General features: G+C 39.9%; 2 protein-coding genes across 5 annotated transcripts; one reads left to right on the top strand and one right to left on the bottom strand.

Annotated features, from left to right (window-relative positions):
• The first annotated feature begins 6571 nt into the window (after positions 1–6571).
• Positions 6572–11104, top strand: LOC139468652 (uncharacterized). The gene is made up of 4 exons (XM_071250774.1): positions 6572–6637; positions 7799–8041; positions 8604–8698; positions 11041–11104. Exons 1-4 carry the CDS (start codon positions 6572–6574, stop codon positions 11102–11104), a joined length of 468 nt encoding a protein of 155 aa, XP_071106875.1.
• Positions 11105–23495: 12391 nt separating this feature from the next.
• LOC139468083 (synaptotagmin-15-like) lies at positions 23496–138860 on the bottom strand. 4 transcript variants are annotated; one of them, XM_071249797.1, is made up of 9 exons: positions 138515–138860; positions 79092–79278; positions 60622–60770; positions 51252–51462; positions 36908–37001; positions 36111–36281; positions 27065–27185; positions 24670–24852; positions 23496–24047 (listed from the first exon to the last, which is right to left on the bottom strand). In XM_071249797.1, exons 1-9 carry the CDS (start codon positions 138576–138578, stop codon positions 23923–23925), a joined length of 1305 nt encoding a protein of 434 aa, XP_071105898.1. In that variant the 5' UTR covers positions 138579–138860; the 3' UTR covers positions 23496–23922. The 4 variants fall into 4 exon arrangements, with proteins under 4 accessions (XP_071105898.1, XP_071105899.1, XP_071105900.1 ...); XM_071249798.1 differs by lacking the exon at positions 138515–138860 and adding an exon at positions 103135–103194; XM_071249799.1 differs by lacking the exon at positions 138515–138860 and adding an exon at positions 89925–89993.
• Between the last annotated feature and the right edge of the window lie 5319 nt (positions 138861–144179).

Genomic DNA, 144179 nt, shown 5'->3' with positions numbered 1-144179 from the left:
TTATATGTATAATTGTGGGTACCATTATCCTGCAGAGGTAAGGATACTTGTCATGATGTTTGGTATTTTTTACGTGTGGAAGACATAACTCAGAAGCCCTGACATTTCAACACATGCATAATTTAGTGGCAAGTGTATGGTAACACTAAAGCACGTTTTTCATGCCTGCAAATTAAATACTATCCCCTAAAATCGGAACGTTATCTCTTTCAGATGCTGGGGGTATAAAATATGGCCTTCATCCCAAAGGTCAACAGAAACTGGAGCTGTTTCACATGGAAAGGAATGTCAGACGCAGTACAACGTCGATGTCTTTGTGCCGGGGAGTAATGGAGAATGTGCCGTGATTTCGTTGCCCCCAAGAGCATGTTCATTGGGCAGGATAGTTGAGGGGAAACACGGATTGTGAATAAAACATGAACGAGTTTGGAGATGTGTTGGATGGAAGAGATACTTGCCATAGTTTCGTTTAGAAAGTGACGTAACTGCCCGGGTTCTTCCTATCAGTAGCGTCACGCATAATTTCTCTCGCTCATGAGTGTTGTTTGATTTGACGGCTATTTTTAGCGGCATGTATTTCCCAACAATGCTATGATGGTGAATATATCTAAGGATACACTGGATAATCGAGTATGATCAAACGGTGTAACTGATTTTTTAGCTGTTTTTGACTGTAAAAAGTAAAAATATATACTGAACCGCAAAAGAAACGTCACCATGGATAGAAAGATGAAACTTGGCAAAACTGATCATCAACGTTGAAACTAAAGTGTCAAATGTTCTTAAAGTGAATCACAACACCAGTCTCTGAGAAAATGGCATCACAAGTCAGTACCTCGTGCGTCCGCCAAGTGCATTGATGACTCCCGTGCAACGTCGATACATGGAATGGATGAGGCGGTTGATGAAGGCCATAGACACTTGAGCCCACACTCACGCAGTTCAGCTGCAGTTGTCGGCCTTGGTCGGACGTCATTGAGTCGTCTTTGAATCTCGTCCTACAGGTGCTCAATGGGATTTACATCGGGACTGAGGGCAGGGCACTGCATGGTTCTGATGCCATTCTGCTGGAGGAAGTCTCTTGCTGCACTCGCAGTGTGATGTATGGCGTGTGGTCTCAAGACTTGATCCATGTACCGAGCTGCTGTGACACTATTGCCTCTCCCTGGACCGATGTCCTGGAGTACCACAGGGCCGACCCTCTGTGCAAGACCAATTTAACCCCACACCACGAGTCTCCCTCAACAACACAAACATCCGAATAACGTTCCCCACGCCGTCCCCAGACTCTCTCTCTCTCTCTTGGTATGTGGTAGCAATTCAATAACGAATGAATGTTATCCGATCTGGGTGGATTTTTATAGGGCTAGAAATGGGGGAACGCATGTGCATTTCAATTTGCATGGAACTCACGTGCATCGGGTTACCATGGCCGTTGCCGTAATGCGTTTGGACGATCGGTTTTATTGTCATCTGCTTTCTTTTTGTATCATCAAATTTCATTTTTTCGCACAAGGTAATGTTAAATTTTAGAAACTTTGACAAACATTACCTAGATATCTAAATGACACCTTGTCATGCAATGTTACTTGGGGTGACGTTCTTTTGCGGCTCAGTATATAACGCGATTTATCGTGTAGCTATCTTTTCACTATAATATATTGATCTTTCTTTTAAAAATGATAACATCGTTTCAAGGAGAGTAAAGGTGAAAGGGTAAACATATTTAATGTTATCCAACGGAAAAATAACATAATACGTTTCTGAAATATAAGCAGATCAGTAGACACAAGGGCACATTTTACGGTTGTAAAAAGTAAAATAAATCTCTGAGAGGTAACACTGTTTATAAAAGACATATTGCGCTGTAATAATGGCAACATCGTTTCAGGGAATGTTTGAGGTGTGAATAAAAACATATGTTAGAATCTATATTGAAATATGAACATGCAGTTGTGTTACAGTGAGAAAAATAATACATCAATAAAGACGGGGTTTTATGTACCCTCGATTCTTTTATTGATGATTTTTACTTGTACCTTTTAAATACCATTAACTGATATATGTGTAATTACATCTTCATGATAAGTGCTTCATTATACTGAATAAATGCACTGTACATAAATTATGTTTCTTTAATAAATTAAGTTAAACGTTACCAATCGACTCGTTCTACAAATACCAATCCTGTCACATATAGAATCATCCTGGACTATCCAGTGTATCATACATCCATTCTGTTAGAATACATACCCTGGATCTGTCACAGGATATCTCTTGCCCATGAGTGAAAACTGGTTGGACGGGATTTTGGTTGACATTTTTTTCGAATATGCTTGAAAACGAATGGTAGCCTATGTGTCCATGTTATGTATCTTCACACTGGGTTATCGAGGGTGGCACAGAAGCTGACAAGTGTCAGTTTATTATTTGTTACTTCGTACGTGGTATATTTCATATTTATTATTTAAGTATTCCAATATTTCGACGGAACATTTATATCTCGTCTTAACGTTGAATGCTTCCCAGACATCAAAATAAAAACCGATGGCAAAATATTTTGGTAGCATTTCCAGGTACGGTGTTGTAAAACATGCACTGTGACAATCTCATACCCTTTTTCCGAATGGCCAAGTTGTCTAAAAGGTACAGTATTCGCTATGCAGAATTACATCACTTAGCCGCTAATCGTGGGTTCGAATCTCAGATTCGTCCCGATTATGATCCTTGGTATATCAGCACCATGTTGGTATTCACCCGGTGGAATTAATAAACTAAGTTCCAAGAAGTCTCTGCTTAGAATCCAGTGTAGGATTCCGACTACATCATAAGCATGTAGTAATGAATCCCTATCCATTATGGATGATACCAGGCGTTGACAAAAAGGTGAACGTGTCCTGCCCAACCGATGGCACACGTCACAAACACACGCACAGGCAAGTCAAATGACTTATTAAGACCTTGAATGTTGTATTCTGATCATGATAAAACAACTTTTGAGCATGATTCGTATGGCCCTTTTTGAAAGTTTCGTGGAAAGAAACTGCTCGATTGTCCCTCAAAGATTGTAAAAAGTAGGCACCTAAGGCTGAAGCTCCTGGAATCATGTCGAACTGATGTGTGTATACTTTACTGTCACTCTGAATCTGTATGCAGAGATCTAAATATAAAAGTATACCAAGCGACATCAGTCTGCATATGTTACATAACAGTCACGGTGTATGCATTCATACCTCGTTGCCACTCATTTATCAAACGGGCAGCAGTCAATATTTAATTATTCGTTCAGCTGGTGTTTTTCCAATCTTGATGAACTCACTGGGAGCTGAAAAGTCCGCATAAGGGGGATTTTACTATGTACGAAATAATGTACATCTTTAGACCTTTTGTGAAGTGGGAACGTGTCTGTTTATTTCACAAGCCCAGTGCGGATTATCGGATTAACTTATGCTCAAAGGACGAGACGACCAAATGGATCGAGTGGTCAGGCTCGATGACTTTGTGTCATCACTGATTTTCAGTGATCCATACATATAATTTTTTAAAATATCCTCTTAGGCCAAAGGGAATATGTTTCAGTGGATTATCGAGACTCGTGGGTCGTTGCTCAGAATATCACCAACGGTATTTCTTATCCACAGTCGATTATTTCAGGCAGCCGTCATAAGATGGATTGTTGCAGCAAACAGACAAACAGATTTAATGCTTCAATTTGAAAGAAAATGGTCGCCAGGTGACACATAAATCCTCCCAATACTCAGTTTAGTCGGCTTCTACGTCAAGCCTTAGGCACTTGGAAGTTCTTCAGCGTCAAGCCTTGGGCACTTGGAAGTTCTTCAACGCCAAGCCTTAGGCACTGGGAAGCTCTTCAACAAGCCTTGGGCACTTAGACGTTCGTCAACGTCAAGCCTTAGGCACCGGGAAGCTCTCCAACAAGCCTTGGGCACTTGGACGTCCGTCAACGTCAAGCCTTAGGCACTGGGAAGCTCTCCAACGTCAAGCCTTAGGCACATGGAAGTTCTTCAACGAGCCTTGGGCACTTGGAAGTTCTTCAACGTCAGGCCTTAGGCACTGGGAAGCTCTTCAACAAGCCTTGGGCACTTGGACGTTCGTCAACGTCAAGCCTTAGGCACTGGGAAGCTCTTCAACAAGCCTAAGGCAACTTGGAAGTTCTTCAACGTCAAACCTTTAAGCACTGACAAGGTCTTCTACGACAAGATTTAATATAAGCACCGGAAAGCTCTTCAACGACAAGACGTGGGCACTTAAAAGTTCTTCAACAATGAACTTTTGGCCCTGGGTAGCTCTTAAACGTCAGGCCATAGGTATTTGGAAGCTTATCAGGTATGACGGGGTGCAATGTTTTGCGAAAATATTACAAACTTTGAAACTGAACCACTCTTATTAAAATGAGTACTACAATTGAAATCAATTACAGTATCAAACAGTTTGCTCAGCCTTGAACTTGTTAGAACCAATGCGATGACAGCCGTTATTTGTTAAATGTCAAGTGAAACTAATATGTCGTTTGGTAATGCTTTACGGGACTTCAAATGGTATAATAATGGCGTTCATTACTTTTGCATAAGTAGGGCGCAGGGGAAGGCAAGTGTTACATCTGTAGAAGGAAGAAATATGGCTACAATAGAAGCAAAGGAAAGGTTACGGAATGAGTGAACCCAAATAATGTAGACAGAGAGAAAGGGGAGAGGAGAAAGAACGTTGTGCCAAATTTTTAATTTGAATTTAAGACATTGAGAGTCGATGCAGGTCTTAGGTGTGTAACAATTAGCAAAAGGTATCCAGGTCGAATCTCATATTCGAACCCACAATCATGAGTTTCTGGCTCGCCTAAGAGGTGGGACTCGAGAGAAGATGCTGCAATTAATGCGAGGTAAAGAACACAAGGACTGATCGATAAGTTAAGAGAAAGAATGTGAAAATTAAGATTGTTCGACAAATATATTGCGCTGACGCATCGCTTCATACATGAAATATTAATGTCCAATAATAGCTAGTTTTTACGGTTTCAATGTTTTGCTCGTTATGGCCGTTCTGTTTTGTGAAAAACAATCTGAAAGCGAGTCTCAAACTAACCTGTTTCTCATTGTGGAGCGAAATTTAACCTTTAGTCCTAACACTGTTTATTTCCTAAGCAGTTAACAAATATTAAAATTATTGCGAAATGTTAAGATATGCTACCATTCAGATGTTAGTTTAGCGTTAAACGTATTCAGTTAAACTTGTGACCTTGAAGTTATCAAACAATATACCGAGGTATACATTGCTCGAGTCAAGCGGCGTGCGATATTCGTCTATAGTGCGTACATGGACCTTGTCGACACTGTCCATCTACACCATCGTGAATGCTATATGTGAATTATGGGGTTAATATATAAAAGTTCTAAAGCTTTAAATTATCAACAAATGTCGCCCTATATGAGATGTTGCGGTCGTGGTGCCATGAGGCGTTTAAACCACAAAGCAACGAAGACGCTGGCGTTGAACGAAAACTATTGATTTATGTGTGGATGGTGAAACTTCTTCATGTATGTTTCATAACGTATTAGTTCGTGTCCATGGGAACGAGAACACGAACTGCGATTTTCAGACATTTTTGTGACTGTGTTCACGGGCAGAAGTTCTATCAGTGGCACCAAGGGTATGTAATTAATTTGCTTTTAATTGTTGCAAAATAGTAAATATACTTGGGTGTTATATTGATTGCAAGGCGTGAGTGGAGCTGGGGAGGGGATTGTAAGTTTGTTTGAATGTTGTTTAACACCGCAATCAGCAAAATTCCAGCTATATGATGGCTGTCTGTAAATAATCGAGTTTGGACCAAACAATCCAATGATTTTTCATATTATTAGCATCGATCTACGCAATTGGGATACGATGACATGCATCAACCAAGTCAGCGAGCCTGACAACCATGTCCAGTTATTCGCCTCTTACGACAAACATGAGTTGCTGAACACGGATCTTTAGGGGTTTGTGTGTGCGTATGTGAACAACACTATGGGGATAGATTGTGGTACAGTTCTTGTAATACCTTTGTCATTGTGTGCATAATATATATTGTATTCAGTAATTACCATTTAATGCTACTTATGATAATGATTTCTTTATATGCCCTTAGTGCATTTAGTGTTTAAATAATGATAGAAAACCCTTTTACTAAATTATATTTTTCATGTGATTATTTTCATGCAATAAATACAGAACCTTATATACATTATAATGTATTCATAAACTTGCCATGAATCATGAACTGCCGAGGAAAAGAAAGTATACATAGTGACAACAAAATATTACTCACGTTATCAAACGTTAGTAGGCTGGAACAGTCCCTAAAACACTGCGAACCTAAAGTCCAAAACAAAACTATTATATCTGTATCAGATACATCCATATCGGCATCGAAACAACATTTCTTGTTTGTTTTATTTTAGCCTCCAAACATGGGTATGTACTTTCTTTTCCCCGGCGGTTTATGTTGTATGTAACATGGAAATAATGTTGGTACCAAGGAGTTGTTGTCAACACGTGTTGCAGATGCTGCGCTGCCATGGCTCTCACTAGGCCTGTCCTGTACATCGTCTTCGTCACATTCCTTGTATGTAGTCACGGTATTGTATCGTGTACTTTTACAGCGAAACCCCGTTAATACGAACTGTGGTTGAAATTGTCTTGATTAACAAGTTGCCAAATTAACGAATAAAGGGTTCTACTGACCTGTATGCAGTATTTTATTGTACGATTGTACTGTGTGCAGTATTTTATTGTACAACGATCACGAGTTGTTTAGTTCGTATATGAGGTATTAACATTATGTACAGCCTCTTCAATGATATTAATAAATGTGCAAGCTTTGAAAATATGAACCCGTATTTAAATAATGATGAATACAATTCGATCTCGGTTATGTCGCACAAGTCCATTTTATGAACAGGGGAGTGAAGTTTGGTATTTCCCGGATATTCTCACAATTGTCAGGGCGACTATCTGTATATTTTCTCCCTATACAGATTGCCATATCGCTTCCACGTTTGGATGTGGTCGTTCGGCCATTGCGTTTATATCAGTTGTCCAGCTACATCTATGGGGAACAACTACGCACTAGCCACTTCCTTCTAAAAAATAACTTCGTCCAATCTTCGACGTCATCAGGTTGCGAGCGCATCTTCGAATCCCCAGAAATGACGTCATGATAGAACTGCGATTTTTCGCGTAGCTAATAACGTTAATTAAAACATACTGTGTTTTCAATGTACATGTAGAGCTTGGTTAACGAGCTTTATTGAATTCGCAACCGGACACGCAGAGTGAAGCTCGGTTAAGTCTACAGGTAACATATCTCTATATATACATCTTAAAGCTACCATGGCAACAGTAAACGTAAGCACTTTCGTGGGAACAAAGATATTAAGAGAAGCGGCATGGGTTGTGCCTATTGTTTTGAGAAGGTTATCGATCTGAATTAAGGAAACACCGATGATAGTCTTTAAACGAAAAACAAGTGGGACGTTATTTATGCTCAAACATTTTTTAACAGCATAATATGTCACTTGCATATATGAGAAGCAATGAAAGTGTTTAGCGTGATCATATTTCGTTAGCCAACATGAAGTGGGTACCCCCCCAAAACAATTTAACGAGCTTAACAGAGTTTAGTTCTACACAACGTACAGAAATTCCAGAGTGACGTGTGTAGGTCACGTGTTTCTTTAGGTCTTCCAGCCTTTGGGTGTCCTTCGATGGCTTCCTTTAAACTGACACGCGCTCATCCGATCAGTTTCAGATGGCGGCGTGTCTACTGAATGGCACACCACGCATTTTACCAGTTGCAAACTCAGCTGACACCGTTCCCGTTACCAGGGTTACAGTAGCAGATACCACAAGTCTTCATAAACAACAGCTACAAGATCTGGCAACCAAGGCCAATTCTACTGGCGTAAAACCTCCCCTTAAGTTTCCCTCCAAAACGAGATCAAAATGGCTGGCATCGTTAGCCTCTTCGCGGAAAACAGAACATGAGGTGAGTGCTTATACATAAGTGACATCCGGCATCTGCTTGTCTGGATCCATACCACTGCGCTAAAGACCAACTTCCATCGTTCAGTCCCAATGAACAGTGGATGTTTACATGACTAAGGTATTGACAGATCTATATGGTGAGTGACTGTGGTTTCTACGTCCTTTCCAGCAGTGTTCAACCAACATCACAACGACAGCCACAAGGACTGTGCTCATATATTGTAATCAATGGGATTCGAACTCGGATCGTCGGCTTGAGGAGCGAACGCGTACGTAGGCTTTCACTACCCGGCCACAGCACCACCAGCAAGTCCTGGGGTGGGCTTATCAAAAATGATATAAAATTCATAATCGTACGTGTAGCTAGGTATTCGATAAATTCGTGAACAATTTGTAGTGTTATGCAGATATGCTAAAATCTGGTGTCATTTATTAGAGGAATATCATATTTTAATAATATCTATTGATATCAAACGATTTCGTGTGACATTGAAATAAACCTACTACGACAATATAAGTTGGTTATATAGTAAAATTACATACATCTTTCTCTCCCTCGACAGTACGGAAATGTCCCCAACCAGTCTCTTGTCGTTGGTCTTGTATTCGGCGTGTTGTCTATAGTGGGGATTATCATCGGAATACTTGTCATAAAATTGTGAGTCATTATTTGTATTGGTACCATTATATTATATATTGTTAATATAAACTGACGGCCAAAAAAATGAATTGCAAACATTTAAAAACAGAAAGTTTTTTTTTTAAAAATGCGAAAAACTTAAAAACACATGCCCTTTGGGCAGCTGGAACTGCACGTGCAATAAAAATATATAAATGATACGAACGGCATGTCAGACACTCACACTGATAAACAAAAGCACCACAGTAATGCCACGACTGACACTTGAACACCTGAGCGGGTCCTGGGTATGATACAAGTGGGAGTCACATTGCTAGAGCAGGCAGACGTCAGACAGGCCCAAACAGGCAGACCAAGGGTAACTACGCCCAATGAAGACAGTTACTTGTGTACTTTGCATCTCTGGAACCAGTTTCTTGGCAGTGACATCATCAGCGACGAATGCCTCAGGGCATATGGTTAGTCGACAGACATTGGTCAGGCAACTCAGGGCTCAAGGAATAAGGACTTACAGACCTTACGGAGACGCGACAAGGGAACGAATGTCGTCGTCAGAGATTGAGATGGGCACGGATTGTATGTCGTTGGTAGCGACGTGACTGGCTTAGGGTCGTATTCACTGATGACAGCAGGTTCTGAATGTTTAGAGCTGACGGAAGACAGCATGTAAACACCAAAGGAGGAGCGAACCGTGGCACGAGGGTATGTTATGGCGTGTGTGGGGAGGGGGGGGGGGGGGGGGGGGGGGTATTTGTGGGCAGGAGAAACATCACTGGTCATCGTTAACGAAAATGTGATAGCTCAGCGTTACATGGATCACATTCTTCGTCCGAATGTCCTACCATTTCTACAACAGCTGCCACGTGGTGTCCTTTATCAGCATGACAACGCCAGACCATATACAGCCTGAATGATACAGAACTTGCAGCCAACAACGTCAAAGTGTTGCCGTGGCCTGCGCGCTCCCCAGACATGTCCCCCATAGAACACCTCCGGGACATCATGGATAGTCGTGTTCGACAGCGACCACATCCTCCAGCTCAACTGATAAGAACTGAACCAGGCCTCCAAGAAGAATAGCGACGTATCTCACGTGACGTCAACAGACGTCTGACGTTTTTGTGTGCCAGAGAGTTTTTGCGTACACGCTATTAATGTGACGTGTAATTAAACTTTTAGATGTGTGTGTCCTGTGTCCATTAAGTTGAAAGCTTATTTTTGCTACCCTATCTCAATTCGGGCAACTGTCTGATGCCGGATCCAATATCGGATGTTGTATGACTGTCATTTTAACTGACTGATTTCGTTGAGATTCTGATTTTTCCTTACATTTTACTTCATGCATTTATCTTTTGTGGTTTTTAAACTTGAATGATTTCAAACTATGGTAAAGTTTCTTTTGGCCGTCAGTTTCTTCTTCATTGTTTCTGAGACCCGTGAAGATTCGGGGTAGAATAGGTCTTCAACAACCCATGCTTGCCATAAATGGTGACTATGCTTGTCGTAAGAGCCGGCTAACGGGATCGGGTGGTCAGGCTCGCTGACTTGGTTGATGCATGTCATCGATCCCAATTGCGTGGATCGATGCTCATGATATCGATCACTGTATTGTCTGGTCCAGACATGAATGTTTACAGACCGCCGTCATATAGCTGGAATATAGCTGATTGTGAATTTCTATACTGTGTGATCAATATCACGCAGACCAAAGACATGTTACCTCACTGGCAAAACCCAAAATCGCTTATGTATTGTACTTTGTCCAAGAAAACATACATTGTGGTTTCTTGAGTTTCAAAACATACAAATAGCTCATCTGTATCAATATTTGGGGTATGGGTGGCCAAGTCGCCAAATGTAAACACATTTCTGTGCAGATTTCCTTTCCTTAGTCGTGCCAGGATTCTATAATTCGAGTCCTAGATTCGCTAGGATTACAAATCCTTGTTTGTCAGCATGAAAGTGGTAAACGTCTTGGACCTGCATCATACCGACATATTGTTCAAAGCGGCGTTGAACAAAACTGAACATTAATATTCCCTTAACTCTAATTTGCCACACTAGAAAGCCTGTCTGTGGTGCATGTATCAGGAGACTTATTTATTACATATGCCTCATATTTTATTTCCCACAGCAGAGGGAAGATTACAACTATGCGCAGTTGCTATGCATAATTTATATGGAACGAGGGAAGAGTAGTGTGCTTGGTTGGGGAGCAGTTCAAAAGTTCCATGTCGGGTAAAATTCGGGTGATATGTCTTACATTAAGTTGGGGGGCGATTGTAAACAAATACTAACACCGTTTAAGGGGATGGATTGTCACATTTTGTTTTTATATGTTCCTATGTCTCATGTTTCAGTCGCATTCATAAGGTATCACCTGTGGCTGCAGCGAGACCTGGTTCTAGTAAAAGGGAGGAATAATTACAAGGTGCCATGGTCGATCCTTTGTGGACGGTCTCCGTGTGTTTTGTATAAAATCTCAAATCACTGGGAAAGGGGAGTTTAATCGCAACATTTACCCTCCACTCAATGGTGTCACCTACATTTCTTCCAGAGGCTCCCGTCTTAGTTACACTATGACAGCCATCTTCAGTACCAAAACCGAATTCATTGCCATTATCGAGAAATTTCTGCGGATACTGAAGTGACATGTGGTACAGACTGTGCTCTGAGCTGTAGGCGTTATATGGACAATGAACCTAACATTTTAAAATTGATTTGATCTTTGCTCTTTCGAAATGATAGATAATAATGTCTTAGCTCTGTTGTTGCATTGACCTTTCTGTGAAGATCCCTTTAGATGTTCAGTTACTGGACCAAACTTGCTCATTGTGAATGATGTGTTACAATTTGTTAACGAGAGATTATTTATATCCACTTTTGTATATCAATATGACGTGGTTGCGTTTGTTTGTTGACACTTTTGCATTGTTCTTTTGTGGGCAGTAATTCCACTTGCTGCTACATACGTCTTCTGGATGATTGGTAGGAGGTTTGGGTGGGGTTGTTTCGCGGGTTATGGTGGGTCCAGAGACGCCGCCAGTCGCGTCCGAGAATTCTATAACCGTCGTTCGAATCCCGTAATCATCCTCTTTAAAATTGTGGGTTTTTCATCAAAGAGGCAGAAGGCAAAGAAGTGAACTTCAACCGACAAAAAGCTGGCAGGGCGTGATATAACTGATATAACTGATATATTTGTGTCTGTGGGGCTAGTGTTTGTTTTTTTTGTTTAACGCCTCACTTAGCAATATTCCAGGTATATGACGGCGTTCTGTAATTGATCGAGACTGGACCATACAATCCAGTTATTTACTTCATGAGCATTGATCCACGCAACTGGATACGATGAGCCTGACCATCCGATCCCGTTAGTCGCCTCTTGCGACACACATAGTCGATATTTACGTCAAGCATGGGTTGCTGAAGTTCTATTCTAACCCGAATCTTCACGGATTGAAATAACATTGAGACGAAAATGACAGATTTAGATTTTTATTTCTATCTATATATCTAGATCTGCTATTCATATGCTAAACTAATGTCAAAAAGAAACGATACCTCACACTTTTCAAAATATTTTATTACGAAGAGTTATTTTTCGTCTGAAAAGGTACTTTTGCGTATCTTACGTTCCAAACCAAAAGTATTCGGTCGATAAAACCGGGAACTTGAGAAAAAAGCGTGCAATTTGCCCAAATGACGTTCCGTCCCGTATGCACGTGCATATCTTCTGTATATAACTGCTGACCCGACACGTTGGGATCACAGCAACAAAAAGCACACAAAAGAAATGCCACGTTTGACAGCGATTGAGACAGAGAGAGAGAGAGAGCCGTAGGAATGCTCCAACAGGGAGCTACGCACCGCAACGTCGCCAGAAGGTTAGGATGCGCACGCATAACCGTCACCAAGTTAATGCAGCGGTTGTGTCAAACAGGTCGGACAACAGACAGGCCGAGAACACAGGGAGAGACCACGTGTAACCACGCCTATTGAAGACCGCCACATCCGGGTACTTCACCTTCGGAACCGCTTCGTAACGGCGACGTTAACGGCACGGAGGGCACTGGGACACGTGATAAGTCATAAACCGTGTACAGGAGACTGCGGGCACATGGTATCCGAGCACGTCGCCCCTACCGCGGAGCGTTTCTGACACCTCAACACCGACTCAACAGATGGATATGGGCCAGGCGACTTCGACGGTGGCAACGGTGGAACTGGGCACGTGTCATGTTTTCTGACGAAAGCAGATTTTGCATCCTCAGGAACGACGGCAGGCAGCGTGTGTACCGAAGAGTAGGTCAACGTTTGGCACCGAACTGCATCCATCAAGTCAGGTTATATGGAGGCGGAGGTTTAATGGTTTGGGGTGGAATCTGCGGTGACGTCAAAACGAGACTCGTCGTTATTCGAGGAAACCTGAATGCGCAGCGTTATCGTGATGACATCTTACAACCAGTTGTGGTGCCATTCATCCAACAACAGCCTAATGGTATCATTTTCCAGCACGATAATGCGAGGCCTCACACGGCAAGGCTGACCCAGAACTTCCTAGCAAACGCCAACATTCACGTTTTACCATGACCGGCATGTTCACCGGACATGAACCCAATCGAACACATGTGGGACATTCTCGGTCCCAAAGTCAGGAATCGCCCTGTGCCTCCAGTTAACCTCAAGGAATTCGAACAATGCCTCCTCCATGAATGGCAACGCATGCCCCGCACCCCCCCCCACCCCCCCCCCCCCCCCGCTCCCAACGTCATCAGACGTCTGACGTCATCAGCCCGTAGACGTGTACTAGCGTGTATTGACGCTAACGGTGGACATACCCGGTACTAACGTGACTTTGAGACATGTGTTGTGACATTTTCCACACTTGACTCATCAACTGTGTTCAAATGAAATTTTCAATTTTGACCCCCCGCGTCTTTACATGTCTGTCCTCATGATTGTAAAGGATTGATTACAATGAACTTTTGTACACATGCTGTGAAAACATTACTCACAAGTCATATACCAATTTGAAATGTCTGTATCGTTTAGTTTTTTTGTAATGTCCTTTCAAACAAGTGGTATCGTTTCTTTTGGACATTAGTTTAGTATCATGGCATGCATGAACCAAGTCAGCGCGTCTGATCATCCGATCCCGTTAGTCGCCTCCTACGACAAGCATAGTCATCTCTTAGGGACCGTCCACTTGATAGTCGAGCCTCACCCCACCCTCCGAAATATCAAATGGTAGGTCCATTACGACAACGTTAACAATCATGGGTTACCGAAATTAACTCTAACCCGGGTGTGGGGCTACTGGGCTGACGCTTGCGTCATAAGCTTTCCATGTTAGAATCTTCACCGAATCTTCTCTATAACTGTAATAAAGGAGTTGAGCATCGTGTCATTGGTTAGCTACTTTGTACATGTACGTATTATTCTCAGTATAAAAAGTTTTACTTTGAGCAATGCTTTATTATCATAGTGTATACTCCCTGGGGAGCTGACATTTGAGAACACTCTGATTCAATGGTAATAATGTAGCCCTGTGAGGGTTCGTTCAGGCGTGTAACTTGGCGCTTTAGAAGTGTACTCATTATTGCTTTGTTGATTCGTTTGTTCTTTTACGCCGCACCCAGCAATATTCCAGGTATGTGGCAGCGGTCTATAAATGAGTCTGGGCCAGACACTCCAATGATTGGCACTGATCCCCGCAGTCAACATGATCACCCAATCCATTGAGTTGTCAGGCACAGAATCCTGAGGAACTAAACGTCAAATATCAATAGGAGTTATGGGATGGGCTAGTGGTGAAACCGTTCGCTAGTCAAGTTGTGGGATTGATTCTCCACATGGGTACAATGTGTGAGGGCCATTTCCTGGTCAGGCCCGTGTTCGATTCTCCACATGGGTACAATGTGTGAAGCCCATTTCCGAGTCAGGCCCGTGTTCGATTCTTCACATGGGTACAATGTGTGAAGCCCATTTCCGGGTCAGGCCCGTGTTCGATTCTTCACATGGGTACAATGTGTGAAGCCCATTCCCGGGTCAGGCCCGTGTTCGATTCTTCACATGGGTACAATGTGTGAAGCCCATTTCTGGTGGTGTCTAGATGTGATGTTGGAATATTGCCGAAAACGGCATAACCATATACTCATTCTAACATTAATACCACACTTCTTCATATTGTCAAGTCAGGCTGAATTCCCGGTCGTGTCATGTCAATAAACAGTTGGAGTGGCCGCGTGCCATACGCTCACAATAATTGACATGTTTACAACATGGAGAAGCGGTTTCTCAATGGCGCAGCAGGGTTGGGCTCTACCAAATCTCTCATAAAGTGGGACAGATCCTTCACGTCCATGCCATATTCCGATGTGGTCGTTTTGTAGCCACCACAATTTGTTAAGATTTACCCCGTTCATCTGACATGATTTCAATTCCCAGGATTCTGAAATAAAGTGAAGTGGTGGTGGTGGTGGTGGTGTGTGTGTGTGTGTCTTTGGTGGGTGGGTGGGTGGGTGGGGGGGGGGGGGGGGGCAGGGATTATGTAAATGTTCATTAGAGCAGTATCACTCACTCACTCACCCAACCATTCAACCACTCAACCACTCACTCAACCACTCACTCAACCACTCACTCAACCACTCACTCAACAACTCATCCACTCACTCAACCGTTCTCTCAACCACTCTCTCATTCACTCAAACAGTCACTCAAACAATCAACCACTCACTCAAACACCCACCCTCCCACTCATTCAACACTGAATGAAAACAGATGCTGTACCCTACATATTTATAGGACGCTTCATGTGGTATTCCCATAATGATCACCTCAGATGCCTAAATTGCCAAGAAAGCATGACGTACATGCATGCATTGGATGGAAATTACAACTTCCCACATGCCTCGCCGTCTGTCAATATTGATTATAACAATACGCTCACATCGGCCTTCACTCACCGCACGAAATGAGTACCGTATAATCTTTCGACGGATAATTGTTACAGTAATTTTCATTTGCATGCATTTTAGTCATAAATAATTTTAATTATAACAGCCGAACCTATTTTCCATTGTTATATATCACGCGAATAATTTCCATGATAACAATAATTAAAATAGTAAAGTGTTCGTAATATGCACGTAATTATTTATAAATGTGTGTGTCAAATTGCATATGTCAATCATATAACTATATAATGAGAATCTGCATTTGTTTACTGGATAATATATTATTACATTGAACTACATCTCGTACATTTGATATATGAACATATTACGAAGACATTATAAAATATGAAATAAATAGAAGCCCGTTTAATCAAATTATTTAAACGTCAGATAGTTAATTTGCATCTTACTCTTTAACTTATAAAGCATTATGGCAAGGATTAAATAACCCTTTGAGACCCAGTGTGATGGCAAAGTGGTTAATGCGATGTCAGGTGAGAGAGTGTCCAGTTGAGATATAGAGCTTGTCCGCTCGGACCAACTCTTTCTCCTCGAAAGGGTAACAGATCGGCGCCGGACGGCTTGTACACTGTATAAAGATGTGTTGAGATCCTGAACACAAACCTAAGCCCGTTCCTTGTCCCATAACCTTGAAGCGTTTGAACATGTTTTAAATAATAAGTTTAGATTATGGTGATGTTGTGTTTAGGTACTGTTTAGTATAGGCAGTGCGACGATCGCAATCTTCCCAAGGCAATGGAGTTAACTGGACTTTTATAGTCAGTTAACGCCCTTGCCTCGGGAAGATGGGCGATAGCTCATTTCATGGGTTCATGTGACAGGATATTTATTCCCCCTGGAGATTCTTTCCAAGAAAAGTAATATCCTAGGTAAAGGTTTCCAGGGGAAATTTTATACATTATTTCTACAGTAGAATCTTACAAACACTGGAATATATTCCCATATGAATATATTTTCCTCCGGAAAGTTTTTTGCCCCGGAAACATTAATCGTTTAAACATAAAGACCCGAAACGTATTTAGATAGTATACACTTAATGTGTATTCCGTTTGTTTTAAAAGCCCTCCAAACTAACTCTAGAGCATAGAAAGCCTTACTTTCCTCACTTGGTCCATTCCAAACCTAACAGTGTTACATGTGTCTGTCTTGTCGGTGTAATTTCAACGTCAGTCAGTCAGATAATTAATCAATAGTCTCGAGTACACGTATCCGCCAAACCAGATTCCATAGAGCTTTAAAGGCGAAATTGTGGTGACAATTATACAAACAGATGACACCAAATATTCACTCAAAGGGTAAGGATATCCTGCTTTGTCGGTAACACCGACCACACACACAATTTTTATATTAAAAAGTGTCAGTGAATTTTGATTAACAGCTTTTGGTAATTACTTTGTTTTCGCATTATGGGTATCCTAGGCGTCATATCTTCGAAAATCAACAAATTTCCTTTTTTTCGGCCCAAATTTACAACATTTTAAACATGACAAGGGTCATAGGGTCATGGGGTCATGGGGTTGAAAGTTCATTTCTTTGCCCAGTCTTCATTGAACAAATATATGTTTTCACAAAGTACCCAGCTGCAGTAAGCAATTACCGTTGCAGGAATGGGTGATGATTAAATAGACACAATCAAATTTAACAACGGTCTGTTTCAGTTTTCAATTACATAAAAACAAACTCGGCTTATTTTCTTTTGCCTCTCGGTTATCAGTGATCAGATATTTTGTTTGATCGTGTTAATATGTAGAGTACCATAAGATTCCATACATAAAAAAACGACAAAACCATACCATTCCCTCCATTCAGAATCCATTCAGTCACTGAATCAAGTGTTAATGAAATAATATAAATTATTGATGATACCAGGTATTCGCGAAAAGGTGAGCATATCCTGTCCTAGCACACGCAAAGGGAGGTTTGGTTGTTACCTGGCCAAGCCAGTAACATGTGGTTCAAGCTAAAATAGGAAAATTACATCCGACATCATTATGGTCACTGATGCATCAAATCAGAGACCAAGTAATAGATTATGGTCTCTGGTCAAATTAAGAAAGCATGAGATGTATTTTCTTACCCGAACCTGCTTTCACTCTGTGACAACATGAGTGATATACCGCCAGTGTCAGGAAGCAATTTGTGATAATTACGAATGAAGACATTGCCCCCATCTGACTGTAATTCATCATACAGTTTCACCTTGTTAAAGCTAAGCTACCAGGCAAAGGAAAGAGAAAGATATATTTGATGATGGCTAAAAATGAAACAACAAGAAATTCTTACTAGTCATGTATTTAACACGGGTATTGTAGTTGTGTTTTGACCCTTAAAGTTTGCATTGTTTCGGCGACTGTTTTCAGCCAAGTAATGTTTTGATAACGTTTGTAAGATTTTAGTCAAATCCAATTTTAAGTGTATACTTTCTTTTGCCCGGAAGTTCATTGACAGTTTCATCTTCCCAAACTTAAGGCAATACCGAATCAATCATTCGTTTTTCATCCCGCCTATACATTGGATGGCACAATTATATTTTCTCCTAGTATTTGCACATAACGAAATTCGCCACATGTGTTCTCTTCGAAATCCCTCCAACATGCAACTGTGAATCATATCCATCGATGGTTAATGTTCACGGATGACTTAAATGGATTTGTTTAATGTATGTCGATATACAATGACTACTTGTTCCAGTTTATCAGATTTTATGAAAATACGATTATTCACTTATTGTGGCCTAGTTGGCCTAATCATGTAAAAAGCAGATGAGGTCATCTGTAAAAAGTTGATGTACGACCAAGATGAATACACGAATCAACACACGCATCGGTGATGTTGATTACAGCAATTAGCATCGTTTATATCAGCTGTGTTTTATGCTTGTTAAGACTATATGTGTCCCAGACTCTTGTATCTCATTGGATGGCACCAGCGTGTGAACTGTTCAAGCAAACAATACTGGTAATATCGTTACCAATAATCGAATTATAATTTGATAAATTGAATATAAAACTATGCAGTGAAAACCGCTCATTTGTCAAACCCTCGTTGAGAATCGTTAAGAAAAAGAGAAATCTAACATGTGACTGAGTGAATGAGTGGGTGAGTGGGTGAGTGAGTGAGTGAGTGAGAGTGGCTTGACGCCATTGAACAATGTGTCATTCACACGGAGTGGCAGCTTCTTGTGGTAGGAAAGATCGAATCCTTGCACGCCTAGGGAAAGCAACTCTATGCCAGTAGTTTTGGCGTCTGACGAATGGGCCGGATCGAATCAAATAGTCGAAGCTACAAGGATCCTGATACTGCAGAATATTGATCGTGATATAGCTACATCGTGTTGTGTCACTATAGACCACCAGACCACCCGTATAAGGGTATTTTAAGAAAAATGGTAAAACAATAATGCTGTTCATACATGTATGGTTAAACGTGCTTATTTTGCAAAATCGAAATGGACTGGCAATGAAGCCATTGATTTGTTTAAATACCGCTCAAATACAAAATATATATATGTACTAGTTTATGCACAATGGTACGGTGTTATGGCAAACATGTTCAAGCTTATTTTTAGATACTATAGTTCATTAACAAGAGCTAACAATGCATCCTAAATGTGCAAGATTAACAATTAATACACCGTAGTTGGTAAATTAAATCAAACGTCAGCCCTAATGATGCACAGGGGGGCACGGGTTGCCCAGTCGTCTAAAGCGCCGCGATTCGCTGTGCAGTTGCGTCCCTTGGGCATGCCAGAAACCTATGATTGTGGGTTCGAATCCCAGTTCGCCCCGATGATGTTTCTAGGTTTGTCAGCACCATACCCGTGCTCGTTGGTTTCACCGAAGTGGTAAACGTCTGAGACCTGCATCACTTCGAGCTTTCCTCCCACATTAAGCTGAACACGCCGCGATGTAACTGGAATATTGTTAAAAGCGGCGTTAAACCCAACTCACTAACTCACTAATGATACACAGATTGAATAATTTTAAAGTTTTCGTTAAGCGATTTTTCAATTTTTCCATATAAATAACATCGTATCCATTTACATAAAAAACTTGTTATTTGTATGAATGTAATAAATTGAACATACATGCATGTAAGTAATTGTATTTTGTGTTTTGATCATAGCGTTTGCTGATACAGAGTGAGTAAGTTCATTTTCCACCGCTTTGAACTGTTACAGTATTTCGGTCATATGACGGTGTGTCAGTTTGAAGAGGGTGGAATGTATCTTAAAGGGGACGTTTTGTAACGTAACGATTCCCCACATGGAAGTATTGTGTCAAGAATCATATTCTTGATTTCCATTACCCCGACATGACTGGACTATTGGCTAAGAACTGCGAAAATAACCTTTTAAAATATCACAATTTGCATGTGACGTTTAATTCAACGAAGCTTACAGACGCAGGGTATAATGCATTTAGTGCAGCTCACGGCTGACATAACCGTTTTTGTAGGTTCACAATCAGAGATAATATGATTAGCAAAGCAGGCCCGAATGTAACCAGAGCTCCGCGCTTCACTCTGGCTGTAAGATGCGTCTCATCCCAGTAAATGTCAGGAGTTGCCGTGCCCTGCTGCTGGTGTCGTGTGATACAACCAGGGCCTGGCTGCTATGGCAATGTTTCAACAGATAGCTGCAGATTTCATTTTAAATACAACGCAAACAACTCATGCCGAAGTATTGAGACTCGTGCAAACATGCACAGGCTATTGTGACATTGATAATTATTGAATAGTTTGAACCTGTGTTATAAGAGGCAGAACAGACGTTGGTCATTTTGCACTGGCATTCACATTTTAACGAAATCAGCATACATACCTCCAAGGGATCTGAGAATGCAAGTGGATTAATTGCTCTTGACTCTTTGGCTGTGGTAATAATGTCAGGCGTTTTGAATAAGCGCCAGGAGCAATCACTGATCTTCGGCATAAGTATAAATAATTATTATCATTATCATTGTGAAAGTCCGGAGTGTATGTACGACGTGCAGCGGTATTCGTCATCCTTCACAACACACCAATATTAAAGTTGTAAGAAACAAACCGTGCCATCTTTCAAAACCAACAACAATTTTGCCCATGCGGATACTTTCCCTAGCTGTATATGAGGCAATATTCCACATGATTCCTGTCATCAGGGTCCCGTTTCACAAAGAGATCGTAGCGCTAAGACGTACTGTCGTAAGTCTATGTTAAAGTATAGGAGTTACGGCAGTCGTAGCCCTACGATCGCTTTGTGAAACGGGCCCATGTTATGGGGAAGCCATGACGCTGCCATTTAATCCAACTCGTTACCGCTTTCTACATGTAACTTTCACACACCCAAAACTGAATGTTAGACAATAAACTATTTATACCTATTATTTCGATCCTTGCCAGAATAGTCCGACTTCGAAATATCACGTGACATGTATTTGAATTCTATGTAAAGGATCGAAAATCTTCGATGTTCTCATTGTATGGTTCATCTAAGATATCGTGTCACCTTCGAATATCTTTATTTAAAATCTATTTCAGCTACTTTGTGTCACAACTTGTGCCTTTGAGTATTCATTTTGCTGAATTTAATATAAAAAAACCCACCGAAATGAAAGAATGTATATTTTGTGGTGTAGTGTTGCCAGACAGTTGCTCAATATTTGCTTGAAATGGGAAACATGAACTTACCATAATTTCAATCCGGCATTTACTTTTTTTAAACGGGGACAAGACATCACGGTATAAAGACATCCATTTTGTCCTTGTGCTATTATATAGGATATGGGTTAGTTCCCATCCATTCACTCGTATTTTCTATTCCTTGCATCACCTCTTAACCCAGATGTGAAGTGTTGAAATAGAGAGGGCTTGTCAATATTGGATTTGGCAAATAATCATGCGCAAATTGCTATGATCGATCCGACATTATTGGTAAAATTAAGTCTGACGTTTTGATGAAGACGTTTTTTATAAGGAATTCACGACTGTAAGTTGTTCATCACATTGACGTTGTCAGCCTTATATTCCAAAGTCGCCACAGATTACCCAGATCTGTCTTTAAGAAATGAAGAAAAAATACAATATGCTCTGATGGATCGATTGGCGATTATTTGTAACTCTGCTCGAGTCGAAAACGCTGATCCAGTTTGCATGGACTTGCTAGGATTTCAGGTTGATAACCAACAATACATTGTAACTGGATGGTAGAATTGTTACTTTGCGGTTACCCAAGAAGTAGCTGTTATGTGTTATGAACAATTGTTGTGGACAGAATATTGGCTCTCCAACTCCCCTGACTACACTGCAGACAGACGTCTTCCCATTACACAATACAACGATATGCACATAAATTACAGAATGGAGAATCTGGTTCTAGTTTTATTATGTTTACTGTGATGTTTATCAAATTAAGTCTTATGCATAGAAGCTGATTCGTTGTCTGCATATTACATCGCAAAAGAGACGCTGCTCGGACAAGCCCTGGGGAACATGTGTAGTATTACCGTTCGTGTATTACTGCGTTGGTTTTGTCCGTGTTTCAGGGATTTAATGTGAAACTGTTGCAGAAGCAGTTGAAATTCAATATGTAGCCCAGTCCTCCGCTGCTATCTGACCATGTAATCTGTAGCACAATGGTAGGTATACACAATTGGCAAAAACAGAGCATGACGTCACCATTGTCCTTTGGTCAGGTAATAAAATGAGAAAAAGAAAATAATACATTTCGAAATTAAATACCAGTTGAACAACCAATTCCCAAAATAGCGTCGTCAAGCTAAAGCTGTAGGGAATGAGGGGTAGAATAACCCCCAGTACCAAGAAGTCACTATACAATTATCGGGTGGTTACAATGAGTGAACTTGTTTTCTTGTGTCATCGTACGACGTTGGTCGTTGCGCATGTTATCAACCTCTGATTTACCTGACCAAAATTAAATCATATCCAGTCGCCATGATATGTATGGATATTTCCGATTGCGCCATAAAAGAGCATTCATTCATAAAAACAATTTGTTCAACTTCACAGATGTACCAGGCGGTGTTAATAAACGGTCTGTATCTTGTTGTGTTGATCAAGGAACATTACATGTCCGCTACAAATGCAGGTTGGATACACGATCCTGTGTTAAAGCTTGGTCAATGTGTCTCATGTATTCTACTGTATGAGATAACTACGCGATAAATTGCTAAGGACAATGAAAAAGGAAACTGTGTTCCACTATGACGTCATTTCTGGAGATTCGAAGATGTCCTCGAATCTTGTAACTCGTAAATTGGACGTTATTTTTTAGAGATGGTGTCCAGTGAGTTGTTTCCCATAGATGTATTCGGGCAACGTAGATAAACGTAAATGGCCGAACGAATGCATCCAAAATGGGAGAGATATGAAATAGGAAAAAGGGGCAATTAAAATTATTCATTTCTTATTCAAGTTAACTTTCACAAGGAAAATGTTTTCTATAAAAAATCCTGCAGGCTACGGCACTGCCGTTAAGAGATGAAACTTGTTGTTACCCTGTCTGGCGCTCGGCATTAAGGGGCTAAACCAAGACTGGTCGGCTCGGAGTCAGTATACTGTGTCTGAGTGGGGTATTCGTGTTAAACTGCGACATGGTATCTCAGAGGGCTAGCACTATAAAATCTGCCATTCGTTCGGACTAGTACAATCAGCCACACATACAGACACGTGTATGCACGTCGCTATTTAAGTGCAATAATCTAGAGCGCGACGTTAAGCCCCATTTCACCTCACCTCTCACCACACTCATTCATTGTTGAGCCAAGTGTGGTTGAAGTTCACGTGCTCAAAAACAGGAATATCAGAGACAACGATTGATATTTATTACATTTGTACATATCACATGTCGACTACATTAATATGATGGCACAATGTCGACACAAACAAGCCGGCAAAGCACAACACCACTGACATTATGTTATGTTCGTGTGTGCTTAAAGCAGTTGCGATGCAATCAACCAATATTAGCACAGTGAGTCTGATATATAGTCAATGACATTTTGATCCAGCACGGCGATTCTAATGCATGAATTTTCATTATCAATTTTCGATCAGATCGAATAACTATTTGCCATTTGACCAGCCACAAAACAACAGAAAGCTACACTGTCACAAGGTGAATGTCATAGTTTCTGTAGGCACGTCATGTCTCAATTATCCCGGCAAACAAACGCAACAACACCCGGGTTCTGATCGCTGCATAACACTCCCGTTGGTATCAAGGACGTCTCAAATGGCCTTGACCCAGCTTCATCATCCTAGTTGTCATGACAACACGTGCCAGTGTGACACTTGTTCCTTCTGATTTGCAACCATTTCATTCCAGTGATCCAGTTCCTTTCCACGTGCAAACATGAAGGATCCAAGCACGACCCGACCAATTGCTTTATCTGGAAACAAATTAATGGTGGTCAGAGTTTGGTATGGTCGCTCTGATAACGTACAGGATGTAATCAAGCCGTCATTTAACTAACTGCGTCAGTGTAGGCTTTGCATAACAAAACCACAGGACTCTATACAATGTTTACACCAATAATTGTTTGTTTTCCGAGATGCAATTAATCAAAATGCTGTTGACGAGTGCAGAAAGATAAATCCATTGTGACGTCTTGAGGCCACGTCTTACTTTAAGTCTTCCAGTCTTTTGGTATGACTCGATGACTATCTTTATAAATATACACGTGCGTCAATAGCATTTCTTTTAATTATAAGATATCATAAATCTATTATCCAAAATTCATAAAACCAAAAATGTCCGAATTTGTAACTGCGATAAATGACCATGCGTACAATACAGCCTAAATTATATGTTATACAGGTAAACGCAATAACGTATAACGTGGTATATTAGAGAGTATTTCAGCTCTATAAGTGCAAGTTAAGGAACAGCTCGAGGTAGATTCGAATTCTAGAATCATCCCGGTTATAACATTATATTTGCTCAAAGGATGTCCCATCTCTGTTACGCTATTTCCAGTAACGACGGTTATATGAACGTTGTTTTGCCATTACCTTTGTGCCCGCTGTAATATTGCATAGCTGTGAGAGTGATACTGGCAGTATCAAGGCTGGTCACCGGGAGCTTGAAGGTGAAGGACTCATTGTACGTTGGGCTTGTCGACTTCTTAACCACCTCAGTCTTCTTGCTCTTGACCATCTTGTTTTGAATCATCAGGCTGACTTTCGCGTAGGAATCTGAAATTTCACTTCGCCATTGTTATATCATCAAAACGATGGTAACAACATAACAACATATATAGCCAACCGCTTTAATGTAACCTTGACCCTCGCTCACAAGTTGTAGGGCAGGCATGTTTGTCCTGGTGTCCACTGCTACTTCACAATGAGTCGTCAGTGAAGGCTTCTTGGACCTTATAGCTTTAAAAACATATTGAACTCTTTACCTGCGACAAGGGTACGAGGGTAATTATCCCTTATGCTCCAACGTTTGGGTCTCTCTCTCTCTCTCTCTCTCTCTCTCTCTCTCTCTCTCTCTCTCTCTCTCTCTCTCTCTCTCTCCACACACACTGAAACATTAACCTAAATTGATATGGCATTTACATGTCTACGCTCGTCTTATGAATTTTCCTGTCAGAGGCAGAGTAACAACACCCTTACTATATTACAGCTGACGTTTTATTGAAAAAGAGTTAAGTACATACCTTTTGGTCCAAAAATATTTATTTTAACCTATATCCTTACCATTGCTGTTATTTAAATCTGTTATAAGTTGTATTACCGGCAGATGAGCTGTGACTATGACAAAGAACCCTTCGAGCAGACGGGCTATGTGATTATGACAGAGACATCTGCGTCAAGCCATAATAACAACAAGTCCAGGTTCTATCCCTCGAACCTCACTTGAAGTGCGCTCTTTCAAGTCCTTAATATAGAGTCTTTAGCATAAGGATAGTCTAGACGTATTACTAGTGATACCGAGAATGCTGGTGTAAACCGTCGTCCAATTATAGCGACAGACAATTGGGAAGACTCGGTGTAAAAACTCTTAATTACGAAAGGTCACTGATCGTATTGCTATCGATACTGTAACATATCGAGATGTTGGCAAACATTCACACACACTGATCAAATAACAGCTTAAGGGGTGTTTATCTAAGAAATATGTCTGGGGCGTTCCTAATTAGGATGTGCCACTGTGGGTGGTTATCTACTTGTACATATATGCTGTATGACCATGCTGATATGCCGTTATTTCTAAAATTACACGAGGGGCGGTCGGGTAGCCTAGTGGTTAAGCGTTCGCTCGTCACGCCGAAGACCCGGGTTCGATTCCCGACATGGGTACTATGTGTGAAGCCCATTTCTGGTGTCCCCCGTCATGATATTGCTGGAATATTGCTAAAAGTGGCGTAAAACCATACTCACTCACTCACTAAAATTACATGCAATCTTGGCAGGATCAGATTGAGAAAAATGTTGGACAGAAATGGTTTATGTGTGTAATTATTGTGTAAGGTGCTGCGAATCAATGGGATATACATGCCAGAGAGTGTTGATTGGTGTGAGATATCGGTTAAGTGAGATTGTAAATAGAGTGGACTCTTGTAAGTCTTGACCCTGTTAAGCCGGTAACCCTACATTTCGGCTAATTTCTGCTTGCAACGCCTCCACGCCAACAGAGTATCCGTAACACTGATTCGTTAACCTGAAACTATGTTAATCCTGTCGATTTCAGTGGATCCGGAACTCCAGGGTGATGGTTTTATGATGTATCATATATATTTCAGTAAATATAATCAATGTTAGTTCTTGAATTATTTTCAAAAAATATAAAAGTATATTCGAGTGGCATCAGTGGTTCTGTCATATGCAATACATAGGGATACAGGATAACAGGATAACAGAACCATTCAACCCAGTGCGCACAGATAACATACCTTCTACTCTGCATCTTCACTTACCAAAAGTGTTGTTGGCATCAACCCGATTACACATTTACAAGCACTGCATCCAAACTTTGTGCTAGGTTCATATACCCGAATACATATTTACCTACGCTCCCATGCAGAGCTGTGAAATCCTCCCATTTGAATGGCTTTCTCCACTACACCCACACATAGCTGTTCTGTAGACATCCAGCCAGATTGAAATGTTCAATAACCATCAGCGCTTACAAACAGTTCTCAGGATATCCATCCATCTGGTTATCATATATTCCATCAAGACTTAACTACCCTGATGAAGAAATACAACCTCTTTAGGTTACCCCACCTTAATACACTCATGCTCAGCGACTGCAATGACGCCGTCCATCCGCATTAAGTTTTCCCCACATCAATACACCCGCTTTAAGCTCCTCTACTTCATTACACCCATACTCAGTGACAGTACTAGTGGTGACATCGTCCACTCGCTTTCAGTTCCACCTCAATACGCTAATGCTCACCGACAGTGGTGACGCCGTCCACCCGCTTGAAGGTTTTCCCCTCGAAAACGCTGACAGTGAGTCGCTCCAGGTGGTTGTTGTAGGACAAGGACACAAGAATCTCCCCTCGGTCTGACGTCGTCTGAAGAAAGAGTGAGTGAGTTATATTTTAACATTATTTTTTAACAGTCTTCATGCTACAACACGTGTCAGCTTAGTGTGGGAGGACAGCCGAAACTGACGCAGGTCTTAGACACGGTATGGTGCTCACAAACCAAAAATAATAATCAAGGTTAATCTGGAATTCGATCCCACGATCACTGGACTCCGGCGCGCAGAAGTTAAGCAACTTTGCACAGGAGCACTGTGGCACCTTAGACAACTGGGTCATCTGTGTCCCTTCTATGCAAGGGAGCACGCTCTATGGCAACAATATCTTCAGGAGATTTACCCTGCACGTCGCAAACAAAATTAAAGAGTACGGCTTATTTGTGCAGTCAGTTCTCACCACAATTATGCTTGGCTACCTCTTATATTGATTCAGTTTCAGTTTCTAAGCGGAAACTTGACGTCAGAAAATGGTCACACCAAATAATTACGTTGTTACTTGTCAATGGTTCTGTCATTTTGATAAGACTCAATAAAGTTAGATTAGTAAGGCTGTTGCAACTGTCTCCTGAACTGGCAATCTGATACATAAGGTGTAACGTTAGTGCTCAAAGATGGAGTGGACGGCATACAACTGATAGTTAAATACATCTGTAAAATATGGTCTGCATCAATGCTATTTCATAGGCCCCATTCCTTTGACAGTAAAAACATAATGCCTGTCTTCATAGAAGCACGACCCTCTAATGTACTCAGTGAAACACAACTTATTTGGTTATCTCATGTCAGTGGGTGTTTGGAACTGTGAACAATAATGAGTAGTGTTATATATCACAGTTCTTCAAACTTCTGTTTGTCTGTGAGCGTGAGTTAAATTGTATGTTTCATTTTCTTAGATGAGCGTTTGTTTGTGCGTGTGCCTGCGTGTGAGCGTCTTCCAAAACCCTTACATGCACAAAACACTACACCCCAATACCCCTCCACTTAGAAGAGTCCAGTGAAGGTTAGAGTTAATTAACCCACCAGGTAAGGATAAGTTGAAGATAAGGACTAAGCCGAGGCTGACGATCACATTATCTGTTGGATGTGATGAAAGATATATGCGGTGACAATAACCATTCATTGTGCCAAGGAAATGATAAACTGAGCAGAAGTGGAAACCATCAGGAGTTGTTAAACATTAGTTAACCAATTCTAATTGACATGTAACATTACATTGGAAAGAAACAAAGATGTTGAGAACATTGGGTCTAAACTGAAATTTTGTTGACTATAAGCTGTAGGGGTAATGGGATGTAGGGGTTTTGGGAGGATACCCTGTTCGTGCGTATGTGTGCGCGTGTGTATTTGTGTGTGTTTGTGTGCTGTGTGTTTGTGTTCCGTTGTGAAGTAAAACCCAAAGAGCTCAGAGACTTAAAACTGAATGAAACAATCCTCGCCAACCCACTCGCTCGTTAAGTATTGTCAATGAGTATGTCTTTATTTTTTTAAAACATTTCAACACGAAAAGGTGTGTTAAGTACATTTTCATGAACTTATGAATATTGATTCTAATATTTCTCAAGATAAATGGTATCGATACGTCCCTCGGAACTCACGTAACCTGAAGTGAAAATTCAATACATATGGACTTCGTCACTCTGTTTAAAATAAAATGACTGATGAATGCGGGGATAATCTTCCCCTGGAAATGGATAAAGCTCTTGTAAATTACACATGGATGTTCTGGAGACACAGGTTGATTATTCACGAATCGACAAACGCTAGCCAGAACCGGACATAAATGTTGAAATGTATCAGAATTAAATGAGATGATTTGAGAGGAGAACATAATGATTCATCACTCAAGAGAGAAAATACAGATTTGTATTGATTTTAACGCCGTCTCAATTATTGGGATTTATCAAAGAGAAGCGGTAAGGATGAGTTTATGAGATAACGCCGTCTGCAACGGTCTGTATATTAGGAAAGAGAAAAATCGAATATTAGTGAATATGTTTGTTTAACACCGCACTCAGTAATATTCCAGCTACATGGCAGCGGTCTGTAAATAATTGCGTGTGGACATGACAATCTAGTGATTGACATCATGAGCATATATCGACGTAATTGGGATACGGTGACCTGCATCAACCATTCAACGAGACTGATCACCTGATACCTTAGTCACCTCTTACGACAATCGTGGGTTGCTGAAGACAATTCTTACCCGAATCTTCACGGGTCTTCGTGAATGTGGTTTACACTACATTTAGCAAATTCCATCAAGGCGCAAAGACGCCAAGAACAGACTTCCAACAGTGTACCGATGTGGAAAAACAAATGCGGGACTTCAGCGTGACAAGCGGGCACTTTAACGAGTGGGCTACACAAAGGCCGAAGTGAAGCAAGTCAGCGAAACACAAAATTAGTATTCTGGTATCGGGACAGTTGCTTGTTATCTGAGACAATGTGTTAAAAGACAAATATGGCAATGATAATATCTGTGAGGGGTCTCGGTACTTTCGTTCGAGAAAAGTTATGTTGTTTGCAAAAACCTACTATTATTTTAGTGACCAGAAATATTGTTCATATCGCATAAGAAATCTCAGATAACATTTAATTACTTTGTAAAAGTTGGGGCAAAAAATGTGTATTAGCATTTTTCTAGAAATATTAAACATCTTTCAATTATAGAAGCGATCATGTTGAAATGATATTTGTTCCTCAACTTGTACAATGTCAACACACCAGTAACCCCAACAAAATTCACCTTAGTACATAATCGTCCAATTTGTTAAATGCTACGAGCGACGGTCTGTGAATGATATTTTGCGTTGTGTAATGAGCAATTAATGCGTTTGAAAAAACACATGCAATCAAAGTCTCATTGGACTCCCTGGGGAAGAGCTAGCGACAAGCCCTTGAATCGCCGACCACTTACAAACTATGTGTATGAGGTAATTTCGCCTAACAACACTGGCATCCTAATAGATGAAGATGGAAGTCGGCTTTGCGTTGCTTCATCAGCAAAAATGCGCCTGTTTTGATTTTGATCGAGATGTCAGTGCCGCAAATCGATATCCATAACCCGAAGCACATTTACTTATTCAGATAGCATCAATAAGCATGCATTTTAGATGTGTCTTACATTGCGTTAGAGAGGTGCAAAGATGAGAGAACAAAAAGTGAATTCTTTTTCATTAAAACAAATGATGTGTCACGTTCAGGTAAAACTATTCTGTCATCAAATACTCCTCGGACAATGTTTTGTGTATCAAAGTTTCATTTCAATAATTGGAACTGTCATAGATAGAACTTCAAGGTGTTTTTGTTTCATTTCGTATATCGATCTAGATATTTTTTAACTAACAGCCCGATGGGATGTTTATCGTAAGAGCGACCAAATGGATCGGGTGGTCAGGCTTGGTTCATTGAGTGTCATAGTACCGCGACAGAGTGGGAAGTAGCTCACAATATCAATCACTGGATTATCTGGTCCATTCTGTTATTTACAGGCAGCCATAACTGGACTAGTTGCAGGTGCAGCGTAAAACAACAAACAAACAATTAACTGAACAATTGATCCTTGACATGCAAGCACGGACATTGAAACTCAATAAGGACACGTTTCAGCCAAACAATTCGTTCCCGCGTCACAGAGACCTTATCTCGTTACTTTCCTAAATCCTTAGACATATTACACATTATTATTTAGATATATCATGTGGTTCGGTTGTACAAGTTTACGACACGTTCATTTTAATGTAAGATGATTACCGTTACCGTGTAATTTGTTTTATTCAAACCAAATAAGAAGAATAAAACGCACTTAACCAAACATATAACGTTGGTTCTCGCTGGTTTCCAGACATCACAGAAACTTCAGGCATATTATACAATGACCACAAGACACTATGAATAGGCTTCGCGAATTTTACCAATCTTTGCAGGAGAACCCAGATGGTCGGCGTGATGACTTCTAAAGTATTGCGTAAGCTGGATTGTAACAACTCATCAGTTATGGAGTCTGGCAAAGGATGACAGGATGTCTTTCTTGATATCTTCTCTCATTGCTATCCATAAGTAATCGTGGAATATTCAATTAAGATAGCATCACGGTATCAATGGCAGAAACCAAGTTGCATTAATCATTCGGGATTAATTATTTCACATCCGTCTTCACAGTGGACTTCAAGATTGGCTGCAGCCCATGCCCAATTTGATAGACACCGAGAACTTGCTAATCTATGACCTTTACCTTGGGGGTCATGACATCCGACTTCCTGCCACCAGCGATGCCACGTATTGAGAATGTCAACGAATTGGTGGTAATCTTAGAGGTATCCGTGGCCTGTAGATTCTGTTCAATAATACATATAAGTCTGTCTTTAGATTTAAAAATTGGGACCAGAGAGCAGTGGTGACTCTGGGTCAGGCTTTTGTCAGATACAGTGAAACTTCTCTTATCCGGAAACCCCGTTAGGAACATTTATACAACAATGATTAAAGACATATTAATAGTAACCATTATTCGTTTCTCTGGACGTTAGTTAGTTTAACTGTGAGCGCAACTTCCACTGTAAACAGGGTATTCTGTTATTCTTAAGCTGACTTTAACAAATAGAGGCTGTGGATTAGACGTTATTTGGATAAATTGCCGGGCAAAAGAAAGTATCCACTTAAAAATGGATTTCACAAAGGAATACAAGGGTTATCAAAACGTTACTACTCTGAAAACAGTCACCGAAACACTGCATACTTAAGGTCCAAAACACAAGTGTGATACGCGTATCAAATACATCACCATCGAATACGCATTTCTTGTTTGTTTCAATTTTACCCAGCATCAAACATCAGACTGTCTTTCAGCCGGCTGTTTAGTTTATTCTGCGAGTGTGCCAGTAAACAAAACTGTATAATGAAAAAGAACCGAAAACTATAGGGACGGTTACAAATACAAGACTACAACAAGCCTTATTCGTGTTCTTGTCACTTCCAGGCCTCAGTAAAACTGTTTATCTAGTTATTGAATTTGAGTAACACAGAATATCGGAGTTTCTTCTGCACAGTAAGGTTTTACATTAACCAGAAGAATGATGCCTCAATGTTTTCATCTTGATAATTGTTATTCCAATCTGAAACAGTGATTAAGAGTCACGTTTTCATGTATATTTCGTCAAGTAACGTAACTTTAAAGGTGTCCTCACTATTTTAGGTTTGGATACATGAACTATTTCTACGTTTAAATAAAAGCGACCAAACCCTTTCCATATACTGCTTAAGGCAGAGTCGACTGTACGATTCCGACTATATCATGAGCATGTGTTTATAAATCACAATCAAATAGTTCAGGAGTCTAGATCTGATGCCAGGTGTTCGCGAAACCGGTCACAAACACATACAAAGGTAAGTCAATTGTTCACCTGATAAAAGAACAGGCCAAAAAGGCCGATCCAACGTACACGTCAAAACAGGGAATTGCATCGGACATCATTTTGTCACTGATGCGGCATATTTAAAATGTCTTCCACATGTCTACCATAAAACCTTTCGAAAGCTTTACTGAGGCCTTAAATGTTGTTACCTTGATCAAACACCTTCTAAGCAAGAGTCGCATGACGTTCTTTGAAATCTTGAATGAAAAAGTTGCATGAAAGGTGTATGTTCTCAGTTCTATAAATATGCACATATCACAAACAGTATCTATTCAAATTAGAAGGCTGATCCAACATAGTTGCAGCATTGTGATCCGCATTTTCTTGATTAATATACAATGTTGAACTGGAAATCGTTTCGGGGGTGACGTCACCCTCCCCATCTCCCCCATCTCTAACTTAGCGCGAAATTTGTCTCGCTCATGAGAGTAATTTGGTTACTAGCGTGTTTGTTTGTTGTTTAACGCCGTACTAATCAATATTCCAGCTATAAGGCAGCGGTCTTTCAATAATCGACCCTTGACCTGACCACCCAGCGATTGATATCATGAGCGTCGATCCACGCATTTGGGATACGATGACATGCATCAACAAAGTCTGACTGCCCGATCCCATTAGTCGCCTCTTACGACAAGCATGGGTTGTTGAAGACTAACTCTAACCCGGATCTTCACGGGTCAATCGAGGATGTGCTAAAGATGGCGCAAGTGGTAGAAGTTTTCCACTTTGGTGAAAACAACTCGTCCTGAGGGTGCTGACAAACTAAAAGCCGGGCCGAATGTAGAATCCGGCTCACATAGCTGACAAATAAGTGACGCAACTATTCACAGGGAATGCCAGGATCTTTATGACTTGAAGACAAGCATGGGAAATCAGTGCTTTTGCAAATGGACGGGAGTCCTTGTCTCTTACAAAACGAGTGAGCGAGTGAGTCAGGTTTTACACTGAATTGAACAGTATATGTTTTATATCACGTCGTGTCAGCTTGATGTTGGAGTCAAATCCAAGACGATTCACACTTGCATAGGTATGATGCCAAAATTAATAATCAGGGCACATCTGGAATTCGAACCAACGAACGTAGGATTCTGGTATGCCTAATGGACGCAACTCTTCAATGTGAAACAAGGTCACGTGAGGTTGTTACATGAATTCTGTTTCAAGATGAAACAAGTAACCAGAAGTATCGAAATGGTGAAACGCCTTTAGATAACAGATTCTAAATGTATGAAGTGAATACCAATTTGTTAAGTTCGGCACCTCCTTGTGACAGTTCGCACCATCATCAGCTATCCTGTGCATAGAGATATATCTCAACAGGTGTCACATCAAAGAGAGGGAGCAGCATGTTAAAAGCAACAATTTAATCTGTCAAAACACGTTTCTTTGAAGCTGATGTCTAATTTAAAAAGACTTATTTTTCAAGCGGATTATTGACTGCGGTTGACTCAAATTATAATGGTGTTGAGAGCGACCTCGGTAAGAAAATGCAATTGCTTGCATGTTTGATTAATGTTTCCGTTTTGATATCGCGTGGGCAGAGAACAATTTGTGATTGTAAAGATGTTAATATCCTTGAATAGACAAGGCAGTTTCTTTAAGTTTGTAAATACTTTACTGAATGAGGGATAACGCAGGGTGAATTTAATAAGATAATATAGTAATCTAGCTTGGAACTAAGAGTTCAATAAGAGCTTTACATATAAAATAAGGCCTTGGGGTCATCTTGTGGTCAAAGCGTTCGCAAGTGATGCAGATGACCCGGGTTTGATCCCTATATGGACACCATGACTGAAGCCAATTATTGGCCCGCCTCCGAAAAAATGCTGGACTATTTATAAAAGCGGCATAAAATATCACTCACTAGCTCAATCAATACCTGCACGTAGAGTGATGTTGTTGTACATGTAGGTTGTCCTGACCTTTCGCCCAGAACACACCTTACAGTACTAGTTCGACCTTGGACATTACCACGTCAGTTCAAACGTCAATTACAACGTAATCATCTTAGAACTAGCATCCTTTTTTATGGAAATTGCAACTAACAGCGGAGTATATTGTTAATTCAGCCTTTGCATTAGGCTTTTAGACAAGCCATTCCTAATCATTTCGTGAGCACCTGAAATCACAGTTATTTGAGAGTGTTGATGTCAGGGCATTGATTTCAACGACACGTCCTAAAGAATATCATGATACAAACTTCGAACCGCGTGTGAAGCCAAACAGGAGGCTACATTGTGTAGGTGTCGCATTCAGGTGTAAATTTTAAAGTTTAGTCTGTAACAAAAAATGCGTCCTGACTGACAATGAAGCACTATTCCTTTGAAGTTAGGGATTTAGCTATCGTGAGTGTGATCGAGATAATTAACACTGAATGTGATAATCAGTGATAAGAGTGCAAAATGTCGACCTCTCCTAACAACAAACCCTCTCACCCGTCATCTTCTCGGCAACCATCTCTCCACCATCACCTACATCCCCCCAATACCGCTTCCTCAATGACCAACCACTTTCCTCAATACCGCTTCCTCCATGACCAACCCCCTTCCTCAACAACGCTCCATCCGTAGTCAATCCCCTTCCCCAATACAGCTCCCTCCATGGCCAACCCCCTTCATCAATACCGCTCCCTCCATCGTAACCCCCCTTTCTCAAAAGCACCCCTTCCATCGCCACCCGTCTCTCTCGAAGGCACCTCTTCCAACGTCAACGTCCTCCGACATCCCCCTCAACAATTCTCCCTCCACAGTCACCGACCTCATACACGCTCTCTACTCCGTTACCCATGTACCTCAACGACACAACCTCCACCCACTTCGACCTCAGACACCTCCCTCAAAATCACCCCTCAACGACCTGTGACATCTTGCTCAACAACCCTCACTCCACCGTCACAGACCCGTGACACTTCCCTCAACAACCCTCACTCCACCGTCACAGACCCGTGACACTTCCCTCAACAACCCTCACTCCACCGTCACAGACCCGTGACACTTCCCTCAACAACCCTCACTCCACCGTCACAGACCCGTGACACTTCCCTCAACAACCCTCACTCCACCGTCACAGACCCGTGACACTTCCTTCAACAACCCTCACTCCACCGTCACAGACCCGTGACACTTCCCTCAACAACCCTCACTCCACCGTCACAGACCCGTGACACTTCCCTCAACAACCCTCACTCCAACGTCACAGACCCGTGACACTTCCCTCAACAACCCTCACTCCACCGTCACAGACCCGTGACACTTCCCTCAACAACCCTCACTCCAACGTCACAGACCCGTGACACTTCCCTCAACAACCCTCACTCCACCGTCACAGACCCGTGACACTTCCCTCAACAACCCTCACTCCAACGTCACAGACCCGTGACACTTCCCTCAACAACCCTCACTCCCCCGTAAGAGACCCGTGACACTTCCCTCACAACCCTCACTCCACCGTCACAGACCTTTTTTACCTCCCTGAACAACCCTCAATCCACCGTCACCAACCTCCGACACCTCTTCAACAACACCCCCTCCATCGTCACCCACCTCCGACACCTCTTTCTCCAGGTCCCTCCACACCACCAGCCTCCCCTCCAGCAGACAGTCGTGGTCACGGAGCGGGTACAGGGCGTGGCCGATGACGTTGTGGCGCTTGTGTCTATCCACGTCGTACACTGTCAGCCTTAGAACGCGGTCGTCAATTGTCCGGGAATTCACCTGAAGACACAGGAGTCCTGCTTGTACCCAAAGACAGTTAGCAGGCCCTTTAACAAGGCTTTCCCAAGTGGTCGATATGCCACGATTTAAAAACGGCAGCCAAACGACAATACACGTTAAGTATAAACCACAACTTTGTACAACATGTGACTATAGAGACATTTCTGGTCAATTTGGTTACTAACGTGATTACAAGTCTGACACCAGAAGAAAGAATGAATTGTTGTGAATTTAATATAAAAGATGCAAACCGAAGGTTCTCTCTCTCGTAATCAAGACACGTGGATATTTTCCAGCAATGTCCGCTGGGACATACTGCTAAGGAATGCGCTAAGAATTTCATCTTTTCATTATCCGACAAATACGATTATATACAAGTACAAGTACCTGATCTGTTTTATGTGTCTAATCTGATTTAGAATAAAGACGGAAAAACGGCAACAAATTAGATTATGATTTATCAAAAATAGTATTATTTTAGTGTATATATATTGTAAATCAGTTGATACTAATGCAAATAATGCTAAAAAGCACTGAACATTAGTTGTGTGAGATAGTTTTATATATTCTTTCTCGCATTAAATAGATTTGAACTCGACGTCAACATTCAATGCATTTCTTAATACCTGGAAGACGTAGCTCTCCTCGAACTTCGGGTTACAGGTTTTCTTTCTGAACTTTGACTGGAGATAACGTCTTTCGTCGGGCATCAGGTACAGTCTGTAACAAAAAATAACAGTTACTTACATTTACTGTCAAATTCTGTCACTGACTTCATACATGTGCGTTGTTCTTCTTCGGAAAATGCTTATATTCGCTGCAAATAAACTAGTAAAAGAAGAAGAAAAATATTTAATCTTTCGAAGTGTCTTTATTTACGACGTGCACCTACTGTATCTTCATTTTTGGGGGTGCGAATAAAAAGTCTTTGTTCACTGATTTAAGATATTCGTACTGAAACACATCCCTTTGGCTTCAGGAAATAGTATCTATGTTCATCTCATTCACCTACATTTATGTTCGCAAATTTAAGATGGTCATCGATTCATACTGAAAGGGTGGAAGACCTAACGTAAAACGTGATCTAAATACTTCACAATGGAATTTCCTTATTGTACATGCGAGTAGTACAGCCGATGAAAAACCGCAAAAACAGAGAATTAACTGAGTAAATATTGTATAGTGCCATATGTACACGTATTATCAAGCTGTCTGCGAAATGGCCGCTCGACGACTCTCTTTAATGAATTCTCATCCTGTTTCTAGTGTCTTCAAAAAGGATTTATCAGTTTACATTAAAATTAGTTACCTGAGATAACAGACTTAATCTGTTTGGTCATCTTTCCAAATTGTGTGATTTAAATTACACAAGCAATACGACACTTTTAACTGTCTAATATAACTTTCCTAATATATAACCAAAAACATGAGTTAAATTTGAAACAGGAGTAATGCTGGTCTTGTAAAAGCTTTCTTTGTAAAGGCAAAAAACTAAAATATCTTAATCAAATATAGTTCTTCGGGAAACAAAATGAGACTCACCAGGAGGGACTGACTAATAACTTTTTTTCTGACACATGATTTGTTTTTGATGAAAGTGCTTACGGCAACAAAATGAGAGAAAACTGTGCTGCAGTAAACGAGTCTATCATGTTGAGACTGTGTTGGCAGCAGTGCGAACATCTTGTTATGATATTTCAGTGCATTTATGCAAAGACATCGGTTCCTAAAAGGACCTACATAAGGACATGGGGGAAAAGGGGGTCCAGTCATCTTGCAGGGGGTGCAGAGTTGCGTCCCTTAAGCGTTCCACCAGCCTATGATCTTTATCATGTTTTTGGCTTGTCAGCACCACACCCGTGATCATCGGTTTGAGCCAAGTGGAAAACGTCGAAGACCTGCATCAGTTCGGGATTTCCTCCCACATCAAGCTGACACGCCGTGATATAACTGAACAATCGTTCAAACGGAGTAAAACACAACCCACTCACTCACACAAGGACATGCAAAGATAATTGACATGTGTGGAAATCAACCACAATTATAGTCACAATTCATTAACGTGTATATTATGTTTGTCCACGATGTTCACAGTGTACCCATACCACGTTGTACGTATCACTTTATAAAATATGCATGATTTGCGGACACACGTGATGGAATATTACATCCATGTTTATACCGTTACTCACATATGGCCAAAGTACAACCACATTTCTAGTGTAACACTTATATAACATATACAGACATATTACAACGTTAATATTGTAACTCCCATGCGGACATATTACCACGTGTAAACTGTAACACACATATGGCCAATGTGGATATATGACAGTCATGTTAATAATGTAACTCCTATATGGACAATACATTATTACAATGAGTATATTGTAACACACATGTGGACAAAGTTGATACATGACAGTCATGTTTATAGTGTAACTCCTATATGGACAATACATTATTACAATGAGTATATTGTAACACACACGTAGACAATGTGGACATATGTAAGTCATGTTTATAGTGTAACTCCATACATGGACAATACATATGGACACATTACAAAAATACTCTGCCGTAGATGATATAAGGGTTATTACAACACTATTTCCATTGAAAAACATTCATTTTGGTTAATCACAATACATTGTACAATTTATATTTCACATTTTCCCATAACAGTACCATATGATAGAGATCCATCGATATCAAACAACGTTTCTATTTAAGCACATACACATTAGAAAAAGATAGATATCACTCCTCCTTTAGCTATTGATAACTCCCATTTAACTTTCCAAAACATTTTACAAATGTCATTGAACTCATTTTAATATATACAACCAATATGTACCAAGAACACTCGTGTTATTCTACGTAGATTCTCGACCGTCTCCGTGGTCTAGTGGTAGAGTGTCCGCCCTTCCATCCCCGGCCGCGTCATACCAAAAGACGTTAAAAGATGCTACTCGGCTCGGAGTATACTGAGTCTGGCTGGGATATTCATGTTAAACAGCGACATGGTATCAAAGTGGGCTAGCACTATAAAATCGGCATTAGTCCGGACTAGAACAAGCAGACACACACACACACACACACACACACACACACACACACACACACACACACACACACACACACACACACACACACACACACACACACACACGTGCCGTCTTTTACGTGACGTTAAACACCATTTCACCTCATCTCACCTACATGATACATGTACGTAAATATTCGTAGATGGGCACACGTAATGGTTCACATCATATGATCTGACGAAGCAGAGGAAACATACACAAGGGTACACAAATAACTATTGCAATGGAACAGTTGGGAATTTATACAGGATACGCTTTTTTCAAAGGAAATTTAATATAGAAATACAGAGTGACTTCTTAAGAGGCGCCTAGCCCTTTTAAGTGTGTATATTCATTTATATTCATCGGATACAGGCTCGAATGGGCCACATTTATGACAGTCTAGCCTGCAAGGAACATGCATGTCAATCCGCAACACACGGTCACTGACATGATGCTGTCACTGTTCCCTTTACAGACACAAGTGATGAAAACTGAAAGCAGCGACGTGCATCTTGTGCTCGCTGCTCCATGAAAAGCAAGGGAATGCTGGTCTGAACATGGAATATTATCAAGTTAATGCGGCTTTTATGTAGTGATTAGATAGCACAGGAGGATGTTATCTCCTCGTTACGTAGAAGAACTTTTTGTCTCTAAAGAGGATTTGTGCCGTCCCAAAGAAAGGTCAGTGCAGAGTAGGAGTAACCCATTGCTTGGAAACAAGGAGTTGTTAAAACAAAGAGACTTATAATTACCTCTTTAATACTGTGGAATTCATGATTTAAAGAGCATAATATTTTTTCTATTATCATGAATAGTTTAGCACGGCAAAGGAACGAAAAGGTTAACAAAGACGTTTTTTCTTTGCTTGTGACCTGGTTTTTTTCACAAATGAATACGAATTCATAATTTGTCCAAATGTTGTGTATTTCTTGAAAAACGTGTTGAGCAAATATTGTTAAATAATCTTTTATCTTTTGGTATCTAATGTCACGACCGATTTGTGTCTTAGTCGTGAATGCCAGCATTGATATGATACAATATGCAGATACACGATCAAAGCGTTGAAACAGCTGGGTGGCCTCGTGATCACTCAAGACATAGGTTTGATTCCCCACATGGTGGCTCACAATCCAAGAACATAATCGGTCAGAACTGGGAATCGAACCCACGATCATAGGTTTCTGGTGTGCCAGAAGGAGGCAAATATTCACCCGTGTCCCCTCAAAATTTTGAGGATGATAAAACCTGAAATAGAGCAAATCTTAATACACACAAAAACAATCAATTTGTAATTTAGGAAATAGTTGTCCGCGATTATTTGAAATAGAAGAATTACAGTATTACAGTGAGTGTGGTTTTAAGCTGCTTTTGGATATTCCAGCACGAATATTGGGACGGTGAACACCAGAAAAGGGCTTCAAACATGGTACCCAATTGGGGAATCGAACACGGGGCTTCGGCGTGACGAGTGGTAGCTTTCACACAGGTCTACCAAACCGCCCCATAATATAACATATGGGATTGAGCATCAAGACTGAAGTTCACATTTAGGATTTTTTTACGGACAAGAACATCCGTACAACAAGATTTATTGCGTTTGAGTTTTCATAATATCGGTGGTCAACCAATCCCCAAATCAAGTAAAACAATCTCCATTTCCCTGAATTTGATACGGCCTTGAAGATAATATCATGCATACTCATAAACGATGTTCAATCAAACAAGAAACTCTGGGCCAAAGACAAACTCGTTAATCTAATGGTTGGAATCGGCGAAACGGCGTTATAACACAGTAGACTTTACATACTGTCTTAACGCATCCTTCAATGGAGTGTCTGGTATCAAAGGATGAGTTAACATCAACGTAACACATTTAACAGCCTTAATTGGATGCATGGCACTAGGCACACTGCAATGACCTGGTAGGCTGAGAGGTCACAACCAGACGGAATGTCATACATAAGAAATAACTGGAAACGGGGAGCTGCTCTTCACGTATTGATCTAAACATTAAGATAAAACCATTGACGATCAATCACGTGACTGGTCGGTGTTACTGCGCGTTAAGAGGTTGCCATGTGACATTTTGACAATATCTCCTGAGAGCAAATTCTCCGCGTTCAAGCAGGGTATGTCTTGAAATAATTACCACGTCCATAGAACAAACCGTACTAAAGCTGTCAAGGGTTTACAACCTTCTTGTCGCCGGTTTATTGTCATCCACGAATGTGGGACACTATTAAACCGTTATCCATCCTTGTAATCAGTCTTCGTGACAGATGCCGGGGTTGATGTCATTTACAATAGTATTTGGTACACCACGACACGGTACGTGGAAGACCCACCCATCAACATTTATCATTCAATGATTAAAAACAATATGTCTCCACCATTTTCTGCAAAAACACCTGTGGCTATATCTAAAAATACTGCTGAAATATATGAATATCATTTTTAAACCTGTTTACTGTATGTTATACTCATGATTGTATACGAACATTCAAACGAATATAACTCACTCTAATAGTTTCCTTGACATACTCTGTGTAACATATTAGTCAAAGTCGAAGCCTATAAAGGAGGAGGAAAAGGAGAAGAAGATCTAGAAGAAGTTTAGTCATGAATAAAGGCCACATGGACCAGAGTTCATTTACATAGTATCCACATGCACTAAGAACTACAGACAGGCATACTTATATTTTCGATATTTCATGAGCCGATTTCTTTTAAAATATATACACACATTTCTTGAGTGCTGGATGGATACATTTATGATAGGATGTTCTAGATAATAATACTTGGGCATTATGTGCCCCTGCTAGTTTTGTACAAAGGACACATGAATAGGAACTAATAGTAACTGTAACTCATTTTCTAGTTCCGAATGGTTACACATTGTACATACACTTATTCTTAGTGATGGATCCTTAGTTATATTAAACTATATGTTTTGTGCATTCAGTTTCTGTGCTGGGCAGAGGCATTAACATTACATTGGAGATCTCTTCACAGGAATATAGCTGCAAGAAGAATTTGGTATTCTATAATAGAATGCCAATTTACATAACATTGGGGATCTCTTCACAGGAATATAGCTGCAAGAAGAATTTGGTATTATATAATAGAATTCCAATTTACATAACATTGGGGATCTCTTCACAGGAATATAGCTGCAAGAAGAATTTGGTATTATATAATAGAATGCCAATTATGAAGTTCGACATTCTTGAGGCCTTGTTTGAATAAAGACTTTAAACAATTTAAATCGACACAGTCTCGAGACATCCATACATATGAAAACTCTGTTTTAAACAAAGGTAATCTTAGCCCAGTTACGTTTGCCACAGATAAAAAGTCTACAACACATGGTAGCAAGCATACGGATATCTGATTAGATTAAACTAATTAAGCTACACCAGTATATAATACCAAGGCTATGGTAGTTTACACCTACGGGAGTTGTTCCAAGATCTCCTTTAACCGCATTTTTCGATGTTCTTTTACCACGAGAAAAACAACTTTCAAAGAAATTGCTGTGAGTCTTCTCAAATGTTGCTTCTGCAAACGTAGATTAACTACCCATACAAATGAAAAGGAGTTATTATGTTTGAAAAACATGTTTTAGAAATGGAAATCTTTTAAACATATTCAAGACGGAAAAGCTCGCTTTCCTTGCTTGGATAGCTAATGTATCATACCCATTTGTCCAAACATGCCTTAAAGAAAATAAAAAGCAATATATATTAAGATGCAACTTCAATGTGTGAACCTTAATAAATCCATTTTTCTGCATTTCTTTTGCAGCCACAATATCTGAAAACTATATTACATTCGTCTTATCTAAATTTAAAATCTAAGTATATGTACTGAAGGGGACCAACAACTGATAATCTGCCCCCATGCATACAATACACAAAACATTGTGTGTATTATACTGAATATAACATATCCTCAATAGCCTTAAAGACAATCTTAGCTGAAACTAACACGGGTTGGATTGCTCAGAAACAAACGAAACTTTGGTTTCTTTAATATACTCTACAAGATATAGTCAATCCGAAAACTAAAGACGTATGTACTGAGAGCGAATCAACAATTGGTAGTCTTCCCCCTTGTAGTGCTAATGAGCGGACTTATTTTCATCTCACCGATAATAGCTTCCGTATCTTAAATTAGGAATATTTCTCGCTGGCGCCCCGCATTCAAGTTGTAGCGGTTTTTAATGAAGAAACGTCTTCCACCAACAATCTTATGATGTTTGTGAAGCTACAGACACCCCGCTACTAATAACGACAGTTTGCGTCATTTAGTCACTGCCAGGGCTTATAAATAGGACTGTGGAGGTGATACGCTGTGATCCCTGCAGAGAACAAGAAGAGCTTATGACTCTAGGTGCTTGGTCTTGGAGGTCAGTGATGGTCATATCTTGACCTCAGATGTAGGTCAACTAGTACACGCTTCTTGATGTATTGGCATGCCACTTGCTTACTTCATTGAGACAATGTCTGACTGTATGAAATATGTTCATTTGCTAAAGGAATCGTTGCCTATCTTTTTTCTTTAGAAAAAGTGCTTTTTTATTAAAGTGGTTGATTTGGGTTTCACGCAGCTTTGCTTTTTATGAGACACCATTGAGCTAAAAAAAATTCTCCTGAAGACCAGAGGCCATTTGGTAACCAAGGCTTGGTTTCTCGACGATCCTGACACACGATGAATTGCATGGCGTGTGTAAAAAGTTGCAATCGGGCGAAAAAGCGAAAAGTAATTTGAAATCGTTTTAGCGCTTAACAATAAAACAAATTATCAGGAGCGGGGTAAATTTATAGGAACGGGTCGAATAAGACATTATTGCAATGTACGTCTTTCTTGACTCTAAGTTTTGTTTGTTTGTAGTTTAAAGCAGCACTCAGCAGTATTCAAACTGTGTGACGGCGATCTGTAAATAATCGAGTCTGGACCAGACAATTCGGTGATTGGCATCATGAGCATCGATGTATGCACTTGGAATACGATGCGTGCATCAACCAAGTCAGCGAGCCTGGTGCTATAACCAAGAAACAAACAAACCATGACGAGCATGACGAGTCCATGCCGATGTATTGTGAGTATATAGGTTTCATGTCGTGTACAACGATACCACGGAATACACATTGATACATTTATCGTTTATGTCAAAAGTAATGTTAACCATAGCCTGTTTTAAAGAAGCTTTGTATGTACAATATAAAACGTTAATGCCAGAGAATAACCAGTCCCGATTATCCGAAACAAATTCCATTAGGCATAAAGGCAAAATAACAGTGGCAATTATATGAAATGGATCATTTACAATCAGTGATGACACCAGGTGTTCGCGAAAAAAGTTACCATGTATTGTCCTACGGGGAGGTGCAAGCAACACAAGCGAACTGAACTCGTTTATTTCGTAAATATATTGAGCTAACATTGTTACAATGACGAACAAGTATTGATTTCCTGATAACGTTTGAATGCCCCTTAAGGTCTAGTATATACATGTATATTGATAGTTCATTTTTCTGACAGCGTCACTGTTACCGTTCAGTCACGTACGCACAGGAGCGACATGCATGAAATATATTAATACGTTATGTAAACGTGCTTCAATGTAGTTAATAACCAATCATGTAACAATAATGACCACAAATTCTCCATTACAATGTGGAAGAATTTCAGTCAGTGAGAGAAGGGCTTGTCTCTTGCAGCATTTCGTTCAAACAACATAATTATGTTTGTTGGCGTCTGTAACACGGAATATGTCAAGAAAAAGAAAACATCATCATGCCATATTTACATTGTTTTCATAGCTCTCTGAAATATTTATGCACTTTGAGAAACTTGCTTGAGTACTCAATATTAATGGTAATAAGAAGTCATTTGTATACTTGATATGATATCGTAATGGAATGATCGATTGGCAAACGATCCGAAAATCATGGTAATATAAATGAGTCAAAAAAGCATCGTGGTTTTTGATACATGTATTAAACATAAGAATCAAACATTTCCACATAATGTGTGCAGCCTATTTGGTTGTCCATGGAAGCTATAACAAAAGTAGGATCGTAAAAATAAGGCATTATTATACGATCAGATTATGGATAATTCTATTTCATGTAAGCATGACATATACGACGTATTTACAAAATAGGCTCTGTTGAATAATTCAAAATACTCTTTAGGTTCATCATGGCCTTTTTGACATGTAACTCGAAATGTGACTCCTTTGGCCAGTTGACTGAAATGACCGGCACTTAAAGTGTGACTGACTACTCTAGTCTTATCTCGGCAAAGTCGGGCACTTTCTTGTAAAGGATATGGAAATAGAAGGACTCTAGCCTCCTGGAGACTGCTGCTGGTTGTATCGATAACTAGACCAATCCATTACGGCACGTACTTGAATGTCCGTCCTAGCAAGGCTTCCCCCTCTTCTGTTGCCTTCTTAGATCTTAATCATAGTAAGCGTAACACGAGTTATATATATACTCACCGCCAAAAGAAATGCGAACGACAGATGTCAGGTGAAATGCACGTGTGTGTGTCTGTGTGTGTGTGTGTGTGTGTGTGTGTGTGTGTGTGTGTGTGTGTGTGTGTGTGTGTGTGTGTGACATGAATACCCCACTCAGACACAGGATACTGACTCCGAGCCGACCAGTCCTTGTTTTAGCCCCTTAATGCCGAGCGCCAGACAGGGTAACAACAAGAACCATCTTTTAACGTCTTTTGGTATGACGCAGCGGACGCTCTACCACTAGACCACGGAGGCGGTCCGCGATCCATAGAAACATATGGAGAAGTATATACGCTAAGAAAATATGTTTCCTGTGTGTACCATTTAATGACAAAACTGACAATCAGTCAAGTGTTAACTAAGAGTGTCTTTATCCTCATCACGATATGCTGCACGTGGGTTCCAAACTTAAAACGCTAGCCCTGAACGAGATAAATGGTGCATCTCGAGTCATGGACCTGTGACGTAACATGTGATGCGTTCATGTGCGTTGGTTCACACAACATAACAGTATGTTCGTTTGTGCATCGAACCAATCTAATATCTCTTGAATATGAGTAATTCTTCATATATCATGAAAATGATCTTCAAAATGCGAAATTTGTTTAAGGCTATAAAATAACATGTATAAATGATTACAATATTAAGCAATAATATTATCAATACGTCATTCTTAAAATCGTGTATAAAAGGATATGTCTAATAATACATAGTAACAACAACAATACTCATCGTTATGGTCGTCATCATCATCCTCATTTATATCATGTATATATCATTATATCATTGAATTTGCTATCCCTTTTGACACTAATGTGATTGACAAGAATTAGGAAAAACATTACCAATATGCGGACCTCGCTTACGAAATGTCACAGTTGCGTCCCAAGTACCAAGTTGTCCGACTCCCTATTGTTCTCGGTGCCTTAGGATTGGTACATCCCAATCTGTTGACTGACACTGGGAGAGTACCCGGGTGTGCTGCCAGGAACACAACCCTTCTGACCATCTGGCTCATGCAGCGTTGGGGAGTCTTCACATTCTCCGAAATTGTTTTTGGTGGGTTCGATTAGGCAGCACTTCCTGTGAGAAGTCCAATTCTCTGTCTGGGCAGCGTGTAGAGGGGGGGGGGGGGGGGGGGAGGTCTGATGATGAGTCTGAATGCATGCCAGGATCACCCTAACCCCCTTTGGTGCATTTATTTATTTTAATACGTATATCAATAGTAAAATTAATCATCATCATCATTATCATATCCATATAGCTCTGTGTGTAGTACCACAGTCTCACGATCAATTGAAAAGTACACATTGAATCGTCGAGTTTCAAAATATACCGATATCATGAGAAATAGATACCTGAGCCGTTTCCACCATCGTGACCCAAGCGTTGTATTAGGAATCCCATATTCATGAGTCTGTTGAATTGATAACATGGTCCTCGGGGAGACGCATGCGTGCGATACAAGCTTCAAGTTGATTAATGCTATTTCACATATGACCTTTACAAATGATTACTTTTTCACAATAATCTTAATGGGAACTAAAACCCATAGATCCATCCTGCTAATCATACACTCAGCTCGAGTATATTTTGAGGCAGAAGATTAATAACATTCAGTGCGCATGCGCCGACAGCAGCACGACTTGCACGTTCCCGGAAGCCGCGTGTGATTGCTAGTGTTGACACTGGGCCTTTGACAACATAGACCAGAAACGCAATCCTGCTTGCATCTTTCAATTAAAGACAAGTCGAGTCATTTGATCGTGGATATAACGCATCTGTAAATAGCAATTTAGTTATTGAAACAATTCGTGTTTGATCGAGTCTGATTTTCGATTTCTCCTGCGAACTATTGTTGTGAAGGGTGGTGACATATCAACTGACATTTAATGATCTGATCTCACACGATGGTTCAAACACGTCGGCAAATAACAAATACCGTCATTTACTTAGCAGTTGAGCCGAACAGTGTGGTAACAACACTATGTAAAAGAAAACTTCCTGGTATTGTGTATTTTAAGTGTATCAGTTATTAAATATATACCATACGGGTAGAAAGATGCTGTGGAATAACTCTCCGACATTTGCACTTCAGCGCATCTCAGTAATTCTTGGTGTTGATTGGTCAGTAGAAGAGAGAATAATGCTCATTGTTCTGAACAATACGATATTAAGTCATCCCTTGTTCATGACATCACAAATTAATAACATTTCGCAGTCTGACAAGAATGTTTTAGTTGACGGTAGGGTTGATATTATATACATTTTTCTTTACTTACTTTCTTAAGATGACAAAAGGATAACCTTCTCGGTATTGGGAACTATGGATTATAATGTATCTGACCCCTGTGGATCAACGACGTAAGTCCCTCGCCAAGGGACAGATAATTCTTATCTCGTTTGATTATTTCCCTCGGGTTGGCTGCAATGAGAGCAACGGTAATTAGTGTTATGAAATATTTTTCAGATGTCCATAATTTGAATAGAAATGTGGGAGCACGGGTGGCCTTGTCGTCTAAGAGCAGGCCAGAAACCTATGATTTTGGGTTCGAATCCCGGTTCGCCCCGATTATGTTTCTAGGTTTGTCAGCACCATGCCCGCGTTCGTGGGTTTCACCGATGTGATAAACGTCTGAGACCTGCATCACTTCGGGCTTTCCTCCCACATATAGCTGACACACCGTGATATATACACTCAGTTAAAAGCGGCGTTAAACCCAACTCAATTAATTGAATAGAAATGTATGTGTTCATGCTTATGAGTGTATACATACGTTGGGTGTGGTTGTTGTCGCAAGAAGCAACTATGGCTAACAAGTTGGTCGGAGCATTGCTTACTTCTTTACAGACCACGTGATATGGTTTCAATATTGATGAGTAAGACAAGATACAACACCAACACACTAACACTCGATCACGAATAAATTCATGAAAACAACAATATCTCACTGAAGTTGAAAACGGTACTCTCAACCCTATTTTTAGTAGAGATTTCTTATGAATATGGAAAGGCTATTGGCGCTTTTACTTATAGACCTAATTTTATATTTACTAAAAGTATCAATTACGAAATAAATGTATAGTGATATAAAAAATTAGTGTCACAAAATAAGAAACAGCCGAGTTCAATAAGGGGATCGTTCCCCTTCATTTCTACATGATAGATCACTTGTCTCCTTTCCCCCAGTTCGTGGACAAGATTTAAATGGAAGATCGCAGGCAGCCACAAGGTATTAAAACGTGAACATCAAAAGATGGCAATAACCAGGGGCTTTATTTTTTCAATATTCTCCATTTATTGAATTTACTACTTGAATCTCCTTCATAGTACCCGTGCTTGCAGTGGTGTACGTCTAAGATCTGCAGAATGTTGGGGTTTCCGGTCACACCAAGCTGATATGCCCTGAATCACTATTCAAAGAGGTGTTGAATCAAACTCACTCACTCACTGACAAGTATGTGTGTTATACTTCGTCTTCTTTGTCAGTGAGTGTGATGGGTATAAAATCCATTTTACTCATTTGTATGAGCTACATGTTAAAGGCTTAAAAGCAGACATCTGTACCACACAATACCGGACAACGTCCAGACATATTGTAACACATGGTAAACATGTGGAAGACATTTCTAAATTTGACGCATCAGTGACAAAAATAATGGCCTGGTATATGTTTATGAATCACTATCAAATGGTATCAGGTGTTCGCGAAAATGTGAGCGTATACTGCCTCACCGGTACCACACGTCATAAACACTTGCAAAGTCAGGTCAATCGTTCACCTGAAAAAAACACGCCAACATATGGTACAATTCAAAATAGGGAATTTTTGTCACTGCGTCAAATTTGGAAATGTCCTCCACATGTCTACCATAAACCCTTTTGAAAGCTTCACTGAGGCCTTGAATGCTGTAACCGTGATTGAATAACTTCTAAGCAAGCATTGTATGACGCTCTTGACGATCAGATCATCGATAAACCTGAAGCTTAAGTTAAACGTCTTTGGGACAAATTTTGACTTTGCCAATCCGAGCAGAATATTCTGATTCATATCCATAAAGAAACAGGTCAGCAATAAGCGGAGCACAATTGTTGCCCATGGAGATGCCTACTTCTGGCCGAAATATCTTACCCCAGTATTTTAAATAGATGTTTTCAATGAGGAAGTCAGCATTTCATATATTGTTTCATTTAACTCCAGTTAGGATTTGCTTTCAGTTTTGACAAATTGACCTGAACCTCTGAGGAAACTTATGTAACTATACCTATGGTCACCACGTTTTGTAACATACGCCTCATAAATCCAAATCAGGCAAGGAGCCTTCGCCTTCAGTATTGATTAGTGAACCCATAAGATGTCACCCTTTCCTTACAATGTCGCCAGGATTTTAGTCCTATTTTGAAGACAGAATTAATATAAAACAATGCAGCATACGCAGGGCATCTGACTAACATTTGAGAATCAGTCTGACACTATTCTCCGACGAATACATTAATGCATTTCCTGGATCACTGCTTACATGTGAAACCTTTCACCATTCGGATCCGTAGTATAAATAAACCACGACCTGGCAGCTTCAGGTGTTGGTTGGAAAGTAATTGCGGCCTCATCTGTTTCCTAATTCTCATTTCCTGCTTATTCCTGTTAAAGAAACCTATTTTCTCCTCTGTATCTTGTTCTGTGTGTTTCTCTTTTGAAATATTAATAGCTCGAGTCTGATTTTGCATTGAGTCAACGAGCAGTTTACCGGAAATTCTGAAACAGCTTTAAAATTATTTTATCAGCTTGGGACTTAAACATTTCTGCGAATGATCTTTCCTATGGCGTGAAAACAGATATTATTGGTACATATAATTAGATGGGAATACGTTAAGAAGTTTCCGCTCCATAAACGAATCAACGCGCGAGGGCAAACATCAACGATGAAAACATGGTTGATGGAAGTCTTAGTGCTCTTCAGCAGATTTACAAACTTTGTAAATCTACACCTCCGACAGTGAACACACGAACACACACACCCAATTATGCACGTTCTATTTAACTAAACACCTTAAAGAGGGACTCAGCATTGCCACTTGTCACTCACTACTTTACCCGTCTGCAGAATCTCTTATAAATCTAGCAGTGAACGGTTAGGGGCAGACCTTCTGTTATTGGGTGTAAGTGGGGTGTGTGACATGAACAATAAATCTGTTTCCGATGTTCTGAAATATTAAATGCTGTGAATGCAAAAAATAGAAGTTCCATGTTTCAGTTTCACACAAAACACTGACACAGCGTTTAGATTGAACTGAACATAGGTTTTACAGCATTACCTTCTTAAAGGGTAGAAATGTTGGATGCTAACCTGACAAATGGATCGCATCCATTATCGTTCCCCAATACCCGGCTGGGTAGGTTCTTGGCTTTGATGAGGGTGACCAGCAGCTTTTCTGTTTCCCGTTCATACTCGACAGCGAACCAGATGCGGCCGATGTGGTCCCTCGGGACGTCATAGTCATCATCCTCATCGGCAATTTTGTACAAGCTTGGGTCAATGGATCCCAGGGCATAGGCACCTGAATAATAGCAAACATTTACAACCTGGTTTTATTTATGGTCATGCAATCCGATGGCATCTGTCTTGGTGTCATGGCTGCTGAAAAGTACAGAGAAAAACATGGTTTGGTCGATAACAAATACTTAAGCTAGACTCAGACGGACGTTAAACGTGGATTTTTGTATCTTTTTAACTGACGGCCACGTCCAAACACGGCCAGGACGACGTCTATGTATTGACAAACCTTAACAAGATCTGTATTTGGATCGAAATGCAAGGCTAAAAAGATTATATTTATTGAGTCAACTTTGACGATCATGGGTCGGTTCAATTATGTTTCTAACAAAGTCTCCTTGTGATAATGAGGTTTAGGCAAGTGTTTTATTCACACTGAATTCATCCAACTCCTGACTAGACGCTTACACTTGACCTTTGGTATCAGTTGGCGACAACATGATCAACCTTTCTGCAGCCATCTGGCGTTATAAACGTCATTGATTGATATGTACGACATTTGGTGCATGATTTAGAAACCATATTATCCTTGCACAGAGAGGTTTTCGAATCCACAACGGTTTCATTGTAATAAAGACAGTATGACATGGACGCTCTAGAGATTACATTATGACTTGGTTAAAATATTCTATTCACGTGAAAAGGATTTCACAACTTACATCGCCCTCTCCCATAGATTAATAAGAAAGCGTATTTACAATTAATACACATATTTGACTGAAAGAGAAAGAGAAAACAGGAACTGCATTTACAGTACATATCGTTATGAGGGGTGGCTGAAAGGTTCTAAGCCGAACGAACTATGGTGGACTGCTCTGATGGAGTTGGTTGCTAAATATTTGTCAATATAATCCCCTCCGAGGTCCCTCCTGGGCGTAAAATGCTTCTTCCTTGTGGTGTATAAATGTCTCCCAATTTTCATTTACAGAGAATACCTTCTCACTTTGATGCCAACAGAAATATGCTGCTTGGTTGTGTATTTGGTTCAAATGCAGCCTCTAAGTACGGTACTTAATACACGGGAACTGTTAAGGATGTTCAATACATCTTTCGTAGTTGGGCAGATGTGTCATCCCCCCCGATATACGTCATCTCTTGAAGATGTTTTTGTTGACATGATTAGGAACAGCTGCATTACCAATCTGATCAAATCAATATGAACATAACAATAGAGTTTGTATCAATACATTTCTTTCCAACCTTTAAAAATGATAAAAGAAATTACGGGGGTTGGCACATCGACAGTTGGGTCCTCTTTTAAATATGTTTTAAATAAATCATCCCCATAAATTATTTTCTAAAAATAATGCTAATCACCCATTACAGTGTGCTGACCTGGTATGAAACAGCTACTATGTACCGTTTGATCTTTAATATTATCGAGCGCCCTTTTCTCCCTTCAGAATCCAATGATCGTGGATTGAATTCGAATCAGATTCGACCTGATTACGATTATCGGTTTGTCATACGTACTCGCGGATTTCACCTAGCGACAAACGTCTAAAACCTGCATCACTTTAGCTTTCCTTCCACACAAAAACCGATACGACATGATGTAGCTGAAACACTGACAGCGTTAAAAGTGGCGTTAAACTCAACCCACACACTCAAATAAAAATAAATTACTGCGGGTGATTACGTCTGAAATGAGATTATCATGCTCTATCAGCTAGTCTTCGGGCTTTAGTTGTTTATCTATTATGACACCTATAAATTTCACGACTTAATTCTATCCGCATGGGGACACAACCATGTGGCTTCATGACGTAGTGTATGATTATGATGCAATAATATAATGATTAAGATGTTGTAATTGTTGACACTGACAGTTTGTGGAAATGTCGTACCTCCAGTACAATAAATGTTTTAAAAGAAAGTGAATGATTATACTGTTCTTCAAGATTTAGCCTCGTTTTCATGTCAGGCTACGAACTCTTTCTTTTTAATGACACAGTATGTTTATTCTTTGCGCAGACACCTGGTTTCATCACATATTTTACAGTGATCCATTCATATCACTTTCTCCGCTATTTTGCCCTTTACGCTCCACGGAATCTGTTTCGAAAGATAACAAAGACTGACTGCTCTCTGGCATTGACATTATATGTTTCATAATATTAAAGTGTGACATGATTTTCTGCTTCATAACACCTTTTCACATGATCGCGTTACCGCACAAATACATGCAGTCCTTCAAAGACCATTACTTTGGACATCGTATTTACGCATACATTTCTTTTTAAAAATCCTTTATACATTTTATAAAGGCTTCCTACACCACATGTTCTTTTATTCTGTGGATCTTTTAACTTGTTAAAAGAACTGATCTTGCATTTTAGTTGACCTTCTGGTCAGTGTCATGAAGAAATTTGTGTCAGTCGTATCAGCACCAAAAGTTTGTTTCAGTCATGTTTCCATTATACTTATGATATGTTGTGCATAATCAAAGATAAAAGATATAAATTCATACGTTTTTAAGAATATATACCTATCATAATTATGAGGATATGGCCTTCATTTGTACATCTCTTAAAAGATTCAATAACTATCTAGTTGTGTTTTGAGTTCGAACCAAACGATTTCCATAATCATAAGGAATTTCAGCTAAAAGCAGAGTCCACCGCACGATCCCGGCTGTTCCATGAGCATGTGTTTATGAATCACAATTTAATAGACATGCTACAATGGGTTAGCGAAAAAGTGAGTTTATTATGCCTCATCGGTGGCAGCCGTCATATAACACTCAAAAGTCTTTAATTTTCTGTAGTATGTTTGGAAATAATTAGACCTTTCACTATACATTATGTAAGGTTCACGTAAAGTAAAGATCGGTAGCTGATTTGGTCTAGCCATCTTGTTATATTTACTATGAAATATTTTAGACAGCGAGAAATGAGAAAGGAACGAATAGACATTTACAATGACCAATAGCGACACAGCAGAGACGAAATACACCAATCTTATATAATACTTGTCATCCTAAACGACAAATCAATGGCAATCGGTGTTATTCGCCAATATCGATCGAAAAAACTATCAATGAAGGTTCCGGCTGAGGACATTGTTTAAACCTGACGAGGGTGGCGATGACATTGACGGCACAGATTGTTATGTACTGGTTCAAACATGACGTCTACAGGAATTATTTACATAGCGTTGTAACATGTAGAGATCAAAGACCAGGACTGAGAGTCGTGGGATTGGCAATCACTGTGACCCATTGATCTCAACCTGACACCGAAGACTGGAAGGCTGGTCTTGTTCATGAGACATCACTTCCTCAACGGTCAATGCCTCTAATCTAATATACATAGATATGAAACCCCTCAAGGATATGTGACGCATGGTTGATTGAATCCATCTTCGACATTTTCGAGATATCTAACTCTCTTATAGGTCATATTTGTCATGACATTTGGGAAATATGTGCACATTGATTCAATTTTGAATTAAATTAAATTAACTCAAGTTCACTAAAATCTTAAAATACATTTAATCTTTACGCGTGCTTTCCTTCCCCTTCCTCTTCCGCATCCCGAAAAATCTGTAATTTAGCATCGCATCCCATACTCTTTTGCCTCCACATACATGGTTTTCCAGTGTTTTCTGGAATAAAGTTCTTTATAAAAGGTCCAGCACTTCTGAATATGTCATATATGCATAAAGGAAAACGCAAGGGAACATATTTCATATTGCAAAATATTGATTACAGTTTATCAAATGATTCATATCAACTTATCATGGAAGTGTTGTGTTCGTGAAGTGTTGTTATTTACTTTTGTTTTTTTACATATTAATCAAACAATCTGTGGGAAACTTGCAAACATAATGGCAATCCCAAAAGTCAGGTTTCCCTTCTTATACACATGTATATTCCCTCTCATTCTCCTTCAGTATATGTACAGATATATCTTGTTGTATTCTCTCGCTATATTGACTGAAATAAGTCAGCTTACGACCTCTCAAAGAAAGTTAAATAAAGTAATTGATTTTCCTTTAGATTTCTCTTTTCACAAGCTCTGGACTTTTTAGGGTTGTATTAAAGAGCCATTCTTTATTCTCTGTAAACAGGACCAAGAAAGCCAAAGCTTAAAATAGTTCAGGCCATCTTAAGACTTACTGTAACGATAAAGTAGTCATGCAATAAGATATATGACAAAGGTTTCACACTGGTAGATTAATATCTATTCGCAGCTGAAATGTATAAGGGTGTTATCTCTTAAAAAAACAACTGAGCCTCTTACATTTCGAATGTGCCTTACTCGGATCTGCTTGTTAGTTATAGAAATAAATGCCTATTTATAACAGGTTGACGCAGAAACTAGGATCGTCAAACACATTTATTTTTAGACCAAGAGACATTGGAGATGAGTTATATTTGTTCCGTAAGAGAACAATCAGCTGCTTTGTGTAAATCAATCTGTGGTTCGCTTTCAGTGTGGCCATTTATCATGGAGCATGGACTTATATGATTGATATTAGAAACAGGATAATTATGTCAGTGTATTTTTCTGTAGAAACAACGTTATTAGATAATGGCTGATATGTTATTCACAGATAAACATGCTTCTTTCGAGCAAATACTGTGGGCACTGTCTTAACCTGCCAAGGACATGAGGTTTTTTACACAAGGGATTGATCATTCAGTAGGAGGTTGGGGATGAGGGCGTGAGTTTTGTCTTGGGCTGTATCACATTTTGCTCACACCCACACCAACACATTTTATGAAAGATTGTCTCATGCCCCATCGACCCCAAATACACAGGAACGCATCATAATCTACTCACACACATATATTATGTAACATCTTCTCTCCTACTAGAACTGATGCTACACATACTACCACTACTACGATTTCTCCTCCTCCTCCTCCTCCTACTACTACTACTAATAATACTGCTACTGCTACTGCCGCTGCTACTATTAGTAAAAAAATAAATAATAAAAATATCTTATATTTAACAGTTATAATGGGAGGGCGTGGTTTGATTAACGTGAAGGCTCTTCGTGCAATTGTTTTGTGCACCTTTGCACACATTTATTTGTCTCATTATCCTCTTGTAAAGACTCATGATGAAAACACTTTTAACACTGTTCTTAAATGAGCCAAGAATGTGAGACATAACATCAATGTCAATGTTGATTTGTTGATGGTTGTGTACTACTGGACGGTACAGAAATGAGTGTCAACTAAGCAAAGTGCCATGTGATATCAGCCCAGTTTTTTAGGGAGAGGCCATCTGAACGACCACTGCATCGAGCTTAGGAGCAGTGTGCTAGTGGTTTTGACACATAGGTACATCCATGGTACATCCCAAGAATATGTTGCGGGCGTAATGGAAAATGATAAATACAAAATTCTTTGGAATCGGCCGTTGATATAGCCTGATCTTGACGGGGTTTTGTATAAATACAAAGATATCAATCTGATCATTGAATTGTTTTCTCAATTTTCACACTAATGTGATTTTCAAGATTCAGAAAATAACCATGGAAATATGCGGACCTCGCTTTCGAAATGTCACGCTTGCATCCCAAGAACAAAGTTTCCGACACCCCACTGTTCTCGGTGCCTTAGGTTTGGTGCCTTCCAATTTGTTGACTGACAGTGGGAGAAGAACCGGGTTTGCTGCCAGGAATACAGCCCTTCTGACAATCTGGGTAATACAGAAGGCTGCAGTGTTGGGGAGACTTCACATTCTTTTAAAGCTTCTAGGTGGGTTTGACCAGGCAGCGCTTCCTGGGAGAAGTCCCATTCGCTGTCTGGGTTGCGTGTAGATGGGGGATGGACCCTCAGCCTTACCAGCCTTACTGTGCCAGGATCACCCAAACCCTCTTTGCTGCATTTTTATTTTAATGTGTACGTAATAATAATTATAAAATTACTAATTGTAATCAATGAATGGTGTCCGCAGTTGTAGTATTTTGTCAGTTTGATTAAAGGTAATGTGCAACTGTAACTATGACACAAGAAGATTGCTGCAACTTGTTTGATGAACGATTTCAAGTCATTATAGCTACTGATTGCCATATCACTTTGTTCCATCAATATGTAAATGTCATCATGATTGGTCCATTTTCATAAATGTTTTAATTATACAATGATACCGACTATTTGAATACATATTGTATTTATAACAGTTGTATTTAATGTTAGCACATCTCGAACAAATACCAAACATAAGTGTATTCTACCCATGTCGGAATAGTCATTTGCAACTACAGAAAGAGTTGATGTGCGTATGATGAAGTATTGATAATACGGGTAAATATTGGATTCGGAGCAAGGTATGCTGGAATGCCAGTCAAGCAAGCAAGTCAATCAATCGATCAATCGATCATTCGATCAATCGTTTATTGTACTTAAAATACAAAATTATATAGACTTCTGGACCAAGTTTCTCAGATTAATAGCAGGGATATGTTTCATCACGTGATGTTCCAAACGAGATCAATATCCTTATTTACCTCCATTGTATTTGGCAAGAATCTACCGGGGATTTTTTTCATATACAAACATAAAATGGTATTCGTTTTCAGTGATGTTGTTATATAATGGATCTACACATCTAAACGACAAAAGGAAGCGTGTATGAACATCGTAATGTGTGTTAAGATAATAAGGGCAATGTCATACACTGTTTGTGTTTCAAATATCAAACCATTTCATTAGATTTGATTGCGTCCGGTGCATCCTCGAGAGATATTAGTGTCCTACAGGTTTGTGCGAGGCTTTCGTCTTAATTCCTTCTGATTAAGCTGCAATGAAATGACGATCGCAAAGATATCGTTTCCTCCTATTTTTTTACGGGGGGCGAACAAATTTGAATTGTAGAAAATCATATTGAAAAATCCTAATCACGATATACTAATATAGCACGCTTGTTATTGATTATGTATTTGCTAATGTGTTCCATATGAGATTTTGTCTAACAGTATATCTATAAAACTGAATATGAAAATGCCAAGCTTGCATGGCAGATTTGATATAGATATGACATTTTGTCAGACTTTGAATGCGACAACATTATGGTAAGAAAAAAGAATGACATTTCCAGGAGAGGTTCATCAATAAAACACTAGAGGAAACTAACAGAAACAATAAACAAGGCTGATCGATTTAATTGTGCATCTGGTCGGAGAAATCGTACGCCATTCTGCTCATTCAAGGGAAGCATTGCGTAATAAAAAGCAAACAAAAGAAAATAACATTCTATTTAGAGATCTAAATGAGTCCAATGTAAAGCCTTGCAAAAACAGGCAATGTTTCTTGTCCTCAACAAATCAGAGAAGTCTGCACGATGCAGTAGGATGCTGCCTGTAAATACGTTCAATGTAATGGCGCATTCATCAAAATAGAGCATCAGTTGAACCTCCACAAATTAAATCCTTTACAGGTTGTTTTGAAAATAGCTTGGAATGGGCAGTATTGATTTTGTTGCACAAGGTTTGTTTGTTGAGAGCATCTCTTTGACTCCACGTCCCTTTTAATGTTATACACACATATGTTACATACGCCGCTTTCAGACATATGTTACACAGTTACACCTTGATATGTCGACGTGGTGGGGCTTATGTGTGGAATCTATATCGAGTTGCGTGCATGAGTGAGTGAGTTGGATTTAATGCCTTTTTAAACAGTATTAGTTATGTAACTGCAAGTCAGCTAAATGTGGGACGAAAAGGATGCAGGTCCCAGACGTTTACCACTCTGGTGAAACCCACGAGCACGGGTAAGATGCTTATAAAGCTACATGTAAATAGTGATATTACATAATCGGGGCGAACTTGGACTCGAACCCACAACCCCACTCCCCTAAGAAATTCTTTGTAAAGACATGTAATGATGATCCTTGTTTGACTTTTTTAAATAGCAAAATGATATACAGATATGCAATTGGATTTACTAGTATTTCATTATAGTGAACCATATATTTACAGAATAAACAAGCACAAGCACAGTTTGACAACATCGGTTTTTCTGATTATTTCCAAACTCTATTAGATTTAGATGAAGCTGCAGATTAGGAAATTTTCTTTTGTAAACAATCTCAAACAGCAACAAAGACGTCATGCCTTTGAAATGTCATCTGGCGAACTATGGCTCACGTCAAATCTTCATTGAATGCACCTGGTTCATGCAGTATTTACGAACGGTGGATCAATCGACGTTTTCTTGATTAACATCGCATGTTCACGTTGCTTGACTTCTTCCACGTAGTTACAAACACGATGGAGGGGGGTTGTCCCCACAGTGCCCACTGTCCACAAACACATTCATCTGCGCCTGAAGCCCCTGCCCTTTAGGCAATCATGAATCTAAATCAAAACCTTGACCAGTCTGCAATATGCCCGGCGTCCACAATGGCTATCATTATCTTGTCATATGGTAGTCAATGTTGGCCTCGGAGTCATTCCTCATTAATGAACGTAATATTTCATACAGATATTTATATCCATTTATTCCATTTATCAGTATCACATTTACAATATTTCACGGTATATGACATAATGTTGATTTTACAACATAGATAACTGTTTAATAACTCTCTGATTGGCCGCCGTCGAATAGCTGGAATATTGTTGAGTGCGGCGTTAAACAACAAACAAATACTTTATGATGCTACACCAGAATACTAAACTTGTTGAATAAGTGTATAGGCTTTACGTTTGTGTAACATCCGATCTCCCCGTGATCATTTTGCCATTAAAAAAGAAAACAAGGACCATCGTTACATGTCTTTACATCAAAATATTTGGCGTCGGACATCATGGAATGTGATATCGCGCTAACTGGAATTCTGTTAACTCAATATACGGTTTTTGACGAAGAAACGTTATGGTACTGAGAGAACGGTTTTCGGCACAATCTGTCTTCGTGTAGGTTTGAGGCATTGGGTAAACATATCAATCATTTATGTTTGAATACAATGCATTTGGTATAATACAACATATATTGTTAAAACAAACCTTCCTTTCATTGTTGAAGGCACAAAATAGGTATCTGAGCATGGTATTCATCAAACAAAGAACGACGATGAAATCGATTGTAAAATATTGCCATTAAACACAACCACAGAATTTACGAAAATACGTATAAATGATAGATTTCAAGTTCAAGTACCACTATTACTACAAAAAGAACCAGCGAAATTCACCTTACCTGGTATTTCGACTGATGGGCGTTTCCCCGTGGGGGACGTTGGTTCCGAGCCTCCCCCAAAGGCTGCCTCCTCTTGTAGCCTGACGTCCCCCCTCCTGGAATTCTGAACCGGCCCCTGGGTGGGGACAGTAAAGGGGATCTGTTTCATGCTGCAAGGCAAGAGCAATAGTGAAGAGTACCTTCTGAGCATCTTCCTGTACTACAACCTATTCCATCAGCTCATAGCCACCGTATACAACAGCAGCGTTAGTTTACAAGTCCACAAACACTTGACAGGAACATAGTAGTATCACTCAAACATGCCACTTTAGCCTGACGAGCAGCGGGGCACCATTGTCACAAACTTACAATCTCGAAATTCAGATGTAGTTAATGGATTCATGAAAAGGCGAAGTTGCTCCGCTCAATATTCAAGAAAACAGACCGAATGAGTAATCGATAGGTCTGTCGGTATCATGATACGGTCTCGACGACAGCGGGTAACGCCGTAAATTACCATTATATTTCTTCATGCTTTGCCGTCTTCTACACGGCTCTCATTGATCTGTGGAAATTGGGGGTTTTGTCCCAATGTCAACCGATGTGTTTACCATACAGGCTCTTAAATGTTTAACTCCCGGTTACAAATGCCTACTGGTTAGTAAAGAAATGAGCCATTGTAATTCAGTCAAAGTTGAAAGAGCAACATTACCACACTTTTACACCGATTCCTGGATAAAGACTAATTCTAGTGTTGGGATAAGCCGACTAGATAATAGTTCCTGTCATAATAACATATTTCAATGACAGCACTCACCGGTGTATCATTGTCCAAGTCCTGTCGACGCCTCAACAGTAAACACTTTGTTATAGAATCGTAAAGTGGGTTATGAAGAGTCTGTCATTACCAGGCTCCGCGACAGCAGCACCGTATCACACCTTATGGTAGAACTCTCTACGTCTCCGCTAAACGCTCTTTATTAATGCGCTCGAGTGCTGTAATTGGTCACGTGGCTACAAGTCACAAAGCGAAGACTTCTAATTTGTTATATCTATAGCGATGTTCTGATGAAACATTGACAGCTAGGAGGTGCGAGGTTGAAGAGATCTTGCGCAGATGAAGCTACAACCGGACCTGATGCCTAGCCTGTCTTCACACCTCACGTGATTTGTGCTTGATGCTAGACAATACCACTGTAGCATATAACTGTCACTCAGGTATAATACAATACTAGAGGCTGCGGTAGTTCCACAGCTATGACTAACACAAGATCACAAATCTAAACGACAGTGTATTTGCGCACGGCTTAGAAGCTCCTACTGCCGCTGCTGTCAACAGTGTAGGGTTGTTATAGGTAGATACATTACATCAAATCCCACAAGCGCCCATAAATTCAGGATTTATCTGGGTTTCATTTTCACCATTGCAAGGTCTTGGTGTTGGATGAGTTAGGGATGGATGTAAATAAAAGCGTCAAAACTTTTCTTATGATTATAAGAAATCTCTATTAAGTGCCCATTCCGACTCTATCATAAGCATGTGTTTATAAGTCACTATCAAATACAGTAAACTAGGTTTATAACGAACACGCTTATAACGAACTGACGGATATGACGAACTTATTTGTTGTTCAGTCCATTTGCTGTCTGTATGCTGTACATATGCTTATAACGAACTACGGTTATAATAAACAAAAATAAGAGACCACTTTGAGTTCGTTATAACCGAAGTTTACTTTAGTGATGATACAGATTGCCGCCAAAAGATGTATCTGTCCACCCCACCGGTGGCACCGTCACAAACACATGCAAAGTGTTTCAGCTTTCAACAGTATCTCATTTATATAACGACATTAGCACTGAAGTCAAAGATAACATACACGTGTACATGTACATCAACGATTGGGGGAGTATGGTTTTACGCCGCTTTCAGCAATAACCCAGCAATATCACAGTGGGGGATGATAAGTGTTATCTCTGTGTCTATTGAGGCTGATCAAGCCACCCGACTGTACATGTGTACAGTATACATTCACCTACAAATTGTGCTTATCCATTCCAATAAGCATCCATTAAAACATAAAACACACTGGCGAATTTTGTGTTTTCTATTGGGTTGCGCGGTTGCTCTCTGTGCTATGAAACGGGGTTCTTATTTCCGTTTTGTATTGGTGTATACAGTCGGTAAATTGTTACAATACCGATGAAAGTTAATGCGTTCACTTCAGCAGTAAACCTTACAAGTGCCCGTTAAACAGTGTTGGAACAAGGCATTTGTGAGTACGTGTGTTGTAGGGGTCTTCCCAGTTAGCTCAAAACTGAAATTCGGGAGGATTAAAGGGATTAGGGCTGGGGGAATACAGTCTGTTCCTGACAAGTGAACGCTAGTTATACATGCCTATCAAATGCTAAGAAACTGAAGGTGGCATTTGACAGTTGAATTCTGAATGTGACACATATCCCATAGAAAAAGTTTTGATTACCAATTAAGTTTTGTTGTTGCTGGCGCACTAAAGCTGAGAATCTAATATGTCTTGTCACTAGGTTTCATTATTACGCCTTTCTGAGATCCAGCTTGAGGTCCAGTAGCGACAGAAGTTTTATCAAGATGTTCCTGACTTTTAATTTTTGTACCCGAGTGTCCTGTGAGTGTCATGCATTTTTATGTATCTAAAAACTATTATAAAGTTTGCACATATAAATCTATATATAAAAATAAACTCGTTATATTATTTGTCATACAAACTATGCCTGGTGTCTGCAATGGTCAGGCGATTAAACAGACTATACTATACTATATTGTTCAGGGAACTAACCTAATGGTATACCCTGTTTCTTCGTTTGATAACAACCCTTCGTTTCCAAATTCACTTCACGAAGGAAAACATTTTTCACATTTTAAATGCGTTTTGAGGAATAATATGTTTATATCAGTTACATGTTTAGATATGTTTAAAATTCATTTGTGCTTAGAATCAAAGGAGTTCTGAATATTTTGATTCATGATCAGAATTATCGTCAGTTTTGCCAAGAATAGTACATTGTATATTTGTAATGCTCGCAAAAGGACAGCATGAACACCAAGGATTTTCAAGTTAAAACATGTCAATTATAAAAAAGGGCCTCTCCAACTCTTGCGATGCAAAATGAAAACACCCTATTTGTCAGACACGCCATCTGTAATACATTCTAGTTAATAGACATTCATATTGAAGGGAAATTGATTAAAATCACGACATACATTTAAGCTTACTTCTTGGCCAGCGGATGGCCGGATCTGTACCAAATATCGACAATTATCAAACCCCAGTACAGAATAAAAGACATTCCAAACTTTGAATTAGCATTGTGTGCGACCAGATGTTGTCATCAACCAACACCAAGAGCGAAAACAACCATTGTTGTAACAGTTACACGAATACATATTTGCTTTATGCCGATGCCGTAAACCTTCAGTATGTCCTTTTTGTATATAGTATACATTCTGTATAGCTACAAGCTGTGTCCATATCAATATTCAGTTTGAATGTTATGATCAAGCGCATATAACCTGAAACTACACAGATGCCACGCAATAAAATGCAATCTTGTGACAGTATATTGAGTGCAAATCACGTCGCCGCAGAAAGTAGAGTTAGTATTGTAAAAATATGATCCATAAAATTATAGGAAAAGCCGAGTCAGTAAATGACAAAGTTGACAAGGTACAAAGGCACGTAATCCGAGATTCTGTTTGTATGCGTGTAATATTACATTCGAAACTTGATGACGTATCTGAAATCAGATATATATATTGCTGAAAAGCTTGTTTCATAAAATGAAAATTAGTAAACTTTCCCCCGCACTTTATATATATATATATATAAGTCATATTAATCTGGTAACAAGACGCCACACCCATGGCTGACACCTTTTAGAATTTAAAAAATAATGGAATAACGGATCGCATTGCAGGGAAGAATATTTCAACAAGATATGCTTTCTAAAGACTTTCTCAGGGTTGAAAGTTTAGTACACGTAGTGTGTCCAGTGAGGTACGACTTTGCTTTCACAAGTGCATTTGAATATATTGTAACTGTTTTTGGTTTTGAAGTAAAACATTTGTCATTCTTTTGTAATGGCCAGTGTGTTTGTACAGTCCTTTGAAACTGTTTTCAAACACCAGGTGTCAGAAAGAAAATTGATAAGATCAGTGAAAGTATTTACTTGTTTACGTTGTATCGATTTAACTTACTTGGAGGTTGATGGTGGTTGGGGATAGCTTAGGGGTTAAAGCGTTCACTTGTAATGCCAAAGTATCGGGTTTGATTCCCATATGGGTTAATGAACGTAGTTCATTCTTTGTTTCTCGGCTGCCACAGTTGTGAGAAACGTTTAGTTGCTATCATGTGATTGTTTTACGTCAATATTCCAGCTGTATCACGACTGCCACTAAATAATCTTATCGTGGCCTGATGGTTGACAGCATGACCAATGACATGGGCAGTCGGGGTATGTATATAGGCACCCGATCAGCCAAGTCACGGAACCTAACCTCCCGATCCCCATTTTCTGTCCGCTCTTGCAACAATTCCAACCGTTAAGTAATGTAATAAAAAAAATGCTAAAAATAGTAATACGCACTATTTCTCACACTGGTTTAGTTTGGGTATACGTAATATCGAGTCACGCCACAAACGTACAACACTCGCGAAACTACGGACACAGATCTAGTGATGCAAGACAGTGAATAATATCAAGGATAATCAGGAATTCGAAACCACGAGCAGCCAATCCCACCATGAGGCTTTGTTCAACTGGCCCAACTGTGCCCCTTTGTAAATACAGAAGTTGTCACATAAATGGGGCAAATGTTTCCCAAGATTAAATATCCAAATGTAGATACAGACGTCAACAGTTTCTTCAAGTTTCTGCAATTATTACCCATAATAGCATACACCCACGAGATCTTACAAGACGAAAACTGATCTTATTAAACATCAGCGGGGATGAAACTATTAGCAGGGTTGAGTTACCACCACATCATCAATATGGTCCAGCCAATGCTTGCTCAAGAGAAAGTCCGTTCCTTTCAACAATAAAGAATAAGATACTTTTGACATCCATGACGTGATTGCACACATTAACAAATATTAAACAGTTGGTTCCGTAATCATGATATTTTGTCTCAAGAACAAAAATGCCCGACACTCTTTTGACAAAATAATGACCAGTGTGCTCATGTTTAACTATGGAATAGAGGCATTAAAAATATATACACAATAAATACCGTGTGTCCGATAGGCATTATACACGTTGCTGCGTTTGTGGCTTCACCATCTTCCTATCTATGGCACAGAATTACTCTCGCATATGAATTATTGGACGGCTAATTTAAGCGTCATGTCATTCTATTCAGATTCAACGAAGATATGGTGGCGAATGGGATGAGGATATAATATAAGAATAATCAAGGGTAGTTTGGGTGATTCAATGTCGGTGTTATTAACAACGTCGACTGACCATCTAGGGCGCTGGTAATTTGAGACAAACACGCAACTATGGGAACAGATGGTTTAACTTCTGGTATTCGTTGGCTTTTCATAGTATGTGGCGCGGCAGTTAGTGTGTGTGAGTGAGTGAGTTTGGTTTAACGCTGCTTTTAACAGTATTCCAGTTATATCATGGCGTGTCAATGTAATGTGGAAGGAAAGACGTGATGCAGGTCTTGGAGGTTAACCACGTTGGTGAAACCCACTACCACGGGTATGGTGCTGATTATATAAAAAACAATATATATTGTCTCCGAAAATTCTTCAAAATTATATTTATGTTTCAGGCTGATTAAAAACAAGAATTTGTCTGCCACAAAAGAATATTGCATTTTTGTCACGTCTTTACCTTTATAAAAGATTCCGGCTCATAGTTTAACATAAAAGAAGTATCAGGTTTTGTGGCTGTAGCTGAAAAACTATCTAATCTCTATATAAAATCTCAGCGACACTCCCTCCCCTCCCCCTCCCCCTCCTCAACCCCCCCCCCCCCCCCCTTATCAAATGCCCTGTCCCTTACGATAATTGCAGTCATCGCATGAAAATTGATCCTTTGCTGTTGTAGAATCACATATAAGCGGAAATTTATAGGAGATTCAATAAGTTGTTGATTGAAGACATAGAATGTCATCCTTGACAATTGGTTTTATTATTTCTTAACGACGTTTCAGGAATACGTCTTGTCCCGTCATTAGCGGGAAGGTTATACCAACCCTTCAATTCTAACGTCAAGAAATGTTTCAAACAAGATCTATATCCGATGCTGTGCATTCTATGTAAACAAAGGAATAGCGATTACACGTGGCCCGAAATGCAATTGAATAAGAACATGATTCAATGTTTGCGTTATATAATATTAAACGTCAGCGCCGAAGAATAACCGCCGACTCAGATTCCATTGGTGATGACACCAGATGTTCGCGAAAAGGGTGAGCATGTCTTGCCCCACCAGCAGCACACAGGTTAAGTCAATTACAGCTGGAAATATGACTAATAGAATCTGTTCATATTTCACCCTAACACCCTAACACGCTTTAAAACCCTATTTGAAAAGTATTAGACGTTTTTTGTACAGTGTTCATGTTTGATGTTGAACTTTTTACCATTCACTGTGTGTTGTGATATAATAAAAATATAGTTTTGTATCGGAGATCTCTTCAAATAGGCATTGCGCCCGTTAATCAATCTATTTTAAAGAAAATACAATTGTTTAAACCAAATATAACTGCCTTCAGAAAACAATGAACTTTCTCATTCTTATCTAAATAAGCCATGCTATCATTATATGTATTTTGGGGATTGAGAAAAGCTAAGTTGAACACAGCTTATATACTTTAAGGTAACATCTATGTCATTTTGTGTAACAATGTTCAATTATGTTTTCGAAACCACAAACAAAAACAAAAAATCAACGGGCACATATACTTCATGATCATGTCTGGGCAAATCAAAGAATAGAACCCGGGAAGAGCGGATCATGGAATGGTTCTAAGACCATATCGGTAGCACCAAGGTCTTGCTCGCTGTTCAATCAATAGATATATCATATAATGGGTAGGTTTTTCGACTGGATAAAGCCAACGGATAAAAACGATATCCGTTGGGGTCATATGCGGATAGAGATGCAAATATCAAAGGCCCAGTAGGGACTACTTTCAGTGTTCATAAACAAACATGGCGTCGCCCTTGTCATTCGGCAATCGAGTCAGAATTAACCATCGGGAATCTTGATAAACTACAAAGATAATTGCTATCATTATCAAAAGAACTGTCTATTATACTAAAAATCAGTGTCTAACTGTGACGTCGGTAAGGCATTTTATAAGTTTTGGCAAATTTGGAGATATAAATTTCGAAACAATTTTGCGAGGGAACTAGGCCTAGCAAAGCGGGATCAGTAGCCATATCTGTGCTTGTAAACCTCTGCGGCTTGAAACCTTTATCCATAAATTAAAATAAACTGACGTCCAAAAGAAACTTTACCAGTGTTTGAAATCCCTCTTGCTCAAAAACAACAAAACATACATGCATGAAGTAAAGTGTATTGAGAAAATCAATATATCAACATAATCAACACTGAAAATGACAATCATACCGCGACCGAGAATGACGTCAGAGCCACCACCCCCCACCCCCCCCCACCCCCAAAGTTGGGTGTGGTACAAAAATCGAGCTTTCAGAATCATGGACACTAGGCAGAGTACATAAACAATCGCTCACGTTCAATAACAAGTCATTAGTAGCGTGTGTGACCACCAAATGCCTCAATACACGCAAAAAACTCTTCGACGCACAGAAAAAGTCAGTCGTCACGTGGGATTTGACGCCATTCTTCTTGGAGGGCCAAGATCAGTTCTTGCCGGTTGGTTGGAGAGTGTCGAACACGACGATCCATCAAGTCCCAGAGGTGTTCTATGGGGGACATGTCGGGTGAGCGTACCCACGGCAGGGCATTGACGTTGTTGGCTGCGAGGAAGTTAGTGACAATTCTGGCTGTATGGGCTTTAGCGTTGTCATGCTGATAAATGACACCACGTGGGTGCTGTTGGAGAAATGGTAGGACAACTGGACGAAGAATGTTATCCATGTAACGCTGAGCTGTCATGTTTTCGTCAACGATGACCAGCGGTGTCCTCTCCTGCCCACAGATCCCTCCCCACACCATGACACTCCCTCCACCATATGGTACGACCTTCTGCACGCAACACGCCGCCGTTCGTTCACCCCTACGGCGGTAAACACATTGTCTTCCATCAGCCCTAAACATACAGAATCGACTTTCGTCAGTGAAGACAACCCTCTGCCAGTCACGTCGTTGCCAACGTCATACAGTCCGGGCCCATCTCAATCGCAGACGACGATGTTGCGCTGTCAATAGCTGTCCTCTGTATGGTCTAAAAGCCCTGATTCCATGAGCCCTGAGTCTCCTGGCCACCCTGTGACCTAAGGCATTTGTCGCCGATGACGTCACTGTCAGGAAGAGATTTCGGAGGTGCAAGGTACTCAAGTACCGGTCATCATGGGGCGTGGTCCCCCTTGGGTCTGCCTGTTCTTAGCCTGTCAGCAGTCCGCCCTGTCTGTCTGTAACGTTGCATCAAGTTGGTAACGGCAACACGAGAGCAACCGAAGGTTCGTGCAATATGGGCGTGGGTGGCTCCTATCTGTACCATACCCAAAGCTCGTTCACGTTGTTCGACTGTGAGTCGTGGCATTTCTTTTGTGGTTTTTTATCACTGTGGATGTCTGACTTGCCGTTGCAATCGTTTTATACCCTTACCCACACGTGCATTTGCAGTTGTCCGTGGTGCACGTATTTTTTACTTTTTCGCGTGTTATCTCGCAAACATGTAACAGACGATTAACATTTTCTGCATACACTATTGTTGTATTTAGGTTATGTGTTTTAGATAGACTTCATCGAAAAAATTGTATACTTTGTCTGAAATTTATATTTTCAGTTGGTAAAGTTTCTTTTGGACGTTAGTTTAGTTGTATTTGGCCGAAATATGTTTGAATTGTTACCTTGTTTCGTTTTGTCGCTGTGTGTACATCTGATTGCACTTCTTAACCTTTTGACAGGACAGACCGACTGTCAACAACGTCTGAACGTGGCCATGACGTCTCGTGTACTAGGGTTAGAGTAGCTTCCCTTTGACAAAGGGCAGTTACTCTGGTGGACAGACCGATGGATTGCCGCGAAATGCATGTGAAAACAATTGTTGTTTTGCGTATATGTTCCTTCGCCACTGTATAAGAAACAATTTTCAATTCGAACTATATTGGCTACGGTCACTGTCCGACTGACACATCACTTACCCTGTGACGTAATACATATTAATGGGCGCATTCCTGGAAAACTCGCAATGTTTAGGTAATGTTTGTGAGAGAGGGAAAGCGATTTTCAAGCACAGAATTAAAGAATGACATTATATGATAAAGAGGTTATCACGCTTGTGTGTTTGGGGATGGTAAATATCCTGTAGTAGGAATAAACACTATGTATTTAGCTCGCCAAGGCTCGCTAAATACAATATATTCCTAATGCAGGATATTTACCATCCCCAAACACACTCGCTTGATAACCTCTATATATCTGACAAATTCGTTTTGTCATAAATCTGTATGAACGCATGTATCTTTAACACATGTGGGCAACGTTCCGAGGCACGTGAGGTGCAAATCACGCTCCTTGACATACAGTAACACTGGTCTCTTTGCACTTAATTGCAACGAAATGTTAAAATCATGAGCAGACAGAACATGAGACGGTATTTATAGATTCTATTTTATGTTTTCACGAGCAATATCACCAGAGGCATGATAGAGAATGCGACATTTAGATACGATCGAATCCTGCTTTTTTAAATTGTTATTGTCTCATTATTTCAGAAGTAATTTTTCGGGCTTTTTACTCGTTGATATTTACAGCCATATTTTTTGTATTGATGCAAGTTACGCACTTTGCATAAGAGACCAAACATGCAGCGAAGTTGCCAGACAAATTTTGTCCCTGTTGTTAATAAGTGTCACAGAGGCTTTGTGTGCGCGGTTTTGTTTCTAAGTGAGTGAGGGTATTATGTGTATTGGATTGGTGAATAAACAACAGTTATTTGATATGACCTACATGACGGTTTAGTTTGTTGTTTAACGCCGCACACAACAATATTCCAGCTATATGACCGTGCTCTGTAAATAATCGAGTCTGGATCAGACAATCCTGTGATTGACATTATGAGCATCGATCTACGCAATTGGGACACAATGACATGTATCAACCAAGTCAGCGAGCCTGCCCACCCGATCCCGTCAGTCCCTCTTAAGACAAGCATTATCGCCTTTTAGGGCAAGCATGCGTTGTTGAAGACGTGTTATCAACCGGATCTTCACGGGTCTACGTGTTGGTATAGGCAGATACGCTAATATACAGATACAGATACGCTAATATATATGTATGGAAAGCTAACTTTATGTTCCTAAAGTTTAAATATTTGAGTGAGTTCCATACAAACTCCTTCGGCAGGAAGCGAGTGAGTGAGTGAATGAATGTTGTCTTGCGCCATTGTGAGTAATATCCAATCAAGACTATAATCATTGGACTATAAATAATCATTCATGGGTCAGCCAAACCAATGTCTGACAGCCGACAGTCGGAGCTATCATGCAGGGTATACGGGATGCTGGCTCGAACAAAGCATTTTTGTGGCCTGATTCATATGTATTTTCCGTAAAACTTTTAAGATATTTCACTGTTATATGAATTTCACCCTTATCGTTTGCTCTTACTGAAAATACAAAATATATGAATACTACAAAAATAGATCAATATCAACGAGTGTAAAGGCCAAAATATATAGAAAAGCAATATTAACTAAGGTGCAATAGATTGTTTTCCGGGTTGTTTCTTTTTGTACTTGAAAATTGAAAGAACTGTTGTTAAATTTGTTCATGTCTATTTAACCATCATTCATTCCTGTAACAGTTTGTAAAAAGCAATCTGTGGCTGGGTAATTTTGTGTAAACATAAATTAGTTCCCTGAAGACTGGGTTAAGAATTTGCAAGAAGATGGCCAATCCTGTATGAAATGTAACTTTGTGTGGGGAGAAAAGCAAATTTATTGATTTTCAAATATATGATGTCAAAGATACCCGCCAGCAGTTGTGTATTATGTAAAATCTTTTCCAATTTTTAACAGTATTAAATCAAAATATATTTAAAAAAATAAAGACTTATGATGAAATCAACTGAGAGGTATAGTTTCCTTTGCTCCTCACTTTATACTAATGAAGATATTCCAGTGTATTGCAACAGTGATCATTTCGCCCGTAATGCAGAGCGTATTATGAAGGAGGACAAAGGACACAGCGGGAATTATTGCAGATAATTTCAACTGCTTCCAAAGTTGTATTAGCTAATGTCGAAGTGATTGGCTTTCAAGTGTTATCAATGATATTAAAATTTCAAACACATGTCATTGTTGACTTAGGTTGCTGTGTCAGATTGGGATAAAATACACCTGTTGACTTGCTTAAGTCGATAGAGAGGTAACTAAGTCCATCAGAAAATGACGTTGTTTCAATAGAATGAAAGGATTAGTTACCGCGGATATGCACTAAAGGACTTCTGTTCCGTATCAGTTCTTTGAACCTTAATTCACTGAACACATGACACGTTCACAAAAGGATACACTACTGTTTAAAACTGATTTCCCCTCATTCGCAATCGACAGGCCACGATCCGGATGCCGCAAGCGTCCGATCCAATGGTGACGAGTAAAACTATGATCATGGTGGGATCGCGATGGAGTCGCGATCAGGCTGCGGTAGGATACTGACTTGGTCACAAGCCATTGTCGCGATCCGATCGCGTCAGTTTTGCGACCGAAGTGATGTTAGTTTTGAAAGGTAGTGTAGCTGATCTCGAATTTTGAATTCGTGCCGTACATAATGTAAATAATGATGACATAACGTAGGTCAGGCCACAATTCGCCTGATTTCATGCATGCAGCATGTCTGTTAACAACCTAACATTGCCTGAGATACAAATCTTTATGTCTCGTGGATGAGTGAAATCATAAGGCCTCTCTTCGGTGGCGTCTCTGATTTTTAGTGATCCATTCAAAGCATGTTCCTCGCTCGTTTGCCTTTTACGCCCAATGGAATCTGTTTCGGTGAATAATGGTTATTATCTGGCGTTGACTTTTATATTTACATGTACTCAATGCGTGCGTGAGCTCGGTCCAATGGGCTATCCGTGATTCACCATGATTAAGCATATCGGTTTGTCAGCATCATACCTGAGTATGTGGGTTGTCAACGCCCATGACCTCCATGAACCAACATTAACATCCCACGCCATGATATAGCTGAAATAATGTTCAAAACTCAGTCATGAACTTACTCCAAACAAAGTGAAATAATGTTTTGTGATAGAATTTCAAGATTTCGTTCCCATAAACATGCACGACTAAGCTGTCACGTAATCTTTAAAGCAGCGAACCAATGTCGACCACTGGGATCAGAAAAGTCATATCTCGGAAATATCATTTGATCTGATACAAGCGAAACCTCCCGTGGGAGCCAGTATAGGACAATAAATATTTGTATCCATTACGCTTATAGAATAATTTGCATAATAATCAGTATGGTTCTGCTATCAATGCACTATTAGATGCATCAGCAATTCCTTCTGCCCTTAATGCAAGGAAACTACCTCATATATCAGACAGCAATTTTCACATATCATGTCATGATCCTTTCTTAAACCATAGCTTTAAGCTGAGCTAAGAACCATATCACTGGAGGAGGAAGTTGGAAACAATGATGACCCTAGGGTCTTCCGTTCCGTGGATGATATTTACACAATGGCTTCAGGAAGCGTGTCACAAACATCATCCCAGGATAACCTTCATGCCTGTGATGTTTGTCATCTCAAGAGATGCTGTCAGTACTTGATGTTTGGCCATTCTTTGGTATGAACTGACTTGAGTGTTGTCTTTAGGCGGTCAACGGAAAACCAATTGTGCGTTTTGTCGAATGTTCTAATTATGCGTCCTTCGCTGGTCGAGTCGAGTGCTGTTATGGTTCGTGAAAGAAATCCCAGTGGTATATGACGGATGACATACAAGACATGGTGAAAGATAAAGATGTAAATTCATCACGTTATTGACACCTGGCTAGCTGATGGGATACCTGTGTCTCATATCGCTGTTCTGCTCTCATTCAAGATTATTGCACCAAATATTACTCTCTGCGTTTTTAGCAGTATTACATAACTTAACGGTAGATATGTTCGCAGGAACCGACTACAATGGATAGCGGATGATCAGGTCCCGTGACTTGGTTGATCGTGCCTACATACCCTGAATGTCCATGTCATTGATCATGCTTTCAACCATCTGGTCACGATTCGATTATTTAGTGGCAGTCATGACACAGATAGACTATTGACGTTAAACAATCAAACAATTAAACGTTTCCACAAATGCGGGAAACAATACATGTGCCCATTGACACATGTACAAATCAAACCTTGTACTTTGGCGTTCCAAGAGAACGCTTTATCCCCTAAGATATCCCCAAACGCCATCAACTCCCAAGTAATGTAAATGGATATAACGTTAACAAGTTTTCAATGATATTTTTTTACCAATTTGCTTTTAAACACCAAGCGTTTAAAAACAGTTCTAATAGAGTACTAGTATAATTATCTTTTAAATCAAATACACTGGCCATGGCTAGTACCAAACCTGATATTTCTGTCTGATGTATAGCAAATATCTAAACCAGTTAAATTATATTTAAATACACATGTGAAAACAAAGTCGTACCTCGCAAGAGACACGTTCGTTTACTGATCTTTTAAGATATATCAGATTGTTCACAACAATGCGCTCCATTATTGCATTATTATTTTTAAATTCTAATACTCCTTCAAACATGGTTTGGGTGTCTTGTTACCAGATTAAAATGACTTATATTTTAATTGCGGAGGGTGATTTACTTATTTCGTAAAACTTTATAAAACACGCTCTTCTTCACTCCATACATGATTTCAGATACGTCATTTTTAGTAAAGTTTCAAATGTATTACATTAGACGTATACAAACGGAAGCTAGGTTCAAATGCCTATGTACCTTGTCTTTTCAACTTTGTCATTTTACTGTCTCGGCTTTTCCCTTCCATTTCATGTCTTTTCAATTACACTCTCTGCCGCGACGTGATTTGCATTGCGTTGAAAGGTCATGGGTATAAACATCACTTTCGTGATATGTATCCGCCATTTCGGTCTACTTTCAATGTATGACATTTCATAAACACCCACTTGTGGCCAATCCTATCTTGCATGAAACATTTAGTTACACGGCGTAGCCATACAGGAGCCAAGTATACCTCTCCAATCTAGTTAAGCAATGTCTTGTTGACATACCCGGTTAAGAGAAGACTAGACAAATACTGGATTTGAAATCTTACAGTAAAACCCTGGTATACCGGATAGCCTCGTGACATTAAAGTCCGGTTAAACCAATGTCCGGATTAATGAAACATTGTTATGGAGCAATTATAAAAATTACTTCAATTTGTACTTTCGATTCTCCAAGTCCTGCATTAGCAGTTTTGTTATACCTTAAATGATAGCACTTGTACATCTGCAACATTTAGAATATTAGTCAGAAAGCGGATGATTTATACGTTAATCTGTGAATTTTATAATGGCACCACTGAGCACCAAAGTAAATGTTAACGGGAGGTTCTAAATCAACCGCTCTGATTTCTCTAATCTCGGTAAAACATAAAACTGAAATTTGGTAAGAGCAAAGGTTATTGTCAATGTGAGGGTTGGGTAGAATCCAGCGATTCCTACATTTACACTTATGTCCTGGAGTGAATTATCCATCCATCCATCCATCCATCCTTACATACATACATACATACATACATACATACATACATACATACATCCAGCCATCCAGCCATCCAGCCATCCACCCACCCAACCATCCACCAACCCTTCCATCCATCCACCCACCCACCCACCCACCCACGCACGCACGCACGCACGCACGCACGCACGCACGCACATACAAACATACATACATACATACATACATCCACCCATGCATCCATCCATCCAGCCAGCCAGCCATCCATCCATCCATCCACCCACCCACCCACCCACCCACCCACCCATCCATCCATCCACCCACCCACGCACGCACGCACGCACGCACGCACGCACGCACGCACATACATACATACATACATACATACATATGACAACACAAAATACAGTAAAATGTATAACTTATCAGTAATTCTCTCTCCATCATAATTCTCTCTCTATCAGTAATTCTCTCTCTCTCTCTCTCTCTCTCTCTCTCTCTCTCTCTCTCTCTCTCTCTCTCTCTCTCTCTCTCGCGGCTGCACCACGATGATGAATCGAAAGACAAGGAGGATCCAAGGAGGAGAAACAAACAATTTCACAGTCAATGACACTTCTTATCAGACACAGATTTATCTGTTCATTTTGTAAACGTCTTCACATTTCGTTTAACATTAATTGTAATGCGCTTTTAGCATTCAAAAATAGCTGTCGATTTGACACTGACGGAAAAGGTTAACAATGAGAATCGTGAGACTGGGTCCTATTTACGTATTTGATCGGACTTAAAAGCTGATATTATCAATGTCGTCAACAAGCAACATCACGAATGTGTGATGCGTTTCGTAACGGTTAGACCTTCATCCATTCATTCACCTCTCTCTTTCTCTCTTTCTCTCTCTTTATATGTATATCAACCAATCCGGTTGTCTGAAACTTTATACACTGGTGAAAGGCAAAATAGCACTGAAAAGTCTCATTCTGGGATAAAAGTAGCGCTTGGAGCAAACGCTCGATGACAACCTAATGTGAAATTGTTTTGAAAGCACAATATGTTGCAACTGATACAATTCATAGGCAGTTGCTTGTCTAAACAATTCATCCATAGTGTTGAGTACTGCAAATACTGCAAAGTATAATTTGTGCGCTGGTGTATGTGTGGTTTAACGTTGATACTATGAGTGATAGTCATATTGTACGTGTTAGATGTGTATTTTGTGCTTAACTTCGTGACATCAGTCTTCACCAATTACTACAGGTAAGACAACATACTTTTGTCAGCATTGGAACACCACATAACAATGACAAGATACACTCAGGTCCACTCAAAGAGCATGCCACCACACGTCTATGGTACAATATGTGAAGCCCATTTCTGGCGTCCCCCGCCGTGATATTCCTGGAATATTGCTAACAGCGGCGTGAACCCATACTCACTCACTCACACTACTTTTCAAAGCAACTTGTCCCGTCCCGGTTTGTGACACGACTGCTGGTTCACTTCAAGTCAACAAACATCATACCGATTACAACTGCGGCGCGAAATTATCGCGACCGAGGAGAAAAACAGCCGAGTTACATGAACAAGTTAAATAATCAGAATCACACGTTGGTCTCAAGAATATTTCAATACACATATCAGTGACATCAAAATAAAATTGATTTCTAAATAATAAGCAGTAGGACTTCACGTGGATGACATATCGCTCTTACACCATTGTAATGCAATCTCCAGGCACTAAGTTCCCCTGACAGGCACGCCGCGGTGTCTAACGGGATGAAAGGGGCGGGAAGGCATGTGTCCTCTCAGATTGACATCGCAGCATTGAGGTCCTTCAAGATCCATGTATGGACACATATGTAGGTTACAGTTGATCATACCAAGTCAGTAGGCCAGGGAGCACATAATGTGACCATAATACGAGTGTACATCCTACAGCATTGGCCGTCGGAGATTGCATGCTTTCTCAGATCGTTATTCAAAAGGCATTCGTTTCTTGTTACAAGAGAAAACATTAAAATACTCTGCACACAGTTCTGTCTGAAGGTTTGACTTTTAATTCAAGTAACGTTTTTAATAACAAACAACATATCTTTGGATCTTTTCATCACTCTAAAAATATCATATTTTGTTAACCGTGCTAGGACAGTCGTTGGTTCGAATCCCAGATCTGGTCCGAATGTGATAAATGATTCGGCAGCAAAGCTTCGTATAACAGTTATTAACGTCTACCTTCCGTACATTCATTTAGTTACACACTAAGCTGGCATATGTATTTTGTCCACAAATAGCGTTAACTAAACACATTCACTCTCTCTCACTCACTAAACGGTTTACAACAGCACAGTCGTTAAAATAGAATAGCATCAATGGCGATCCTAATTGTAAACAACACAGAAACACTGTAAACAAGCAATATTTGGGTCATACATTGTACAAGGGGTGTCTGAAAAGTTATGAGCCTAACTGTATAGAGTGTATAATGAACTTTTTTACAGTTTACATGCATTGAGGTAATTATACTGCCTATGCTTTGAACCAAATACATAATCAGGCAGCATATTTCAGCAGGCACCAAAGTGACTAGGTATTTCTGTCGATGGAAATGGACACAGTTGGCTTTAACAATCAGTTTAAACAGACATTCTGGGTTCGAATCCCGGTTCGCCCCAATTATGTTTCTAGGATTGTCAGCACCATACCCGTGCTCGTGGGTTTCACCACAGTTGTAAACGTCTGAGACCTGCATCACTTCGGTCTTTCCTCCCACATTGAGCTGACACGCCGCAATATAACTGTATATAATGTTAAAAGCGGCGTTAAATAAAAAGACATTCGAGACTGGTTATTCTCTGGTTTTAACGTTTTTAATTTATTCAGATGAACTGATGAATAATGGTATAGGAAAATACAATGACGTGGGGCACGTCGTCATGACGTCACGATCAATCATCACAATGATACACCTGCCTGTGTGAAAGCAGATGAGAAATTCATCTTTTACCAATACTTATCTACCCATTCCTTAGTAATGGTATGCCACATATCCACAATATATTTAAATTGAGTTGGTGGGTTTTATAATACTAATACTACTGCCACTACTACTACTAATAATAATACAGAGACAAAACCCTTTCTACAGCTAATAGAAATCTCTGCGTAAAGCAGAGTCGATTGTACGGTTAAGCATGTGTTCAGAATCACTAGCAAATAGTAATCATACCAGGTCTTCGTGAAAAGGTGAGCGTATCCTGCCCAAGCACAACCCGTCACAAATACATACAAAGGCAAGTCAATTGTTCACCACTAAAAAAAACGGGAACATAAAATAGGGAATCTTTATGAGATACATGGTGTTTTCTGAACACAAATTAACCGAAGCATATAACGCCCCCAGCCCCAGCCCCAGCCCCAGCCCCCAGCCCAAAGCCCCTATCACCCCAACACCCAATATGACATGGTCCGACCATTACACGAGGGAAGCAGATACAGGTCGAAGCCATGTGCCTACTACCAACCGCTTGATGGCGCTAACAACATAGATGGTGATATAATGCGTCGTGGTTGTTCTCCTACCTGACAGCGGTGGCGATTATTCCTCCGTTTTCATTGGCTACTTGTTGGTTCCGGTGGTCCGTCATTATCTGTTCATATGTACTGGCCTTGTTCCGCTTTCGGCGGCAGATGCGCCACGCCAGCAGTGTCATAAACACGACCATGATGGCGGACAACAAACATCCAACGATGACCCCAGCCAACGACGCTGAAAAATACAAACGGTTCTGTGAGGTGTGGTTAAATGGGATTTAACTTCGCGTTTCCGACTATTTCCCTTTTCTAGCGACGTGCATGCGCGTGTGTCTGCTTGTACGTGTCCGGACTTACCCTTGTTTCATAGCCCACGAAGATATCGTGCTGCAGTTAAACATTGATACCCAACTCAGTATACTGAGTTTGTGTCGATAAATCACCCAGACAACAAGGACAACCTTTTTCACGTCTGTGGGAATGACGTGGCCAGAGGAAACGGATACAGAGATGGGAGCCTTACGAAGAGCCCATTTTAAGTGTGTTTTATATAAGAGAGGCATGAGTGTGTCAGTTTGTTTTAAGGCAGCTTTAAATTATAGTATTTTAGTATTTTATGGCGGCCTAGTCGTCTAAGGCGCCGCGATTCGCTGTGCAGAGTTGCGTCCCTTGGGCACGCCAGAAACCTATGATTGTGGGTCCGAATCCCGGTCATCTGATAATTAAATAACATTATCATCGATACGTGTTTTGACCTACGATTAAACATCTTGTCCTCTTTATGCACTTTTGTCTATCACGAAGAGAATTTTCTTTTATATTACATCATGAAAAGGTTACAGTCAGTTAACATTTAAAATCAAATCACACGAAAGCCTTACGCAATAAACCTTCACATTAGGCTGTCTTAGTGTCTACGAATTTTCCAACCTGACAGTAACTATATATATTCCCAAAGGCTAATGATAATTATTTTCACAATCTTCGAAGTAACGGTAGAAAGGGGGTTGGACCGTTGGAGAACATGTCAATTTATGACAAATGTGAAAAAGTTTAAACATATTTGACACTATTAATAATGATCAGGTACAGTGAATGCGTTTGGTTTAACGTCACTTTGTGTTGTTCAGTTTTGTCGGCCTGGCGTGGAAGGAAAGCCCAAAATCATCAAATGTGTAGACATTTTCCAAGTTGGTATAACCCAGTAGTACAGGTATGGTACCAGGCTGACCAAAGATCATTACCAGGGCGAACAAGAGATTCTAACTCACGATCAGCGTATCCTAATTACTCCAGAAACTTATTTGTCGTTGTTGTTATTGAAATCAGAAATTTACTAATTATAAATCTGGTAAGAAAACGTACCACTTTATGGATATAAACTTCTGGTTTATTGCATAGAGCGACGTTTCGACGTAGATTCTTACATCGTAATCAAGCTTGATCTCAAAAGGCAAATGCGTCAAACATTCATCAGGTTACAGGAGTACGAGTTACGGGTCAGACTAGTCGGGTTTATATTCATGCAGCTCACCTCCGTTCACGACGGCCACGTGTTATGCCACCCTTACAAAACGTCATATTGCCGGACGACAATGCCCGTGGTCACCGTGCACGAATTATCAGTGCTCACCTCCAGCAGCACAACATCAATGGATTGCTGTGACCAGCAATGAGCCCAGACCTTCACCCTACATGCCACATGATAGAGAGACGTGTACGTCAACGCCATGGGCCACCGACCACGTTAGCTGAACTTGGACAGGCACTGCAAGAGTGAGTGAGTGAGTTGGGTTTAACGCCGCTTTTAACATTATTACAGTTATATCACGGCGTGAGAGCTTAATGTGAGAGGAAAGCCCGAAGTGATGCAGGTCTCAGACGTTTACCTCTTTGGTGAAACCCACGAGCACGGGTATTGTGCTGACAAACCTAGAAACATAATTGGGGCGAACCGGGATTCGAACCCACAATCATACGTTTGTGGCGTGCCCAAGGGACGCAATTCTGCACAGCGAATCGCGGCGCCTTAGACGACAGGGCCACCCGTGCCCCCGACACTGCAAGAGGAATGTTTGACAAATCGTGACGGTATCACGCACGACTGATCCAAAAACGTCAACTTCTCATCTTACCCCAATCGTTGACGGTCATAGCATCTACTAGCATTCTTCACTACCGGTTGTAATTCGTTCATTATTATCACATAACTAATACTAGAAACTAATATCTCGTACAATTTTACAAATTATTTCCGATTATTCCATACTTTTACATTATACTACTAACACCTCTCGGATCCTCATCAAACCGGACCAAACCGACCAATCCGTCACCCGATTACCGAGGCTCCAGATGTAATACGTCTTTACCTACTCCACTGGGCACAGATCGCGAATTCTTCCTGATGTGCTTAAGGCGTAGGTCAAAGATATTCACTTCAACTTCATGTTTAAACGCCTCCGTGGTGTCAGTGGGGCGAGTGTCTGACCGAAGAGCGGAATGTCGATAGTTCGATTTCTTGGCCGCCCCAAACCGAAGGACGTTGAAAAAGGGTACTGGAGCTAGGCATTAAGGGAATTAAACAAGCGACCGATCTGCTCGGTGTAAGTAAAATGTGACTTAGGTTTGTGTCCATGTTTAATTGCTGCTCCGTGTCTCACTGGGATAGCACTGTAAAACAACTGACTACTACAAGCAGCCACAGGTCCCTGTATAAGTGAAATAATCTTGAACGCAACGTCTCGACCCATTTCAGCTCGCTTCAGACATCTCTACTAAACCTGTAAGGTTACAAACCAATGTTGACAGAATGAGTACGTTTATATTCATATATGTTTATTTCATGTGAAATAAACATGCTATAGCACTATATTTCAGTACCAGATTCGCTCAACTGTCACGAACACATGCTTGAATCACGGTAACAGTTACCCTAACGATTCTCTTGGGATAAGTTAATCCTGATAGATTGGCACCAATAGCATGTCTCGGTTACACAGAATAACTATAATGTCATATTGTCACGGAATGGTGAAAGTAAACACCTCGTGCCTTGTGTTGGTGGTCGTGGGTGTTTCATTGTTTCTCGAGTTATCCGAATCTAGTTAATTAAAGACCGATGTTGTAAACATGCTTTTTTGTTTTGGTATTATGGAACTGTTGACTATCGGAATGCCTTTAGTGAGTGAGTGAGTATGGTTTCACGCCACTTTTAGCAATATTCCAACAATATTTCAATCTGTTAATTTGTACTTGAGGCCTCGGGCCCATATACAAAGTATAAAAAAATACAAATTTTCCATCAAGGTGATGGCGGTTCATCATACTTATATATTCAATGATAACATAGTGTAAAGTAATTAATGATAACATGCTCTCCTCACAAGTGAAGCTTTACAGAATTTTAGCAAGTTTTCTACTATAGCTGGATCATAATCATTCATTAGATTAACAAAACATTTGGATGTGCATTTCCTTAAATATTTCTTTGGTACAAAATCATTTCTCAAACCATTAAAACATGGGCATTTCATCATTATGTGGAATTCATCCTCTAGCTCATTTAAGTTACAATTCTGAGAGATTCGTTTACTTTTTTCAACATTTTTCCATCTTTCAACATTTATGTAAATTTTTGCACCTCCAATTCTTAAAAGAGCTAAGTATCTTCTATGCATTAAATATGTTTTGCAATACACATATGGTTCAGCATTTAATGAAAATTTGTATTTACTGTAACTATCGAATCTTGAACTTTCTCTTAATTGTTTGCCACTCTTGAGGAGAAATATCTCTTAATCTAAGTTTAATCATGCTTATTAAATAATCAATATTACCAACACCTTGTGAGAACCAGACTTCTCCAAGACCTATCAAACATAACGACTCTCTAACATTTGTAACCCAATTTCTCCTATCACATTCATCTAAGTGTTTTAACATATTATACGACTATTTTGCTATTCTATCATCTGACATGTGTATTAATCTTAGCCAATATTTTACACATTGCACAAATGAATCAACATATAACGGGTATCTACCACATTCTCCCACAGCCATAGCATTTGGAGTTTGTGACGGTAAACCAAGAAATCTTTTACATGCATAAATCTGAATTTTCTCAAGTGGATCAAATGTATTGGTGCCCCAAATATCTGCACCGTATAATAAAATAGGTTTAATCTTTACGTCAAATATCACGGCGGAGGACACCAGAAATAGGCTTCAGACATTGTACCCATGTCGGGAATCGAACCCGGTCTTCGGCGTGACAAGCGAACGCTTTAACCAGTAGGCTACCCGACCGCCCCTCGGGATTTCTTTAACGACTCAGTTTAAGTCAGTCTATATGAAATGATAAAGCAGTGAATCACTGACTTTGTTTGTTTGTTTGTTTGTTTATATGTGTGTGTGTTTGTTTGTGTGTTTAACGCCGCATTCAGCAATATTGAAGCTAGATGACGGCGGTCTGTGAATAATCGAGTCTTGACCAGACAAGGCAGTGATTGATATCATGAGCATCGATCCAGGCAATTGGATTACGATGACATGCATTAACCACGTCAGCGAGCCTGATCACCCGATCTCGTTGGTCGCCTGTTACGACATCATGGGTTGTTGAAGATTCTAACCCGGATCTTCACGGGTTGAAGAAAATATATCGTCCAATATACCGCGTAATATACCCTACAAAAAAGTGAATTAAGTCCCATTTTACAAGTCGTGTATTGTTTACGTCAAAAAGTGAGTTTGGATACAGCCACAGCGTTCTTTAGACAATGCCGAAATTGTAACCTTGTTGAGGGACGTCACAATGGACAGCAAAGTATGACGTCACCAATGGAATGTCTCTTCACTTTACAATTTGAGGGAAATATTTAAATGCGCACGTTTTTTATAGCTGTGCACACTAACAAGACATATTTAATTTTACTATTATAAAAAATATGTCTGATGCAAGTCTCTATTTGGAATTGTACTATATGTTCCCATGATTTTTTTTTAAGGTGAACGATTGACGTGACTTTGCATGTGTTTGTGGCGGGTGCCACCGGTGGGGCAGGATATATACGCTCACCCTCTCGCAAACACCTGCCTATCCTCACTTTTTAAATTATGCTCATTATATAGTTTGAATCGTACAGTAGACTGGTTTTAGCAGAGAATTTCGTATGACTATGGAAATGTTTTTTGTCACTCTCATGTATCCATTTGATGTTGACATATTATAAAAAGTTAAATACTATGGAATATGCTTTTATGCAAAACTGTCTTTCTTTATATTGACAGTAAGATTAAATACCAAAAATTTCAGAAATAACCATTATAGAGAATATCTAATACTCTGAAGGACATACTTAATGTTATTTATAAAAGTGTTTCCCTCATCATTGAGAGCCATTTAAATAAGTTAACTCTTCACATCAATACGATGATTTGATAGTGTTTTTCTTTTACAATGGCGCTTAATCAACCAAGTCAGCGAGCGAAACAGTGCGCATTGTCACTCGAATGTTACTGTAACATAAAAGCAAAATGAAAGACACACATGTGCGTGTACCAGGGAAAGGTACAGAAAACTAACATGCATGTCGATTGCTTTGTACCCATGTTATTTGTTTGTTTATTTATTTATTTATTTATTTATTTATTTATTTATTTATTTATTTATTTATTTATTTATTTATTTATTTATTTATTTATTTATTTATTTATTATAATTTAACTATTTGAAGGATACATTTACAAATGTCATTACCATTAGCATTTTAAAACTGATCTCTTTGATATACGAGTATATGTAACAAGTTTGATGGCAATGGCAACAATGTCGTTACTCTTTTATGTGTTTTGCCCGGATAACCCCGATACGCAAATGCCGCGTCATTTCGACACCTTCGAGAACATTTAATCTCTTTATGTTTCTTGGTGTTTCAGCACAGTGTCCGTGCTGGCGAGTTTCAGTAAAGTGAAAAAATGTAATAAACCTGCATCCCTTCAGGCTTTACTTCTCCAACATCCAACTGACACGACGTGATATAGCGGGGTTATATTGTTCAACGTGAAGCCAAACTCACTCACTTTCGGAAACATCAATTAACACAGTACATAATAACAGTGGTATTTGACGGGCGTTTCCCCATAACCCATTTGTGTTTTGTGATTCATGCCACGGAATGACTGCTGTGTTGTTGAGGGCGTGGATAGTTCATCATCATATAAATCACTGATTTGTCTGCTCCGAAACGACGTTAAACAACAAATAAGCATACTGCGAGACAAAGTATGTAAAGTGGGAACCCTGAACGGCTACCATACCAACAAAATACAACAAAATGCTATTGCTATTATTAATATGCCTTGACAAACTTCCATTCTATAACTTTCAAATACAACCAAACCTTGAATTGCGTTATTTACTTAACAAATACCATTTATTATTATTTTGATTTGATTTTGATACATAGACTGTTCAATGCGACACAATCCTAGAACAACCTTAAGCAAACGAAAGCAATGATTACCGAATGCAATCGAATCGAAACCAATCTTGTACAGTGGGAAAAAGGTGATAACTCCACAGAAAGGAGCATTTATTCCATGTTGTTTTATTCCAGTGTTGTTAAATGTGGCTCGAAAACGATGTGGACTATTTTCATGGAATCGGCGTTTACACCTATAGCCAACAGCACAATGGGTCATATACCTTTGAGAGTGACCTGGGTTAAATATCCAGATAACAACCACAGCCCAAACAATATTCGCCTACTCCGAGTTCCTGATTAATTTGATACTAAACCCAGTCATTAATCGACCAAGATTGCTTGCCTTTAGAAAAGTATTTTTATCAAAGTGTTACAAACAATGTTTGTCTCTGTATTGGCATTTCGCAGAATATACAGTTCTACAGTTCAAGAAGTGTAAGAGGTACTACAATGAGCCTGCTTTTATTGGTCCCGTCACTTATTTACTCCAGGCATTCAGTGCTCTGATATTCCTACAATGTTCGTGTCTATATTTACATAGCCTGATAAGATGCTGATGTAAAGGGAAGCATTTGCAATTTCCTGATCCAGTTCTGGACATGACGTCTCTGAGTGATAACAGAAACTAATAATTTCCCTAGAGTAGAACGAACTTAAACGTGCATCCCGAGGGTTAATAATACAAATGAATGAGAGAAACCACAAGGAATGTATCAAACTCAAAAGTATACCAAAACAATAAAATGAACCACAATTCAATAGTCGATAATGCGGTAATTTTATAATTTATGAAATAATTTAATTGGTAAAGGGTTCTTCTTATGGCATCGTTATTAATACCACGGTATGTGCAAACTTCTGAATGAGTAACAACACACGCGTCATCAGTGTCATCTGGTTCCAAGATGTCGCCTATCCAGTTGGTATACACGTCTTCGAGTGAGTGGATATGATAGATGTGGTAATGCCCTAGCCATGTTACGGCGGGTGACACAAGGAATTGGGATCGCACATAGTAACGTTGGGAATCAAACCCGGATTTGAAGCATGATAAACGAACCACTAGGCTACACCGTATGTCCATATATGCACTACTGTTCACAACTACTTGCGGGAATTCCGCAAAACATTTGTTGATGTAAAGTAGAACGTTAGCGGCATTATCAAAGTACATTTGCAGAATTACCGAGGTACCTTTTTTGAAATTACCGTACCGCTTTGGTGTTGCAATTGTTTCACAGAATTTCCACTAAAAAGCAGATCAGTGCTCGTAAGTAGTCGTACATCCGGATTCTCAAAAAAAACTAACAGTAGAAGGGGCTGAGGTCAAAAGCGCCAGAATTCGTTCTGCAAAGACACGTCCACTGAACGTTGATTTCGAAAAAGATCAGGAGTGAGTGAGTATGGTTTTACGCCGCTTTTAGCAATATTCCAGCAATATCAGTGCGGAAAACACCAGAAATGGGCTCCACAATATGTACCCATATGAGGAATCGAAGCCAGGTCTTTGGCGTGACGAACGAACGCATTAACCACGAGGCTACACCGCCTCCCCGAACAGATAATGAGGCTTGATTTATCAACACCATACCCACTGTGAGGTTTTAAAGTCTACTACCAGTGTCACAGTGTCCCGTTATCATACTGGTGCCATATAGTCACATAGTGTATCATATGTATGCCAATTAAGCCGAAGTATTTTACATCAAAGATGTTTGTTTAATCGCTGTGATTCCCTGGCGACATTATCAAAGCTTCTTTGACCTTCTATGGCCTTGTATGACCTTCTGATGCATATAGTGATTAAAATGCCACGACCGAGGTCAGTGCTTGTGCAGTGTCTGAAGTCAAAGCCATGAGGTCACGTAGTGAAACTTGTAATCTTAAATGCCCCAGTAATTTTGAACCTTAATACACCCTGACAAGACACTTAAACACTAATTTTTATTTTCATAATTTGAATTTGTTATATATTCGTTGTATCATTTCTCATTGTTTGTGTACTTAATCGCACCGCTTTGCTTTAACTCATCATGGTAGTAAAACAGAGAACGAACGTATATATTACCCTTTACATTATCTGACCGTGCCACTCTCTAACTAAGGGAATAATAGTCTCTTAGAGCTTCAAACGTTGTCTTGTTCGCCCTTTCTTCTTTCACGACCATGCCGCTAACCGCACGACACACGTTGCACCATAGATGGTTACACGTATATACAGCAACCCAGTGCAAGAAGAACAAACGTTTGTCTACTGCATTGTTCTATTGAACTCGCTGAGGCCTAGCCATTATCACAATGCAAATTGGCCTATCATCAAATTATTCCCATAATACGGCTTGTCTTTGTTCTAGAGAACATAAAACGCTAACAATATTAAAGTTATAATTTATGGAATGATTTATGTTCCTCGGCATGAAGCTTCTGTCGATGTCCACGGCTTCAAAACATCCCGCTACGTGATTCTAGGCCCGAGACATCGATGATCGTTAAACATCGTGAGCATGTGAGCGCTTATTGGTTTTCCTGGACGTCGAAACCGTAAATCGCTACTTATTAGCTCTGACCGCCACCTGATTACCTAAGCCCACCGACAATGCAAAGGTAAACACACTACACGGTCATACTTTTGATGTAAGGGACGCTGTGGATTAGACATTAAAAGTCCATTTACCTGTTGTCGTCTTACCTGGGCCAGGTTTTTACGGCTTCCTGTACTATTATTCTTCATGGCATGTGTCTTGCACAACAGAGAACGGCTCATAATGTTAATATCATGTTGGTATTGGGTAACCTGTTACTGTGCACTGACCTTTCACATGGAGTGTGTTCTTGTTGATTGACATGAGGATTAATTCCATACAGTGTTAAGAATGTTAATTACGTAGGAAGAGAGTGTTAAGATGGGAAGCAACTTTCATGATCATGTTGAAAAATGTGTAAATTATCACAATTACATGTCGAGGATGTTTACGTGTGAGCAAACGTCAAAGAGTTGAACTTCATTGTTGATAATTTATGGAGGTCAGGCTCGCTGACTTTCTGGTTCCAAAGCAAAGGAGGGGTATTGAAGTAATGCTTTGAATTCTTAAGTAATTGCGTTTGTTGGCATCATGCCACTTTTGAATAGAAGAAATTCTAAGTTAGCACAGGAAGTGCGATAAAATCGTAACGTGCAATGCGTTTCTTTGAAAAAAAGGATGTGAGGAATAAGAACACGACCATAGTTATTATCACATTTGAGTATACGAGGTAGGCCAACATACAATATACGTCATGGTCAACACACGTGATGTATATACGTCATGTTTAACACAAATGATCATGTGCACGCATCAGACTCAACAGCAGTGAAGTCCCAACATCATGCTCAACAAAAACGTCAAGATCAACACACGTGACGTACATACGTCAAGTTTAACACACATGACGTAAGAACGTCATGCTCAAGACTAGTGACGTCCTTACATCATGTTCAACACTAGTGGCGCAAAACACGTCATGCTCAACTATAATGACGTGCATACGTCATGACCAACACTAGTGACGTACATATGTCACGTTCAACACAAGTGACGTAAACACGTCGTGATCAACACAAGTGACATACACACGCCATACTTAACATTAGTGATGGTCATTTACATACCCCGCTTTCATACTGCTGGAATATTGCTAAAAGCGGCGTAAAACCATACTCACTCACATTTACATACGTCATGCCACAAACAAGTGACGTACATTCAGTACTACTGACGTACATGTTCCTGGCTAGTGACGTACATAGGTCTTGCTAAGCACCAGTAAGGTGTAGGGGTCACTTAATGCTGATTACAAGAAGAACGGGCAGTGGGGTAGCCTGGTGGTTAAAGGGTTCGTTCGTCACTTCGAAGGCCCGAGTTCGATACCCCACATGGGTACAATGTGGGAAGCCCATTTCTGGTGTCCCATGCCGTGACATTGCTGAAATATTGCTAAAAGCAGCGTAAAAACAGACTCACACACTACCAGAAAGAACAACTGAGGACTTCTTGCCTCATCCCTGTAGGGGGCATTGGTGACCAGTCGTCTAAGGCCCTAAGTCGTGTGCCTATGACGTGTGAAAAACCCATGATCGTAGGCTCGATTCCATGATTCGCCTTGATAATTTTTCAAGGTTTGCCAGATCCATATCCGTGCTAGTTGGGGGTTTCATGGATGTGGTAAACATCTGAGACCTGCATCACTTATCTACCTCATCCAGCTGACGCGCCTAGATATAGCTAAACTGCAGTTCAAATCAGGGTAAAACCAAACTCACTGAAGTGTCTTTCTTCTAAAATGTAACCTGACAAACCATGATAAAACTGAATATTGTACAAATTGGCTATCAAATGTTTCATTGACTCACTGCGTCCTCAAGTTAGACACATTGCATCCGGTTTCAGACCGCCGCCGTGGTCTAGTGGTAGAACGTCTGCCCGGAGAGCTGAAGGTCGTGGGTTCGATCCTAGGTCGCGTCATACCAAAAGACGTTAAAAAGATGGCACTTGATGTTACCCTGCCTGGTGCCCGGCATTAAGGGGCTAAAACAAGGACCGAGTCTGAGTGGGGTATTCATGTTAAAAGGTACATGGGCTAGCACTATAAAATCGGCATTAGTTCGGACTAGTACACACACACACACACACACACACACACACACACACACACATGCACGTCACTATATAAGTGCAATAATCTTGAACGCGACATTAAGCCCCATTTCAAAACCAAAAGCCAGCGGCCGTCTCTTCATCAAGGGGCATGATTACTAAAGAAGGTCATATAATGTGGTATATCAGAATCAAAATTTCTTTTATAGATTTGTAACCCAATAAAGAAAAACATACATAACCCACGCACCCTGTCTACCAATCAGTATATGACATCAACAGAGAGATAGAGCTGTTTGGTTACTTCAAATTACGCAAAGATGCCTGATAAAAGATTTACGCCCAGCAAACAATACCCACATGATACCAGCGGTGTCATTGTGTCGTTTTCCTCTCCGATTAATCCCAATGCCCTTTGATTATTAATACCTCTTTTCGAATAAACATCCATCTAATGGCGAAATTTGAACAACTTAATATAATTTGAACATTAAAGTTTGATGTAACGCTGACGATGCTATTTGTACTTGAATGTTGTTTATTATGAGAAACATCGATGATATCGGATTGGCCTCATTTGAAGACAGCCTATCATGAAATGTAATACGTTCGTCTCTTTACAGCTCGTCATTACCTATTTGAATGTCACACGAGTCGTTATTATTGCTTGTCGTGATGTTCTAACGACAAACATCTTCAGATAATAGATATCTGAAGCTCACTTTTTTAAAATGTTGAATAAGTACTTTGAAGCTGAATGCCTTACTGATTGTTCACGAGGGACGCATAACACCCCATGTACCCCGAGTGATGCTTCAAAGAATTCATCTCACCGACATGGTTTAATGTGACGTTGTAAAAGAATTAACTAAAATTTAAAATTCATAGAAAACAGCTGTTTGATTGAGCTGAGGTTAACTGATGCTATGTCACGTGACTTCACATTGACTCGGAAAAAGCGTGCAGCATAAGGGATTCTGCCTCTGAGCAATCCGCGACAGCCTATATTGCTCGTGGCGGGGTGTAAGAGATTTATTCCCCTGCTGATAAATTTATAAAACGCCAAGGCGGTTTACACAGGATTTTATCAAGATCACGTGGACCAATCAGATCTCATCCCCGCCGTGATATTGCTGGAATATTGCTAAAAGCGGCGTAAAACCATACTCATTCTCTAACTCATCATTCTGACATGGAGATATGATAACGACGGTTATTATTTGGGGAGAAAATGCTTACTCCTTGAAAGGTCATTTACCTCATTAAAAACTAGTTAGTATGTACCCAGAAAAGAAAGCGGAGCCCTTATACATCTTTTATGATTCATCGTTTTTATCACCTACATAGATGTTTTCGTGTCCTCGTGTCTTAATGCAGTGTGTGCATTTCCAGTGGGTTAAAACAATATGGATAGTTAAAGACTCAAAAACTCTGACCCAAAACATAAAACGTACAAAGGGAATATATGTCAGTGGTTTTCCGTCGGGCACACACAATGAGAGCGTTAAGGTCAGCTCTGCGTATTCCGCGGTAAAGTAACTATTTATGCCGCTCTCTGATATCTTGCTTAAGCCCCTTTTAGCGTAGATCACTTTCCGTTTGCTTAATGGTTAGTTGAATAATGGAAATATCGTGCTTCGTCAAGCAAGGTGTTAACGCTCGTTTGATAAGAATACCATACCGGGTACCCAGTACTAAACGACTGGTAATAGAATGTGTTTGGGCCATTTGTAATATAACTATTTTCAATATCAGATATTTGGTGTCCTTTTTTATATTAGATTAAAAAATAAGGAGCTTTTTGTTACTCAGATGAGATCATGTGTTAACATCCTCCCTTAGTACATAGCTGTCATTTCTTTAACGGTTTCTGCACACCTACTGTGGGTGTTGAATACGACAGTATTGTTGTCTACTCAATATATACTCAACGGCAAAGGTACCTTATATTATATAAGAATTGTATTAAATGAAGCATTTATTAATTATAAATTTATAATATGGGTTGCATTATTTTAGTGATTCTTGTCCAGTTGTGTACACAAAAATCACTTAATGTGTATTAAGGTAAAATAGAAAGTCACAGCTCAAATATGAGCTTTCTGATTTAAAACACCTGTAATCTCAAAAAAGGAATGAAATTTCATCATAATACGTGTAAAAACTTCGGAGGCATATTCCTGTGTTTGTTTAAAGTATCATTTATAAAATCATTACAAAGGGTGGACCTTTAGACAATTAAACGCCAGTACCCTATACGTTTTCAAAGGGATATCCAGGTTTTGGGTGTTTACATGTTCGCAACGGTTGCTTTTAATTATTAAGAGAATATACATTATATCACTGGAGGAAGAGATCACCTTTACAAAATTTACAAGGGTGCAAATTTAGACATAAGTTCTGATTAAGGTGTGTAACTTTAGACAAATACTTCCCAATATGTATGCACATTTAGACATAAATCCATGTCAATATATGTTTAGGCGTATTACGTATTGTTTACAACCCATTTTAGCCTGGTAAGAGGTGATTTGCAAGCATTTACAAGTAAAGGCACACATTCATTCAGTGTATATAGAGTAATATTTTACTTACTTAGAAAGTGTTTATATGTAATTAGAATATCTGACCATATATACACAAACAAGATTCAGCGCGATTGTTTGTTTGTTTGAGTGTTTGTTGTTTAATGACGCACTCAGCAATATTCGTGCTATATGACGGCGGTCTGTAAATAATTGAGTCAGGACCAAACAATCCAGCGATTAACATCATGAGCATCGATCCACGCCATTGGGATCGATGACATCATCATGACTTTACGGCAAGTATGGGTTGCCGAAGACCTATTCTAACCCGGATCTTCACGGGTGTCAGCACGAGAGTCATGTCCTAAAACGTAGCAGACACAGCCAAGCATTCTTCCAATGTTTAATCTACACAGCAATATTCATATCTGTTGTGTATAATATCACATTTTATACTGTTTATTGACCTCAAAACTCAAATATGTTTACTCGAATTCTTATTGAATGAGAGGAGGAACTGGAACTATCTTGATGACACTTCTCATGAGTGAATATCAGTTATTAATTACCTCTGTTGGCGTAAGAACTTGACGCTGGTCAATGTGTCCGCGTGGCTGAGTCACAGCTGTGTCCCTCCATCGAATGATCGTGCCTCGTGCACACGCAACTCGTGTTCAATTATTGGACAATCGTTCTCAGGGAAATAGTGCAGAGAGTTCAAGAATGTATGTTCCCCGGATAAATGTGTAAAATTATCTATTGAGAGCTCATTATTTTCAAAGCAACTTAAAGATAATTTCTAAATGAGCTCAAATTTCTACTTATGTACAGTAGAAATGTCAAGCTGCTATTTCTACACACATATACTTACTGACAACAATCGATGCACGTCATGAAACTTTTTAGAGGACACGATTCCACGTTTAGATACAAATGCTGGCACTGTTGTCGAACAATCATGTCTTCATTGACACGCAATATATTAATGCATTCAAAGAAGTCCTCGCAAATACAGTGAATGTTTTAGTAAATAAGGATACTATTCCTTTACTAAAAAGAAGAATTAGAACAACTGCAATATTTAATCTCATTGAAAAAATAGGACAAGAAGCAAAAGAGTACAATGCCTTTTCCTTGCCATTGAATCTGAAAATGTTACACAAACCAGACGTCCCACTTATATCGGGACCGAAACATATCCAATTCTAACTACAACCCCACCGGGCTTAGCGAGCGGTTGGACATCCCTACAGAGATACATATCTGACATGTGGATTGAAGCTCCTTGAAACCATCTCTCTCGGAGTCGTTAGTGGATATTAATATCTTACACCACGGTTAAACCATTCGTAATTTAATTCTATGACAGTCAACTTAATTACTGTTAGGCTTATCTGCATCTGTATCCAAACCACAAAGCAATCTCCTGGAACGTTTAAGACACCTGACATGCGTCATCTCGATGGTAAAAGGTTTGGACAGTTCGCGTTCGTGTCTCCAGTGTTAAGAAACAGCACACAGGTTCAACGATCGTTGTGTATGATCAGAATAAATGAAAAAGAGTCGAAACATAAAAATATGTATGAGGTGTAAACGGTTAATAAAACATGTTGATGATGTATTTTTGTGGTTATAATAATACTACGGATATCATGTTATGACATATTCTGACAGTTTAATGCTACAATTTGCAAAAAATAGGACTTTATATGTAAAGTAAAGAATCGACAGGATTAACATAATTGAAGATGTCATTGAAATGACAATCACCACATGTCAAATTAATATTCAATGTGGGTTTTCTTCACTAATTTTCAGTGATCCATTAAAATCATTTTCACCGCAATTTTGCCTTTTACGGCCAATGCAATCTGTTTCGGAGGATAATCGAGCCTGGTTCTTCTCCGGCATTGACGTTTTATATTTAACTTACCTAATATTAGAAGCACTACTGCTATTTCATCCTAAAATCACCTCAAGCGTTATCAGGTATAGCGGCGTGCATGCAGGAGTGTGTTTTAGGCTGCTTAGACAAGTCCGGTCTTGTGCCGGTTTTATAGCGCTAACCAACTGAAATGTAATGCCGCAGTTAAACATGGACACCCTAGCTACTCAGACACAGTATACTGACTCCAAGCAGACCAGTCCTTGTTTTATCCCTAAATACCTAGCGCCAGGCAGGGTAGCAACAAGTACCATCTTTTAACGTCTTTTGGTTTGACGTGGCCAAATCCGGGGATCGATCCACCAACCTTCCGCTATCAGGGCAGGTATTCTATACACTAGACCACGGAGGGTTTCTCTTATAGGGCAGAACACTGTTGGACATTGGACAGTTTTCGATCTATTGCCTTACACGAATGTCCTAGGGCTCAAGCATCTAGGGTTTAGGCGTTGATGACACTTCAATGATATTATCCTATGATAACAGGCCGTTACCCTGGTTGTTTATTTTGATTTGTGACAGTGATACGAAGAGCACCCTTAAGGCATTAGCGTATTTAATAAGCTGCATTCCAAATGCACTATCAACACAAGATAAACTTAATTTAAAATTGCCTAAAATACAAAAATAAATAAAATATTAAAATACAATAACATTTATAACCTTTGTTTGAAGATAACAGGTCGATTTCCAAAACAACGACTGTCTACTAAATTCGAAACTGTTCGAAGGTTTTGTTTGTTTTGGATGGAATATTATCATGATCAATCGTATGACATATTGTTATGACCAGATATCTACATGCCTTAAAATAATGAACATTATGACTATTAAACTGAAATATATTCGTTCATTATTGTTTTTCAGACTTACCAATTGTTCATGTTAAACTCTCTTATCTATGAACGGTCAAATAAATTGGGTATCTAAAGTTAAGCAGCGTCCTCGTAGCAAATAGTTTAGTTATATTTGGGAACAGCAATGTGTTGAAAAGTTTGAGCAGTCATCTCCGAATTTACTTCTAAAAGTGTCTCGGAGAGACATAGGTCTTTTGCAGATATCGTCACGATATGGCTGAAATATTGCCGATGTGACGTTAAATATTAACTCACTCACTTTTGCAGATAGTTCAGAAACAAATACATATTCTCTATTTAAACTTTCATTCTGCAATGAGCCCTATCTTAAATGTATGGTAAAGTATTGTAAACTTAAAACCTAAAAAAAAGTAGATAAGTAGAATATGTAATTTGTTCTACATTGAAGATAGAACACTTCATGTTTATTTTTAATCCCTATAGTTAACATTCCTGAGAAATAGGACAAACACCCAACAAGACATAGATTATGTTGTCATCTGTAAATAAGATTTGAATGCAACATATTGCAACAATGTTTATTCATCATGGAATGTACAATAAAGGTTCTACTGTCTCTGATTTGTGAACCATATCTCTCTCCGCGTAACCATTATTGTTATTACATGTTATACGGTAATAAAGAATTGAATCATGACTATTTATTTACTGCATTAAAAAAACGAAATAGTGTTTCCAGATTTTAATAGTATATACTTAGCACGTAAATGTTTAAATCGTTCTGAGGCGACTATGGTGCACTCAAATACAAACATTCGCTGACAACGGGCCCTACAACAGTCTTATTTCTACCCAGCGATACACGCAGCCACAAAATGAGTCATTGATTTTGAACCACGTCTCAGGCTAAGTGAAATAGAAACCACTCCGAACTCCGATGCACAAGTAGTCTTGGAGATTCTGTATATTTACACAGCGTAGGGGACTAGTGAGGTAACCTTAGCAGGTAAAACAAGGTAAACAGACATGTCGCAGATTAATGTAAATTGTCTCAATCAAATAAGGTTTCTGGAAGAAATGAGGTCCAAATTCGACTTGCATTTCTGCTTTCGATGTCCTAGGAATTACCCAGTCGCTCAAATTGACGGAATAAGCTACTTATTCCGCTGCCAACTACCGGAGTTTCGGGAAGACATATTTCATAATCATATAAATTATTATCGCATGACCCTTGAGGTAGTGGTTGGCTTTGACAATAATGGAAATCATACGGCACGAGCGACGCAATGTCGCCTCTTCGTAGGTCGGACAGCATCTGGTTTGTGTCTCAGTGTGGGTTAGAGTGTTGTTTAATCTGTGGTGTACCCCAAGGGTCCAGATAAACCTATATACTTGAACCGTATCAGACTAGACGCAGAAGCTCTCGGATGTCGAAGGAGATTAACTGGCTTAAGAGCGTTTCCCCTTGTAAAGCTCGTCATAGATAATGTATAATGTATAGTGAATAACATGTTATTTCTAAAATGCCGCCTGTAGCTTTATAATAATGCTGTATCCACATTCATAGCCACTGCTATGTAAGTGAGTGAGTGAGTGAGTGAGTGATTTCTATCTTGTATGGATGAACCTAGAACTATTCTCCAAAAGGATTATTTCATGATCAGCTGAATAGTTTTGAACTGAACGAATTCTTTAATTAATGAAATGTAAAGGCTAAGTGATTCGTAGAAAGACACGGGAACCTGTTGCGTGTCACAGTGACCGATGGAGATAGATAAAGTGTGTCACTGCGACTGATAGAGAGAGAATTGTTTTGTGTGTCACAGAGCTGGTTGAGAGAGAGAATTGGTTTGTGTCAGTTACTGGTAGAGAGAGAGAATAGTTTTGTGTCAGTGATTGGTTGAGAGAGAGAATTGTTTTGTGTGTCACAGTGACTGGTAGAGACGGAGAATTGTTTTGTGTCAGTTACTGGTTGAGAGAGAGAATTGTTTTGTGTCAGTTACTGGTTGAGAGAGAGAATTGTTTTGTGTGTCACAGTGACTGGTAGAGAGAGAGAATAGTTTTGTGTCAGTGACTGGTTGAGAGAGAGAATTGGTTTGTGTCACAGTGACTGGATGAGAGAGAGAATTGGTTTGTGTCAGTTACTGGTTGAGAGAGAGAATTGTTTTGTGTGTCACAGAGCTGGTTGAGAGAGAGAATTGTTTTGTGTGTCACAGTGACTGGTTGAAAGAGAGAGAATTGGTTTGTGTCAGTTACTGGTAGAGAGAGAGAATAGTTTTGTGTCAGTGACTGGTTGAGAGAGAGAATTGTTTTGTGTGTCACAGTGACTGGTTGAAAGAGAGAGAATTGGTTTGTGTCAGTTACTGGTAGAGAGAGAGAATAGTTTTGTGTCAGTTACTGGTTGAGAGAGAGAATTGTTTTGTGTGTCACAGTGACTGGTAGAGAGAGAGAATTGGTTTGTGTCAGTGACTGGTTGAGAGAGAGAATTGTATTGTGTGTCACAGTGACTGGTTGAGAGAGAGAATTGTTTTGTGGCACAGTGACTGGAGGAGAGAGAGACTTGTTTTGTGTCACAGTGACTGGTTGAGAGAGAGAATTGTTTTGTGTCACAGTGGCTGGAGGAGAGAGAGAATTGTTTGGTTCACAGTGACTGGAGGAGAGAGAGCCTTGTTTTGTGTGTCACAGTGACAGGAGGAGAGAGAGAATTGGGTTGTGTGTCACACTGACTGGTTGCGAGAGAGACTTGTTATGTGTCACAGTGGCTTCTGGAAAGAGAGAATTGTTTGGTTCACATTGACTGGTTGAGAGAGAGAATTGTTTGAATGACTGGTTGAGAGAGCGAATTGTTTTGTGTGTCACAGTGACTGGTGGAAAGAGGGAATTGCTGCGGGTACCAGTGACTGTTGGAGAGATAGGAGTTCCGCGTGTAAACGAATAGCCGAAGTTGGAAGCTGCAGAAGTGATGCGCCTGTGCTGGAGGAGGGAGCCGTATCTCGCCCTGGCATCCGATGTGTTGTAGACGAGTTTAATCACGGAGGGGGAGTAGAGAGATGACGCAGATTACATCCCAGTGTCCTTGACTGCTGACTTCATGCATGATTGTCGGTAAACACTCTTTATCCAGTGTCACTCGAACTGTGACACTCCATATACTGATCTTCATCACACGTTTTATCCCATGTAATAAGGAACAAAGTATAACCTAAATACGCCATGATTTGGTTGTCGTAGAGCTATGCTCAATTGGTGGCGTTAATGAGATGTCTTGTCGGTGTCATGCTGCACATAGTGGACATGCGGTAGCCAAGAATGTCCGTCACCATAGCAACTTAATATACGTCCTATCTTAACGCCTTAGATAAGTGAACAGTAGATCAGTTATATACTAGTTCTGACGTGGCAGCTTGATGTTGGAAGGAAGCTCAAAGTTACTCAGCTCGTAGGCGTTTACAATGTTGGTGAAAAGACACGCGCACTGGTACGTGTATGGTATTGCCAATCTAAGGATCATAATCCAGACAATCTGGGATTCCCGCCTCTTATCAGATGATAATGGTAAAGGGACGCAACTCTGTATAGTGAATAGGACTAAATGCCACGGAACTACCACAGAGCAATCAGTACATCTTTAAGGAGCGACGGGGTATCTTGGCGGATAAAGCGTCTCTTCTTATCACTCAAAAGCTCACTGTTTATTCTCCCTACATGTACAATGTCTGAAGCCTATTGTTGGCGTAGGAGGACATGCTGTTCATGGAATATCGCTGTGAGCGGCGTACCTCCAAACCCACTCACTCTATACTGACATGAGAAATACCTGAATGAATGGAGCTTCACTGTAGCGAGCAAAGTCTATATCGTCACATTCAAACGTATCCAGAACAGGTTCCCGTTCCACAAAGTAATCTTAGCGCTAAGTCGATCGTAACTCCCATTCTTTAACACTGACTTACGACAATCGTAACGCTACGATCGCTTTGTGGAACGGGGCCCTGGATTTGGTTAATAAATCAAGTAAGAGTATCGATCGTTCGATGACCCACGAAATCAGGTCGATCATTCATTTGAGCAAAATCCATACTCGGTGGCCATTGTGGCTATCCGATTACCCCCTTTCGCTACCTTTACACACATGCATACACAGAAGACCTGTCCTGTTTCGACAACCTGAGGAGAGGTTTCCAAAGTCTGAAGGAAAGCCAGGAGAGCATGTGGGACAATAATAGCACACTATGGTATTAAGGATGGAATTTTGATTCCATTGACTTGGACCTGTTTCCATCCTTGTTATTATCTCTACCTCAACCCCAATCCCAACCCCAACCCAAACCCAAACCCCAACCAACACCACCAAAACCACCAGCAACCTCAACACCAACACCAACACCAACACGGGCCCTTACCAAGACAGCTACGGTCGTTTCATATGACTGAAGAAATGCTCATTGCAGTCGTCTCAAGCGCTGCACTGCGCTGTGCAGATACAGAGATCCACGATTTGTGTATCTTTGTGCTTTCCTCCAAAACAAGTTGACGCGCCGTGATAAAACTTAAATACAGTTTAAAGAGGCGCAAAATCCACCTCACTCATACAATAGCAAACAAAATGTCACAGGACAACGCAACGAAATATTGAGAAATTAATCCTTTTAAGAAATAATTAATATAATTGCCCTCCAAACACTGTCCTTATTCCGGCAACTGGTGCCGTATAGAGTGAAACCTTGTTAATCCGGAACCCTTTTCTCCAGAAATCACGCCTTCCTCACGTTATTGCTGTGTACTCACAATTCGTTCATCCGGACTTACTTTTGACAGGACGATTTAACTGGTGACGAAATCGTCCGGATTAACGAGGTTCCACTAGTGACAGTGACACGTGCCCGAAAGTGTCTACTATATCAAGTACTAATTCTGTTATTAACTTTGTAGATTTTTAAATCGTGTTTGACATTTGTAAACAACCTATTGTACTTGACATTTAGTGTGGGCAACATTTTCACACAACACCGGTCACCAGACATCTCGCGAGACTGCGTGTCAAGCAGAGGTTAAGGTCTGCACAATCGATTGACAAAACACTGTTTACCAGCGAGGTCTGGACCTGTATCTTAGTGATATAAATGTTTTTATATTAGAAATAATCATTACAATATCCACAAATTAATAGTTACTCATTACAGATCCTATCTGTCGAACAGTGAGATGTCATGCGCCGAGATTACAACACATTGATCATGTCGTCTTTCCTATCATGATCAGCTTCAGAGGGAGCTGTCGGGCGGAAGCAAATTACAAAATACATATTTTAAAAAATCCCCTGTGTTGACAAAGCGATAGGTGCGTTTCCTGTCATGTAATACGATATATTGGAAAATGTTGTGCAATGTTTCGTTGCCATAGGGCGAGTTATTTCCCTTCTTCGGATATCTTACAGATATTCACCGAGGATTACAACTTTTAGTTTATGAAACAAGAATTTCGTTTTTTTATGTCTGGAGTGGGAGACATTGGTTGAAATATAATACTTTTTTGTTTTTGAAATACATGAAATACTATAGCTGGATTTATATGCGTATACATGTCTGTGGTCATGACAATTGACATAGAAGAGTACATTTGTACATTTATCAAAAATAAATTAATTTCGAAACTTCACCAATTTGCTTTTAAATGTTCAAAATTGTATTCTTGGCATAATGTTACGAAAAACATTTCATGTGTTTTTGAATTGGGAAATTTGTTTCTTAAAATATGCTTCGGATCTAACATCTGACAGTTTGCGACGCTCATATAATTAGGTAATATCGGTACACGAAAAATCTGTCGAGTTGAGGAAATGAAAATGTACCATATCCTATTTAAATTATGGCCCGGTTCCTTAAATCGCCATACATATAAGGCGGGACGCTTAAGCAATCGCTTTTACTGTGCTATACTTGCGCTTTTACGTGCGCTTCATACAATAATCCCTTTTATTGTGCAATCCATAGTTTTGAAATGGACAGATTAACATATATTGTCATATCTTCACCACATTTATAAATTATTGTATTCATTTGAAAAGTTATGTTAGCTGTGCTTATGTATTTTCAGATTAGAATGATATATAATGTGTAAGCTACTCATGCTGTGTGAATAAAATAAAGTTCAATCGAGAAACACGATTTCTTATCGGGGATACCCAACTGGCAAAATGAACGGTTATGAACGGGTTAACATTGTGTCACATACGCACTGAATACTTACATATTTTAACACTTTATGAAAATAATTCACTTCATGGAATTCCAATCCCCAAATGGTACCTTCGGCTACTGGTACATGTAGTTTATTGAATATAATATTTTATCAAGAAAATAAATTTGTTGCTCTAGAAACTTTTCATCTGGAAGCTTAAGCATCTATCAAAGAATTGGGGCCAAATTCCCTTGTAGCTAATTAAATGTGGCCAGATAATTTGTACAGCGTGTGACTTCAGTTACATAAAGTATGCCATAATTTCTTAACAAATCTAAAATTAACAGAAAGCATCGTGCGAAAAAGCAAAACACAAGGAAATAAATCGATTCAAAAACAGCCGTAAATCATCCTAGAAAATTAATGTTTTCTTATTGACGAAGATATAAGAGATAAATATGTAATAACTAAAGCAGTAACTCCCTTTGTGATAAATTATATTATAAAGAGACAATGAATAATAGTTCCGTGTGCAATAAACCGTTATTATTATATGGTCGTTTAAAGTATTGGAAGGGGCTTTAAGAGTTATACAAGTCCTCTCAGGAACTGACAGGTGTCCGGAGATAAATGGCTTCACATGCACACGTGGTGATATCAGAATGCGGCTGTGTCAACACGAGGCATAACCAGTTAGTGACTGATGGAGTCTGTGGTATTCACAATGAGTCACCGAAACTCTCGAGTGTATTTCCGTCCTTACTCTCACATAACATCAATTCAAAAATGTTTTTGAAAATGTAAATGGCATGATTTTACATATTAATGCATTTCAGTTTGTTTTTTTTAGAACTAAGTATTGATATCATGGGTTGTTATTTTTTTCTTTCAAATATGAAGTAATTTGTAGTATATTCACTAATGGAGTATATAATTAGCGCAAATAGTGATGATATATATATATATATATATATATATATATATATATATATATATATATATATGTTGATGATATATATCTCAAACGGAAGAAAAATAGTAGTTAAGGCGAAACAAGGCTGCTTCAAGTGCCCCAAGTTATTTAGATATATCCGAGGCCGACTTAAATCGATAAAATATTTTGTTATTTTAATTATGACATATATTCCCTTTTTCACTTTTATCACTTTTGGAATTATTTCCACAAGTATAGATACGATGAATTATTATTTGTATTTAAAAGTAATGCATTCTAGTACATACACGCACGCATATACATATTCATAGATTGCTTTTCGCTTCCCATGTATACACATAGACATGTTCACCGAAACAAGATTATATAAACAGTACTAGTTCTCAATACTCCAGTACAGACTGTCCTGGTTGACTAAAACAGAATTTTCATTTAGGCCTACAAGTTTTCATTCTTATTGATTATCTATCTGAAATAGTATTCTTATTATTATAGCATAATATATTATCATCTTACATAAGTTACTAACACTGCACCTACCTTTCTCCATGGACAAGGTACTCGTCCCTTCTACCTTTCATTAACCCACCCGAGTATCGCTCAAAGCCGGGGAGTGATGCCACGCCCGCTGTGACTGACAATAAAGCTTCACAAGTCACTGTTTGGCGGATTCGCACGATACTATCCCCAAGTCAAATACGGGCGTTTAATCTCCAGTCCCTTCGGGTGGAGTTACATCATATTTGTCAGTGTAGTTTGTGCGAGCTAATCTAAAGTGAGGTGACGGTGGCGGAGGAAGCCGATAGAGCGCTGATTGTGTATTACAGCATTGCGCCATACTTCTGCACATGACAGTTCTCATAACGCACACGAAGGAGCTAGTTTATAACAGCTATCGACTACCATATCAGCAGCTGGGTCAGAAGCTCCAAAACGCAGCGCGTCAAAATATATTACCGTATTCCCGCTATTAGACGCTTCGGCGTATATACGCCGTATACTCACACGCAAAAGAAACGCAAGTCGAGTATGCAGTATACATGTTATTTATTTTCAGCTGTAAAGACAAGAAATGCTAATAGGGCAAGATTGACAAAAAAGTGACTGCAGACAGTTTAATGGATTAAAATGCAGATGACATAATTGTTGTTTTTTTCAAATTTTAAGGGCTTACACAGTTTCGGGTCAACACCCAAAATGTCAGTCAATACCTGGTGTGACCACCATTAGCATTGATCACTGCCACACATCTCCTATACATTGAGTGGATCAGACGATTTGTGAAGGCCCTAGGGATCATCCTGCACACATCCAGAGCAGCTGTGCGTAGTTCATCGGCAGTTGTAGGGACCCACAAGTGTTCGATGGGGTTCAGATCAGGGCTGAGGCCAGGCCACGGTAGAACACGGATGTTGTGTTGTTGCAGAAAGGCCATGGTAGCTCTGGCAACATGGGGACGAGCGTTGTCCTGCTGGAAAATGTGTTGTTGATGTTGTGCAAAAAATGGAACAACGTGGGGTCTGATCACTTGGTCGATATACCGCTGAGCAGTGACGCAGTGTCCCCGGCCTTGACCAACATTCAGAAAGCACATGGGTCCAAGTGTCGCATTAAGTCCAATCCCTGCCCATACGCTAGGTCAAAACCATGGATCCCTTTTCACAACGTTTCTGTCAGCCAAACGATCACCTCGACGCCGCCAAATTCAGACTCCTCCGTCTGCATGGGAGACACAAAAGCAACTTTCATCAGAGAAGATGACACGCCTCCACTCATGATGACGCCAATTGTGATGACCCTGTGCCCACTGAAGTCGTGCTTGTCGATGCCGTGGTCGGAGAACAGGACGACGTGCTGGTCGGCGACATCTGAGGTTGTTGGAACGGAGACGTCGGATCACAGTGTCCCGGCTAATGTGTCGATTATGTGTTCTTACGGTCTGTTGAGCACTTTCACTTGCAGATAGGAACGGATGTCGCTGGTGTTGACAGTTAATCTGCCGATCTTGTCGAGGTGTGGTGACCCTAGGACGACCGCTCCGAGGAAGGTCATCTGTGGTCTGTGTAGCATTGTATCGATGCAGGAGACGGTAAACTGTGGTTATGTTAAAGTTGAAATGACGGGAAACATCTTGAACAGACTCTTCAGCTTCCAAACGCCCTGGTTTCTCTGAATTTGAGTTAGGCGTGGCATTGTTGACCAAGGAGTGGTAGGTCCAAGAATCGGCCACAGTTTTATACCCACTACAGTTCGTGTCAGTTCGTGCATTTTCGATTTCGCGAGAAATGGGTGCATGATACCTACATATTCATTGAAATGGTGCGTTTTGGCGATTCGTTTTTTATGTTGCGTCTTTGCTCGGGGCTTCCAAAATGCAACCAAAAATATTGATCAACCACTTGTGTTTCTTTTGCGTGTGAGTATATTTCGGACATTATAATGAATCGGCATTCTTTGAGAACAGATCGTACACTGGAGACCGTCTATTTCTTCACCGAAGGTTGGGGCAATTCATTATATGATCATGGTTTCTACACGGCAACTGTTTACATTTTTACTGCCCTAATCAAACCGTGAAGATCCGGGTTGGAATAGGTCTTCAACAACCCATGCTTGTCGTAAGAGGCCACTATCAGGATTGGGTGGTCAGGCTCGCTGACTAGGTTGATGCATGTCATCGTATCCAAATTCATGGATCGATGCTTATGATATCAATCACTGGATTGCCCGGTCCAAACACGATTATTTACAGACATGCTGTCATATATTTGGAATATTGCTGAGTGCGACGTTAAACTACAAACAAACAAACTACTGTAAACACAACAAACGAACCTAGACCTGTCTGATTGCATTGGCGAATTCTAGTATTAAAGCAAAACTCGTACGTGTGTATGTGTGTGTGTGTATGTGTGTGTGTGTGTGTGTGTGTGTGTGTGTGTGTCTCACTGAAATACCATGCCGCAGTTTAACATGAATACCCAACTCAGACACAGCATACTGACTCAGAGCCGATCAGTCCTTGTTTTGGCCCTTAATCCCGAGCGCCAGACAGGGTAACAACAAGTACCATCTTTTAACGTCTTTTGGTATGACGCGGCCGGGGATCGAACCCCGGACCTTCCGCTCTCCGGGTGGACGCTCTGCAACTAGACCACGGAGGCGGTCCGTTATTGTGATGTACATGAGACGAATTGTAGAAATACTGGTCTAAAAGTGTCCGACTCACACGAGTACATGCTTTGTTTGTTTGTTTCTTGTTTCTGGTCAAGATGCGGGATAGAATAGATCTTTAGCAACCCATGCTTGCCTTAGAAGGCGACTATGCTTAGGAGGCGACTAACGGGATCGGGTGGTCAGGCTCGCTGACTTGGTAGATGCATATCATCGATCCCAATTGCGTGGATCGATGCTCATGATATTAATCACTGGATTATCTGGTCCAGTCTCTTCACTTTTCACTCCAGACGTTTCAGACCGCCGTCATATAGCTGGAATACCGCTCAGTGCGACATTAAACATCAAACCAACCAACCAGTAAAGGCGATAACGAGTCACTCGATTTTCTGGCCCATTACTTGATTGTCCGGATTGTTTCCAGGCCGCCGTCACATGGTAGGTATATATTAGAGAAAACACGGTAATTGAATACTAGTATACTGTTACCATCGTATTCTCTTTCAGTCGATAATTTGAAGTGTTAAAACACAATCAACTTACTTAACTGGAGTATTATAACTGATAACTTCGCGTATTTTGGTCTCTACTGTTAGGCTGTACAACCTATACAACCATCGGCGGGTGTTCAGAAATTGAAAAACTAATCCTCGACTGCACGAGAATGTACGGAAGAAAGGGGATGCCCGGATGGGAAATAAATGCTGTGACTTAGACGGGTCCGGTTCAGACTTCAAATCACGATCTTTTACAAATTCAGTTTTATTGTCCGATATATCTGTTCATTTTGTAAACGTCTTCACATTTCGTTTAACATTAATTGTAATGTGCCTTTAGCATTCAACAACGACTGTCGATTTGACACTAACGGAAAGGTTAACAATTGGAATCGTGATTCCCTATTGAGGTACTTGATCGGTGTTTCGTGACAAGCAGAGATAGATAACAATTATAAAAGCTCATATTATCAATGTCGTCAAAAAGCGAAATCACGATGTTTAATGTTTTTCTTCAAATGAGAAAAGGTGGTCTTGAATGGATAGATAAACGGCAGAGCTCTGATTCTCTGGTGCATGCATGTAAGGTTGTTATGAAGCACGCTTGAGAACAACGACGGTTGTTGGCAATGGTTGATTTGTGTGGTTGTTGTTTAACGCCGCACTAAACAATATTCCAGCTATATGACGGCGGTCTGTAAATAATCGAGTCTGGGCCAGACAATCCAGTGATTGATATCATGAGCATCGATCCACGCAACTAGAATCGATGACATGCATCAACCAAGTCAGCGAGCCTGACCACCCGATCCCGTTAGTCGACTCTCACAAGCATTGTCGCCTTTTACGGCAAGCATGGGTTGTCGGCAATGACGACTTTGGGTACATGATACCAAAAATAAACACCCCATGACAAAAAACAAATCGAACTTACGTTCAACCATCTCGAAAGTAAAGAGCCCAATTGAGAGGTTCACTTCACCGCCCACTTCAACGATATCCTAACAGAAGCGCACGTATAATAATTGTTCAGCGTCTCTTAAACCCCGATTGCATCCGAAGACATTGGTTTTCTTCCATCATTGAGCTAAATGTCAACGCTTTTTCACAACCCCTCTCATCTAGAGCCTATGTCTCGAAAACGACAGATGTAATTATATATGGTATCAGTCTGTTTGTCTGTACAACCAATATGCGTCATTGCTTTCACTGAAAACAAAGCGTGATTTCCCGTAGGAGTATTGCTTTTTGTGTCAGCATACCTCATCCCACACAATCGAATGTGACGGTGAAATAATGATATGCAACACGATAAGTCTTTGTGTCTACCCCTGCTAACATATTCCCTAGTCTGCTGCTGGGCTACTGTTACTTTCATACGGCATCATATGTAGAAACCCGAATACAAATTGCAACATTACCCCCCGCTCGTTCCGAAAGAAAGATCCACCTTTCTCTTTGTATTACTGAAGCTAACATATGGTAATTGTAATTTCTTTTCCACTCAGTCGTGTCTGTGTGTCACATAAGAAGTCCTTTAAATAGATAACATATTTTACGCTAATGTCAAGATAGACATGTCATTTCACACTTATAGGAGTTTTTGCTTAACTGAGTCACCGGCCCTTTCAAGAAATGGCTTTGGTATATTCCATTCCATTATGATTTGGCTCCCTATCAATATTTCATTACTTATTTTCGTTTAAATACGCCGTGAGGGCAGTATTTGTCTGTGATATGATATGTCTTCAAGAACTTGGTATTTCATGTAATCAGGACACATGACACGCGTCGCGCTGGATGAAGCCCCGTTTCTATAAATATGTAACTGGAGGGAGATAGCCAATACTAACTTGTTGGCGAAGAAACAAGCCCTCGCTACAGGCAAACAGTTAATTATCTGGTACAGACAAACCGATTCTGTCAGATGATGACTTAGATCACGAGTGATCCCAGGAATGCCTCATCCGTCATGTGGTACATGCCATTCACCACAGGCGTCCTTGGAAATGTGTCCTTCAGATAAATGAATCCATTTCAACGATGTCTGTGACCGAGACTAGTCTTAACGACAGACTGATTATTCTTGGTTTTCTTTTGGTAGAACTCACTTGAAAACAGGTACCATTTAATCTTTGAATGTTATAATTATGATACCACCAACTGATTTCATGAAACTGAAAAACAAAGGATCTGGAAATACAAGTTTATTTGAAAAGATTGCAATTGCGCAGTATTTGATCTTGTGTTTTCCTTTGTTTGTTGTTTAACGCCGCACTCAGCAATATTCCAGCTATATTAAGGCGGTCTGTAAAATAACCGAGTCTGGACCAGATAAGCCAGTGATTGACATCATGAGCATCGATCCACGCAATTGGGATCGATGACATGCATCAACCAAGTCAGCGAACCTGACCACCCGATCCCGTTAATCGCTTTTTACGACAAGCATAGTCGCCTTTTACGGTAAGTATGGGTTGCTGAAGACCTATTCTCCCCGGAATTTGATCTTGCGGGTGACTGTATTAGACACAGTAAACATTGTATTGTCTTTGTTTGTTTTTTGCTTAACGCCGTACTCAGCAAATTCGAGATATATGACGACAGCATGTAAATAATAATGGACCCCACAATCCAGTGATTGTCAGTAACGATCCACGTCTCCAGAGGACGGTGACACTCTGTCAACCAAATCACTGAGCATGACTACCCGATTCATTAGGTCGTCTTTTACGAACATCATAGGTTGCTGAGAAACAATCTAACAGAGATTAACTTTACTGTCATCTTGATCATAAATGTCTTGTGTGTCAGTGTTAATCGTGAAGATCCGGGGTAGAATAGGTCTTCAGCAACCCATGCTTGCTGTAAAAGGCGACTATGCTTGTCGGAAAAGGCGACTAACGGGATCGGGTGATCAGGCTCGCTGACTTGGTTGATGAATGTCATCGATCCTAACTGCGTGGATCGTTGCTCATGTTGTCAATCACTGGATTGTCTGGTCCAGATTCGATTATTTACAGACCGCCGTCATATAGCTGGAATATTGATGAGTGCGGCGTTAAACAAACAAACAAACAAACAGTGTTAATCAGCGTGTAAAGTAATTATCGAACTTTATATTTTATTCAATTGAAAAGTTTATACGTATATTATCCAACCATGACCTTACCCTTTATGCTTCCAAAGCCTGCAATGACGTTTTAACCAAACGACGTCAACTAATAGCTAAGTACATGTATATATGTATCTGTGAGTGTGTGTATATATGTTTATTCTTTCCAAGATATGTTAAGGATACTGACATTATTCGTGTTTTTGAAAATATCTTGTCTCTCGTAAATCGCTGGTCGATTGGTTGAAGGTAATTTTGTTGGGTGTACAAATATATGTCATACATGTATCCTACAAGTGAGACACAAATAAAATCTGTCTGTCTGTCTGTGTGTCTCTGTCTACAATGATACTCGGTTTGTATAGGGTGACACCTCATCAATCCGCACGGCACCGTTGCTTTTGAAATCTTCCCGTTAACGAATCATGATTATATATAGACGTACACAATAAGGCTGTACAGATCGCAAGGTTTCCGGATTAACTGAGTCCAAACTATAGAGGCTTCAGTCTTTACTGCCTTGTTTCTATAAGTTTGGTTGTAGTGCGATAGATGTGGATACAAATTTATGCTTTTTCGTTTTTAAAACTTAAACGGAATAAGTTTCATGAATCATTTATTGGATGGCCTAATGCTTTTAGCGTTAGATAGTCATAATTCGATTTCCCTATGTGAGTTCACTATTTCAATTTCAACAATATTATTAGCGTTCATCCTTTGATATCGTAGGATCACTGCTAATACGGCACAAAATCGACTCACTCAGTACGGAATATATGTTACAAAGAGATCAATCAATGTATCATGTTCTGTTACTGAGCCCTTCTCACACAGACTGGATGTTTGTGGTTATGCGTTGAGTCACCTTTATGATGTATTTATTACGATCAATGCCAATAAATCCACATTTATGGATGTTCTATTTTAATATACAACATATTTCTCCACTTCAATGTGCTAGCTGATATTAGAAATATCAAATAAGGAAATGTGATGTTTAAGCTGAGATCATACAGGAACCTAATCAGTTCAAATGGAAATATTTGGACCATAGAGAACGCTCATGTATATACAGACTGAACGTCGCAACGACATTCGCCATTACCACCATCGTTAAAGCTATCATTAATGGAATACCTTCAAGCGAACCACTCCTCACCGAGAATATATACGATAGCAGCACAGTATATTATTTTCAGCCGTGACTTTCTCCCATCCGTTAGAGTCGTCAGACATGGTTAGGAAGGACATTAACATATCTGGTCGGATAAAGCATCAACCGATCCACCAGCTGACTATATGCCAGCGTTGTAGACATATTGATGAAGTGCCGGCCCAGTTCTCATAATTCTTCTTCGGAATGACAACCTCCCGATGCGAACTCCAGGTTGTTTACACTACTGATCAAAACAAACGTCCTCTCGGTCGTGGCCTGGTCATGATCTGTCAGAAACCCGATTCTATCGCGACGCGTTCGCGAGCGTATCGCAACCCGATCACGATCAAATCGCCAATGTATCGCGTCACGTTCGCGATTGCGGTATATACATTGACAGACACTTGATTACAGACACATATTTATTTTAGTTTGTATAGGCGATCCCTAAGATGGCTATTAAATTAAGGTGGGTATTGTTTTATTAATACATAATTGTAATTAAATATCGCTTTACTTTCTCTGAAACATGTTACAAATATGAATGGTCATACATCTATTTTTACGTTAATGTTTCTTGTCATATTTCACGTTGAAATATGAATAAACACAAAGATTAATGGCATTAATATATTTGTTATATTGGTAATAAAATGAAGCACAGCTTTCTCCGCTTGAAATTTATGTTCTCACATTAATCCGCGGAAATCGCATACCACGATATCGGACATTGAAAGATTAAAAAACTGAGATATTCTCGGATCTTGTTTGTGATAGCGTTCTGAGTTGGGCAATATCAATTTCCGCGATCCATAGTGATTTTATCAAAACAACAACTGACAAGACCCTACTCTTGGCCGGCCTGTGAGGTGCATGAGATAAAAGAGCCCGATTGAAAGGAAATACGGGACATAACATGACATGTTCTGTGAAGAACGCAATCAAACAACATCTCAATTCTGGCGGCAAACAAAACTCGGAGTGTAACTGGTTTCATTAAAATGAGTGAGTGAGTATGGTTTTACGCCGCTTTTAGCAATATTCTAGCAATATCACGGCGGGGACACCAGAAATGGGCTTCACACATTGTACCCATGTCGGGAATCGAACCCGGGTCTTCGGCGTGACGAGCGAACCCTTTAACCACTAGGCTACCCGACCGCCCCCATTAAAATGAGAATCTCAGCACCTGTTTTATATTGTCATCACATATTAATGCTATAGTCAACCCTAACATTGTCATATGATATGACAAAATGAAGTAATCCCTATTTTCAGCGATCCATATTTAATTTTTCATAAGCAGTTGGGGAATTATTATCACAAAATCGAGTTTTTAAAAATATTGAAATAATTATTGATATCTAAAAACAGGCACGGATAAAGTGATTATCAAAATAAACAGCAACTTTGTGTATCTTATAATGAAATTGTGATTTCATTAATTCATGTATTTCATATTATCAAATAGAATTGATAAATTGATAAATCAAATAGAATTGATCACAAATGTATGTATTGGTATGTTCAAACCAGTGGGCATTTAAGGCATTCTTTCAATCTCATTTTACAATAACCGCTCCTTTGGGAGATGAACTGCCAGCCTGCAAGTGTGAAAACTGATAATTTGTGTCCAAAACAGGTTTGTTATATGATCGCAAGGTACGTTTAATACTGAGGATATCATAATTCAGTAGAAACAAGGTAGAATGTAATATAGGTACTTGGAAGTATTAATACTTCCCAAGAATTGGACGACGTGGATTGCTAATTTGATTTCACAAATCAACTATATGTCATTAAGATTTGTGATATCTGAAATGATATGATGTCTAAAATCGATCAATGATTTAATAAAATATTTAAAATATCTTACATTCGAACTGGTGATATGAAACATAGTTTACATATTTCGATTCTTCGTAGCAACAAATGAATTATTGATATCTCTGAAAGAGAACCAGTAAATAGGATGTTACAGTCTGAGGTTCTGAACGATGTTATTCCAACCAAATCCCTTCTCTCCGGTTTCGCATTTAAGTAGAATAACTACATGGTTTGCGGGGGCCAGGCTTATTCAGGATTTGGTGTATAGTGCCGATTTGTCCTGGAAACACTTACTGAGAGCGTGCTGGGGTTAAACAGACAGAATGAAGCTCGTTACTAAGCTAATGGCATCCTGGCAATTAGAGGCAGGGTCACTTGACCTTTGATTATTCCTTATAAGAACACTTAGCGCTAATACTCTTTGTCCACAACAGTTTAGACCAGTGGAGATTTGCATTTCTGTTTTCGATTCGCGGTTTATGTTGTTAGTTTATTTGACTTCCCGGGGGATATTTGGAAGAAACTGTTGTGGAGGATTATGTAGAATCTGTGTCGAGAACAGACATGACCCACGTCTGATCTGTTGTTTTAATGGTAACGGCAATGGGTTCTCACTGGGTCGATCCTGTTGTTTTGTACTGATAGGACCTGGACATTTAGATTTATAAATTGCTTTCTTATTGATCGAATATAGATTAATTTGTAATTCATGCTGACGGAGTCCTTGGATGTCCTCTTATGGTTTTCTCTGCCAGTGTTTTTGTACGTAATGGGCTTTACCCTAGGACGAACTGTACATGTACTCTACATATGAACTTGATATCTAACTACAGCCTTTAGAAGCTTTACTAGTGCTGTAAGACGTCATAGTTGACACAGTGCATGTGGATGCGCTCTCCTTCAAATGCGTGAGAATCTGTTTTTCTTGAAGTTCATTCTAACCTGTTGTATTTGCATTTCATGATCATCTGAAATCCTTCAAATGTATAAAAATTTGTCTTTTTCCAGTGCATGCGATCTGTTTTCCTCAAATGAAAATGATGAACTTTCCAACCCAATGCATTCCGATTGATTTGTTTGTTTTTTAACCCCATACTCAGTAATAGTCCAGCTATATAACGGCGATCTGTGTATATCGAGTCTGGACCAAACAATCCAGTGATTGACGTCATGAGCATGTACGCAATTTGGATACGATGACATGCATCAACCGCAGTCACCGAGCCTGATCACCAGATCCCGTTAGTCGCCTCTCGGTGCACATGGGTTGCTGAAGAAGAATTCTAACTCGAAATATTCATGGAACACAATCTGATTGTAAAATTATGAGGACATACTGACAGGGAATGACACAATTAAGTTCACTGTACGAGATGCTGTAATAATTAATATAATACTCACACCTTTCTGACTCAAACCCGACCAAACGGACCAATTCTCGCGATTAACGAGGTTCTGAGATACTTTTTCTCATAAAATACTCTTAAGGCGTAGGCTGAAGATATTCACTCCAAATTCATGAATATTTTAAGCGTAAGCGCTTCTTGGAGTAGTAGGCCGTAGTGTAGATAGCGAAAGGTCGGTGGTTTGATTCCTTGGCCGCGTCATACCAAAATGCGTTGGACGATGGTACGGTGTTATCTAGCCTGGCGCTCGGTATAAATGAAATAAACAATTAAACTATCCAGCTCGGTGTAAGTAAAATGTGTGTTAGTGAGGTATCCATGTCAAACTGCGGCATGGTATCTCAGTTGGTAGCACTATAAAAACGGACAAATTCAAACGCGTGCATAATTTTGAACGGAACGTTTAATTCCATTTCACCCCACCTCATCTCGTTTGCGGTTTAGTGGTTGGTTCTCCACTACATTTCAGAATGCAAGCTTTCAGATTGCATTTTAATAAAGCAAAAACGCATGGAGAACACAAGTATCTTCAACAACAACCATAGGCTCATTAATATAATTACCGGTTTAGACGGGCAAATCCTCAACGGATTACATAGCACAAAAACAGGATCATAAACCTTTGAGGTTCTTACAAATACATATTTTTATGGAAGTCACGTTTACAAAAAATCCAATCGTGTCATACTCTCAAGGCATAGTCGCTCTTTTCCCAATTTACGACCTAACCTTTGACCAAAAAGCGCCATGGGTCTGCCGACTGTTCACATCCTCGCCTACGAGAGTATGGAAGGAAGATACCATGTATGAGCCGCAGGTGGCATTGTGTAATGTCATTTGTGCTTGAATGACGCACCACTTCTATCTCCTTAGTTGAAGGACAGCAGGTTATCATAACAACTCGATCACCGTCTTCTGTGTCCTCTGTGGTAATTGTTGTGAGGCATGACTCCTATCTTGTCACCCTGTAAAATAAGTTATAAGCTATTCCCCGAGGCGTCCTTCTATCTCCCTTCTTCTCAAATAGGCATATCCGTCCCAAAGCCCATTATGGCCACAAACTGCGTTAAAAAATAACCCTTTTTGCGATGTGTCTTCGGGCGGAAGCTTTTGTAAAAATAATGAGTTTGTGTTTGCTTGAAATGTGAAAAAACAAAGTCCAGCTGGTAAAGAAGACAATTTGAGCCCAAAGATCAAAAGAACTAGTCAAGCGTATTGATTTCAATGTTCATTCCATTCGCCTCATTCGGCAAGATTTGTCGTCTTCCTCTGAAATGTTTAAGTGAAGGTACACCGACTTAATCACTGGATCGGTCATGAAATAATGTGTGGTCATTGTGACATTTGGAATATTGAGTAAAACCATGCAAATGTGGTATTTTGATAGTAGAACTTTCCTTTTGTGGCACTGAACCATACTTCCATGCGGTTTGTTGTGAGTGAATTATGTATCCTGATTTAGGGCGAATGAACAGCACACACAAATTGGGTAGTACATTTGGTTATTAACATACAATCAACGTGGCAATCCAACATTACATGCATATTCACCAAGACTTTCAACGATTAATTGCAAATGAATTCAAAGCTGTAAAATATATTTGAAATTGGATTCCCTGTCAGAAAACGATACGCTTTGATATGCGTAGAATGAAATTACACTCAGAAAGATAATGAAATAGTGCTCACCAAGAATTGAAATTCATACTCTAACATTGTCTCTCGACGATTTCAAGGACGCTTTCATTAGACATGCAATGCCAACTGTTTCAGTTGTTGTCTTCCACATTGATTTCAAAAGGAAATAGTATTACATGGGCGGATACAGCTTTGTTGAAACGGGTTGGGTGGGGTGGGGTGCACAATTAATATCTATTAATTGTCTTTGGTGGTAATTTATACAGAAATAAAGATTTTTTTCGAAATAATAACGGGGGGGGGGGGGGCCCATGTATTATGCTTAGAAAGTCATCATTCGGACATCAATGGAAACTGCCTGCGAAGATCCAGGGTAGAATAGGTCTTCAGCAATCCATGCTTGCCGTAAAAGGCGACAAAGCTTGTCGTAAAAGGCGACTAACGGGATCGGGTGGTCAGGTTCGCTGACTTGGTTGATGCTCGATGCTCATTTTGTCAATCACTGGATTGTCTGGTCCAACGCGATTACTTACAGACCTCCGTCATAGCTGGAATATTGCTGAGTGCGGCGTTAAACAACAAACACACACACACACACACACACACACACACTGGAAACAATAACAGAATGTCTGATTAAACACATCTTAAGGCATTAAGATAAATTGAGTTCACTGCAAATCGAAGAGATGAATGAAGAGGCACCGCTCTACCTGATAAAACCTTCTCTCTTCTGTTCAACGTAAGTTTACGAACATCTTTCCGACAGTAAATCGTTATTACATTTTGATTGTTTTTATTGGAGGGATGCAAAACGTTTTAGAATGATATTTCAATAGTTTCCAGACAGTTTATTTTGAAACGCATACAAGGTCACGCAGGCACGACCTGTGCCTTGAGAAATTATTAGAATTGTCGTTCTCAAATGTAGCTTTGTCTCCTCTTCTGACGGGGGAGAGAAAGTATTAACCCATGTTAATGGTGGCCAAAAGGAAACAAAATAGAAATGGTTAGTTGATGGTGATGGTTTGAAACTGGTATCACAGTTGTGTTTTGGACCTTAAGTTTGAAGTTTTTCGGTCAATCCAATTTTCAAGTGTATTCTTTCATTAGCCCGGCAGTTTAGATAATAGAAATAACATGCGCTGAAGGAGATTACAGAGTGAAGCTTTGCTTTCTTTGTTAATGAATCATGGTTCTTTGCCAGGCAGTTAAGTTACCTTTACATTCTGGATTCTCGTAGATCTCCATGACTGAACCATACCTTGGCTTTTATCAGCCTTGGCATTGCACGCTGGAAACAGGAACTCTAGTGAGACAAGCCTAGTGGAGAACGCCGTATATAGAAGAACGAAGTGTTCTAATAAATGGCGCTGTCAACCGAGGTCTACCACAACTGACAAGGAATCTATATTGTATTAAGTTGCTAACCGATATTCCCATCCTTCTCTCACATTACTGACAGAAATAGACACACCAGGGACCCACATTTCCATCTGGGTTCAGTTATTATCTGACAAGCCTAATAGTTCGTAAATATTTTAGTTTGCATTTCAGTGAACTGTGACACAACTAAAATTGTTTATTTTATTTCTAAATACCTCTTACAACTGCTTAAAAACATAAAAGCATCTCTACCACAATAACAGCTATAAACTAGCGATTAAATAATTATTTTTTTTAACTTTTGTTGCACTTCTCTGTATTACAGCTATATGACTGGAAATAATCGAGTCTAGACCAGACAATCCAGTGACAGATATTATGAGCAAAGATCTGCCTCATGGGTACGACGTCATGTAACCAACTAGTATGAAAATAAAAAAGTACTTGTATGGAATGATTGGTGATATTCTATTCCCTCCCTCGAACATTCATCACTATCGTGAAATTCGAGATAGCGACTGCATAATCGATACAAATGAAATTAAAGGAATTAATTCTTCAGAATCTTCTGTACAACGATGCTTGGGTAATCAAAGAATGTGTGTGTCATTATAATTATAGTTCCAGAACATGCAACATTATATTGAAATCAGTTCTTAATTTACCTCCATCAAACCATATATACTTCATGCAAGTATTTGATGTGGAGGCTGTCCGAAGTCATAGTGTTTTGTTTGTTTGTTTGTTTGTTGTTTTACGCCAAACTCAGCAATATTCCAGCTATATGACGGCGGACTGTAAATAATCCAGTGATTGATATGAGCATCGATCCACGCAATTGGGATTCGATGACATGCAGTCAGTCTTACGACAAGCATATTCTACCCCGGATCTTCACGGGTCGAAGTCATAGTGTCTTTTGCAGAACGAATAATGATAATATCCAATGCTGCATCCCGTGATTCCAGTTTGGAATTGGTCCCAGGTACCTATGCTGGACGCTGTTCCAAAAAGCGGCTGTTGCGCTAAACGCTTTTAACGCCCACACATCAACATGGACGTACGACAGTCGTAGCGTTACTATCCCTTTGTGGAGTATTGGTATTGAGGTCGTAGCGGCGACGTAATAGATCGGGTAATCGGGTTCGATTACTTGGTTGATTGTTTATGGTTGTAACCAGATGGCGTAGTTCGTTGCTCATAATATCTGTTATTGATTTGTCACTGTCCGCCGTCAAATAGATGGAGTATTACTGAGCCCGGCTGTAAAGAACAAACAAAGATACATCATCGTGCCTCTGTTACATAACAAACATGGAGATTTAACCAATTAGGAAGGACACACAGTAAATGATGCCAAGTTTTCGCGAACGATTAGTTGACTATTGACACGACTGAGTGAGCCAATGTGTTGTACGCCGTAGTCAGTAATATATGACGGTTATGCGTAAATAATCGAAAATCCAGTGGTCGATAGTAAGAGCACCAATTTGTAACCAATAGAGGGCGTGACCTACGGTTTTTACGGTGTAACACGATGGAGTGGATTGCTCATAATATCTGTCATTGGTCACACACTTGATGATTTACATAAAGCTGGAATATTCCTAACAACAAACAAACCCAGTTTTATGAGTCACAGAGGTGAAGGTGGAGATGTTCAAATGTAACAGGCAGTCACATCTATTTGAACAAAGAACTGCCTGTTTATCTGCGTGACGGTGGCTATATTCACCGACTGAGAGTGGGTGTACTAACATCATGACTTTTATGAGCAACTCGTGCCATTCCGAGATTAGCCGAAAGGGCCCCCGAGCAGGTTACGGAAAGATCCGAGAGATGACAGATGGAATTCCAACTGTTCTACACGGAGGCATAGATGACTCTATTTGCTCGGGCATTTGCGTTTCTTCGCTAAATGGTCCACCAAAACGTACTCTGATCAAAGAGGATTGCAACGATTTTCTGCCACGGCTCTGATTTAGCGTCTTGCCAACAAAGCGTGCACATCAAACAAGTGTTAAGAACAGGATAATAAGAAAAGACTTCAATCTGGCCGAGTGCTGTTGTTGAAGAGATCACAATTCAGGCGGTGTTTGAAGCAGTTGTTAGGTCGCCAATTACATCAATGATTCGACTATGCATTTTACCACTATACTGAAAGATCTATCATCATGCGATGGCCCTAAAAACGGTCTGGTTCTGTGTTGATGTTACTGACGAACAGTGGGAGTTGTTAAAGAGCGATTGTAAGTGTTTAGATGGAGACAAGCGTCATAAAAATGTCAGCTGCATCCTTTGACGTGAACAACAGTTTACCGATGTTCGATTTCAAGACTTAATGCATATTTTATATTCCCAGTTTGACCGTAACAACCCACTGACGATAGATCCATATGCCAAAGATCCATACACAAAAGACAGGTGGTATTTTTACTGGAACGTTTGACATGCGTATAAAAACAATATACTGAGCGCAATTATGGAAGGGTCACCTAGGTATGTTTTTGTTTTGTTTCTTTAACGCCGCACTCAGCAATATCCCAGCTATATGACGCAAGCATGTAATCGAGTCTGGACAAGCTGTAGAACTCGCTATTTATGCCTATGTCACACTGACTGCACGATTTTATGACACTAAACTGGACGACTATTGAAAACAGTGCAAGTGTGAAGTGATGGATAACGTTACCCTGAATCAACCAGTGGTTTAACACATGCACATGACACATGATAATAGTCTATGTGGCTATGAAAAGGTTCACTTCAGACGCAACTGAACTGCACTCTTGGAAGTTGAAATTGTGACGTTTTTCTCTTATCTGCGTGACCCCTCAGTAGTTATTAGGAAGATAGTTTGGGGGATGCATTGGAATTGACAGTCCTGGGAAATTTGATTCAAGTCAGTCGTAACCCATTTTGAATGGTAACTCGAGATCGATGATATATCAAGCTGGCTGTAAATGATAACCCGACATGTAATCAGACAGGGACGGTGTCTCAGTTTCAAACATCCCATGGTTTGCAATGTCTTGGTCCAGAATGAAATGGACCTCAGTGCGTCGAGAGACCCCTCTTGGTGTAGCCTTGTTGCATTTTGAGAGGGTTTCTTTTGTGACTGGCTGTGCTTCCGGTTGGGCAGAACTACTGATTCTTTTCGCGAACACCTGGTGACATCACTGATTTTTAGTGATCCTTTCATATCCTTTTCATCGTGACATTGCCTTTGACGTCTAATGGAGGCTGTTCCGGTGGATAATCGAGACTGACGTTAACGTTCTGTGTTTCCTTGTGTTAATTATAATGTCGGTTGACTGGGACTCTTGCCTTCATGCAATCGGCATCACACTCTTATTCAACATAGAACGTTATGTTTATTTCTCATATAACAACATCAATACTAATTCATGATATTTCGTACATGAGTGACAATATTTGATAATTATCCATCTATGTTCCAAATTGGAAATATTTTTTTGCAGTTCATAATTCAAACTTCAAATGCAATTTCAATTATGAACTCTGTGATTTTTGTACGAACGACTAATAATATAATTATGTTATTGATCACAAGTTAAATGTTACGCGTCTATGCTTCTCAAAGTAGACGATCTAAAATTAAACTAGACAGTTTCAAGAGAAAGCCAAATAAAACTAGGAATAATTGATTGAAACTATTTTGGTCTTAACAGAAAATATCTTCGAGATTTCAACTTAATTCGATCATTGGCATACAACCTTTATGTCTGACAAGTATCAATCCACTACTGATTAAATTCATCAAGGAAATCCGACCTCACATCTCATTGCCTCTTCAGAAATTCAGCTCCGCGACTATTGAAAATGAAAGTCACGAACAATATCGAAACGAAAAAAACTTCAACACTGACTGCTGTAAATAAAGATAAAAATTTATTATCACTGAGCAAATATAGCAAGAACTGAAGTTCCATGAGCAGGCACTCGACATTTACATGGTGGAGAAACGTCACCATCATCAATATGAACGTTGAAGTAAATCCATGTTTTCTATTGAATATGTGCCATTTATTTCCATGAGACATGCAATTGATGGTCTAAATAAAGATCACGCGAGAGATCGGTCTCATTGATCGCCATGGTGCGGCAATGCGTCCGTTGGGTAATGAGCCTAGGCGCATCTTGCTTGAAATCCTCGGTTTTGCTATTGATATATTCACTGAAAGAATAAATTGCAAACATTTCTTTCCGCGTTGTAGATCACAGGTCTACAAAGTCATCTAAGTTATGTTATTTTGTTAAGATCTGCATTTGCTTTAATGTCGTACGTGGTTGCTCAATTGGCTGAACTGCTCTCCCCTTGTTTGGGACAAGAGTTGTCATGGAATAGTATCTATTTTGGGTGTCATGAAAACCTTTTTATGTCACGAAATCTATCAAGTTTTCAGAACTTATGAGGGGTTGTACAGTCAAACAAATACATATCCACTGTAATCTTTAACTGCTTCTCCTGGCGAGAAGCCAGATATATGGGATCGAGTCAATGTTTTTTTTACGACATTTGTCTTTGAACAGCGCTCGATTTGAATGAACATTTTGAGAGCGCCTCCGCGCACACATGTAAGATAAATAGTCACTGTGGTTTTCGGTGAAGAGTGGATTTCGGACGGTACAGTTTCACGTGAAATCGTCCGGAATAACGAATGTGCGGCTTACCGAATTATAAATACCCAACTACTAAGAAAGTATACACCCATGTTTAATGGTGGCTCATAATGAAACCAAGAAGAAAAGGTTTTTCGATGGTGATGTGTTTGATAGGGGTATCATAGTTGTGTAATTGCCACGATTCGTAGGTCATGAGTTCGAATCCCAGATTATCCCTAATTTGGAACCATGTTTAACAACTTTATGCTCGTGGAGGTAGTTAAGTAGAGAGCGACAAAGACTTAATGCCATTGGCCTGTCATAGTATATGATATTAAGCTGTCATGCCGTGATGTAACTGAAAAAGTCATGTACACTTGTTCAAGTGCGCTGTTGTTATCATGTGAAGTTAATGATGGCGCGAGTCGCCCAATTCAGAGTTGCGACCCTTAGCTGAAAATGATCTGATGACGGAGAGTTCGAATCTCAAATTCACCACATTAGGGTCATTGCTTTGCCCAATTGCATGGATTTTATTCAAGACCTGTGAAAGACCCTTAAACCAAACACAGCAGACAAAATATCGCATTTAAAGAATGTGTTTCAATAGACTGCTGGTGCCTCACATTGGAAATACAATGTGATGTTATGCTTAATGTAAGTTTGAAAAAGTTCCGTATGTGTCAATTCCCAATATACACAAATGAAATCGCTTTAATATGCTGTCATAGTGAAATAGTTGGGTTTAACGCCGCTTTTAACAATATTCCAATGGCATCACGGTGTGTCAGCTTAATGTGGGAGGAAATCCCGAAGTGATGCAGGTCTCAGACGTTTACCCCTTTGAATGAAACCCACGAGCACGAGTTTAGTGATGACAAACCTAGAAACATAATCGTGGCGAATCGTGTTCAAGAGATGCAACTCTGCACAGCGAATTGCGCCCCCTTAGACGACTAGGCCACCCGTGCCCTATATGGATTCTTGTTTGATGTTATATATAAAGTTATATTAAGTAAACCTATATCATGATTCCCATTAAAGCTGACACGGCGATATTATTTATTGCCACATACAGCTAGTTGGACATCAACAGGTATCAATATGTTCATGTTACAGCCAAGGCTCTAAACAGGCTGACTAGTTCGTAAACAGAAAGTCATATTGCAGTTCTGTTTGTTTTGACATTTCATAAACATTTACAATTGCTCATTTGCGACCGTCACATCGTTGATGAATGACGTCAGTGTTGCTAAATGCCATAGTTCGGCTGGTGTAGACTGTGACGTCAATGCCTTGAGGACTTACATAATCGTAAGAGGCGACCGAATGGATCGGGTGGTCAGGCTCGGTGACATGGTTGTGTCATCGTACTCCGACGGCGTGGATCGTTGGTAACAATATCTGTCACTGGATTGTCTGGTCTAGACTCCATTGTTTACAGGCCGCACTCATAAAGTTGGAATATCGCTGAGTCAGGCGTTAAACAACATCAAATAATCTTACATAAAAGTGTCTGTCGCAATGAAAAATTGAGATTGAACAAATTAGAGAAGACACGCTCAATGAAAATACCTGTTTTCGCAAACGAATAGTTGACCATTGACACAGCTGAGTGAGCCAACGGTGTTGTACGCCGTAGTCAATAATATATGACCACTATGTGTAAATAATCCACAAACCAGTGGTCGATAGTATAAGCGGACACCGTTAATCCAGAATCCCAGCTTCCCAGGCAGTTATTATTGGGAGACCCGTGAAGATCCAGGGTAGAATAGGTCTTCAGCAACCCATACTTGCCGTAAGAAGGCGACTGTGCTTGTCGTAAAAGGCGACTAACGGGATCGGGTGGTCAGACTGGCTGACTTGGTTTATACATGTCATCGGTCTCAATTGTGTGGATGGATGCTCATGATATTAATCACTGGATGGTCTGGTCCAGACTCCATTATTTACAGACCGCCGTCATATTGCTGGAATATTGCTGAGTACGGCGTTAAACAACAAACCAACCAACCAACTATTATTGGGAACGTCTATGTGTAATCAAAGGGGCACATATGTAAGGACGATCCCATGATTAATTAATTCGGACATGAGTTAATTCGGACGATTTCATCGGGAATGGTACCATCCGGATTAACGAGGTCTTACTATGTATCATTTTATAAAACAAATGAGCGAAACTGCAAGCCAAAGAAAGTACAGTAGACTACGGTTATAACGAACTCAAAGGGATTTCTAATTTTAGTTCGTTATAACCGTAGTTCTTTATATGCACATATACAGCATAACTACAGCAAGTAGTCGGGACCAAAAAGTAAGTTCGTTATATCCGTCATTTCGTTATAAGCGTGTTCGTTATAACCGTAGTTTACTGTATACACCCATGATTGATGGTGGCTGAAAATGAAACAAACAAGAAATGTTTTTTCGATGGTGATGTATTTGATATGGGTATCATTGTTTTGAAACTTATTTGAATATGTGGTTTGCTGACCAAGGAGGTACCGACTGTCAACTTCAAGGTAGACCTATTCGCATGTATTACATGCCGTATTTCTGGGTATGGATCGACACTCGCATTAATTTGGTAACTATTTATATATTTTCATGAGTTACTGTCTATACAGAACCGACCAGTCGATATTTTTTGAAGGGCTGGGTCTTAGCCTCAGATTATGAAAAAGAAAAAAAATTTGTTTTTCACTGGACTTGCTGGATGTCATGAAAAAAAGTGTTATCAAAAATAATATTGTAAAAAAATGTTTGTCTTGAAGGATGCAATGGCAGAAAAAAAATGTTCCACTCACATAATCCTCCAGCATGGGTACCATCACTTGTATTGCAAATATAACACGATAGTTTTACTCTTTGTACAATAATATAACGGCAAGTTCCTTGAAATGGGAGGAAGTGATATCGATACTTCAAAGGTTGTAGATATGAAGGCAAGACATTATCAAATCAGCCCTACAGACGACATGCAAATTAATGGGGCATTGCTGTTATGCTACTCCTGTCGCGATGCACAATGCAACATAACGGTCGCCTATACGTACAACTCTGATATTGATGGACGGTACACACACATGAAAGCCTATACGAGGAACGCTCACAGGATCAAACGCCATTTCAGCATCAAAAGCGATTGAGTGATTGAAATCGCTTCAAGTGATAATTGCATTTTTTCTGCAGTAATACTTTAATGGTTCTCCCTGTATGTGGACTAAAGCTGTAGTGTACTCTGTTTTGTGAACTTTGGCTAAACTTGACGTCAACCCGCGGGCCTGTGTATACTTGTGGTCAGAAGTTAAGCAACTAGTTTAATGTCAGTCACTTAGTGTATTGGGAAATCATTTTCAGATTATTGCATACGTTCCAGGATTTGATGCGTTTGTAATCACGATAATGTACGCCTGCCTTTGAATCGTACTGATGCATAAGTAAATACAAATGTTTCTCGGGCACGTTTCTCTCAAACAGTAAGGAGGTAGAACTTTGTTAATCCATTTATAGAAAATAAAAGGGGTGAATAAGGAAAAGTCTTCAGTTTTTACAACCAAGAAACAACCCACCCCACACACCCCACACCAAACACACCACGCCACGCCACGCCACGCCACGCCACGCCACACCATTCCACATACACCACAAGACGCCACGCCACGCCACGCCACGCCACACACTACACTACACTACACTACACTACACTACACTACACTACACTACACTACACTACACTACACTACACTACACTACACTACACTACACTACACTACACACCACAAACATCACTCACAAAATAGGGCACACATTGAATTCGTCTCTTTAATACAATGTCAGTTGTCAAGCATGGAGTTTTTAAATGACGCGGGAAATTTGAACAATATTTGTTTGGGGCAATCAAAATAACTGACCTTCAAGTTTTAAACTAGTGACGCACAGATGCGCGAGTTTTAATGTATTCATTTTTATAACTGAAATTAGTTACATTTTCATGAAAAGGTTATTTTACTTCCGCGTATTCTTTTACATTTTTCCACATGAATTTTCAAATTCATACTGCAAAATTTTGAATAGGCTTATCCGTGAACTAAGTAAATGTACCCTTGTAGAATTCCGACTATATACGCACATGTTTGTGAATCACTGTCATATAATGAACAGGTAAAATTATGCTGTATAGTATACATACATGTGTCTGCTCTGATTGGTGACTCATATAAACAAATATATACTTCTGTCTGCGGAAATTAGTCATTAGTTGGTTATAAAAGGTTAGGGTTTTTGAAGCGTAGCGGTTAGTGCGTTCACTCGCCACACATACGACCTTGTTCGATTCCCACTGCCGTCAATGTCACTATTTGTCTCATGTACAGTCGCAGAAGCACATGCGACCCCAAACAGTATCCCTACCTCATCACATAACTAACCTTACGCGATAGATGACAACTTTGATTAACGTATTGATTCTTTGTTTTGTACCGACAAACCCCAATTTAAACCACACCGGTCGAAATGTTGTATTAGGAAATTGCTGTACCGTGTAGGGTTACGTTTTAAGCGCCAATCCTTTTACAGCGGTCTGTTAACTGTCACTGAAATATGAAACCATAAACGCATCTCCCCATGGCGCTTCATAGAAAGTGCATTTTAGAACGCATTTTACTCTCACTACATGGATGAGACGATATGGTTATTAGAAATGTGAAAACAACAATGTATTACGTTTCCCCTGGAATTAGATTTCGTAAACAGCGTCATGACTCGATGGTTCTTAACCCAATAGCCTTGTTTGTGCAACTTACTTATAATTGCGTAGTTGCTGAACTAGTTGACGCTTTTTTTTATTATGCCTCAAGCTTTGGTGTTGAGACTCTTTTTGAGTTGTATTTTTAGGATTTTACTTTACACTGCAGTAGATATTGCCCGTCTTGTTGACCTCGCTAAGGATTCCTTCGACGCTCTCATCCATACCAGCCACCATCAAAGCATTCTCGTCCCCGACATCGAATATAACTCACTCGGAACAGAAATGATCGATTCTCATGGAAATTCTAATCAAAAATTGAATTGTTCAGCGTTCCAGATATACGTCTCACTCAATTTCACGCCCTTTCAGCGCCTGCCTGTCTCCATAAAAAAATATGAAGTGGCGAAGTTTGTTCACATCGATGCGTCGCCATCTTCAGGGAACTCACAGTACTGATCGTGCTAAACATGCATCCCTGTTAACAAGAAGAACCAATCAAGTGAACGCACTCGACAGCTTGAGACCCGGACTAATGGCGACAAAGTAGAAAAAAGTACCCATTCGGAAGTCTTACAGAGATGAAAATGAGACGTTTACCAACACGAAGTGCTCACGTAATGAGAGAGTTCACGTCCTCCACGAACTACCACAATTAGACACAGATCGTGTCAAACAAGCATGCGAGAGCTTGATTCATTAAAAGCGCGTGTATCATTGAAAGTGGGAAAACAACAATATGGTGAAACCTGATTATTTTATTTCGTATTTTTAGTAACTACGACATATCCATGTTTGTGTTTTTATATTCATGTTTGTGTCCATAAAAGATTCATATATCTTATCCTTACTTATGAAAACAGGTTTTTCGCGAAACGGGTGAACAGGTGCTTCAGCGAGTAAGATTTATTAACGAAACAGTGGCCATTCCAGATGACGGCACGTGTTCACGAAGCGAGTGAGCATGGCCTACAGCGTCTAAGATAACGACACAGTGGCCATTCCAGATGAAGGCATGTGTTCATTAAGCGAGTGAGCATGGCCTACAGCGTCTAAGATAACGACGCATTGACCATTCCAGATGACGGCACGTGTTCACGAAGCGAGTGAACATGGCCTACAGCGTCTAAGATAACGACACAGTGGCCATTCCAGATGAAGGCACGTGTTGACGAAGCGAGTGAGCATGGCCTACAGCGTCTAAGATAACGATACAGTGACCATTCCAGATGACGGCACGTGTTCATTAAGCGAGTGAACATTGCCTACAGCGTCTAAGATAACGACACATTGACCATTCCAGATGGCGGCACGTGTTCACGAAGCGAGTGAGCATTGCCTACAGCGTTTAAGATAACGATACAGTGACCATTCCAGATGACAGCACGTGTTCACGAAGCAAGTGAGCATGGTCTACAGCGTCTGGGATAACGACACATTGACCATTCCAGATGACAGCACGTGTTCACGAAGCGAGTGAGCAAGGCCTACAGCGTCTAAGATAACGACGCAGTGGCCATTCCAGATGATAGCACGTGTTCACGAAGTGAGTGAACATGGCCTACAGCGAATAACATAACGACACAGTGACCATTCCAGATGATAGCACGTGTTCGCGAAGCGAGTGAACATGGCCTGCAGCGTCTAAGATAACGACACAGTGACCATTCCAGATGACGGCACGTGTTCACGAATTGAGTGAGCATGGCCTACAGCGTCTAAGATAACGATACAGTGACCATTCAATATCTCAGAACGTGTTCACGAAGCGAGTGAGCATGTCCAATGCTTAATGTGCATGACGTAATATTATTGATAACGCATTGAACCCGAATAGCTAGGATTGTTTGGACTCTCCAGAAGCTTTGTAAAAATGTTTATAGCCCAGGGGTAGATCAATGTGTGGGTACAGAGATTATTATATTTATCTGAACTAGTAAAGGAAGGCAGAGATTCTGACCAACAACAAATACATTTTCTGTTCTCTTTTACCTGATACATTTGGAAAGCAATAATAAGAGTGTCACCTTCTTAGGAATCAGCTGCCATTTAGGCATTTAGCTTCATCTTTATTGACTCTACATGTAATTATGATCCTGGTCAAATTTGGTATGTTATGCTGGTGAGTGAGTGAGATTTGACTCGTTTTGAACAGTATTTCAGTTATGTCACGTCGTATCAGCTGGGTGTGTTGAAATGTCCAAGGTGATGCAGGCCCAGACTAATACTAGCACGAGTAGATTTCGGTTTCGGTGTGTTTGTTGTTTAACGCCGCACTCAGCAATATTCCATCTATACGCCAAACTGTCGTCATGTCCTAGTTTATCTTGCAATGACGTTTTTTTCAAATTTATCTTATTCGTTATACTTAGAATTAGTCACAGCTACTTCTGAATTTAAGTTGACACACTGCAAGCATTTGATCCCAATTCGACATTATTTAATCCATAAAAAACAAGATCACACCTACACCTTCCTTAAAACTATATTATCAGACAATAAGTCTATTTACGAAAAGGACATTGTCAAATTATGGAAATTCATGATTGGAACCGATTGCATGTTTAAACACTAACTAGATTAAATTCGTTACCAAAGTTTGGTATGTCAACTGGTTAAGTAACCATGGTACCACCAGACCTGTTATTGATCTTGGAGATTTCAACCAACCCTAATTAAGGTCGCAGGTGACGTAAATCATCAATAGCTGTCAGTCTGGTCACAAAGGTCCTTGATAGAATTCTGTGCAATTGGTCGACGGCGTCTTGAGGTTCATTGCTCGTAAAATTTACATCACAATACCCAAATTAAATCACCAAATTGTATGATGCCCATGTCTATATCATTGTCGATTGAAACATTATCGCATTAACGTTCCAAGCGACCTTCTTTATTTGTACCTCGTGCATAATTTCCATCGATCAAGCGTCCTGTATTATCAGGACGGTGACATGGTTGTCTTTGACTAGGGTTTGGGAACCGAGTCGTCTAAGCCGCTATCGCTAAATGTGGGTTTGAATCCCGGTTCCCCCGATTATGTTTCGAGATTTGTCAGCACCATACCCGTGCTCGTTGTAAACGTCTGCATCACTGTGGCCTTTCCTCACACAGCTGACACACCGTGATATAACTTTCAAAACCGCGTTAAACCTTTGTCACACACTAAATTTGACCGTGCAGGTGCTTTGGGAAGCCGTGTTGCAGTTTTTTAACTGAAAAAAAAACAGGTTTGGTGGTAAAGAAGTCAAAATATTCAAAAAAGCGACTATACGTAACTATTATCACTGCGAATGCTTGATCGGTCGATCAGATGGATAGACAAGCACATAGCGCTGACATTATCAAGTTGCACTATAAACGGACAGACATTCTCTATTCTGTGTCTGAATTTTGAGTGGTGTATTATTTACGGTTTGCTGTAAGATATCATATTTACCTATTTACCGTCAAAATGGAAACAAAAAAAGCCCGGCGTACTATAGTACAAATTACAACTGACAAACCACTTTCGTAGGTGCACCTGTCCGGCGACATAGAATAAACATTTCCAAATATGGAACAAGAATTCCACGAGCACGTGCAAGTCATGCGAGGCATGATTGTCTCTGACAATTAAACTTGATAGTTTTGCAGCGAAATTGATTAAGTATTCGCTTAATTATTTTGGTAATTCATAATCCGCTTGATATGTGTTTACACTTTATACGCCATGAAAATCAGCACAATAAGAGAACATCTAGTGTCCTCACCGGCTGTCGTTGATCCATGCATACATTCACTGCTATTTTGCCCATTGCGGCCAATGAACAGATAACACGTATTTAGAGAGCAACTATTTAATTTTCAGAGGAGGGGAATGGATTTAGATGCGTGATCAACATTGTTTTTAACGGCATGCAGTTCAATTATTTGTTCTTACGTAAGCAGGTGCTCTATTATTATTTTTGTAAATGCATAAAAATAACTGTTTTCTTTGGACACTTGTCTGCAGGAAAAAGACACATTATATTATCATGCAATGCGCAGCAGATGTGAAACACAATTCAGTAGAACAGGGGCATTTTAAGACACACACACACACACACACGAATCAAATGGTTGCTCTCTCATGTTGCTCAATGATGCCATATAAATTGTCATGACGTGTTTCCTTATGAAGATCAACTTTATTTTCAGCGAGGGTAATTTAAACACACACAGGGTAAACGTTCCTGACAAGTGATATTTGATCGATAACAGTGCTTCTATTTCTTCTGTTGCTTATGTAACACTTTATTCTATGAGACAATGTGATGGATAAACTGTCACTATGGTAACGAGAACTTATCCCGTGGCTACATCGACGAACCAATACTATCATTTACTGAAACACCTAGACAACAGGTCTAATGTAGGGTCTGTGTGGGTGTAACTGTAAACATTGTTTTTACAATGTTCGTCTTCAGTTATGTCTTCAAGTTTTTCAATTAAAAGGATGTTGACAATATATTCTCATCTTTGTTGTTTTTGTTTATGGTTGTTTCTGTCTGTTGTGTAACATCTGGATCAAACAATCCGGTGATTGACATCATGAGCATCGATCTATGCAATTGGGATACGATGACATACATCAACCAAGTCAACAAACCCGATCCCGTTAATCGCTTCTTAGGCTTAGGTGCTAACCCAGATCTTCAAGGGGATATATTCTCAACGACTCCAACATGTCCACTAAAAAAACGTTTTCAGGAGAAGCATTGATGGATGAAACAATATACCCCGTTTTAATTCATAGTTACTTGACCATAGTTTTAATGGACGGTTTAATCTTACTACAAGTGTGCCGAGTTTGTGCCACAATAAAGAGTGAGTCAGTGAGTTTGGAGTGACGCTGATTAGAGCATTATTCTTGTTATATAAAGGCCCAAAGTGATGCAGGTCTCAGACGTTCACCAAATCCGTGAAACCCACGAGCACGGGTATGGTTATGACAAACCTAGAACCATAAACGGGACGAATCGGGAATCGCACTCTCAATCATAGGTTCTGGGTGCCCTAGGCTGACTAGTTCGTTAACAGAAAGTCATATTGCAGTTCTGTTTGTTTTGACATTTCATAAACATTTACAATTGCTCATTTGCGACCGTCACATCCTTGATGAATGACGTCAGTGTTGCTAAATGTCATAGTTCGGCTGGTGTAGACTGTGGGTGGTCAGGCTCGGTGGTTTGATTGTGTCATCGTACTCCGTGGATTGATGCTCATGATGTCCATCACTGGATTGTCTGGTCCAGAATCGATTATTTCCAGACTGCCGTTATATACCATTTTCTTTTATCAAGCTAATTATCTAAACCGCCAGACACCTATAATTGTGGGTTCGAATCCCGGTTCGCCCCGATTATGTTTCTAGGATTGTCAACACCATTTCCATGCTCGTGGGTTTCACCGAAGTGGTAAACGTCTGAGACCTGCATCACTTCGGGCTTTCCTCCCACATTAAGCTGACACGCCGCGATATAACTGCAATCCTGATAAAAGCGCCGTTAAACCCAACTCACTCACTCACTAATTGTGTATACTTGTACACAGGATTTAATTAACGCATTCCAAAATATATTAATAACATTCGTTCAATATATACAACAATGTGAGCCCGGGTAATGATTTCATACCCATCGAGTACATAATCCAATGATTAGATTATTGATGTGTCGGTATTTTTTACCTACGTTCAAGACAGGGGTCACCAAACATTCCCAATCCCTAACCACACGTGGCCGAACAGACTTAAACTTCTTAAATTCCTTTTCTCTAGCTGCCCACCACCTTTGTCAATACACATTTGTGTGGTAATTTCATTAGCAAGGCAACGAGTGTTTACAAATGAGGTTAAATGGAGTACTAGATTCATGGAATCCGACGTGGTCGTACCAAATTGCATCCACTAACTTCATCAGGAAATAATTGCATAGATTGACCAATAAAATAATCTCAGTGTTTGCTAAAAATATCTTTATGGTTTCTATTCATAGAACATTGAAAGGTGGAAGTAAATGTGTCATCTTTCTTCCGTTATTCTGCGGGACAGGAAATGGATGATGCATTTCCTTTGCTTACTTTTCAGTCCAGTTTACAAGAGACGCATAGGCTACAACATATATCTATGGAATACCGGAAGGGACATTGTCACGCTGTCTCGATTCGCATCTTCGGGAATAACGTTTTAGAGAAGTGACTATGGTTTGTACACTGCTTTTAGAAAGATTACAGTAACATCACGGCTAGGGACACGGGCAATGGCGTTATCAGAAATTTATAGTTTATTTACTACAAGTGAAGTACGAAATTGTTTTATGAAATACTGGTATCATGCATTATCACGCAATTTAAGGGAAAAGGTTCAAATTGATTAATATTTCTTATAACGTAAATATGCACCGATTGTCTTAAATCAGTTGACTGTTCGCAACAGCTAGTGTTTGTATAAAAGTGGCAACGCATCTTACATTCCGTCTCGGTGAGCCCAAAGTGAATCAAGCCCTGGACGTTAAACAGACTGGTGAAATCTACGAGCACAACAGAGTGATGACAGGCCAACGATCACTATGTGTTTCGAACCTATGATCAGCGGATCCTGGTGGCTAAGGTACGTAACTGCACATCGGATTACCAGGCCATTTTTATATATGGTTATGACCTTCACTTTCAAATGTCAATTAACATCTGTCATATATCTGTATACGATGTTATTGTTCGTGGAAATATAAACTGACCCGCAAAAGAAATGTCACGTTAGGAAAATATTTCATGAATGTTTCCCATTGAAGAACAATGCATTTTGGGAAGGTGTCTCGTTTTTGACATTAGTCTGTATCTAAATTTAATGATTACGACTAACAAGTACCACAAATAAGGATAATAGATCGCCAAACGGCTTAAAAGTAGCTAAACAAACGACCATGGTACAAACTACCGAATGCTTTCCATGAAAATTAAACTTCACTTGCGTTTCCTTGTAACTTTTCTGATAAACGGCAACCCACTACGTGGATCCAACCTTCTTGTATCGATACCAGCGCAATGCCAAAACGAAGAATCAGAGAAACCAGACTTTAGGAAGACTCCATGCGGTTTGTGGGTGACCTGGTATCGTTGCTGTAATCTTTATATGTCTCTCACGTGGACATTAAAAGCATTGGCAACCCTTCATGCAGCCTGGCGTCGTCCTTAAGCCTGGTTTCTCTGATTCTTCGTAAGTCTTGGCATGGCGCCGGTATGATACAAGAATGTTAGTGACGCTTCTTTTGTGGTCCAGTAGATCTCCTCTAAGCTGGTGATTGAATAATAACATCACTTTCTAATCAGCGGTATGTGTTTCTTGTGCATTGCATATGGAACATCTGATAATACAGAATGTATACCCATGCTTATTCATATGAAGCGGTAAACTTCAATGTATCTGGCGAACGTTAAGCGTCCTCAAAGGACGACATGGTATAATACGAAATACAATAATTATTCCATTCAATCTGGAAGTTTACATAAGTATCGAGCTGTACACTGCCATGTACAAGCATCTGGCGAACGTTAAGCGTCCTCTAGAGAGGACATGATTTTGTGCGTACTACAATTCAATTCCATCTGGTAGTTCACATTAGCGTGTGGTATAATAATGCTGCTCAAATATTTGTCAACAATCAGCTGATCATTCAAGCTTAAAATTTCTTAAAATGACATAATTGACTATGTGCGACCCATCCCGTGGAGATTACGGGTATAAATACAATACAATCACGTGTTAGTATCTGTCGCTCACGTGTTAAGAGTTTAATCTAGCGTTATCTTATATATCCCAAAAAGATAATATATTTTCAAGATTTGTCAGTACCAATTGTATTAACCCCGCGGGGATTCCTGTTGTAATAGGTCCCCAGCAACCTATGTTTATCATGTGCTTATCCAACCCTGAATAAGTTTCATCTGCTACAATCTGGAAATTATGAAATATTGCAAACGAAACTATGTGAATTTGTGCAGGAGGTTTACGATGATATGTTGAAGTTAACTGTGTATATTCATGAAAATATCATATATATGGACAAGTGGCCTTCATACGAAATAAAGATTTGACTTGACTATTCAATTCATGCAAAACAATATCATAATGCTGAAAGACCCTTGTCAGGATTGTCAACTACAACACTAATTTACTTGGAACAGATGGCAATCCTTAATTCAAGTAATGCTAGTATAGTAGTTTAATAGAGAAATTACATTGCCTCTGCCCAAACCTTCCAGACATGATAAATTCTATTATGGCAAATTCTGTTTGTTGATATCAGTTAGCATTAGCGCTCTATGTCTTCAAGCAAGAACTGGAGAGCTCTGTCTGGCTGTATACAAGATGGTGACGTTGTCATAGACGCAGATAATGCTAGGATAATGTTACGAAGACAAAACCGAAGATATTAGTCAATGTCGAAAAGGTAGAATGTTAAGAGAAACGAAATAGTTTTTGAGCTCGGAAGCTAATACGCCATCTGAACACTTTTCCTGAGGATAGATACCAAGAACAGTTTCATATTTACTTGAGGCACGAATTATGATCAGGTGCTGTGGTGATTCCGGTTCAGAATGGGTCCCCGGTACCTCACTCTGAGATTGGCAGCTGGTGGTCATCCTCTGAGAACTGTATCTGGTGTCAACCTCTGTGAAGCGTACCCCGATGGCGTACATCGTTACTCATATTTGTCTTGTTCCGACTTGATTATTTACAGGTCGCCCTGATGTAGCTAGAATATTGCTGCTTCTGGCGTTTAGCAACATTCAGTCGATCACTATATATGATTAGCTGCTGTGGTCGATGTACAAACACAATATTCTCATCTTCTCCAGAATGGCTTGAAGGACTGAGTCGATGAGTTTCGTGGATGTCGATGACCATAAGGGGTTTATGTTCGATAAGGAAATAGAAATTTTGATTCTTAAAAAGTTGACTTTTTCATAAACTTTAAACGTTTACATAAACATTAAGGCAAAGAAAAAATGTATCCATGATCAATAATGTCACTCTGTTACACAAATGAACATGTTTATTATTATTAGATCATGTCATATAAGTTCGCATTATCATACTTGACACTCACATACTCAAAGAAGGTGTTATATTTCGTTAAAAAATAATCACATACGAGGGGTGGCTGAATAGTTCTAAGCCTAACTACGAAGGATGTTTAGCACACACTGACAGTTTGAATGTATGAAGTACAATACTTTCCATGCCTGTAGGTTGCATTTGGACCTTGTACACAATCAGGTTTGTTGGTTGGTTGTATTCCTGCTATTTGACGGCGCTCTGTAAATAATCGAGTCTGGACCAGACAGTCAATTGAGTGACATCATGAACATCGATCCACGCAATCGGCATCTATGACATGCATCAACCATGTCAGCGAGCCTGACCACCCGATCCCGTTAGTCGCCTTTTACGACAAGCATAGTCGCCTAATATGGGTTGCTGAAGACCTATTCTACCCCGGACCTTCACGGGTCGTACACAACCAGGCAACATATTTCTGCAGGTATCAAAGTAACTGGGTATGCACAATCGCGTTGTCATCAAGTAACTCAACAGCCAGACATGGTTTCAACAAGAAACCGAGGGGAAGAGGGAGCCCAGAAGATTATCAAGGATCAAGAAGACCTTCAACTGCCAGCAACAAGGAAATGTTGATGTAATATTCGATATGATTACTGGTGATCGACTCACCACCTGTCACTTAGCCAATACAGTAGACATATATCGTGAGAGAGTTGAGAACATTCTGAGAAATGACATGACGCTGGGTTCCAAGGCTTGTGAAGCCTGGTCAGAAACGCTTCAGGTTTATCATCTCTCATGAGGTACGTCGTTTTGAAGCAGATACAGCTGGTTTTGTTGAGCGGTTTGTTACTATGGATGAGTCTTGGGTTCACCACTATCAGCCAAAGACTAAACATCAGTCAAAGCAGTGGAAACATCTAACGTCTTCGGTCACTTCGGTTTTCTGTGATTCCAAAGGAATACTTCTGATGAACCACCTCCCTAAAGTTCAGATCATTAATTGTCAGTATTATTCTAATCTGCTTTGGCAATTACGTGACTATCGTGGGTGGGTGTTGTTGCAACAGAACGATAGATATGTTAGCCATAAGGCTGCAACGCATGACTGGTGCTTTGAACTCACTGAACACCAGATTTGGCAACGTCAGATTCCCAACTCTTCCCAAACCTGAAGAAATAAATTGTCTGTCAAGTATTATGCAACTACTGGTGACGTGACTGCTGTGGAGTATACCACCGGGATGAAGCCTTCTACACCACCAGGATGAAGCCTTCTACACCACTGGGGTGAAGCCTTCTACACCACCGGGATGAAGCCTTCTACACCACTGGGATGCCGCCTTCTACACCACCGGGATGAAGTCTTCTACATCACTGGGATGAAGCCTTCTACACCACTGGGATGAAGCCTTCTACACCACCGGGATGATGCCTTCTACACCACTGGGATGAAGCCTTCTACACCACTGGGATGAAGCCTTCTACACCACCGGGATGAAGCCTTCTACACCACCGGGATGAAGCCTTCTACACCACTGGGATGAAGCCTTCTACACCACTGGGGTGAAGCCTTCTACACCACCGGGATGAAGCCTTCTACACCACTGGGATGAAGCCTTCTACACCACCGGGATGAAGTCTTCTACATCACTGGGATGAAGCCTTCTACACCACTGGGATGAAGCCTTCTACACCACCGGGATGAGGCCTTCTACACCACTGGGGTGAAGCCTTCTACACCACTGGGATGAAGCCTTCTACACCACCGGGATGAAGCCTTCTACACCACCGGGATGAAGCCTTCTACACCACTGGGATGAAGCCTTCTACACCACTGGGATGAAGCCTTCTACACCACTGGGATGAAGCCTTCTACACCACCGGGGAACAGGCATTCCAGCATCGTTTGCAGAAAAGGGGATTATGTATATTTGGAAACTCCGACAACGCAGTCCATCACTGTTGGACTCAAACTGTTCAGCCAGTCCTCGTAACTATGGAATATGTACTTAACCACTTAAATATATAAGAACTTTATTATCAACTTCCAACGTCTTCGTGTAACGATGACACTCATAATCCAAACATGACCACCCATCCATTAAGTCGCCTCTTACAACAAGCATAGTTTGACGGGAACCAATTCTAACACCCCACCCCACCCCCCACCCCACCCCCCACCCCACCCCCACGGCGGCACTCAATTCATAAATTCTCTAAATTGTCAACTTCCAAAAGTAAAGCATGGATGTTGAAATTTAAAACCGCATGGGTAATATCTCAGTCATGTAGCTGTACTAGCAAACACTTATTTACATAATGTGATTTTTTTAAGAATTCACACCTTTCGATTAAGTATCACGATAATGGAGAAAAATTATTAATGTCAACTTATTTATTAGGAGGAACACAAACAGGTGTCCTGTTGGACCTAATGGAGGAGTAAGTATGTACATTTACTCCGAAACGCTGTGCTCTTCATAATAAAGTAGTTGACATCCATAAATCCTCTTCCTCATTTGCATCACATCCAGGCGGCCTGTAAATAGTCGAGTGTAGAGCAGACAAACCATTGATTCATATTATGAGCAACCCCCTACGCCGACCGGGAACGATGACACGATGACACGATGACAACCAAGTCACAGAACCTGACCACCTTTAAGCCACCAAGGTAGACATTCACAAGTTCGTCTTATCGTGGCTTCCAATTTTATAGTACACAGACATACAATTTAACTACTAGGGCTGGGGCGGTTAACTCGGGTACTCGGATCGGGTGGGTCCCGAGTAGGACCCGGGTACGCACAGGTCTACCCGGACCCATGGTTAGTCACGTGATATATTGTTTGATGACAAAAACTCAATATAGCTCAGTGGTCACACCACAAGTCTCTAATGTTCGCATTTCTTTCTGACGATGCACACATTCCTTTTGACTTATATATGTCTGAGTAAAGATAAAGCTTCTGTCAACGTCAGTGTACTGATCGTTTGATACATGTATCTTAATAGTTTTGGCCAGTGCTGCGATAAAACAATTCCCAATCAGACATTTTGTTTCCAACTCTTGAAACCTGCAGTGGGTACCCGGGTAGAAAATTGGACTCGTCCCAGCCCTATGAAGTACGTAACAATTGACACAATAAACTTGAGGTAACCAACGTCATTTGATCAAATATGAAATGGGTCCTTGATCAAAAAGCAGCACAGGTACAAAAAGGTGGTGCATGCCGACATTTTACTGCACTTACCTGTGGCAATCTTGTGGACGTGAGGATTTCCAGAAAGTTCAATAGGTTTTGTCTTGTCAGGCATAATGTATGGTTCCGGTGGAAAATGGCCTTAACACTTTAACAACAACGATGATTCATCTAGGAAAGTAGAATGTAAATCCAAGGTTTCGCAATACCACACTTGGACTAAATGCTGGCCATCTGTGAGAAGCCGCTACACCACAAAGTTCCCTCTCAAGCATTAACGCACCACCAGGTGCGCTGCCTCAGCCCAAGACGGACACGTGATTATAACACAGCACGGTACAGTCCGCGATAGACCAGCTCTTACACCAGCGATGGTTTGGAGACGGAGTCCCTCAGCTTCACTGGTCTATGGCACAATCAAATCCGCGTCTTCCGCTGGCACAGGCCTCTTCACACAGGCTTGTCAATTACCCCAGTCTCTATTGGACGATCAACAGCTTGCCAAGCCCAGTAGCTGGAAAGAAATAAAGTCCTGATTTTCTCAACCACTATAGAGTATGATTGCTCGACGATTTACAGGCACATGTCATGTCACTTGTATCGATTTCCCAGTTTGGTTATCGATTGATTGCTGGGTCCTAGGTGTAAACAACGACCAAAATGAAAGTCATTTTTCTCTTAACCTAGAGATCTGGCTTCTTTACTTCCTGGTTTTTGTTTTGAAGGATGAGTTATTCTTACTTGCTGAGACGAATTGCCACAACGTTTTACTGATTGCCTTAAGGAAAATTAAATTCTCGTTCCATTACGTTCCCTTTCAGTAATTAAATGTTCTTTGTGTAAAGCTAATATCATAGGATGATTTCTTTGAAAGAAAAGATCCTGTAATTATCGTTTGAGGCAAGATATTCGAAACCGATTTTTGTCCATCAAGGTCTGTATATTGATATTCAGAGAGTGTACTTTAGACCTGACATTTTATGCGAAAGATTAAAATAGTTTTATGCAATGTGGAGATTTGTCATCGATTTAATCTGGCATGTAAACATGCATGCTCTTAATGCGCCAGGGGACAATGTTAGCTCTCGTGTAGTTTATAACATTAATCGCACAAGTGGAAACCGCCTTGAGTAGGATAAATGATATTAAGTACATCAATATATTGAGTCCATGAAAGGTGTTAGACTTGCAGTGTCGTGGAATGGTGATTTGGGAAGCGTAACCGAGACTTATAACCAGTCTTGTTTCTCATCAACTCCCGACATTAAAGTTCAGATTGAACCTCTGTGTTTTTTTGGTATAAATTGCCGTTGATTTTGTTTCCGTTGAAAGAGATTCGTACCACTTGCAGTTTACTAAAAACAGGGCATATCATATTCCGAAATGTCGTTGTAGTAATACAAACATTTCATAGAAACGGACTGTGCGTCCGCCTGTGCCTGTCCTTTCGTGTGTCCCGAAAATATTCCAGGAACAGAAACTCGAAAATTGTAAGTTTCACATTTACGAAATATGATGCACACCAGAAGCTGTACATGTACTTGTGCATGTTGTGTTTCTTGTTTCCTCAACGTCGTTACCTTTTTCGGTTTCGTCGGATGCAAGTTTAAACTTTGTGTCTGTGAGGTAGAGGCTGTCGTTTCCGAAGCAGAGCTCATAAACTGTTACGGTTATGTTCATGGAGTGCAGTACGCTCATTCAGCATAAGCTGTAAATGTATCTTTTGCATTATTGTTTCCCACATATTTGTTCTATTATTCTTTTCATGGTTACAAGTTTGGACAATCTCTGGAACTGAGTTTGGATGTACTGACTGTTGTTTTCAGGAGCAGAACTCCGAAAATATTTAGGCCTCATTTACTAAACTTTGTACGTTCATTCATCTTAAATGGTAGTTTTTACCTATTGTTATTCTGGTTTCCGAATTTGTTCCATGGATACTCGTCTTGAATGCGAAATTTGGTTGTGGAAGTGGCTGTCGTTTCAGATGAAATCTGAAAACTGTTTGGATTTAGTATATCGTAGTTTGTTTGTTGTTCAACGCCGCACTCAGCATTGTTCCAGCTATATGACGGCACTGTAAATAATCGAGTCTGGACAAGACAATCCAGTGATTGACACCATGAGCATCGATACACGCATTTGGGATACGATGACATGCATCAATAAGTCAGCGAGCCTGACCACCCTATCCCGTTACTCGCTTCTTACGACAAGCATAGTCGCCTCTTACGGCAAACATGGGTTGCTGAAGACCTATTCTAACCCAGATCTTCACGGGTATTGTATATCGGAGTGGTTCTACATTTAATAGATCTTTAACAGATTCATACTTCCATACATTAGATTGTTGCGGCGTTGCCTTTGAAAGCAATTCTGGCTTTACCAGCTTACATACAAAACAATTACATGTAGTTGCTGAGAAACTGGAGGTGAATATAGACGACAATGTCTTCTTGTTGAAAACAATCAATGAATATTTATAAATAAGAATCGGCCATAAAATGATAATAAACATGAAAAAATACATCTGCTTGCAATTAAATAAACAGTTGTTTACGACGTCAATTCGAAGCAGTCTGTGTTAGATTTTTGTACCAACAGTCAAAGCATAACATGCAATTAAAGTTTACTAACGGTTTCACCTTTTGATTATCTTTAAATTCATTCATTCATTCATTCATTCATTCAGTGTCAAAAAGATCATGATTATCACTTTGTTTTCAGAATTTAGACTATGCCATAGAACTTTCATCTTGAACCTCATGTGGATTCCAGGTTAGAATAGGCCCCAAGCAACCATTCCGGGTACAAAGAGGCGACTCTATGGATCGGGTGGTCCGTCCCGGTGACGTGGCTCACTGCGTGTCATCGTACGCCGACAGTTTGGATCGTTGCTCATAATATCAATCACTGAAATGTCTTTTCTAGACTAGACTAGTTGCAGGCTACCAGCATATAGCTGGAATGTTGCTGAATGCGGCGTTGAACAACAATCAGACAGACTTCCCACTTCAAATTCGCTGATAATCAGAACCCTTTCTGGATTTCACTGAATCAGGTGACGTCATATCACAAGAACTACATAGGATTTAATCACCTGCAAATTGCAGGATATCCTTGAGCGATATTCTCACTTTGTGTTTCTTCCGGCTCCGTATTCCGACGATCCTATTCCGACATTTTGTTACAACAGATACTTGTTACCGCGCCACGGTCTGAGGTTGTATTATATTGATCCGTGCGGAAATCGTTTCAGTATCGAACAGCAATTATATACCCCTGTGGTATAAGGCTCTCTTTGTCAGTTTGGTTCTTTTAAAACAGTTTGACATATAAATCCGCTGCTTGGAATTGGCTGAAATCGACCCACTAGAATTAATGGTTCTTAATAAGTTTAAGATAATGATTTGGAAATTTGTTTGAAAGCTGAAATCTGGAACTGTTCAGATGTACACGTGGTGGCACGAGGTCCCGCGTACTGAACACAGGTCACAAATCAGTAGAACCTTAAGCAACGTCGGTTGCGGAGAGTAGCTGGATGGGTGTTCGGCTGACTGACTCAAAAATTATTATCATTATTAATAATATCATTAAGGGATACTACGCGTGCTCGTTGCCACCACAAACGTGTTACGCGGGCGAAATTGACTAAGTTATGGTCGAGTCCACTTCTGGCGAGGGAGCACAAACCATGCGTGAACTTGTCAGAAACATTATTGACATCACTACACACTGATTCAAGCATATTTGTTTGCACATACATTCGTTAACACTCCGTGGCATTCATCAAACTTTTGTTCATAAACACTTACAGCGTACATTATACGCACACACAAAGACACTTTTTGCATCATCTTTTATCGTATATTTACAGCATTGTACTATGGTGCTCAATTTGAGGTAAAACTTGGCTGTCTTCCAAATTGAGACTTGGCTCGAAATAAGTACGAACATAATGAGTTTCATTATATTTCAATTCCCAAGAGAGACACATCTACGAGATAGCCGTTAGATTAAGAAGAAACAGTTCAACCTATTACCCTGTTGATTAACATGAAAAAAGCCATTAACTGATGAGATTGGTTCTTGGAGTCATAAAAGAATACTACCTTGAAATGCGACGATAGGTGTACACTGTATTTTAGTACTTACACGGAAGACCAATGGATGTATGTCACAGTAGGTCTCTTTACAGCAAATGTCCTGAGCTTCACTCACTTCATTGTTCTATGTCTGGTTTCGACACATCCAAGTTCAGCAGAACGAGGTTCGACTGTATATCACGGCGTGTCAGTACAAGTACGATATGGTGCGAACAAACCATGAATCATAAACAGGACAAATCTGGGATTCAAACCCGCGATCTGACTCGCCTAAGGGTAGCCTCTTTGCACAGACCGTTCCCCCGTTGGTGTGATCGCGTAATAGAGAAGATTACAATGTAAGAACGTCATCACGTGCGTCTGTTGACTTGGTTGAAGTATGTCATCATATCCCAATTGCGAAGATCGATGCTGATAATGTCAATCACGAGATTGTCTGGACCAGACTCGATTATTTACATACCGCCGTCATATAGCTGCAATATTGCAGAGTGTGGGGTTAAACAAGAAACAACATAAGACATGAGTTTGGTTTTCAACTAGGAAATTATGAGTCATGAACACGTTCCAAATTGAGATGTCACCAGTCCTGCAAACAAAATTTCAACAAACCAATATCGTACTTAGTTGTGCGTGTTTGTCATACGTTTAATATGTCACCCTGAGTTTCCAGAGTATCACTTGCAGTACAAGTCCAATGTGTCTTCTAAATGTGGAGCCGTGATATAACTGGAATACTGTTAAAAGCGGCGTTAAATCCAACTCACTCACTCACTCACTCTAAATGTGGAAACTTCTAACAGTGCTTTAGATGCAACATTGAAGCAAAATGGCCACATGGAAGCGTGCTACAACCAATGTTGAATATCCGGTACGGGAGATCAATCAATTTTTCAATATATTTTAAGCCCATGGGCTTAAAGCGTTTATTTTCCCTTTTTAAGCCCATGGGCTAAATGAAGAGGGGGCTTAAAACGCGCAACCCCGGTAAGATTTTAATTCAATGATTGCGTTAATAAAACGCTTTATCGACATAAAAGTTTCAGCAAGAAATACCAGTTTTACCTTTAAAGTTAATTCATACGATTAATACCTCCGTCATATAGTGTCAAAGCAACCTGAGACCCACGCCTCATTCTCTCAACCAGATGGATGAGACTGCAATCTCCCACGTGGACAGAGGGCTTATATTTCAGCTGAAAGACACATGGCTTGACAAGACACGACGCGCGGCCTTGTTGTGACAAGCGACGGTTAGACGGGTCATCATTGTAATCAACCGATTCCGTTATCTTAAACCACAATAATCCAGTTGTAATTTTTCTCATTTATCTTGTTACAGCTGTCCCTATCAAAAGTTGAGTAGTATATATAATCTGCTGATTATATATACTACTCAACTTTTGATAGGGATAATCACATACGTCATTTTTTATAAATATGCACTTGATATTTTGAGAATAAGTTTAGTGTATCAGGGACAGATTAAAACCTATCCCTGTCATATGTGGAGTGGTATCTTTTCTCATACCAGCCGTTTTTTTCGGGTTAGAATAGGCAATAAATTATAAGTATGCATTTGAGAGATCCTGCTTTGAAATCCTTCCATT

The sequence above is a fragment of the Haliotis cracherodii genome, unplaced genomic scaffold (assembly GCF_022045235.1).
Source record: "Haliotis cracherodii isolate W230 unplaced genomic scaffold, xgHalCrac1.p SCAF_2, whole genome shotgun sequence".
NCBI classification, from domain to species: domain Eukaryota; kingdom Metazoa; phylum Mollusca; class Gastropoda; order Lepetellida; family Haliotidae; genus Haliotis; species Haliotis cracherodii.
Note: the sequence above shows the minus strand (reverse complement) of the source record. Positions and strands in the feature narration are given on the sequence as shown.

Coding starts and splice junctions, on each gene's coding strand:
- LOC139468652 (XM_071250774.1), top strand. CDS start 6,572: ATGGCTCTCACTAGGCCTGTCCTGTACATCGTCTTCGTCACATTCCTT. Junction 8,042..8,603: donor CGCGGAAAACAGAACATGAG/GTGAGTGCTTAT, acceptor CTCCCTCGACAG/TACGGAAATGTCCCCAACCA. Junction 8,699..11,040: donor GGAATACTTGTCATAAAATT/GTGAGTCATTAT, acceptor CTCATGTTTCAG/TCGCATTCATAAGGTATCAC.
- LOC139468083 (XM_071249797.1), bottom strand. CDS start 138,578: ATGCCTGACAAGACAAAACCTATTGAACTTTCTGGAAATCCTCACGTC. Junction 79,279..138,514: donor CGTCCACAAGATTGCCACAG/GTAAGTGCAGTA, acceptor TGTATTTTTCAG/CGTCGTTGGCTGGGGTCATC. Junction 51,463..60,621: donor CCCATCAGTCGAAATACCAG/GTAAGGTGAATT, acceptor GCTATTATTCAG/GTGCCTATGCCCTGGGATCC.